This window comes from Cupressus sempervirens, chromosome 7, assembly GCF_028749045.1.
Source record: "Cupressus sempervirens isolate cs-2001-9-10 chromosome 7, ASM2874904v1, whole genome shotgun sequence".
Classification (NCBI taxonomy): domain Eukaryota; kingdom Viridiplantae; phylum Streptophyta; class Pinopsida; order Cupressales; family Cupressaceae; genus Cupressus; species Cupressus sempervirens.
The window spans coordinates 757138572-757282750 of record NC_143124.1 but is presented as its reverse complement, the minus strand read 5'-3'; the positions used below and the strand labels follow the sequence as shown (position 1 = coordinate 757282750).

The window sequence follows — 144179 nt, the reverse complement described above, 5'->3', positions numbered from 1 at the left end:
AGTTATAGAGTTTCTACAACTAAAGGAAAAGAGCTAAAAAGTTGTATTATTATTAATACACACATTTGATTATCTTATATAATATTTTGTAATGTAAAATATTATGTTATGTGTTGTCATCAATGCCAGGGGGGATTGTTAACCCCAACTAATAATGTAATTGATAGTGGGATATTGTTAAGTAATGGTGCTATGAATGATAGGCTTAAATCAATCACTCAATAAATGAGATTAGTAGCACTGAATGATCTAATAAAATAGACTAAATTAAACTACTAAATATGAGCCTATTAACAACAAAATAAGAAATATTAAATAATTAGAAACACATAATAAAATATGCAAACCAATCAAATGCTCCAAGCTTTTGTTGCTTCTCTTTAATCTATGAAGTGTTCACTCAGCTGTGGTTTTGGCAGCACTTACTATAAGCTCTAAGAAATATGATAGAAAGATATGATTTGAAATGATAGCTCAAGATGAGAGAAAACTAAAAAAGGTTCGATGTGAAAATGAGTGATCAAATTGTGAGATAGGAGGTTTTTTATATAGATTTTTTGGAAATCCATAAACAGTTGAGATCGATTTGGGAAGATCATGATCAACAGATGAGGATGAAAGAGACTGGAGAGATAATTGGAAAGTTTCTAGTTTATAGTCTTAAACTAAAAAAGACAAAGGATGAAATCTAAGATGTTTTCAATTTTTGGAGAGATAAAGTTTCCAAATATTGTAAATGGAAACTTTGAAATCATTTTTGATTTTAGGTTTTGACAAAAAATGATTTTTCCAATTTGTGAGGATTTTTTATTTTTTCAAAATTTATAATTCCCCATATAATTGATTTTTTAGATTTTTTGAAGATTTAATTGAATTAAAAATTCAATTAAATTATAAAGATTATATTAGTTAAAATTAAATAAAATTAAATGGAAAGTCATCTAAAATTTATTGAAATTGAAATTGAAAGAAATAAAGATGAAATTTAATTTAATTGAGAATTTAATTTAATGAAGAGGAATAAATTATATAGGAAATTAAATTTAATTAACTGATAATGATCAATTAATTTAAGGTTAAATAATTAAATAAACTTAATTATTTAATTAAAATTAGGGAATGATTAAATGATGCAAAGATTTAATTTTTTAGAGGAAATAAGATGATTAATTAATGGTTTAGAGTCCTTAATTAATAGAATAAAAATTAATGCATTAAATCTGAAATCGCAAGTAAGTCCATTTTTGGGTGTCTACATTTTCCTCTCTTTGATATAATGTGATAATGAGCATTGTATCAAAGAATTTTAGATTAGGTTTTGTCCCAGCTTGCCCTAATGATAGCAAGTGGACTGCATGCCCCCTCGAGAGATTGTTTATGCAAGAAAGACATAAATGATCTCTGGATGGAAGATAAGAAATGTTAGATGAAATGATGAAAGAGAAGAATAGTTAGTAAGAAGTGAAGACTTAGTTAGATGATGATGATTTTTTGATTGCTAAAGATTGCTAACAATAATCTAGTCTAGTTTCAAGAAGGACCTATCATGTATAAGACTAGTGATAGTGTATGGTTTTAGGGTAGATACACCTTGTATAAGACAAGAAACCATGTTTGGTTTCAAGGAGGATATACCTTGTACAAGGCAAGTGATAATATCTAGTTTCAAGAAAGATACATTCTATATAAGACATAAGATCATTGATTGTTTGAATGATTGATAGAAAGATTGGAAAATCTTGACAAATCGATGGACTGACTGATTTTGTTGATAGAAGAAATGCTACTGAGAAGCATGAATAAGATAGAAGAATGAATTAGGATTATATGATTTAGAAGAATCTAATTTTTTTGATAGAAGAAATGTTAGTGAGAAGCATGAATAAGATAGAAGAATGAATTAGGATTATATGATTTAGAAGAATTTAACTTGTGCTATCAACATCGATGATGCATTGAATTTTTTTCGAATATTTTTCATCGATTTTCATTATCGTGTTTTATTGAAAAGAAAGAGATACAAGTGCACCTACATATTGACCATCCAAATACCACTACTATCTCTCATTAAGAAGCAAAAAAAAGAAAGAGAATGGTTCAATATCATTCTAGGTTTATCTCATATCATGGGTGTGTGGCTGCCAGATGTGTGACAGTGCTTATCACATTCACCCTACATTGTGCTTGCCCCAAAATTTTATTGAAACATTCCACAAATAACAAAACAAAGAAAAAAAAGATTATGAATTGGCATAGCCTCTCTCACCACTCAATGTTATCCTTAAGGAGCATAAGAACGTAATCATGAAAGATAAATAAAGAATGGATATACATAACTATATGTGTCAACAACCTTGCAAATCATTAATTGGATTGATTTGATGTTTGATTTGATTGGTTGATATGTCCATGAATCCATTGTTGATTTGTGATGCCCATTGTTTGATTTGGTTTGATGTTTGAGCATCACATTTTTCTGCTTGTAATTATGTGGAGAAATTTTATTACAAAGATTTTGATGTTTTTTATTTTTTTGGAATTTTTTCAAGATCGTATATGATATTTTTTTATCATTTTTTACAATATTTTTTGAATATTTCTTTTTTTAAATTAGGATTTGTATTTGAATGTTTTTGATAATTTTCAAGACTTTAAGACTGCTCCCAATGTGTGGCAAGGCAAGGGATTGATGGATGGACCATTAGATGGATGAAGGATAAAGGTTCCTTAGTATGCCTCGAGATGTTAAAATGTTAAGGACTATCCACACGATATGATAACATGTTTTTGACAAGATTGGGGATTGAACATGACAAGATAGGGTAATGATATGGTGCATTAATTGGCATGAAATGTTGGAATGGACATGTCATAAAAATGTTAAAAACATGTTTTCATTTTTATATCCCTTTAGTTTTCTATCAAGACCAAGAGAGGGATTTGGATAGGATAATGATAGGTGAAGAAAGATCAAGAATGGATAAGATAAGGGATATAGACTAAAGGTTGTGATAAGATAAGCAATATGTACCAAAGGGATGTGGATAAGATTATGGATATGGACCAAAAGGATATGGACATAATGAAACAAATAAGACATGTGATGCTTCCATGTATATTACTAGCCTTTTCAAGATCAAAGTTGGGAAAAAGTGAGTATGGATGCTGATAAGATAAGGGATATGAGGAACATAGGATAATGGAGCAAATGAAAGGGATGTGATATGATAGGATTACATGCATGAAATGTACCCCTATGTATGTGATGCAAGAAGTTTATAACTTATGTATGATGCTTATTTGCTAGGTTTTCATTGTGGTACTTGTCCAAAGCACTTGTTCAAGCCAGGTTTTCACTATTAGACGAAATTATTTCTCTTGATTTTTTTCTTCTTTTGTTTCATTTTTTAAATATTTTTTTTATGTTTTTTTACTTTTTTATATTTTTTATTTTGTTGGGAAGATGTAGACATGTGAAGACATAGAGGAAGGAATCAATCATCTATCTTTTCAGGGTTCTCTTGAAGCTTAAATATGTTGGTAGGGTAGTGACAAATGGACATGAAATGGATGGTTGGATGAAGTGGGAGAGGGTTTTATGAAAAGGATTGGATTGGATGGATGAAAGGTGGAAAAATATGTGATGGATAATGTATGAGGTATTTGAAGACTTGTGTATGATTATATGGAAAGGGTGACAAGGTCAACTTTGGTAGACATCTTGAAGTGTAATGGACATATGAAGGGAAATGATATTTTGGATTTCATGGAGGAATGGCCATGAATTTTGGATTTGATAGTGAAATAATTATGGATTTTGATTTTGGAAGATAAGGACCCAAAATAGGTTTGGAAGTGGATGTATGTTGTTTGGATGGTTGATTTGAGGAAGCCTTGGGAAGCTTGAATGCCAATTTTGACTTTTCTTTAGTATGAAATTTTTTTATGAGAGACTTTGGGATCACATAGTTCTTGAATTTTCTTTACTATGTAATTTTTTAGAATGTATTTCTTCAAAAAGGGATTTAGGAAGCCACATTGTCTTTGATATTTATTTTTGTTCAATGGGCCATTTTGACCTTTTGGATTCTTTTTTATTTTGATAAACATTTCGATTAGATTGGACATGTTGATTCTTTAATTGGTCTAGAATTTTAGGATTTTTGTTTGTGTAGTTGGCATCCAAGTTGGTTCCCAAGGTTTTGGAATTAATGGATGGATATGAATTATAGGAGGCATTTTGGATGGGTGGAAGGTTCTCCAAGATGTGTGTCTTTGATGACTTTGATTTAGGAAAGGGGAAGTGGATTGTGGACTATTGGATAGAGGAATATATGGACCTAATATGGATGGAAGGGATGAAGGTGGGGTATACATTTGGATTTAGAAATGGAAGATAAACCAACACATTTAGAATGAGCTATATAGCTAAGGGCTTGCCCATTTTAATTTTCTTGAAATGGAAGGGTTTTAATATACTTTTTCTATGGAGGTTTAACCCTTTAACTTGATAATGCTTTTGACCAGTAGGATACTTGCTACAAGATTGGGGTGGATATGATATGGGAGAAACAATTGGATTTTGAAGTAGACTAGATTGGATGGAAGTGGATAAACCTATTTGACATGTATGGGAATCATGAACAACTTGCATATATTTTATTGTATTTTGAGGGGATCAAGATGAATAATGGGAATTGGCAATGCAATAGGAGTGATACGATCATTTGGTAGGATAGGATATTGTGGAACATATGGATGGTGTAGGAGCACCTACGGGAAGGTAAAACCATAAGTCCAATTTTGGTTTGTAAATGGTCTAACCAACCATTGGGGTAATAAGGACTACTAATAAAGTCCCAAGAGGTGTTTAGGTGGTTTGGTTTGATAGGTTTGTGATTACGAGGTTGATTTTGTCAATTAGGTCTTGATAAAGGGAAAATTGCAAAAGTTGCTCCAAGAGGAAAAATGAGGTAAAGTACCTTAAAAGGAGTCAAGGATTATGTAAATTTTTTCCATATAATTTCTATGGTCATCCTAGGAGGATTGGTAATATTATATGCAAATTTGAAGAGTCTAAGAGCAAAATTGCAAAAGTTGTCAAAAGTTGCATTGACAACTTTTAGGCAATTTTGATAAATTAATTAATTGGGTAGTTATGGTTGTAACTAAAATATAGGATGGAACATGAAGTCTATTTAAGACTTTTACCAATCATTTTCAAAGGTTGGAACAACTAGATGTACAAATACCACTTGTAGCAAGATAGTTTGTGAGTTTGAAGTGTAGTTTTGGAATTTGGTTGAAGTTTTTGATTGAATGAAGAATTTTTTTGGAGAAAATAGAATATTGATTTCATTTTTTAAATCTATGTATAATTTTTTTCTTTCAAGTACGTTTTTTATAGGATTGAGAAAATTATTTGTTTCCTGTGAAATTGTTGTCCAGTTTCGTGTTGCAGTTATGAAATGGGCTATGGCTTAAGTGTCCTTCATCTAATCACCATGGATCTTGGAGACCAAGAAATAACCTCTATACATATTGTAAATATGGATTATGGAGTTTGTGGAAGGCACTTTTCTATATTTACAAACAAGCCCTAGGCAAGCAAACAAGCTTAGCAAGGTGCAGAAGAGAAGCTTGTAAAGAAAATTGTTAGGAACAACGGATTGATATGGATCAATATTGACTTGGAAATGTAGGAATAGTATGTGAAAGTATTAGAACTTGAGGGAGGATTCTGGATAAGGATTTTGATACCTACGGAGGAAGAAACACTAGCATTGCCCTTAAAACCCTTAAAAGTAGGGTTTCCTGAATCTGTACTGTATGGATGTCACTGGAGGCCAAGACCTACAAAATCTTCAAGGGTTGTTCATGTGGAAAAAAATTCTAGTATATTCCAAGGTGCCTTGTTAATGTATTTTGTGAGTTATATCACTTTCCTTGTTTCTAGGAGGGCTAAAAAAGGGGTTATTAGGGCTACAAGGCTTAACTAGGAAAATTTGTGATTTCGGTGCAAGAACCTTAAAAGAATAGTGTAAGATTATGAGGAATTCCTTGAAACCATAATTAAGAGTGTTCCACCTTTTTTTTGAGGGTCTTGGTATTCTTGGGAAGTTTTGGTATTTTTAAGCCAAATAAGGCATTTTGGGAGAATTGGGAGAATGGCATTGGAGTTTTGAATTGATGGAGAGTTTCTTGAGAAAGGGGGATTATAGAGGGACTCTCTGAGTTAGGGTTAGGAGAGAAAACCCTATGGTGGGCTAAGGGTAGCCTGAGAAGAGCTAGAAAGGTCTTAGTTGAAGAAGCTCCCGATCAATGGAGGATTAGGATATGGAGTGGATTGAATGGTAGGATCTAGAGAGATGATGTAATCTTGTGTTGGACATGAAGGTGAAGGGATACTTTGATCTTGACTTAGAAAGTGATTTTTGGACTCCATTTTAAGGGTGGTTTTCTCTCAACTATGAATGGAATAATTTGGAATAATAGATAGGAAGTCATAATTTTGCTTAGGAATAGGAAGTGGAAGGTCGATAAGACTTGGAAGGATGCTTTATTCTTGAGATATGTGGGGCTCCTAATTGATTGAATGGACATGGATTGTATAATTTTCATGAGACTCCAAGAAGATGGGTTATTGGTCAAAAATTGGGCAGGTTTGGTGGTTTTTGGGATCTTGATCATGATTTGTTTCACGACTTGTTTCTTCATTCTTTAAATCATCCTCTTTACATGGAATATGGATTATAATATGAGAGTTGTACTTTATGAAGGTTTAAACATTTTGACATGAGGGATAAGGACCTTGAATAAGATTCTTTGAGATGAGTTTGTTTGGGAAAGGAGCATATTGTGGCATTGGATCTTGGATAGTTTAGTTGTAGAAGGGAATTGTATCATGAACGGGTTTAGCTTGGGAATCCATTACGGATAGCCCTTGGGAAGACTCATCATTAGATGTACCATTTGATGGAAATGTAATGGATTTCTCTTGTGACATTTTGGGAGATGGATGAATGGTGGGAATTATGGAGGCTTCTTAAAGGACAAATTCTTTATGGGAGGTATATGTTCCAATTGCGCTAGAAATGGGTACATGATTTTCATCTTGTTGAAAAAGAAGATGATGACTATCAACCATTTTTTGACACAAAAAAATGAAAGGACTAGATTGGAATTTTTGTTGGTTGTATGATCTTGTTGGTGATACCATGTTGATGCTTGCATGCTACAAGTCGTTAGTCGATTGAATGTGTGATACCATAGGTTTATTCTCAATCATACTTGATTGATGTCCAAAGATTTCCATACTTTAAATTGATTTTGTTTCTAAAATCCTCTACATTGGATTTGAGGAAGTAAATAGATGTTCATTGACTTGTGATGTGACTAAAGGCATGTTGATTGATTGATTGATAGGTTAGGAATATATGTCCTTCATGGTGAAAGTAAAATTTGAGGCAGGGGGGTGAATCAGTACTTCAAGACTTTACCATAAAACATTCAGCACACATCCATCTCATAATTTATCATGTAAACTAAAATAGCTAACTATACGTGTTCATCCATAGCATGAAACAAATAACACATAACACAATAAGTTTTTTTATACCCATAAACCCTCCAATGAGAAGGTAAAACTAGAGTGGGGATGACACCCACAAATATTCACTATTTTAGTTGTAAATTATATCCAATTGACGTTACAATTGTTAGGATTAACCTCAAATAGAAATAATAGTTACATGCAAATATAACCAATATCAAAAAATAATAGATCGCATAGAAGAGAACATAAGACACCAAGATTTAACATGGTTCACCCAATCCTTGGGCTTTGTCCACCAAAAGAAAGTCCAATATTATTATTATCTAGTGATTACAACTTGATTACAATCCATAACCCCTTACATATCAATACAACTGCAAGAACCAATTTTTGCATCATATATTATGAAAATCCGTAACCCTATGCCTTTTTATACAAGATTTTTACTGCTTACAAAATTAGGTCTAGAATAATAGAAAAATAATAGCTGATATCTTTTACAATATAAGGTCATTTTTGGCTTCAGGGGTGTTGCCCTCGAAAACCCCTGTGGGGGTATTGCCCCTCGACCCCACCCTGTAGTGCAATAAGGAGCACATCTAGGGTGTTTCCCTAAGACCCCATAGGGCTGCTACCCCTTGACCTTATCTTGGGGGCACTACCCCCAGACCCCCATAGAAATAATATGGGGAGAAAACCATGCCAAATAAACCTTAGAGTTTAATTAGGCTCTAGATCACAACAATCCCCCACTTGGAGACTAATCAGGCTCCATAATAATAACCTCCCCCTTGGAGGCTAATCATAGCACTACTAAACTTGTAGCTCCCACTAGAATATCAAACCACCCTAGGCTTTATTGTTCTTTTATTTTGTTCAATCGAGAAGACCAATCACAGCTGAAGAGTAATTCAACTTCTCCCTTGTTACTACATTTGTAAACATATCAGTTGGGTTGTCATATGTGTGTATCTTGTCCAACTTTAACTATCCATCATCCAAAAATGATCGGATGAAATGGTACCACAACTATATGTGTTTTGTCTTTGAATGCAGAGCTAAATGCTTTGCAAGATGAATGGCACTTTGACTATCTGTAAACAAATAATTATCCTTCTAAGGGTGTCCCAATTCTTCCAAGAAGAATTGAAGCCATATCATCTCCTTAGTTGCCTCTATAGTAGTAGCATACTCTACCTCTATAGTGGATAAAATGTTAACCTTCTATAATCGAGAAACTAAGCTCACAGTTGCCCCACTAATAGTAAATACATAACCTATAGTACTCCACCTAGTATCAATATCCCCTACCAAATTTGAGTCAATATATCCCTATAAATTAGTAGTAGAGCCTCCAAAATGTAAACACTTACTAGATGTTCCTCTCAAATATTGAAGAATCCATTTAACTACTTTCCAATGCTCAATTCTTGGATTACTCCTATACCTGTTGACAACTCCCACTACATGTGCAATATCTAGCCTTGTACATACCATAGCATACATCAAGCTTCCTACAGCTGAAGCATAAGGTACCTTGGACATCTTATCCTCCTCTTCTTGTGTCTTGGGACACATCGCCTTAATCAACTTCAAATGACTAGGTAAAGGTGTTCTAACAACTTTAGCATTCTCCATAGAGAAACATTGCAACACCTTCATCCAAATATCCAACATCTCAAACATGAATGATCTCACCTTCTATGTATGTTCAGTGATAGTGGCATAATAGGAGGTGAGATCATTCATGTTTGAGATGTTGGATACTTTGATTTTGTTGTAGGTACCAGGATGGTGGATGTGTTGGGAGGGATTGTTCCCTTATTCATTTATGTGGCTATAGATTGACCCTATGCAATGTATACAACAAGTGGGAGATTGTTGAGATATTGTGTGTTGCACACATTGCATAATATTGTTATATTGTATTATTTTATTTTATTATGTAATGTTGCACCTATATGGATGTGCAACATATAAAGATTCCCATGGGATATATTTGATGAGTTTTATTGTAACATTTTGATAACATTTGATGTAATTATTTAATATTGGGGAAATAAATTAAATTTCCAATATTAAATGTGGGGTCAGTGGGTTAGGTAGCACATGGTTTATGTAATAAAACTTAGTGTTTTTGTGGGACTTACTACTATATAAGCAGCCATAAGAGTAGTTGTTATGTCTAAAGACAAAAAGGAAAAAGGCAAGATTTAAGTAGGACAAGGCTTGACAGGTTAGCCAAGGGAGCATTTGTGAAAGTTAGAAGCATGGCATGGGATGTGTGGATTCATCGTTGTTCACATTGATTGCTCGATTGTGGCTATGGCTTTGAAGGCTTCCATGGTTGTATTGTAATGGTATTTTTGTTGACTAATACATGGTGATAGATACTTTTGGAGGCTAGATTTTTTCCCTCAATGAGGGTTTCCTAGGGTATATCTTGTGTCATAATTTTTGTGGGTATGTTGTCTATTCTCTTGCATGTGGATTTCAATTGCATATTTATTTTAGATCTATTATGGGATATGTGGAAATGGTTATATTATTTCTTACAAGTTTCCTTACAAGAGTTTTTTTAGTTTCAGCCCATGATGACCGTCAAATTTAATCCCGTCAGAATTTTTGTCACAAAAACAAAATCGCAGTCAAAATTGTAAAAAGATTGTCTTAGTAAAATGGTCATATATATCTCTTCATCCAAATCACCATTAAGGAAGGTTATTTTAACATCAAGTTGCTCCAAATGTAAATCTTTAGTAGCCACAATACTTAAAACAGTGCAAATAGAAGTCATTTTAACGACAGGAGAAAATATCTCATCAAATAAATGCCCTTTTCTATGCAAATCCTTTTACCACTAACCTGGCTTTAAATATTTTCTTACCTCCATCCTCTTTTTTCAACTTATAAACCTATTTATTTTGTAAAGCTTTTTTACCTACAAACAACTTGTATAAATCTCATGTCTTATTTTTCAGCAAAGAGTCCACTTCATCTTTCATTTTAGACTTCCACTGAGTCTTTGTATCCACCTGCATAGCTTCATCACAATATTTAGGTTCACCAGCATTAGTAAGTAAAATAGAATACAAGGAAGGAGAAAATCTTTCTGGAGGTCTACTTATCCTTGTTGACCGTTCAACATTCACTAGGGTTTGTGGTATTTGTTGTTGTAGTTGTCACAGATCATGAGGAATTGTTGGAACATCAATTTTTGGAGTATCATCTAGCACTACATAAGCATCCTTTTTCTTCTCATGTTGCTGCAATATATCTTTGTACAACACTTTCTCATTGAATATGACATCCCTGCTTCTTACAATTTTACAATTTTCAAAATCCTAAAGCCTATAACCAAATTCATTGATGCCATATCCAAAAAATACACATTTCTTTGACTTGGCTTCTAGCTTGGTTCTATTTTCAGAATCTATATGAGAAAATGCTTCACAACCGAAGGTTTTGAGAAAAGAATAACTCACCTTCTTACCAGTCCATGCTTCCTCTAGAATACCACATCCCAAAGGAGTAGAGGGATCTCTATTAATCAATATACAACAGTATTGATAGCCTCCACCCATATGTTTAAGGGAAACCCTACATGTAACCTCATGCTCCTTGCATCCTCCATTATTGTCATGTTCATGCATTCAACCACTCCATTTTTATGTGGAGTCCTTAAAATAGTTTTTGTCTATGAAAACCATTAGTGGAGAAATAATCTTCAAACTCATGACTGCAATAGTCACCACCATTATCAGATTTAAGACATTTTAATTTCTTACCAGTCTCATTTTCAACCAAGAATTTTCATTTCTTAAAAATTGAAATACATCATATTTCTGTCTAAGGAAATAAAGCCATACTTTTCTAGTTGCATCATCAATAAATATAACATAATAATGAGAGCCACCAAAGGAAGATACCTGAGCTAGTCCCCAGACATTTGTATGCACAAGCTCTAATTTTTCACTTTTATTTTCCTTCCTAGTCTTCACAAAACTCACTCTCTTTTATTTTTCATACACACAATTTTCATAGAAATCCATATTGACACATTTCAGACCTAGTAAAACTTTTGTTGAATGAAGTACATTCATACCTTTCTCACTCATGTGCCCAAGTTTGTTGTGCCATAGCATTGTATCAAAATCTATAGTAGCTATTTGTTCTCCATGCTCAACTATAGAAATTGTTTCTAAACATTCATTTTTCTCTGAAACAATCAAAGTAGAAGGAACAATATGACATGTACAAAAATATAAGGTGTCTACTTTCACACCTTTTGCTACTAAAAGAGAAACTTTTGAAACCTTCCAATTTTTATCATTAAAAGTAACTACACAACCCTCATCACTGAGTTGCTCTACTAAAATTAAATTCCTACTCATCCTTGGAACATGTCTTACCTCATGTAGTAGCTAGTGATTCTCACTCTGCAACTTAATCTTAACTTTTCCCTTTCCAAAAATCTAATAGGGTTCATTATCCCCCAAATAAATAAGCCCAAAATTCCCTTGAACATAATCAATGAAATAATCTTTATGAGGTGTAGCATGAAATGAAGCACCAGAATCTAAAACTCATGAATCATCAACACTTTGTAAAGACAGAAGCAAAGCATCCTCTTCAAATTTGTTACTTACCACATTTGTCTCCTTGTTCCCTCCTGGTTTATCTCCTTCATTGTTCTTTCTAATCCAACAACCTTTCCTCTTATGCCTTGATTTTCCACAGTACTAGCAATCACTTAGTCCTTTCAATTGAAACCTCTTCCTCTTTGACTTTCCTCTTGATTTTCCATGATTTCCAAAATCATTTGCTCTCTCAGTCATTCTACCTCTGCTTTGTGCATTCAAAACACTTCCTAATGTAGATCCACCTAAGGTTTTCCTACGAGTTTCCTCACTCAAAATAACACTGATCACATCATCATATTTTAGGGTATTAGATTCATAAATAAAATTGCTGACAACCATTACCAAGCCATTCCAACTTTCAAGCAAAGAACACAAAATCAAAAGAGCCCTAATTTCTTCATCAAAATTGATACCTACAAAAGATAACTAGCTAGTAATAGTATTAAACTCATTTAAATGATTTGCAACAGATTCACCTTCTATCATTTTCATATTAAATAAATGTTTCATGAGAAATACCTTATTTAAAGTGGAGGGCTTTTCATATAGTTTTTCTAGGGTTTGCATCAACTCTTCTATTGTCTTCGCTTTTGTAATATTAAATGCCACCGGTGGTTCCAGGCATAATTGAATTCTTCCAAGTGTCTTTCTATCTAAAAGATCCTAGTTGTGATTTTTCATAGATCCATGATTCTTGGTTTTTCCTTCCAATGGCTTCCATAAATCCTTCTCATAAAGATAGTTCTCCATTTCCATTTTCCACAGCTAAAAGTTCTGCCCATTAAACTTGTCAACCCTCAACTCACCCACATCTACCATCACTCCCACTCAACTGTGAGACCTTCTTACAGAGGATCGCTAAAAAAAAATGATGACAGTCTGGCTAACAAAAATACGATGACAACCTGGCTCTAATACCACTTGTTAAGATTAATCTTAAACAAAAATAATAGTTACATACAAATATAACCAATATCAAAAAATAATAGATCACATAGAAGAGAACACAAGACACCAAGATTTAACATGTTTCACCCAATCCTTGGGCTATGTCCACGAACAACAAGTCCAATATTATTATTATCTAGTGATTACAGCCCAATTACAATCTGTAACCCCTTACAGCTCAATACTACTGCAAGAACCAATTTTTGCATCACACATTATGGAAATCCCTAACCCTAGGCCTTTTTATAAAAAAAAATTTCCACTTACAAAACTAGGGCTAGAATAATAGAAAAATAATAGCCGACATCTTTTACAATATAAGGTCATTTTGGCTTTGAGGGCACTGCCCCTAAAATCCCCTGCAGGGTTTTGCCCCTCAACCTCACCTTGTACTATGATAGGGAGTGCACTTGAGGTGCTTCCCTAGGACCCTATAGGGGTGTTGGCCCTCCCCCCCCCTGTAGAAACAATATGGGGAGAAAATTGTGCCAAATAAACCTCTGAGTCTAATTAGGCACCACATCACAACAACAATTGTTTGATCATAAACTATGAATGACCTTATGAAAGGTTTTCCCTGTTAAAGGGTCACCAAGATTGTTAAATCTTACCTTATTAAAGGATTTCAACACCATGCTAAAATTGTACCTTGTTAGTGGACTTTAACTTGCAATAAAACAAGCACCATGTTAAAGGATTTATAAAAGTCTATTAAGACTACTATGTTAAGAGATTTTCACTGATTCACCTGTTAGAATGTTTCAGCCTTAATCCTTTGGTTAGAACCTCTCTAGTAGATATTGTATCTCCTCTTTCTTGATGTGTACTTGATCCTCCTAATCAAATGTATTTCTTTTGTCCTTTAACTGCTCTACTCTATTCTCTCTAACTGGTTCTGCAATTCATATATTTGTCATAAACTCCATAGTCACCATGAATTCTCTCTCTTTATTTAGCATTCGACCTTCTCTTCTCATCCACACATTGAAAACTCTTTATGGTTTTCCCTCCTTAATAAGACTTAGGTGAGCTAGGGTTAGGTAGGAATCAACAATTGTGATTCATCCATTTTGTCACTTAGAACATCCCTTTTTCTGATTGGTTGCATGTACTGAATAGGGATTTGTTGTCACAAAAGCTTGTGCCCTTGTCCAACTTCTTGCCTAAGGATAGCCTCTTGAAACATGGAAATGACCTCCAAGCTATGGGACTTGAACTATGAAATTGAATCTCTAGAGAAGGTCGGATTCCTCTACTATTATGATGCACCTAAACTATTCTTAAAGAGAAAAAGGAGAAGGAATACATAAAAGTAGCTACCTAATCAATTCTAAAGAGGTGATTCACAAATATAGGAATTCAATATCAGTCTCTACCCATACATGCACAATGCTATTATTATGACAATCTAAAGATATATGGATTCAAACCTTGCTTTAATCTATAAACTACACACAGATCAGACAACCATATGAGTGATACAAGGAAGATATTTCACTTCTATCATTCACGGTTCAAAAAATATATAGAGAGAGTAGATTATAGATATTTGCAATACGTCAAAGAGAGGAAAATAGATTTACACAGTACAATGACGGTTGAAAGAGATAAGGCAGGAAGTCATATAACTCAAAGGCATTATAGTAGCATGTCAAGGCAGTACTAAAGAAACAAAACAAAAAATTGACCATAAGAAAGAGTACAATATTTGCCTTTATAGTTCTAATATAACTTGGTTGGCTTCTCACATAAGACAAAATCCAACCACTACAATCAAATCTCCAGAGAGAAAATCACTGCAAAAATGAGAAAGATCTAACTTTTGCATAAATCTTTGCATGAAAGGATCACTTCTTCACCAAAAAAATCTCTAAGAGGTCGGGAATGATGCTTATTTTATTTTTGACTGAATGAATGGATCAAAAAGCTATAGTGGAGTGTTTCTTTGCACTTATTGAGCCTAAGGATCAATGAAAGTGGTTACAGAGAATCAAAAAGATCATTCAAGGAACTACCCCCATTGCTACTGACATCCAACATGATCACGATCTTTGGTCAACTAAGATTTAACCATTAAGTTCTACTAAGTGGACCAAACATCTCTCACCATCATGTCAACCTATCAGCATCCAATCCTCATGCCTTGCGTTCAATTATCCATGATCGCATCCTTGCCACCACCTTCCCTGAATGATTATTCATGTTGTAATACCCCAAAAAATTGGCATATTATCACATTAACCAATTTAAGTCTATTCAATCATTCCTAAGTCCTATTATACTAGGAAATTCTAATTATAAATAATCGCTACTCGACCTAGGTGTCAAATGCAGAAAACTCTAATCTACATTAACCACATTATTTATTTAATTTCTAAGTATTGACTCAAATTAGCTATAATAAACCTATTGTAATTTAATTATAAGGGTTCACAATTTAATTTAATTAAAATTACCTCTTTAGCTAATGTACAAAGGAATTAAATGTATTTAATTTAACAAGATATCTCCTCTTTTTAATTATTAAATTTAATTATTCAATTAATTAAAGTTTATCCATTTATGAGGTCATATTCTATTTTATTAAATTAAATATTCTCTCCAAATCTTCTCTCTAGTTTAGAAATGGAAACTCTGGGTGGACTAAAATCAGAACAGGAAATAGATCAGTTAACTCCTTTTTCAACTCAAAATTAAATCAATTAACTCCCTTTTCATAAGGAATCCTCCATTATGACTGAGTCTCATCTTGAATCTTGATTGTCCATTATAATTAATCTTGATTGTTGATCAATTTTGGGGTTCTATTTAAGAAGCCTTCAATTCCTCATCATGAAGGTTGAATTGAAGTTGCATCAAACTTATGCTATAATATTTACTCATTTTCTCTTGCATTCTTAGCATAGTATTCTTGCATATCAATCTCATATAGTTTAATAATGCACCCATTTTAGATTAATTGTTCTTTCTTATTCTTAGAATAATCTTGCATACATTTAGATTAATCTTGCATATCTCATATAGCTTAAAATCCTTCATTCTAGAGGTCTGGTTGCCTAGTTATTGTTCTTAGAGCAAAGGCAAAAAATTTCTAGTTAGAAACAATAGGTCGAACTGTTGGATTACTCGGATGAATAATCTCATATTCATTTGAGGATGATCTCTTAGGTAATGACAGTTTTGAAGTGTGTGTAAGTATTTGAGGCCCACATTTCACATATATGCCTATTTGTGAAATCAGAATTTGTTGGTTGTTGTAGCCTCACCACCTTAAGCTAGTATTATTGTTTGACCATTATGACCAAGTGAAACAAAGGGAATCACTCAATCACAACTTGAAGCATAGCCACCTCTCAATCTGTAGTGATCATGCACTAGCCATAGATCTAAAGGATCTGACAGTATAAGGTTTAATTTGGACATCAAAAATCTTGTTCTATTGCACACAACTCAAAGCTCAGCATGTTAAAATGACCATGCAATTGGGAGAAATCAAAGCAAAGTGCACTTTTGTAGCCTTATCCTTAGTCAGTGCTCAACCGCCCACGATCATTTGAATTGCATGGTCATGACTATAAAATATTAAGGCACAATGTGAAATGGAGAAAATGACTTAATGTTACATCATTTCGTGAGCATCCTAGGTGACTGTTAAAACTTATCTTTGTTTGAATTTGATTTTTGGCAGGAGGAAATTTTGGATCAATAGGATTCATAATATACCTCAATATATATCTTCTAGAATTGTAAAAAATTCCTTAAGTCATCCCAAAAATGGTTTACATAGGAGTTTGTTCCATTACAAAAAATTATGCCAAAAAAATTTACTCAACACTTGAAAAATCTGATGGTCAACATTCACTATATCCTTAATGTTGTAATTGGGCTCTTGAATGACTCGGTATCCACTATTTTACTTGGCATCTGAATCACTCAACATATATGACTTGCTCAGCACTTGAGTGACTTGGCACATACTATCTTCTTAGTACATACTGGTGGTTGACACTAACTGAGTATATTGTGTAGCATACACTACTTACTCCACACATATAGAGTCATGTTAAGTAATGACTTAAGTGTTTTGTTACTGCCTTGTCAAAACAAAAATGAGAACAACAATATCCCCCTTTGAAATGAGTGGAAAAACCACTTTGTCATGCATATACAACCTAACTTGTGTGTATAAATCAAATAATATGTATACATTACTTGGCTCTAATACAAAATTGCAAAATGTCATACCTTATTTCACCAAAATTTTATAGCTCCCCTTGAGTTGATGTTTCCTTTTTGTAACTAAATTGCGTACTCCTATTGAGTAAGTGTTTGATCTTTTTTTGTCCCTTGTTATTGCATGAGTGCTCATGTTGACTCAAAACCTCAAAACTATGTTCTACATGTGTATTTCCTTTACTATCCCTTTTTATTCACTATCCCCCTCATAGTTACTATCCCCCTTTCGTTGATACTTATGTCATGAGTGGTACACTAATTATGTGTTTGTCCAAAAAAAATTGGTGGACCTCCATAATTATTTTCGATGTTGTATCCCATTTATTGCATGCTACCTCTAGAGAGTGGTATTGAACATCTAGTTGGGCAGCAAGGTCAACTAAGCCATCATGTGTTGAATTATCTTTCTTCATCAATGATTCAGCAAAGGCTAGTTCCTTATGAAATACTTCCATGTGTGGGGTCAACATGAATTGGATATTAATCAAGGTAGCCCTTATTTTTGCATCTTGTGAATGTAATACTGCTAGTTGACCTTGAGTAGATAGTAATCTCTGAATATGAGTCTAGCTTTGACCAGGAGATAGTTTCAATGTTGTATCTATGGACTGTAGATCTCCTTGTAGTCAGTCAATAGCCCTCTATACTTCTTGTGTGAATAAGTTCACATCACAAAGCTTTGTGTATAGAGAAAAGATATTCTCCAACACCTTTTTCATATCCTCCATTTTGGTTGCTATGTAAACCTATCTTAGTGCAATAGCACTAGAGATCTATTCAAGAACTTTAGAGTGAAACTTTCTTTTAGACCATTCCAATAGTTTGGTGTTTGCATCCAGGCCTTCATCACTTATCTTCTCAACAATATTTACTAGTTGCTCAAGAATAGATTTCTCTTCATTAGGGGTTGGGAGGATAAAAGCATCAAGAAATATGTCTTTTATTTCATGAATAACTAGCTTCTACTTGTGCTCCCTTCTTAGTAACTCTTGTTGTTTCTTCTAGTGTAGAGCTTCCTATAGAATGCACATTTTCTCAATGGTGATTTTTTTAAGATAAAACTATGGAAGTTCAATCACCTCATCAAGACTTACATCTCCATAGGATATATCTTCTAATTTGCTAGATGTCTCTGCACTTGGCCTTGATATTTTCAATGGGTTGGCATGAGTGCTTGACCTCTGAAGAACTTGACTACTAGTAGGAGTCATAGAGACTAATAGAGTGACTAGAGTCTATATGACATCTGGTTCCTCTCTAGCAGTAGTCATCTCAAATTCTTCAGACTTGTCAATCTAACTTGCCTCTTCCTTCTTTTCACTTTGTGGTTGGCATTAAGTCAAATTTTTTATTAGTGACAACACTTATTCAAATTCTAAGTGGTTACCAAGCTTCTATAGTTCAAATTAAGCATTCCAATGGTTGCCAAGTGAATTTAGGTAGTGTGAAGACCAACAGTTCTTGCCAAGCAATTCAATGTTCACCGAGCTTTGTAGTGTCTACTGAGTCATTAGTTCTTGTGAAGTGAAGCTAGTGTTAACCAAGTGATGATATGAGTAGTGTCTATTGATTCATCAATTCTTGTGAAGTGAATCCAGTGTTAACTGAGTGATGAGATGAGTAGTGTTTATTGAGTGCAAGCATGGTAAACATGGAATGCAATTTTCACCAAGTTACACTATATCTACCGAGTCACCAATGTACACCAAGTTCAAAACTACATTGAAGTGATTAGTATGGACTGAGCCTCTACTTCTACCAAGTGCATGATGATGCCGAGCAATGACAATGGACATCGTGTATCAGAAATTCACAAAGTCAGTTTTTAGAACCAAGTTTCTGCATTTGGGCCAACTCAATAATATTATTGTCAACTTGTGTATTGGCTAACCTTGTAATTATGTAAAATAGATGAGCATATATATAATTTATTGCATCATACCCAAGTGGAGTGATTTTGAGAAGAAAAGGATACCACAAAAGTTGGTTGAAGACTATAAGGATGATGTTTGTTTTATAGTTGATAGTGACAGAGTGTACATCCAGGCAGTAAGGCCTAGAATAGTGTGGGTTAATATTGATGAGTCAAAAGAAATCATTGAAGCCCTCGTAAATGAGCTTGTAGATCCAAAGACACGTCTCTTTGGAACCTATGATGAAGCTAAAGCAAGAATAGAGCTTGAGATTAAGCTTCCACAAATGGTAAACAAAGGAAAGAGGAGGATATAAAAATTGAAAATAACAAGTGCCCCTCTTATGATTATTGAGGGAAAAGGTGAAGATGAGGAGGAATATAAAAATGAAGAGGAATCATAAAAGGAAGATGAACCAAAAAGGAAGAAAGGCAAGGTGATTATCAGCAAACCACCCAAGCCCTCTACTACAGTATTCTCAAGAAGATCCAAGAAGAAACATGGTAGTGAAGTTGTGTTTAGTAAGCCCCCTCTCACCTTCTAGAAAAGACTAAAGAAAATGGAAGAAGATGTTGGTATAACCAATTTCAAATCATTAAAGTATGAAACCAGAACAAAGGCTAAGAAGATGTAGATTGAGGAGTTGGTACTAACCAAGATGGGAAAATGGAAGTATTCCCCTAATTAGATAGCACTTCAAATCTCTAATGAGCTATTAGGAAGATTAAAGCCAAGATGGGACTCAGCCATGCAAACAACAAAAGACATATATGAACAAACTTTAAGATAGTTGTTATCAAGCATTACCAATGTTGAGGTAAAAGATGATATGAAGAAAAATGAAGACAAAATGACTATTAGATTTCATACTTATTTAATTTTGGTAAAAGACATAGAGCATGTAGTCAAGGATGCAACAAATATATGGAAGAATATTTATCTCCTACATAAACCAAGTGATAATCCTATTGAAGTCAAAGATGATGATGATAGTGACAAGGATGATGAAAATGAAGAAGACAATACTCCTTTTGTCACTATTGATGTTGAAGATTATCAAGAGTTGATGAAGGATGATGAAGAAGAAAAAGTGGATGAAGCTAAAGAGGAATCTAGGCAAGAAGAAGAAGAAGAGAGTGATCCAGTTGAGATAGTTGTGGCTATCATAGCCTCCCTTCCTCACTCTCTAGCAAAAATAGCAACATCATCGAGCATGGAGATAGCTTCAACAGCTTTGATTGTGACAACCATTGATACATCAAATGTCCAATCACTCCCTGCTATCTCTCAGCTCAGGACATCACACATAGAAGTGTCTACCACTTCATCCACTGAGCTATAGAATCCTTCATCTACTGAGTCAGTTTCTAGAATGCATACAAAGTGTTCCACAATTTTGACTTCTTTAGCAGTACGTACAATTTTGGATTCTTCAATTTTTGCTACTTTAGTTATAAATACTTTTTTCAGTACTTCGCCTATAAATACTTCAATTTTGGGAAGTTTGGAAAATACATCAATTTTGGATTCTTTAAGTACTCCATTAAGTATTCCACTAGTAGGCACTATACAAGTTTTCACTGCTAGCCCTATTGTTTCTACTATTGTTTTCATTCCAAAATCTAAACCATTAATGTCAGAAGTTGAGCCAAAAATTGAACCAAGACTTTTGATAAGTGGAAAGGAAATAGAGGAAGATATAGATCTAGATAAGGATATTGAAATTCCCAAATTGGATTTTGAAAATTCTATTGTAGATCAGATGAGATTAGTTAGTCAACTTCTTGAAAAGAAAGCCAAGCAAAAGCAACTAAGAGAAGAGAGACCCAAAGAATGCAGGATCATTGAAAGTGATAAGAACATTTTCACAGAGGCTATAGGTGTTGATGTTGATTCTTCTCAACACATTTTTTTGCAATTAGAAGAGGCAGTTAGCAAATTCAATAAGGATTCTAGTGGCCAAGATAAGCTAATGGAGAAGGCAGAGAAAAAGTTTGATAATAAAGTGCTTGAGCACATTGCTCAGCAAATAGCCATTCAACAGGTAGAAATTTCTTCAATTTTGTCAAATCTTGAATCCTCCTACACAAATATAAAATTTATTTTTTCTAAGTTATGTGATGTTACCAAGTATACAAAGGAAATTAAGAGCAAATTGAATAAGATTGATGAAGATCTAAAGGCTAGTGCACAAAGGTTGTAGCTTGACCCCAGTTCAAGCTCTGCACACCATATGAAGATCAAAATTTTATTAGATATGCAGGAAGAGTTGTTGAGAGAGGAAGCAAGGATCCATTCTACACTCATAGACATCTAGAACATGACCCTTCCTATCATGGATACAATGCAGAAGCACATTGCTTATTCTAAAACATTGATCCATGACAATAACTTTTTAATTGCAAATCATATTATTGAACTCTCTGTAAAAGTCCAAGTAGCTCTTCAAACCTGCAAAGTTTTGCAAGAAAACTGGGACAAGACCTTAACTCTTATTCTTAAGGTACATTCTGAATTTCTCTCATATTTTGGTGTCTCTATATAAGTAGATTGTTTACAAATCTTTGGCATTACTGTCAAAAAGGGGGAGAGACATGTATATATATAAGGAGAAGAGATATTTGTACACTCAGTATGTTATTATTCCTGATATTGTATGTATATTGTATGGGGGAGACATATGCAAAGGGAATGTATATACAATAGAGTTACAAAGACAAATTTTGAAAAATCTCAAAAATCAGCATGCCATACCAAACTAAGCATCATACTATGTTGTATATAAGTTTTGGCTGATAAATGTTTTGTCACTAATGTTAAAGGGGGAGATTGTTAAAGGGGGAGATTGTTAGCATTAAGTCAAGTTTTTTATTAGTTGCAACTCTTATTCAGATTCTAAGTGGTTACCAAGCTTATACAATTCAGACCAAGCATTCCAATGGTTGCCAAGAGAACTTAGGCCGTGTAAAGACCAGTAGTTTTTGCCGAGTAGTTCAGTGTTCACCGAGCTTTGTAGTGTCTACTGAGTCATCAATTCTTGTGAAGCAAAGCCAATGTTAACCAAGTGATGAGATGAGTAGTGTCTACCGAGTCATCAATTCTTGTGAAGTGAAGCCAGTGTTAACCGAGTGATGAGATGAGTAGTGTTTACCGAGTACAGGCATGGTAAACATGGAATGTAGTTTTCACTAAGTTACATTGTATCTACCGAGTCACCAATGTACACCAAGTTTGAAACTACATTTAAGTGATTAGTATGGACCAAGCCTCTACTTCTACTGAGTGCATGAACATGCTGAGCAATGATAGTCGACACTGTGTATCGAAAATTAACCAAGTCAGTTTTCAGAACCCGAGTTTGTGCATTTGGGTTGACTTAGTAATATTAGTGTCAAATTGTGTATTGGTAAACCTTGTAATTATGTGAAATGGACGGGCATATATGTAATGTATTGTATCATACCCAAGTGGAGTGATTTTGAGAAAAGTAAATGTGAATGAAATGAAAAGCATGCAAATGTGAATCAATAGTAGATTAAAGTGTATCACAAGGCCATTTCAGGAGTAGTCAAGTTACATCTATCACATAAAGGTGATTAGTACTTCAAGGATCTTAATCAACAATTTAGTTGTAAGTCAGATCTATTGTTTCATCCTAACAGGTGAATCAGCTTCAAATCCTTTAATAGGGTAGACTTAACAGTCTTTTCTTTAAATCTCTTTATCGAGTGCATACTTCATTGTATGTTTGTAAAACCTATAATAAGGTGGACTTAGTAGTCCTAATTGCTCCTAATAGTGCAGATCATCATAAGTGATCATTGTAAGCCTTAACAGGCCAACTTTATGTTGTAGTATTGAAGTTTTGTGGGTATCATCCCCACCCTTGTTTTACTTTCTATTTGGAAGGTTTCTGGGTCACCAAATATTGTGTTCAAAATACTTTATGCTTTCAGTATCTCATGAATGCAGTAGATTAGATCTATGATAATTGGATTATGTTATTAAGTGTTGAAATTGTTTAAAGTTTTGAGGTTACTGATTCACCCCTCCCCTCTCAGCAACCTAGCTAGTCTTGAATATTTCCAACATTGTGTTTGTGATGTAGGTGTAGGACTTTACTTCTTGTCCTAGTTTGACTTATGTTCCATCTTCCTCAACTATAAATAAGGCTTGCTTATGCAAAATTAATGGCACTAGAGGTAATGCAACTAGTGTTGTAATAAAACCTTGTTGTTCAATGCTTGCACTTTGGTCTTCTACAACTTTTATCTCTGGAGGCACACTCGATGTGTCAATTTATTTCTCCCATGCTGATGTCATTTCTACCTTATTAATTTCTTCTATTCTCACCAATACAAAATTTAAGCATAATTTAGTTTCCATGGTGGAATCCTTCAAAAAATTATTCAAATCATCATCTATCAAGGGATTGATGTTCTGAGCAGAATTGTCAAAAACATCCTTAATTTTTACTAAGTCATGCTGACTTACTTGGTCTTCATTTGGAGGACTAGCACTTGGCACTTATACCTTAGGTACACTATGATCATCTTGCTACTCATCTTTAGTTGTGGCCTCTTCTCCTACTTATTCCTTAGTGCTTTCCACATGACCATCCTTGACTAATGCATCTTTTTTAGTTTTTGTTGCCTTTTATTTATCCTTCTTAAGATTTTGCATTTCTTTTTCACCTTTTTCTGTTATAGCAGTAATGGGTAACTTGTAAATAGATCTCCATATAGCTTTACTCTTAGTTACCACATCCTCTATATTCTTCTTCAAGATACTTAATGCTTTATATTTTGGAGAAAATTTACCTTTGTGAAACTCCATAGCCTCATCTATCATTTTCTTGGGTAATTCAAGAATGACTTGGACTAAAGTGGTTTCCTTGATTCGTCTTTCACTTTGTAAACTAAATTTCCATTTCTACTCAACTCCTTCATATAAAATTTTGGGTAATGAGTTGGCAATCTCAATAGGTGTGGCCTTGAATGTGGTCATTATCTCATATATAGCTTCCTTCACCTTATTCATATCTAATTTTCCTAACTTATCAAATTCAACATGTGTGAATCCTGAAAAATCAACATTGTGCATAATATTATCACATAAGTTTTCCAAGTCAAACGAGGGATTGTGGCTTACCACTTGAAATTGATTCATTTCATCTGAATCCATCTTCTTCATCTGACTCAACTATAGTAACATACTTTCTTCTCTTTTTCTTTTCTAGCTGACTCTACTCTACAGTAGCAATAGTACTTTTACACTTAGGTTTTTTAGCTTCCTTTTCTTGTTTTGTAGCTACCCTTGTACTAGCCCTGGTAATAAGTATTGTTGGCTTCTATTGTGTAGGTTTCACAAATTTCTTTGGCTTTTCTTCTACAGGCTCCTTTGCCTTCATCTTCTTCTTTTCAGGTTTGGGTGTTTCCTCAACTTCTTCTTCCTTGACACCTTCTACATTTGTTACCTGCTCTTCACTTTGACCTTGTGTGAGTGCAAGTGGGGCTTGGTCGTGTTCTTCCTCTGGTTCATCATCTTCTTCTTCTTTTTCTCCTTCTCCCCCTTCACCAAGTCTCTCCTTAAGCTTCTTTACAAGCTTATTCTTATTTCTAATCACAATAGTTGTCTTTAAGTCTATTGTTATGCTTGACTTGGCTTCCTCATAATTGTCAAATGAGGTGGCACTCTTGTCTGTGTCCTCTTCCAATAGTGTTGTGATAGTTGCAGATGCCTCATCTACATTGATTTCATAAGGTAATGTCTTTAGCCATCTGACCCTAGGTATGGTTTCCTACGCATATGTATAATCAACATGAACTAAGAAGCAAATATCATTGTAATGTTTATCCACTAGTGACACTAGAATCCTTAGTATTTGCTTCATAGACTTCTTGAAATCTTCAAAGTAGCATGTCATCATTGTTTCAAAATTCTCTCCAAGTTTCTCTATCAACTCTGAAATCTGCACTATCATCAGTATGTTTTTCTTCCACACTATCATTCCAAATGTGGGAAATGTATTGTGTACATAAAAGAATATACAAACCAAAAGAGAACCAAATTTGCATAATGTACTTTTTTCCTTCCTAATGGCGTCCAAGTTTTTAGATAGTTGCTAAAGTTGTAACTCAACAAAGTCATAGGAGTGGTCTCTCTTAACAATCTTGTATCTTAGATCTACTACCATACAGTATACACCGTTCGATCTACTAGATTGAAAGAACTTGTGAGCTATCACTCTCATTGCAAAATCAAATAGGGGATCTGAAATTATGTCTATGGACATCCCTCTATTATTCCATAATGCCCTTGTGTTCTTCTTTATCACTTCATTTGCATCACTTATCATGCTCTTAGGTCTGTCAAGGGTAGGATACCCTGTCACTTAGTGGATGATCCTCTTTGTGATCTTGGTAGGTCTATTTTCCAAACATATGAAGTCATCATGTATTCTGCTAAGTATGATCTTAATCCATTATATTTTGAATACATTTGGTAAATTTAGGGCATGGATTGACCCTTTTCTTTCTACAATTTTGTTCTCTTCCCTCAAGACTCCATCTACACATAGTTTTCTATATAGATCTCTAATTTCTATGTCTCCAATACCTCCAACCTTACAAGTGTAACAAAATCTAACATCTAATATCATTAAAACTTGTGGTAGTATCATCGATAGTGCACCATGCAGATCTCTCTTATATGTTATCTCCAGATTAGCTTGGAAGGGTGGTTGTCTAATTTCATTACTGATTAATTACACATTAAAAACTTATTTTCCTTCCTTATTAACGTTTGTAGAAGAGCTAGATCTCATTTTATGTAACTAGGGTTTGCAAGAATTCAAATAGTGTAACTTGACATTTAATAAATACCATATGAATCTATTGAATGATGACAAGTAGCAGCTGAATTCAATTCACAAACACTTGAATATTTCTCCTCAGTTTCCCTTATGCTCTTTGTACACTCTTTGATCTCTAATATTCGGCAATGAATTCTTAACTATATAACCCTTGATATTCAGCAATAAATTCTTAATTCTTATATAGTTGTAAGCTTGGCTATCGTGGATTTCCACTCACTCAGCTTACACATGATTTTCGCTATGCTCAGTAACCATAGTGAGCTCAGCCAATACTAACATTATTCCATTCACTTGAAAACAACTATAAAACATTTCATGCTTAGCAACAACATGAGAACTAATAAAACTATAGATTTCTTCCAGGTTCTAACCAATACATTTCATCTTAATGCATGCATATATTATCTTTTTAGAACTCATTTTCTTTGAACTGATGTGTGAAAATAACTTTGAAATATTAGTCCCACACATACCTTTTGATTGCCTAGTTGAGGAAGATGTGATCGCCTAATCCATTGGACAAAGTAACCTCATCTAAACTTGATGTGCTACAATCTTCCTTCTTCTTCCATGATTTGTTCATTTTCCCTTTGACCTTCTCAACATTGGCCTTTTCTTTTCCTTTATTGTTACCATTACTTGGCATTAGTGATCCAGTTGGACAGTTTCTGTTGATATGACCAGTCTTCAAACAGTTAAAGCATGTAGTCTCACTCAACCATCTATTGTAGTTGCTTCTAAAATGTGTTCTAATGCATTTCTTAGGAACATGTCCATACTCTTGACAATAGTGATAATTGTACCTTGTGTTGTAATCCCAATTGTAGGATTTTCCATTTTGTTCTACCTTTGTCTGCTTGTTTGATGTCCACTTGGCATTAGATATGCATTCATATTCTTTATGTCCATACTTCTGACAATTGTTGCAATATCCTTCAAATCTTTGTGTACTTAGGGTCTTGGTCCTGCATTCATGTGCCTGATGTCCTTTCTTGTTGCACTTATGATAGTAACCCTTGAAATTATGCTTAGGATTATGATTTGCATTGTTGCTTTTGCAAACATTTGTTGTATGACCTAAATTTTCATAATTATAACAAGTGGGTTTATTGTTCTTACCTTTTTTGTTTCTTTGTTCACCACTTTTAGATGTTTCTCCTTCCTCAATGGTGGTGTATCCCAATCCAGTAGTATCATTGTTAGATCTAGGAGATCTCATTAGTCTCTCAAAGTATTTGATGGCTTTACTAGGTTTGTTGAAACTTTCAACAAATTCCTTTTCTTTTCTCATTTGATTCCTCGGTTGATCATTATGTAGTTTCAAGGTTGTTATCTCAATGCCCTTTCCATTCAATTCATGATTGGCAATCATTAATTGATTCATTTTATATAGTTGCATGTTAGCAATCATTTATACCTCTGATGTCTTATCTTCTAGTCTATTGCTCAATGTCCTTTTGTCATCTTCAATCATGACCTTGTCTTCTTCAACTTTCTTTTTTGGCTTAGTCACCTCACATAGCAATATTGATTGGACTTTTTGTTCTATCTTAAGATTTTTGACCTCTTTAGTTAGGGCACCATTCATTTCCATCAGATTTGCAACTATTGCATCAAGGTCACTTGAGTTTCCATTCTCAAATAATTCATTAGTGTCTTCCTCTTTGTAATGTATATCATTTTTCTCAATAGCTATCTCTTTCCTTCTCATTAATGAACACTATAGTTCATCTCTTACTTCCATGAGTTGGTGTACAAAAAGTTGAATTTCAATCTTCTAGGTTCTCAATAGTCTTTCCCAACTTGTAGACTTCCATCTTCAAGATCTTTCCTCAAAGATGCAAAGACTTCCTTTCTAGAGAACAAGGCTCTAATACCAATTGTTGGAATTAAAAATGGGAAAGTAAACTTTGAGAGGGGGCATGAATCAATACTTCAAAACTTTAACCATAAAACATTCACCACTCATCTATCTCATTATTTATCATGTAAATTGAAATAGCTAACTAAACATGTTCATCCATAGTATGAAACAAATAATACATAACACAATAAGTTTTCTACCCAGAAACCCTTCGATGAGAAGGTAAAACTGGAGTGGGGATGACAGCCACAAATCTTCATGACTACAGTTGTAAAGTGTATCCAATTAAGGTTATAATTGTTTGATCATAAACTATGACCTACCCTGTGAAAGGTCTGCCTTGTTAAAGGCTTAGAAAGACTGTTAAATCTTACCCTATTAAAGGATTTCAACACCATGCTAAAATTTTGGCTTGTTAGAGGACTTAAACTTGCAATAAAGAAAGCACCTCATTAAAGTATTTACAAAATTCTATTAAGACTACTCAGTTAAGAGATTTTCACTAATTCACCTATTAGAATGTTTTAGCCTTGATCCTTTGGTTAGCACCTGTCTACTATATATCAGATCTCCTCTTTCCTAATGTGTATTTGATCCTCCTGATCAGATGTATCTCTTATGTCCTTTAACTGCTCTGTTCTATTCTCTCTAATTGATTCTACAATTCATATCTCTATCATAACTTTCATATTCAACATGAATGCTCTCTCTTCATTTAGCATTCAACCTTCTCTTCTCATCCACACATTGTAAGCTCTTTAGGGTTTTCCCTCCTTAAGAAGAGTTAGGTGAGCCAAGGTTAGGTAGGAATCAATAATTGTGATTCATCCATTTTGTTTCTTAGAACATCCTTTATTTCTAATTGGTTGCATGTATTGCATAGGGATTCTAAATATACCTCCATATATATCTTGTAGAATTGTAAAACAATCCCTAAGTCAACCTAAAAATAGTGCACATAGGAGTTTGTGCCATTACAAATAACTATACCAAAAACTATTTACTTGGCACTTAAAACCTCTGATGCTTAGCATTCAGTATATCCTTAATGTTTTAACTCGGCTCCTGAATGACTTGGCATCCACCATTTTACTTGGCATTTGAATCACTCAACATATATGACCTGCTCGACACTTGAGTGACTCAGCACATACCATCTTCTCAACACATACTGGTGCTTGGCATTAACTATGCATATTTCTTAGCATACACTACTTACTCATCATATACAGAGTCTTGTTAAGTAATGACTTAAGTGTTTTATCATTGCCTTGTCAAAAACAAAATGAGATCAACAAAATATACATAAATAAATAAAAATTAAAACCTAATTTCAATGTTTACAATTATAATTTAATCATACCAAATTAGCCTCTAAAATATTTCAATTTGAGTTTGGAAAGAGGTTTAGTAAGTACATCAGTTGTATGTTCATTTGTGCTTATGTATTCCAACTTGAGAACATTTTGATCTACCATTTCTATAATATAATGATAGGGCATTTCAATATGCTTAGATTGAATGTGAAAAATTGGGTTCGTTGAAAGATTAATGTAGCTTTGATTATTATAGTGGATGAATGTAGGCTTCAAGGGCTTTCTGAACAATCAGACAAGCAATTTTCTTAACCATACTACTTCTTTGGCTCCCATGGAAGAAGCTATGTATTCTAATTGAGTAGAGCTTAAGGTGACTGGTGATTTTTTTCTACTAAACCAAGAGATCATTGCTAACATGAGATTGAAACAAAATCCTATAGTACTCTTATGATCAATAGAGCTATCTGCCCAATCATATTTTGAATATTCATGAAGATTAATTTCAACTTGATCATAATTGAGGCCCATACCAATTGTACCATGTAAGTATCATAAAATGTGCTTGGCTTCCATGAGATGTATCTTCTTTGGTTTGCACATAAAAAGACTTAAGACATTTGTTGCATAATAGATATAAAAGTGAGTGTTTACCCAGTGCATTAGTGACCCAATAATCTATTGGTAGTAAGTAGGATCGAGTAGGTTCAGATTCAAATCTGTCATTCTCTTGTTTATGTAGTTTTTCTTCCATGGGAGTAGTTAAGGGTTTACAATCCATCATCCCGAACTTAGTCAGAATTTCAATAGTGTATTTTTTTTTTTTTTGAAATATGTAGTTCTTATGTTGCCAAACTTCTAGACCTAGAAAATAATGAAGAATCCCTAGATCTTTCATTTCGAATTCTACTATTAGTTCCTATTTGCATTTTTCTATAAGATGTTCTTCACCTGTTATTAGTAAAGCATCAACATATAGTACAAGAATAATCAAATCACCTTTAACTATTTTGAAATGTATATTAGGATCAACTTCATTTTTGGAATATCCTAATTTTGAGAGGTAGTTGTCTATCCTTTTGTACCATGTCCTAGGAGTTTGTTTAAGACCATACATTGTTTTCTTTAGTTTACATACATGAGAAATTTTTTCATGGGTGATAAATCCTTCAAGTTGTTCAATGTATACTTCTTCAATTTCACTATTTAGGAATACAATTTTAACATCCATTTGTTGTACCTTCCACCCTTTGGATGTTGCAACAGCTATGATGGTTCTAATAGAAGTGTAATGAGTGATTGGTTCAAAGATTTCTTCATAATCTATTCCTTCCTCTTGTGAGAATCTGCGAGCTACAATTTTGGCTTTATATTTTTCAATGCTACCATCTGGTGCATGCTTGATTTTGAATAACCATTTAGAAGAAACAATTGATTTATCTTTGGGTTTGGGTACAACATCCCACACATAACTTTTTAGTATGGATTGATATTCTTCAATCATTTCTTCTTTCCAAGGTTGGCATGATAATGCTTCTTTGGCATTTGTAGACTTTTTTTTGACGAGTTTAGAGAGTAGTGCTACATAGCATGAATGTTTCCTTGTTCTCTTGTTTTCTTTGACTACTTCATCAGGTTCTATATGATTTTCTTCTATCATTTTTCTTTCCCAAAGTGATCTCTTTTTATTGTTATTATTTTTATTATTCTGTGAGTTTGGATTAGGAGGTGCAAGACTTCCAATATCAATCTCACTCTCATTCTCTGCTAGAAGATTATCATCTACTTCAATAGTAGGTTCAAAGTATGATTCATCAATATTCTTAGAGAGGTTAAAAGCAATACCTTCTTCAAATTTTACATCTCTACTAATTTCAATAGTTCTTTTTCCAATGACGTAAATCCTATAGCCTTTGGATGATTCATTAAATTTGATAAATATGCCCTTCTTTATTAATAGTTCGAATTTAGTTCTCTTTTCTTTAGGGATGTGAATATATACAGAGCACAAAATATTCTTAGGTGGCTTAAATATGTTTTTTGACAATAAATACTTCTTCTGGAGTTTTATTTTCCAATATTGAGTGAGGACATCTATTTTGGATATAAACTAGGGTATTAGAGGCTTCGGTCTAGAAGGAGGTGTGAAGGTTTTGATCATCCATCATAACTCTAGCTAATTCAATAATGGATCTATTTTTCCTTTCTGCAAATCCATTATGTTGAGGATTATATGGTATAGAACACTCCCTCATAATCCCAATGGAGATGCAAAAATCTTTAAAAGTTTTTGAAATGTATTCACCCCCATTATTTGATTTTAGGGTTTTGATTGTCTATTCAGATTATTTTTCAACTAATTCTTTAAATTGTTTGAATTTGGATAACACTTTAGTTTTAAACTAGGTATCCCTATTACTATTTTTTATATGGATGATAAAGCATGAAAATGAATATGACCTAGTCTTTTATGCAAAATTTCATTAGTGTTTGAAGTTTCATGATTTAGAGCTAGATTTTGATGGTTACAAAGTTTGTACATACTTCCATTTCTAAATCCGATGGGTATAGCATTCTTAATGTAGGATTTCTTTGGCTAGGAAAAAACTTCATCTTCTTGGAAAGTGATCCGGTACCCTTGGTCTACAAGGCTAGAGATGGATACCAATTTTTATTTTATACTAGGTACAAACAAAACATTCTTTAGTTGAAGAGTGATACCTGAATTTAGTTGAATTAAACACAATGCAATACCTTTTACTGGGTGTGTAGAATTATCCCCAATAGTTACTTCTTTAGAGGAGTATCCTTCAAAGCTTTCAAATTTATCTTTAAAGCCCTTGATATGACAAGATGATCCACTATCTATTATCCATGTATTCTTGTTGGAGTTTAGTTCACTTGAGAGTGCTAAGTATAATGTAAAGTTTTCATCTTTTTCATCTTTGATTTTTGCTAATGTTGCTTGAGTTTTCTTCCATTTAGGATTGAAGTTACGAGTATGGCCGAATTTGTCACATTTGAAGCATTGTACTTTTGACCAATCTATTTTCTTATATTTTTTATTAAATTCCTTTCTTTTCATTTGAATTTACCTTTTTGTCCTTTATTTTTGATATTGACTTGGAGAGCTTGAATATCTCCCTCTTGATTTAAACTAATTCCTCTAAAAATTAATCTTGACTCTTCTTGAGTACATTCATTTTTAAGTTGTTAAAATTTAGGAAGGTTAGGTCGAGAGCTTAGTCCACAAATAAAAGTTTTCCAAGATAAAGGTAGCCCTTTTAGTGCTATAATGAAAAGTTCTTTGTCATCTACTTGACATCCAATAGTTACAATTTGATCTTTTAAATCTTAGATTCTTAGAAAATAAGATGTTATTGATTTTCTATTGATTATTTTGATGTATAGTAGATCTTGCTTCAATGTTAACAATCTACTAGTGTTGTTAATTTTGAAAGTATTTTAATAGTGGAAAACATCTCATAATAATTTTTAAGGATTGATATAGATAGGAGGATGTGATCTTTGACAAGATCTGTAATGATCTTCATAGCTTTATTTTTATGTCTTTTCTAGGTTGTTCTATCTCAATCATTCTCTAGCATAGATTTATCTTCCTCTATGTATCCTTCTAACTCCATTTCTCGTAGAATAATAATTACTTGTATTTTCCATGGTGCAAATTTGGAGGCTCCTTCAAGTCTGTCTTCCAGTCTTATGTGATTTACCTTTTAGATTGAAGATATTTCAATAGATTTAAATCTGATGTAAAACTAATTGAATTTCTCTATTAGTGCGGCTCAAATACCATGTAAAAGATTATGGATCTCTAATAGAGAGAATAGATATGAAGCTTATCTTCCCTGATATATTCTAACTGAGTTCTTATTAAAAAAAATCTTCTTATAAGTCTCAATATAATTGAAATTTGTTTTTTATTACCTTTGGATTGTTTGTGATAGTAAACATATTTATCTAATATTATAATCACAAGTGGAGACTTGTTGGAGAATACTATTTAAATAATAATTCAAACTTTCGCTAGGGATACTATATTTCCCTTTTAATTGTTTTGTATCTCAGTGACAAGGTAATAATCTTTATATGAGTCTTTGATTCCCTATAAGGACATGACTCTATGTGCCCAAAGGCCACGTAGGGTTATGTCCCTACATGGGCTGAGTAATCTCAACTATATGCTAATAACATAATTATGCATTATGCCTGATTCACACAATTTTGATATTTAAAAGATTATAATATATTATATCATATATATAAACTATTGTGGTATATATATAAACATATAAAGTATATGAAATAATATCAAAAATATATTGAACTGACAATTTACACACACACACACACACACACACACACAAGATCATATGCTTAGTGTACTTCACTTCTACTAAAGCTACACTTTAACATTATGATCTCTTGGTTATAAGGACCTAGGATCCTTGATGATGAACCTTAAATTTTGATTTGAAGGTTGTTTGACAACACTTAAAATAGGAAATTATGAATTTAACAAAAAAGTAAACAAGCACAACACTCATGCCAATAAATAGTCCTGAGAGATGAAGATTGAATGTTTGTTCCATATTTTCTTGACAAGTGTTTTGCAAGAATAGAAGAAAATCTGCCTAAGTTCAATTTGGTTTGGACATGGCCAAAAAGGTGGTTTATGATCAACAAGGATCTAGTTAGGATTTTCATTCAAAGAGCCTACTTTTACCTCTCTTTAAAGAGCTTCCCACCAACTCTAGGGAGGTTTTGTGCAATCCTTGAGGAATATTAGAGGAAGAGTATTACATGCTCTTTATCAAAATATTGTGGTTAAAGTACTTGTATCTCGCTCTTGGCTTTCCCTCTCACTGGCCTCACTAAGGAAAGTCTTGAGAGGTATTGCCCCTAAGGTTGTATACCACCTACTAAAAGAAATGAAATGAAACTAAGAGTAGGTCTAGGATTCTAATCGTCTAGAAGGTTGAGAGTATATCCCTAATACTTTTAGCCTCCAAACATAACAACCATGGTTATTCTTTCCAAGCCTTATCTACTAGAAAATGGAAGGCTTAAAATTTAATTCATGTTCATTCTTTAGAAGGAAAAGTGATTGATTAGATCATGAAATTGAAAATGCCACAAATAAATTACACGTAGAAAATTTTTGAGGCCTACCTAATTCAAAGCTAAGCAAGCCTAAGCACATTTTTTAGATTGTTTTATTTTTGAACGTACATGGGCAATTGCTCCAGCTCCTTGGCATTGTAACATCTTCCACAAATGTTAGTCCAAAGCAAGAGCAGAAAAGTGAAGGATATAAATATGAAATAAAAACCAATAAATTTCAGAAAGGACAGGCACATAGATTGATATTTTACTTCATATATAATGTGAAATTTCTATGATTTTCAACTCAGTCATAAAGTTGCAAGTTTTTTATATATTGTTGGTCCAAAAAAATAGAAGTGAAAAGTAGAAACCTTTATTTAAAATTAGTTAAATTTTTAAAAATATAAGAATCCTTGAAAAATATGTTCATTTGTGTCCTAGGGACCCAATTTATCAAAATAGACCAGTTTTCAAAGATCTATTTATTTCGGATATTATTTTTCATAAAAAAAAAAAATCATAGAGAATAGACACTCTCTATTATTTTAAGACCTTTCCATAAATGTAAGAATTTTAGAAAAAAAATCTATAATTTTTTCCTAGAATTATTTTTTTATGAAAAAAAGGGTCCATAATTTTTTGAATTTTTTTTTTGTAGTCCCTTTATGTCAATGACAACCTGCAAAAACATTTCCATAAATAAAGTCTACACAGTTTGAGAGATATGGCCAAATCTTTGAAACTTGATAATTTGGTCTTGTTGGGGTTCTCAAATTCACGTCAAGCTCCCAAAATGTATAGGCTTAAATCAATCACTCAAGAAATGAGATTAGTAGCATTGAATAAAAAGGTTGATGAAGGGAGACTATACTCACCGAGTGACCATAGTATTTCCTACATGATTGGCAAAGCAAAAGACAAATAGAGTGTTTCCCGAGCAAGTTAGCATTAACCCAGTTCTATGGTGCCCAAGTAAATGTAATGTTTACTGAGTGACAGTTGGATGAACAAGTTTGGGAACTTGGAATTTGAGACTGACTTTTGATGAAATTTTGGAAAGTTTGAGAAGGTTAAAGGCACGAGTCAAATTTTGTTGCAAGATCTATGGTTGAGAAAATTTGAGAGAGTTACAATGAAGGAAATTGAAGAAGGATAAGAATGTGCACAAATTTTTATGCAAGTTATATTTTCTAAGTGTCTAAATTCATTGTATGAATGAATTATGTTATAACCCTAAGATCAATGATACTAATTAAGTGTAAAAATATGGAAGAATTTGGAAGCAATGAGAAAACTATTTAAGGAGGAGAACAAGACAATTTTAGGTTGTTGGTTCAAATTTGATGTTGGTTGATGTTGTTGGTTGTTGATTGAAAGTTGATCATATTGCTGAAATTTTAATGTTGTTATGAGTGTGAACTGTTGAAGAAGGTGAAAGAAGTGTTAAGCCAGGTGCACTGAGTAGTGGAAGGAGAAAGAGGAGTTAATCAACCAAGTCAAAATACAAAGTGAATGGAGATCCAAGAGATAGGTCCATTAGAGAAAGAGAAATAACATATATCTAAACAAGAAAAGGTAGTTTCTATTCTAACATATCATTTTATATTGTTACTATTTAACCATTGTAGTAGAAATTCTCATAATTAACGACTAGACCTAACAAGCTTGTGAAATCCTATCTAGTAACATCAATTAGTGGTGTTTGTAAGTCCTGGGCTACTCTTTTTATTCAGAGACATCGAGTGATAAGGTCTAGATGATCTTTTGATGAAATCCTCTAACAAGGTCACATTAACAATTTGTATGTAACCTTTAACATCGTTGGCTTCTAGAAGAGCTCACTTCAGAAGAGTGAAATGTTTGGGTTGTCAGTCCTAGGTGGTTTTTCCCTTCACAAGGTTTCCATGCTAAAATATTGGCATTAATTGTGTGAATTTTATTTTTGTTGCAAGTTGTTTTACATGTTTTTATAGTTTACTGTAACTTAGTAATAAATAAGATATCACTAGGTAATAATTATAATTTTTCTATCATTCGATAATGCAAAGAATAGAGATTTGAAAGTTTGGATTAAAGTATTTGGAAGGGTTGATTAATGTGCACACCAAGTGATTGAAGTTAATGTTTATGATTTTTTATTGGTACTAGAATATTTTAAAGGGACTGTATGATAACTAGACGTAATTGATTCACCACCCCTCCCCCCCCCCCCCCCCCCAACTGAGTTATCTAACAATAATTTTACATATGTCATTTGAACAACAAAATAAGCATGCATCAATAAACTAGAAATTGAAAAAAAAGACATAACCCAACAAGAAAAGAAAGTTATTTAGAAGTTTGAAACATGTAAAACATATTAGCTCCAAAACTCATTAAGAAGCTAGTAAATTATCTTACTATGATTTTATGTATCCATGGGCTAAAACCATGAGCCAAACATAAAAAACCCAATGCATAGTCCAAATAATTGATGTTTCTCCATGTAACTAGGATATCAATATCTCCCCAACATGAACACCTTTTTACTCCATATGACTAAAAGTTAAAGGAAAAAAACCACCAAACAAGAGGTTACACACATAATTAAACAAGATCTCTAGGTTATTGAAACATAATTAATTCTTGAAATATCCATGATCATGGGGTTTGAATGCCCAATATAGATTACAATGAGAAAATTCATAGTTTCCAACTCATAAATATGGAAAACAAAGAACTCACAAAATATTAATCACATTTCCATAAATATTTCAACAACCTTTAAATCATTCTAATATATTTGCACAAACTTTCCAAGATAAGAAGCAAAAAACAAACACATCATACTAAACATATTTGAAAAAAAAACCACCTCATTGGGAAGAATTAAATATTCATCAAACCTATTCATACCCTATTTGTTTATGAATGTTAGTTCTCATTCAATAAACCAATCAAAGAAATATATATGAAGTAAGAACAACTACTATATTCAAATATAAAACTTATATGAAAATCTTAAAATCAGGTTGTCTTAATATCAACATCCATGCCTAAATTATTATTTTTCATGATTCCAAAGTCATTCTACATATAAAAACTAATGACCTTATATTATGTGAACTTCCAATAACAAAGAATATAATAATAGCATCCCTATAAGATAGAAACAATGAGGCATAAATGGGATATAGAGGACCACCACATAATAGCATCACTATAATATAGTTGTAATGAGTCATGAATAAGAAACATATAAACACCACATAATAATATCACTATAAGATACTAACAATGAGGTGTACATTAGATACAAAGGAACTCGCTAAAATATATTTTTTATGAAGTGGAACCCATGCAAGAAAAACTCTACCAAGAAGACAAATCAAACATGTATTATCAAATAATAAGTGTGATTTCTTTACATTTAGTTCCACTCTCATCTTTTCCTTCCAACATGGAAATTCCTTTATACCTATTAAAAACCTCTTTATTCATCCTACCTATCCTTTTTCCTATAAAGTAAACCTATATCCAACTTTCCTTCATTTCATTGAACTCTACATCTAAAGAGATGGATTTTTAGAATTACAAGAGCTCCAAGACTACCAATAAAGATGTCCAAATAAGGTCCTTCACTTTAAAGGAACATAACCCAAATATTACCTCCATGTCAATCAAAATGACACCAATTTTGCATCTAATACATTTCCTCCAAATTGGGCACCCAATCTTGCAAGTTAAACATTACAATAAATGTAATAAATGATGGAATTCCAAGAGATGTGTGTATACTCTTCCAATCCCCACATGGAGAATCCCAAAGGCATTCATTTGTGCACTTTGTAAATGATTATCTATATTAGTCTAGGCATCCACATTTGGGGAAAGAAATATTGAATAAGTGTGCCTTCATTCCACCTTTATTGTTTCTAGTGAAACCTATTATCCCTTATGATGTATTAAAATTAATTTTGAGAATAAGAATTGAGAAATATTATTCCATCTTACCCTAAGTGCCTTTGGTTACTTTACAAGGATGTTGGAACCACATTATATGATTTGCAAGGTATATGCACCTTAATCCTAACACTTTTTTGGTTTTCTCTTTATCATTTTCTTTTTGATAAATCATAATCTATCTATTATTTTTAGATATAATAACCTTTCTTGATTTTGTGTTTTGATGTTGCATTATTTTCCCCCTTTCCTATTTTATTCAGCTTTCCCAAAATTCCCAAATTAACTAACTATAGGTAGTTGGATATTTCATAGCTAGTGAACCAATAGCTTATTGTCACTATGAAACCTTCGATGGGTTTCTCTATACCATTGACCTTGATAACATATAAGATTAAAGAAATAGGGAGTAATATAGTAACTAATAAGAACTATTTCCTAGACCCTACAAAACCCTTGACAAAATAATGTAGAAGAGGCCAAATCAAATGTAAATGTGTCAATTGTTCCAATAGTTCCACTAGAATCTTTAAAAAACTTAAAAGTTATTAATGAGGTAAAAAAATGCGAATAGGGAAAATGCTAGCAACAAAGGCAACATAGAAAATTATTCATTAGACCTTTTAGTAGTTATTTGAGCCACTGGAACCTCTCACATGGTTTCTAATTTCTAGATGGTCTTCAATTCCCAATAGTAAGCATTAAAAATTAAAGATAAAAAGGTTGGATGAGAAATAAAAAAGAAAAACATGAAATGGAACCATACCATTCTCTCTGCCAACTCACTCTCTCACACAATTAATGTGTTGTAGTACATTTAACTCCACAATTTTTAACTAATGAAGCTTTGTGAGGAGATTTTATTGTTGTTTGTCATGGGTCCAAGAATAAATGAGATGTTTAACATCTCATTTATTATTTTCAAAACCTTTTCCATCAAGCAATATCTCCAAGGCATGATTTAAACAAACTTATTGGACATTTTTTTCTTGTTTATTTTATTTAACCTCATTTGTCATCAATGTATGGTTATAGAGATATTATCTCATGCATACTAGTGATCAAGAAAAAATTTTAGTGGATAATTTCCAATTGTGCAATGGAGGAGGTAATGGATATGATTTCTAGTCTCAACTATGCACAAAGCGATAGAGAAAATAACACATTGATAACACCAAATAAGATAACTAATCCTCCATTAAATAAATTATTGATGTAGGGCGGCTCATTTAGTATTTGAATAGTAATGTATATACTTGGATGACATTACAATTGCTTGTGTAACCAAGGATTTCCTAAGCCACCTATGTAGTTGGACAAAGATATCTAACTAATTCAATGACTAGATAAACAAAATGTTTTAAGAGATTTTTTCTACACAATAGTGGCTACAAGTAAATGACAAGCTAATGAAATAATTATTATAAGTAGACTTGAATAAGATAATAAATCTTGTACAAAACCTATTACTCTAGACAAAACCAAGTGGTTGGGGTTTCATCATCCAAGATGGCAGGCAATTCAGAGGAAGTCAATGTTGTATTCCAAGGAGTTTTGTGTGGGAGAATCTCGTTAAGGAGAAACATAGTGGAGGATTTCTTGGACATTTTAATCGAGATAAAACCATTGCTCTGGTTAGTGAGAATTTTTTTTGGCTATAGTTGTAACAAGATGTCAAAAAATTTGTATAAAGTTGCAAAGTATGTCAAATGGAAAAAGGAGCCAAGCATAATACAAGGTTATACCAACCATTACCTATATGAGCGAACCCATGGGAGGATACCAGTAAGGACATTGTTCTTGGTTTTCCAAGGACTCGAAGCAAGCATCATTTAGTTTCTATGGTGGTTGATAGGTCTTCAATGATGACACATTTCATTCCCTACAAGAAGAACAATGATGTTGTTCATGTAGCAGAATTATTTTTTAGGGTAGTGAGATTGTGTGGTCTACTGAAGAGCATAGTTTTAGATTGAGACACCAAGTTTATTGGGTACTTTTGGGGAACATTATGGAATAAGTTTTAAAGGAATTTAAAGTTCATCTCATCACATCATCCATAGACTGATGGACAAATAGAAGTGGTGAATATAAGTTCAGAGAATTTGGTGTGATGCTTGGTTGGAGATAAACCAAAGTGATGGACTTTGACTTTACCATGGACAGAATTTGAAAACAATAATTATGTCAATAGGAGCACTAGTAAATAAATATTGCAGATAGTATATGAAATTAGTCCGAAAAATTCCTCCTACTTAAGGAAGTTGGAAAAAGGGGAGACAAGTAGTGTTGAAGCTTGAGGAGGTGAGGAAGCACATTACCAAAATGAATACATGGTACAAGGCTAAGGAAGATAAGAATAGTAGATATGTAGATTTTCATATTAGAAATGAAGTAATGGTTCATTTGAGGAAGGAGATATTTTTCCTAGGAACATATAATAAGTAGAAAATGAAGAAGTTTGAACCATACAAGATACTAAAGAAGAATGATTTAGAAAATGCCTATCAAATAGAATTGTTGAGTGAGCTAAATATTTTACTAGTGTTTAACATTTCAAATCTGATAGAGTATCATGAAGGAGGTGTTGAAGATGAGCTCATAGAAGCACAGTAGAGTATTTCAGTAACTACTTCAACTACAAAGGAGATTGAAGATCTATATTGGATAGTCGTGTAGGTAGAAGCACAAAGTCATGACATATGAATATTATATGGTCAAACGGAAATGAAGACATTTAGAATATTCATCATGGCTAATAAGGGAGGAGGCTAAGTACTATCTTGGTTTTCCTCTGAACTATTTTTAGTAAGTTGTTCATTCAAGCTTAGAATGTTCTAATTTCATCCATGGAAGTTCATTTTAGACATATCATCTTGTCAATAAAGTTTAATTGTAATATCAAGTCTACTTGTGAAGTTATTGAATTTTTTTGGTATTGGCAGTAGGATATAAAAACTTTGAACTCAGTTTTGAAGGCTCTAAAGGCTCTGATTAGGGGTCAACCCTCCACTAATTGGAGCTTGTGCAAGTTAAGCATTGGAGAGAAATTCATGCATTTCCAAAATGAGGTCATACTAGTCAGTTGGAGGAACTTCAATGAGTTATGGTCTTTGGACAAACTCCAAAATTTCTTATGAAATTGGAAATTTTTTGGGGCCTAGTCAAATGTAATCAAATATGAGTAATAATAATATTTTAGGTTTTGTCAGCTTCATGGTCTAGGGTTAAAAAATTTAGAACCTTCTTAGGTGGTGGAAAATTTCCTATATAAAGAAGGCTTATAAGGTTTCTAGGACAATTCAGGGGATGTATATGGTGGCTTTGGCTTACAAAATATTGTAAGAAAAATGTCCATTTGGATTTGCATGTTATAATTCTAAAATTCATAATTCCATACTTTTGGAGATAATAAGAAGCCAATTTTATGTTCTTGCAACCTGATATTATTTCTCTATTTATGTTGTGTTTTGTTTTATTAAGGGGAGTACCCTTCATCATTAACAAAAAAAATTGTTAGTTCATTTTTTATCCTTGTGTTCCAAGAAGTCTTGGGTGGGCTATTACATTTCTATTCCAATCCTTAGATATAGCCTTCTAATCCAAATTAATTTTTTAAAAGTATGAGTAGTTATCATTTACTCAACTTTGATAGTAAAAAAAAACCATGTCATATCACTTACTCATCCAATCAAATAGCCACCAAATAAAGTACATATAAGCACTAGAGGATGATCTACTATAAACATCACCACCCAGTTTGAATCTACATAATCATAAATATCAGGGGAAGTATAATCTCCTATAAAATTACCATAAAATACTACAAGGAATAAATAATTTTAATTTTATCCTCATGATTTCTACCATGACTCCACATGCATCTAAAAATAGTTCTCGCTACTTGAACAATGTTTGATCTAGTATAGATCATAGCATGCATCCAACTTCAAGGTACACTTTATTGAGCCATCACATTTTTTCGATTCTTCCATCTTTGATAGATATTTTGGATGATATGAAGTAGAGAACTTAAATCCAACTTTAAAAGGAACACAGGTCTACTATCATACATGTTAAACCTCTATAAAACTAAACTGACCTGTTACAAATCAATCCATAGCTTTCTATTCATTGTATCTCTTCCAATTTTCTTCTCATCATCATACTATGTGATCAAAGAAACCCACCACTGCCAATTTTATAGCAAACACAATGCAAAAAAACTAGGTGGTTTTGGACTTACTTTTGAGTTGTATAAAACCATCATCAATTGGATAGGCTCAAAGGGTAGTGGCTAAATAGCCAACTAAAACGTAAAACATATAAAGGGTGACTAGAAAAAAAATGTGTCCCCCTTGGTAAGAAAGTGTTTTAGTTTTCTATTTATGTTGTTGGCTTAAAGCTATTGGAAATATATAATATTACCTCTCAGAACAATCAATGGGCCCTAATATCAATATCAGAAAAATTATGTTGATTCTCAAGGAGGCCATCAAAATTTTGAGGTCTATTACTCATCTAAACATTTCATGTAAATCAATTATAGAAACTCTTACTAGAAGATTGGGAGGGATGTTGGTGAATATCCTTTCAACTTTTGATCACCTTGAAATGATTTATAAAAGGAAGATATATACTAGAAAGTGTGACCAATAGTTGGGAGGAGATGCACTAGTCTAAGCATGATGGCAAAGATGTTGCAATGATTATCCTTGACTTTGAAAAGGCATATGAGAGGATGGAGTAGTCTTTCGTAACTACTATGTTCAAAGCATTCGGTATTCCACCTAAATTTTATAGATAGATCAACATACTATTTTAAGGCTCCTCTACCTAAAGTGGTGTGAATGCAAAGCTTACAGAGCTAATTACTCTTCAAAGATCTATTCGACAAGAACTCCTAATGCCCTTAATTTATTTTTTATGCACCCAATGATTTTCATTATATTCTAAGAACACTTATGATCACCTCTCCAATAAAAATCATTAGGCTTCCTAGTCCAAATCTACTATTAAATACTGAGTTAACAAAGAATAATTTCAGTGACACCTTGAAAAGGTTAGAAATTTTTTAGTTGTTTTAGGGTCAAAGATCTCTCCAAGAAAATAAATTATGCTTTGAAAGACTAAATAACCACCTAATTGGCTTTTTAGAAATGGATAGAAGTAGGCTAATCCCACCAAAGTGATAAGATACTCCAACATTCCATTCTTTACCTTCTCTTATTTGAAAAGCATGTGGTAATGGATATTTCAAAAGATTAAAAATAAACATGTGTGGTAAACTCATTTTTTGTCCTTTCTTGCTAAATTCCAAGTGGTACAAAAAGCTATATCTTTACATGTCAATTATCTCTCTTTAGCTTGGCTTCTTTGGTCATATGGTAAGGGTTGTAGGAAAAAGTCTTATACGAGGTCTCAAGGATCTTAAGATCCATGCTTTCACACTTGCAGCTAAATAGATTTTTAAGGTCTTCGATGGAGATGGACCATGAAAAGTATTGGTTAGAAAATATCTCTCTCTAAATCGAACAAGGGGAAATAAGCTTCCTTGCACATTTAGATATCTTAGTTGGCCTCTTTGAGGTTTAGGACATTCTCTCATCTATGCACTCTATGAAAATCTTGGACTATGGTAAAACATTTGATAGTTAATGGACAATAGTCTCTATAACCATAGAGGAATTTGTGAGAGTGAGATCTATAGGGTAGAATACTATATTTAATAAGAAAATGTTGGTAGTCTAAGGTTGCTCAACAAAATTTGGAATTAATTAGAGGTTAAGACTTATCAAGACATTCTAGCCATTGCTAATAGAAAAATTTGGGAGAAAATCATGACATACTTTGGTATACTTATGACTCATAAGAAAACATATTCAATGCTCAAAACTAGACCAAGAGCAAGATTCTATGGTACTATGATTAGTGATTTAGAGCTCAATAAGATCTAGTGGAAAGATGACTATATACTCAAAGACGTGATAGAACAAAATTGTTTAGAATACCAACCAACATGCGGGAAGTTTATAATTGGTGAACTCATGGAGCCTTGATTGGTTTGATTCCAAGTGGTGTAGCAAACACATCCATATCCGACGTAAATCTATTGGACTAAAAAAGGTATTTTTTTAATGGTAATTCCTACTTTAAAAAAACTTGCACTTTATTGTAGTATATTTGATAAAACTTGTGATGCTTTTGCACTCCTCAAAACTTTTGAACATCTCTTCTATGACTATAAATATGCAATTATAATTTGGTCTCTCTTTTTTGGTTTTCTTGTTAATTGGACTAATAGATGTAGTTTTTCTTGGCATGACTCATATTTTCTAAGCAGATGCTTTTGATTTCGAATTAAGTTTAGCTTTTTTTTTAGTGAATTTTTGTGGTTTATTTGGAAGAAGAGGAACAATGGGAGTTTTGAAGACAAAAGGAAATATCTTACTAAGTTCATTTATAATCTCACCCATCTCTTTATTGTGTTTTAGGTTTCAAGGAATCTTGGAATTCTTGAGTACTAATTAAGAAGGATCCTATTATAGTTTACAAGAGAGATAAGATAAGTGAAGATATTCTCAAGAAATTCATAGAGGAGATTATCAAACCAAGAAAAAGGGTTCCAACAAGTTCAAAAAATGCAAAGAGATTTATCATAGTCTGATTCAACATTGTTAGCACATATAATTTGTGACAAAGAAAAATATAGCAATAAAGTCATTTGAACATGAGATTAACTGGTTGTGAATAATTGACCTTACCATATGTATTGGTTATAATTACATATACTCTATCTTAGCATATTTCACTTAGTAATCCTTGTTGATACACTGTGGAGCTATCACTCCTATACTATAATATTCACAAATTAACATGTGGAGTGGTTTGATTCTAATTTTTTTCTTTTATTAAACTGGTCAACCAATCAAAATGAAGTATTAATTTCTATACAAGACAGACTTTATAATTAGATTATTAACATTTTTTCTAAAATTAAAAATCATAGTTTTTCTTTTTTTTCACTCTTAGGGCAATGAAAAAAAAAAATTAAGAAATTCCGACACGGAAACAATATAAAAATCTGACTGCTTAAAATGAAAATCTAACAATTTTAAAATTCTAGAAATTCTCTACTGCTCTCTGCAAATTCTCTAATGCTTTCTGGAATGTAATCCCTGATAACCTACCCTTCTTCCAGATCATAGTTGTTTTTTTTCCCTCATAACCTCCCCTGCTTATACATTCCATGTATTGGTAGAAAATTTATGATTCAAGGATTCTTCCTGTGTCTGTTTTTCCTCGAGATTTTTGGAAGAAAAGTTTTCTCTCTGTGTCTGTGATTGCGATCTGTTGAAGCTTTCCATACATGTGAAGTAAATCTGAACAAATAGCACAACTACTCTACTGTATTACGGCACATTTTCAAAACATTTAGGTACAAATTCATTAAATTTCATATCAGAAGAAATTTGTCGGGAAAAGACTCAAATGGCGCTATCTGTAATATCATAATTTTGTGGAAGAAGATTGTAAAGATTCTGAAAATGCTCGTTCAAATTTACTCTGCAATCATGTGCTGAAATGCGAATTTAGCTTTATCCATCATTTTCTCCTTCAACTCTCGATTATTATTACAAGCAACAACAGGAACGCGGATTAAAGTGAGCTCTCGATCTCTTCCTTTTGATCTTCATCGAATTTCCTCAGAAATCTAAAACATCTCTTGTACAGAGTCTACCTGGACGTAGAAGAATTTACTGCAGCATTTGATTGATATTTTATATAGGCGCTGAAGACACTATGGCGCGGCGCCTGAATCCTATTTTGTGAGGAATTTCCTGCCTCTTGATAAAATCTGGTCATAATGACATCAGAAATAGGAATCTGGAATTGTGCGTTGCCTATTCGAATGATTTCAGAAGCATTTCTGCTGAAATCATTCTTGCTAATCGCGGAAAAAGAATGAATTGCACTGCAGGCGGCAATATTTTCGCTGAAAATTTTGAAGCGGACGAAAATTTTCTGCTTAAACAATTATAACATTAGTCAGACGACATTTTTGCAAGAATTGCAGGGGCAACTACACTGATGGAGGAAACATGCTCGTCACCTCTCGAAGTCCATAGATTTGAAGGATCAAAAGGTGAGACTTGAAAATTTCCACGAATCCATTGAAGCCAGGACTTCAAAAATGTAAGGTTCAGATTCTGTCGGATTTGTGAATGTTGATGTAGTTTCCGTCATTTGTGCTACGTGCAGTTATTTGTTTTTTGATGTCAAACTTTCTATTGAAACCACCTAGAAAGGGCCGTTGATGAAATGATTATAATAACAGCTCATAATATAAAACAGAGTAACAGTAGAACAGAGGTATAAAAAACATAAATATGACAGAGAAACAACTAAAACAGCAGCTTTATTCAATAAATACTATGAATTTTGTTATATCCATGTATGGGATAGGTTGGTCAATTTATAGATGTGTGCAGCCTTCTTGAGAATTCTATAGAGGCTGGAAAACTTACGGAGTCTTCCTTGTAACTAGATGTTTCCAGATAGTACAATAAATGCTCAACCACTATACTATTAAATAAACATTATTCTAACACCCTCTATAATGTTTATTTGGAGATGATAGTTTGTTGAGTTGTAATAGATTTTTAAATTTAGTAAATTTTACAATAGACAATACTTTTGTAAATATATCAACAACTTGATCTTTTGTTCCGCAAAATTGAAGCTCCACCTCTTGACTTTCAATTAGATCTCGAACAAAATGATGATGCAGTTCTATATGCTTGGACCTTGCATGATATAACATATTTTTTGCAAGCTTGATAGCACTTTGATTATCACAAAATATTATAGTTAGAGAGTCTTGTGGATGTTGTAATTCTTCAAGTAATTGCCTAAGCCATAATGCTTCTTGAGATGTTTTTGATGAGCCAATATATTCAGCTTTTGTCGATGACAGTGACACTATTGATTGCTTCTTGTTGCTCCATGAAATTTGTCCTGATCCGAGATGAAAGATATATCTTAAATTTGATTTCCTATCGTCAATTTCACTTGCATAATCTGTATATCAAACTAGAGTAGGTTCTCCTCTATATTTGTATTCAATGTCAAGCTGGTAAGTACCCTTAATGTGTCTTAGTATTCTTTTGGTTGCTTTCTAATGTTCAGTGTGTGGATTTGTCATGTACCTAGATACAATACCGACCGCATATGCAAATCTAGTCTAGTTATAGTAAGAAACAAAATATTTCCAACAAGCTACCTATACAATATTCCATCCACCTTCTTTTGAGTAGAGTTAGTACTCAACTTCAATCCTACTTCACATGGTGTATTAAATGGTTTACAATCACTCATATTAAATTTCATTAGTACATCAAAAGCATATTTATAAGTTTGAGAAGGCATAATCCTTTTTTCTTCTTGTCATACTTGTATGCCCAAAAAGTAGTGCATTAGCCCTAAATTAGTTATTTCAAAAACTTGTTTGAGTTAATCTTTAGTTATCTCAATATCATGTGTGTGATCTCCTATAATAATCAATTCATCCACATACAATACAATTATAACAACTTTATCATCACTATATTTTACATACACATCTAGATCAATTTTACTTCTTTTAAATCCAACACCTAGAAAGTATTAATTTATTTTATAGTACCATACCCTTGGTGCTTACTTGAGACCATACAGTGATTTTCTTAATCTACACACCAAATTTGCTTCACCGTATTTAATAAATCCTAGTGGTTGTTGCATGTAAATTTCTTCTTTTAAGTCACCATGCAAAAATACACTTTTTACATCCATTTGAAAATTTGTCCAACCAAACTTTGCAACTAAAGAAACTATTGTATGAATGGAAGTCATTTTAGCTACTGGAGCAAAGGTTTTAGTATAATCTATACCTTCTATTTGTGAGAAACCTTTAGCCACTAACCTTGTTTTGTATTTTTTAATAGCTTCATCTAATGTAAGCTTTATTCTATAGGTCCACTTGCAACCAACCATATTTTTTCCTTCTAGAAGTGTTTTTAGTTCCCACGTTACATTCTTTATCAAAGAGTTGTATTCTTTTTACATAGCCACTTCCCATTCATCTTTTCCCTTTGCTTCTTTATATGTGCTTGGAGTGCCAACTTGCATCACCTTAGTCATAAGAGCATAGTTAGCAAATATATTTCTAGGACCTTCTTGATAAATTTCTTGGATGCATCTAAATTTCCTTGGATTTGCATTATCACTTTCACTTGATTCTTCAACTTGAGTCTCTTCCCCTGTAGTAGTGTGCACACCTTGACTTTGACCATTGGTAGAAGTAGACTTTTCGTCATCAATCAAAACTGGAAAGAAAGATAATGTTGGAGAGTTATCAATCTTAATATCTTCATCAAACCATACATTTATTTTAATATAGCTTTCATTAGTTTTAAGATTGTATAACCTATATACTTTTGATTCCTCGCTATATTCAACCATTATGCACATCTCACTTTTCTTTCCAAATTTGCTCCTTCTTTCATCATGAATGTGAGCATATGCATTACAATAAAAAATTCTAAAATGAGATATTGTAGGCTTTCTTCCACTCCATGCCTCTTCTAGTGTTATGTTCAAAACTGCCTTAGTAGGTGTTCTATTCAAGATATATATGGCAGTATGAACTGCTTTAGCCCAAAATTTAACTTCTAGATTTCTAGAGTGAAGCACACACCTAGTCATTTCTATTATAGTTCTATTTTTCTTTTAACAACCCCATTTTTTTGGGGTGAATAAGAGACAGTTGATTCGTTATTTATGCCATGTTCTTTACAAAAACCTAAAAAGGCTTTATTCATGTATTTAGTCCCTCTATCAGTTCTTATTATCTTTAAACATTTTCCACTTTGTTTTGTAGTTAAAACTTTATAAACTCCTTAAAATTTTGAAACACTTTATCTTTCTTTTGTAGAAAATACACCCAAATTATTCTACTGCAATCATCTATAAAAGTAGCAGCATACCTTGATCCTCCAATTGAAGGTGTTTTAAAAGAACTCATTACATCACTATGAACTAGATGTAGAGGAGATTTTGCTCTCCATGATTTTCCTTGTGGGAAACTTTTCACATGTTGTTTTCCCATTGCACATCCTTCGCATACCTTTGGATTTGATGATATCTTTGGAAGCCCATGCACCATTTGTAATCTCTCCATAAGCTTGAGACTTTGAAAATTGACATGCCCCAAACACTCGTGCCATAACTTGCTCATATCATCATAATGGTTAATAACACACATATGTTTATCTCTACATTTAGAAGTAAATTCTTGAAACTTATATAATCCATTCTCCATTTCACCAATTGCAATAACTCTATAATTATCATTGACATCATTGATTAAGCACTTATCATTATGAATTCTATTTTGTAGCCTTGACTTGCAATTTGAGATATTGAAAGCAGATTTGTTTTTAATTCAAGGACTAACTTCACGTTTTCGAACAAACCATTATCAACCTCCACATTACCAGTCCCTTTAACTTCTAAGTGATATTATCTCCCAAATATATTTTCTCTATAATATTTTCACTTATTGATTCAAATTGTTCCTTATCGTAAGACGTGTTGTGTAGCACTAGAATCAATAACCCAATCATCTTTGAAAGTATTATTTTCTTAAATGCAACACAAAATGCATTTCTTTCAGAATCGCCAACATTTGGAGAATTATTTATCTTCTTCTTTGTATCTATTTTCTTCTTTAAACATTCATTTTCCTTATGACCCATTTTGCCACAATAATTACATTTCCATTTACTTCTTCTATGATCCATAGATGAAACACTTTTATTTTTATACTTCCAATTTCTTTCTTTAGATTGATTATCTTGTGACTTCTTATAATATTGGTTTCCTTTCATTACAAATGCTTGAGATTCACCCTCATATGATTATTTTTCTTTAACTTGTCTTTTCTCTTCTTGGACTAACTTAGCACACAATTCTTTAGACTTAATACTTTTTAACTTATCTATTGTATCTAATCCCCTTATAAATGATTGATAAAATCTCAGAAGACTTTGTAATATAATTTGCACAAAATCTCTATCATTTATATCTTTTCCAAGAGAAGCAAGCTCATTCTTCTTTTCCTCTAACTTAATTAAATGTGAGACTATCTCTTGTGAGCTTGATAATTTCATATTATATAACTCGAGAGAATGATCCATACATCACCTGAATTTTGATATAGATCCTTCAGAATTTCTCATACTTTGACTCCATTTCTCTCATTACAAACTTCTAGAAAAAACCCTCCTCTAAAGGGTAAGCTTGATTATTGTTGTTGTCTTATTGTCCCTTCTATTGCAATTAACTTGATCATTTCCTGGATTTGCAAGCCTTTGTTCACTACCAATCATAATTTCATAACAATTTTGAAGAGTTAGAGTGATTTCAATATGAGATATCCAATTATAATAATTTTTTCCATTCAATTTATCTATGGGCAGAGTAACACCAAGTGATTCCATTGTAAAATTCTCTCCTTTTTGGATGAGAATGAAAGAGATTTCAAAAAACTTGAATATCCAGATTAAAATTGATTTTTTCTCACCAAAAAAGACTCTATGTCCCTTGTAGTAGTCTTCTTTTGCCCAAAAGCAAATTGCTGCTCACTTCCAGATTATTGCCTGCAAGAATAAATATCCATGCCAAAAAAAACACATATTCATAGCCCAAAGAGAAAGTAATGCTCTGATACGATGATGAAATGATTATAACAACAGTTCATAATATAAAATAGAGCAACAGAAATAGAGTAACAGTAGAGTAGAGGTATAAGAAACAAAAATATGACAAAGAAACAACTAAAATAGCAGTGTTATTCAATAAACACTATGAATTTTGTTACATCCATGTATGGAGTAGGCTGATCAATTTATAGATGCGTGCAGCCTTTTAGAGAATTCTATAGAGGCTACGATGGGCGAAAACTTCTGGAGTCTTCCTTGTAACTGGATGTTTCCAGATATTATAATAAATGCTCATCCACTGCACTATTAAATAAACATTATTCTAACAGCCCTAGAGACTATAGGATCAAGAGAACCACCAAAAAAATCCATGCAAGAAAACCATCAATTACGCTCCAAGAACATTATAACCCTTATGGAATTTGTGCAGCATAGGCATCAATCTTTTCGGATGACTTCCTATCAGTAGTAAGTTGCAGCACAAATGCAACCCCTGAATAACCCTTGTTTTAACACAAACACTGCAAAACATACATAATATTGATAATTTCGTAACTAAAACCATTACTCCTACAATTTATGTACACCAATTGTAAATCCATAAAACCTAATAAAGAATGAAAAGGGATAAAATCAATCCTATAAGATCCGAACCAACTACTTCCAAAACACCATTATCTTTATTAACATAAGCTCAAGCCATAAGATGACAAGAAATACTACAATTATGTAAGAAAAAATCACCTAACACAAACATTAAAAAAGTGAATACATAATATAATTCAACAATAATGTGCAAGAATAGATCATAAGATCGATCCCCCGCAATTAATGTGAAATATAAGGAAGCAAAAGCCCTACTATATTTTAAATGTCTTCAATATTAAATATTAAAGACAATTTAATGAAATTAAAAATTATTTGATAGGTCAAAAATATTTTTTCAGAATAGTAAAGTTAGTGTATAGTCCAAATTGTAAATGAATATATAAAATATCTATAATCTTACTTGGGGATTAAACAATACAATACAATATTTTGGTTTCATTTAGTTAGAATATAGTGTCTAAATGAGTATGGAAAATATGCTTGTCTTAAATAATAATGCAGGTTAAAATCAACCAATAGCTATTTTCTAATAAGATGTAATTTTTGAATGCTATTTAAATTTGTAGACAATATTTTTTATTATGGGTAAAAGTGAAATGTAAAGACATTAATTAAATATTGTACAATTCTTTTAATTTGTTGAAAAATATATGTATTACTTTTTACTTACAAATATTATAATATGTGTTTCATTTAAGTTAAATAAAAATATTTGAAAGAAATTTACCATTGTATTCTAACAACTTATTTAGTATTTCTATACTCTCATGTCTTGCATAGAAAGTATTACTACCAATTGTTGCATTGGTATTCACAAATTGGAAGCCTTCCATTGCATCCAACATTTTATAAGTTTGTAATTAAATGTACAACTTGACTCAACTCTTATCTCAAAATTCACCACATTAATGGTAGGAACTTTGGCACTTGCGCCCTTTGTTATACTACGCTTATTTTGTACTTATCCATTGCTCACTTTCTACCTATAATCTTGCTTATTAACTCTCACACCTTCCCACATGCCTACTCTTGTCAAGGTTCATCATTGGTGGCAACACTTTTTTGCCCATCTTTTTCTTCATCATTCTATGATTGTATGTATGTCCCTTCATCCTACAATCAACATCGTCCATACATCACACATGCAACTTCCTTCTATTTTTATTCTTGTGCCAAAGGTATCCTTGTGACCCATTCAAACACCAAGTTTGCCTTACCTTGGTCTTATTTTCTACCAAACTCTTTCTCCTTAAATCAGTTGCTTCTATCACATCAGACCAATTTGGGATGGTTATAATAGTTCATACATTGTAAATCAAACATATGTTGCAACGTGTGTGTTCCTAAATAGAAGAAAGTATGTAATATGCACACTTTGTTCTTCTAAGTATTTATTCTCACTTATCACAAATATAAAATTGAAACATGAGAAAAATATAGAGAAATTATGTTAAGTGGAGCTCTTTTATTCATATAACAATATTATATTTATTTTTTATCTTTAAGATATTTTATTTTTTACAACTCATGAACACTAAAATGAGGCAAAGTATTTGAAATAAAAAGTATATACTTTATTTAACATATCTTAAAAGTGTCACTTGAAATAATTTTAACACTCTTGAGGCACAAGTAACCCCAGAGCACATCATCCCAATTGGACATGATCCCTCAAATTTCAAATAGAGCCAATCACATCCATGATGCATGCCTTCACTTGGGGCACTAGCACAATGTATCTTCACTTCACTTGGAAGAGTAGCTCGATGTATACACACATTACATTTGTTCTCCTACTACTTTTTTTTCTAACACATTCATATTAACCCTAAGCATGCTTATTTAAGAACATCCACTTCCTTTTCTATAGACACATAGTTTATCCTTCATTGTTACACACACCATAGCCAATGTTTATGCATTTTGATCCACATGTCTACAAATTTCTACTACATATTATTGAAATGCATTAGGGAGCTTGACCGAGGGAAGTTTCCCAATATGTCATTGGCATCCCATTTACCATTCATTTCAAATTTGATGAGTACTAAATCAAGAAAGTCAAACATTAACTATAATTAGCCAGTAGGCTTTTAATGTGGGATTGCCCTTGTATTTGTTATTGAAAATTTTGTCTCACACCATGAAACAACCTTCACGAAAGTGTGAAACCAATTTGCGACAATCAAAAAATCTATTCACAACAAAGAAATCGGTGATCAACATTATTTATTTGTAATTTTATAAATTATTTTGACAATTATATATATATATATATATATATATATATATATATATATATATATATATATATATATATATATATATAACTATTATGTTTTAGTAAAATAATCAATAGAAATTATCTTTTTTAATTAATTCAAATAATAAATAGAAGTTATTTTTTCTATGAATTAAATATATCAAAATTAGAATAAACAATAATAATATTCTAAAATACCTTTATTAACTAAAAAAAAATTAAATGTATCAAGGAAAAAAATATAAATAAAATGATAGTATCTTCACATTTTAAAAGAATAAATAAAAATAATATCTTCAAAAAAATTATATAATAAATTTAAAATTATTTTTTATATTAAAATTTAAATAAATATTTTCTCAACCTTTTTATTTTGACAATAAAAGAAAAAGAAATTGTTAAACAAATATCATTGTTTTATTATTTAATTTACCAACATAAAAATTAACAATAATAATTTTCTTAAATCTCTATAACAATAAATAAAAAAGATTTGTATTAATTGAAGTAATAATTTATTTTTTTATTTTTTTTTTACAACAAAACTATAAAAATCTTGTTGTCTAGTTTTTTCTAAAATTTAAAATAATCAATAGAAGTCATCTTTTTTTTTATTGATGATAAAGGTAGTTCTATTAATTTCAAAAAAGATTCATTACATCATGTGAACCCCTTCATGGACATTTGAGTAAAGCAACCCATGGCCTATAGACACCAGCTAACAACCCTGCCCATAAAGAGCTATTTCAAAATGATCACAAGCCACAAAATGTGATCAGACAAAGAGTTATTTCTAATTTGTTAGATTGATTTTCAGAACAAGACAACTTCAAGGCAACTGACAAAAGAAAGGCAATAACCCACAACGTAAAAAGGTTTGCTTGATAACGATTGGATTATAAACAAAAGGGACCCACCTTTACAAAATTCTCCTTGCTCGCAACCATACAAGGCCTTTAGATACAACAACCTTTCTCTTCTAATGAGTAGTCCAAGATGGAAAAATAGTCCACACAAAATTAGACTAGCAATTGCACCTTAGTGTGCAATAGGTATGTCATAGAGGTATGGAAGATCATTTAAGTATTTCTTCCTTTGCATGTCTCCTCTCTTCCTCTCTATATCTCCTTATCTCTCTATCAATATATCTTACCATTTATATCTCTTTATATATCTTCCTTTTTATCTCTCCTTCTCTATGTCATCATCTATATCTCCCTAGATCTCATTCTATATTTACCTCTTATTCAATATCTATCTCTTTTTCTCCCATCCTCACACTCTATTTTCATCTTTATCTCCACCTTCTTCTCACCCCTCTAGATATAGACAACTCTCTCTCTCTCTCTCTCTCTCTCTCTCTCTCTCTCTCTCTCTCTCTCTCTCTCACACACACACACACACACACACACACACACCTTTCTCTTTCCCTATAGCCCTCCTTTTCTAGCACTCTTTATATATCACTTCATATCTCTATCTTGATCTTTTTATCTCTCTACCATCTCTATGTAACCATTCTCTCTCTTTATCACTCTTTTCTTCTCTCCATATCACTCTCTTTCATGTCCATTCATATTCCTATGTAAAAAGCATATGTATTCATTGTACATGTCACTATTACATCATAATATACTAAGAGTGATAGTAGGAATAAGCACGTATCAAATCACATGCAACTTATGTTGTGTGTGAGGTATTCAAATAAGACATCCAGTGTGCATATAATACGAAGAAAAATAGAAAGGAAGATAATTATGTAAAAAATAGAATAAATTGCATCATAGTAATTACTTCAAACTTTACTTTTAAGTCTTTTAGAAGTGGGTGGATTACAATATAATTCACTTGTGAGTTCTTTATTTTAAAGAATATAAATAATAATCATGAAAATTATTTAGGCTTCAAAAAACAAATTCATATAATTGTATTTTCCTCTTGATCCATGTTGCTAAATAAAGTGTAAATCCACATCCCTTCCAAATTTGAATAAAACTATAATGACATTTAAAATTTAATTTGAATCATTTATATTGTATCAATAAAATATGTAATAAAAATATATAAATATATCTATATGACATTTCAAACATACATTTTATTTTTAAATTTTTTTATTGTATAAATACAATATTTAATATATAAAATCATATAATGAATACTATACAAATATTATGCATAACATTATTATTATATGTAATTTAATTTATACTATTATAAAAATACCATTTTGTTAAATTATATGTTATAGTACATTTATATTTATATTTTGTAAATTGCTTTTATACCAAAATTACCATTCATTTCAGGCTCACATTGAGAGCCTGAAACAAGGTACATGCAAGCATTTTTCGATTTAAGAACAAGATTGAATTTAAGTCCCACAAATAGGTAAAAATTAGACAACAAAAGGAAAGAATTGACAAAGATCAACAACCACCTATTCATATGAATGAAAGCCTCGCAGGAAAAACACAGTGAATCTAAAAAATTCCGCAATCCATCAATCTAATTAAACAAGGAATGTGACGCCTCCAAGCACCCAACTCCAAGAACAAGAATTTTTTGTATGGTGGCGACAGCAAAGGCAGCAAAAGGTGTTGTGAACGGCTTAAACATCACACATTAAGGCTTGATTCTTAGACTAAAAGTGTTAAATAGTCAAAGTTCACTTATTTTTCTAAGTTTAATTTCTTTCTTAGTGTGTGATGTTTAAGAGTGAAGGAGTTGTGCAATCTAAAGATGGAGGAAGGGGTAGGGGCTTCTGCAGAAGGTGAAATTACATGGGAGGAAGCTACAGGCAAAGGCGCAAGAAATGGAGATGCTGATGATGTGGGTGTCTTCACTAGGGTTGGAGTCAATGGCTTAGAGAGTGTTGTCGCTGGTGATTTTACTTACCATCATCTCAAATACCAAAAAAACAACCATCACTGAAATGAATTTTGCCCATATTATCTTTTTATATGTTCCTAAAATAATTGAAAGCCTTGAAACTTTTATTTTTCCTTTTTGTGAAGAAATAAGCTAAATCAAGAAGCAAAGTTATTTGCAAATAGGATTGGGTATATATAGAGAGTGCATATCTAAAGATGATGTGTGAGTAGGTGTTGTATATTGTCCTTTCTAACATGTAGTTAACTATCTTCATGCATAGCTAAAGATTATTATTATCAGAGGTGAGTATTCAGAAAAAACAAGGAAGATCGAAAATGTAAGTGGCAATTCTGAGTTTTGAGGACGATGAATAGAATGAAAATGTTTTAATGGCTATGATACTTTTGATGGTCATCCATGCTTCTAAGAAGCTTCGGGTATTTGATTGAAATTTTTAGTCAGGCCTCTTTCAAATTGAAAATGCCTATGGCTTAAAGATGAAAAGAAGTAGAGTATCAAGATTTGTTCTCAAAATGCACACTTCAAGTAGGCAAAACTACTATACTCTTCATACTAATAAATACTAGATACTTAGAAATCCAATAATCCTAATCTCTTTCAGTGCATGTACCTTCAAAAAAGGTAGCTCGGGTATGCAAAATTAATATGTAGGAAATATTTTATACGATTTATAGAAGAAAAACACCGACATACAATTCAAAAAGAGAAATAACCCATGCAACGATAGAAGCAAAAAAAGGAAAATATCGCATGCACTAGCTCTCAAAATAGAAACCTCCCATATGCATGAGTATTTCTACAATGATTACAGTAATAAAATTAAATGACCACCATCTTTAAGAACTAATAATTACTAATAGTACTCAACTACTACATTTTATCTTCTACAAGTCAAATCTACAAAAAAAAAGGAGGCAATGAAGGTTTACTTTGCTTACTGAAAAAATAGGTTTATTTCCTTTACATATTACTATCTACTAAGTATTTAGAAATAAATAGTTATTGATTTGTTACATTGAGTTTCAATACAGGAAAAAATGGAAATGACTTAAGTTAAAAAGAAAATATGACAAACTTAAAGAACTTTGATTGCTCAACATTGGACATGTTTGCACACAACCACAAAAGGCCTCAAAGGAGAAGCGTCATTATCTTTTGCTCAAAACTCAAAAAGGAAAATACAATCCATACAAACATTAAAAGGGAAATAAAGAAAAGCTTACCAACTATTGTTTTTTAAATTTCTAATTCAGGTATATAGAACATCCTTATTGCTCATACTAATAAATAAATAGCATTCACTTCTTCATCAACTATTACTTACTACAATAAATCAACTACCACATTTTATCTTCTCTACGTCATATCACAAACAAGAAGAAAAGGAGATAAGTAAGATTTAATTGCCTTTTTAAGGATAAAACATGTCTATTTCCTTTACAAAGTAAATATAAACTTGTAATGCCAAAAAATACCTATCAATCAAAGGCACTCTTCTAAAATGGCCGCTTTAACAACTCTAACACATTCTAAAGGTGATTAGCTCATAACCAATATGAACTCGTAATGCCAAAAATAAACCTATCAATAAAACGTACTCTTCTAAAATGGCCACTTGAACAACTCTAAGCGTGAAAAGATAGGCGCATATGACATCTCGAATTTGTGGTAACACATTCTAAAGGTAATTGACTAATAACCAATGTGGGTAAAGTCAAATAACAAGGCATCACCTTGTGATCTATCCAGTAAAATTTATTTAAAAATCATACTCTTCTCAATGAAATTACAAACTGGTAAATGTCTAATACAACACAACTACAAAGATAAACTCTCACTAGAGTTGCCCTAAATAAAAGGTAACTTGGGTATGCAAAGTTAGTTCTGCAATATTCATAATGCCAAGGTTGTATTTTTTCCTTCTTTATTACCTAATAGTTACTACTAATAATTAACTACGAGACACAAGCTCTGACAGATCAAGTGATCAATAGGCTCTCTTATTTAGCCAAAGTTCTCATTTCACCACCTCATCGAGCAAGAAAGGGAGAAATACAAGGTTTAGTTAGATTCTTGCAAAAAATCAGTTATACTACTCCACTACATTAATGTCTCTTCAATATTTACAAATATATCATTTCTAATTTGTTAGATTGATTTTCATAATAGGACAATTTTGCGGTGACTAACAAAAGGAAGGCATTAACCCACATTGCAAAAAGGCTTGCTTGACAATGAGTGGATACCAAATGAAAGGACCCTACCTTTACAACAATCTCCTCACTCACAACCATATAGGGCCTTTAGATACAACAAACTTTCTCTTCTAATCAGTACTCCACGATGGAAAAATAATCCATACAAAATTAAAAGATGAAAAGAAGCAAAGATTTGTTCTCAAAATACACACTTTAGGTAGGCAAAACTACTATACTCTTCATACTACTAAATACTAAATATTTAGAAATCCATATATCCTAATTTCTTTGCTTGCATGTACCCTTAAAAAAAGTACCTTAAGTATGCAAAATCAGTTTTGCAATATTTATAGTAACAAGCTTGTATCGTTTTCTTCTTTAATACCTAATAGTTATTACTACTAACCAACTACTATATACAACATTTGATAGATTAAATCACAAGGCACTCTTATTTAACCAAAGCTCTCATTTCACCACTACAGTGAAAAAGAAAGGGGAAAATATAATGTTTCATTTTCTTCTCGAAAACAAATTAGGTATATAATTCCCCCACCACATTATTGTCTCCTCAATATCTAGAAATACATTATTTCTAATTTGTTGCATCGATTTTTAGAACTGGACAATTTGGAGGTGACTGATAAAAGAAAGGCATTAACCCACAATGCAAAAAGGTGTGCTTGTCATTACAAGAACAAATGGAAATGGGTTGTGAAAATTGACTCTATCACAAACAAACTATCAAAGTTGTTCACTAGTAAGGGTGCAAAATGAAAGATTGGTTGCTGCAATATTTCATACAATTATAGTTTACCAAGTCATCCCACATGCACAAATTCTTGGTCTTTTAGCAAATCAATTGATGGAACTAATCCTCATGCACTAGGGGAAGTTAGCCAAGGATACAACTCTCTTGCTTGATACTCAAATTGGGCATTTCAATATCTTTAGAATGTACATGATGAGTCCTTCCTTGAGGTTATGTACACCAAAGAAGTGTCCTTTCTCAAATTGTTTATGACATTGGATTTTTTTTGACATTGTTTACCTACTACCTCTTCATCATTTGAGTAGACTTATTATGTGCCTCATAAATGGAAGTTGCATCATTCATTACATCTTCATAATACTACAAAGTAAATACTTATATGAGTTGGTGTGTCATTGATCTACATAATCATACTAAGTGAAAAATCAAAAGGTCATTCCTTGATAAAAGAATGGTTTTCGACTTGGAAATGACTTCAATGTCTACATTTCTACAAGATAGCTAACTAAAAATCAAAGATTGAGAAAACACACATAATGTCGGTAACTCTAATAGGGTTATGGATGCCTAATTGGTTGTAGAGTAATGTAATGTGTAAACCAAGATAATATCATCCTTGGGCCTATGGATGCATATCTAGCAAGAAGACACTATTTGATTTGATATTAGGAATGACCAAACTATGTAGCTTACTACGACAATGAATTTTAGTGCATGCTCTTTCAAAAGAGGAGTGATTAATTCATGTGCACACACCAAAATGAATGGATTCAACTCCTCTAATGGAATGATATATGCACTCTCTTGATCTATGGATTTGTAGTTTAATGATGTCATTACTAATCTTATGCACTAATTTTTCAATTATTATGCATTGTAGCTATCTACACACTCTTCCTCTTACTTGCACAACTATTAAACTTTTCATTCTCCAACACAAATTTTGACCTTTCTTGGTTTTTCATGGATGCAAGTACTCCTTTCTTCCTATCCTTTCCCTGCCCTTTCACACCTCATATTTCTCCATCAAATCCTTGAGGTTGCACAAATATGTATGGAAAAAGAGATTCTATATATCTTAAAAAGTTACTCTTTGTAACTGCATTCTTCAAGCATTAGCTACAACCACCCAATGTAATACAATTTCTCATAATGTTATTATTGCATAATGACAAATAGTATATGTATTTAGTTCAAACATATACAAACTATATATACAAACTATTACTCTAACACTTAGGGTTATAGCATAATCTTGTGCCTAGCAATAGATACAATTGACTTTACATTGGACAATAAGAAACAATTTTATGTCAGAATAGTGTAATTTTGAAATTCCATTCTGAACTATGAAAAATGCATTGATATTAATTTAATGCTTACTAATTTGATATGTATACAAAATAAGTATCAAATTCATAAACGATACATATTTTCCAAAAATACTCTAAACAATCCGATTCTTATTATATAATTATGTTTCCTTTAAGTTGTACAATAGAAAATAACATAGATTCTAATCAATGGAAAAAAAAACTCCAACACAAACTTTGTACAATGATGGGATGTTACTATTTTAAACAATATTTACATTTAGATTGCGCTTAGTAAATATTTTATATTAATAAATTAATATTAATTATTTTACTCAAAAGAATTTCAAATGGATTAAATTTTATTACAAGTAAACAATTGTCAAATAGCCTAATCTCAAGTTGTCTATCAATTGTTTCCTTACACCTTGTATGGTTGCAAGTGCTAATAAGTATTGTACATTAACCAATCCTAAGCACACAACTATGGCGGAACATGGCAAAAACTCCCATATACAAAATGTATCCATGTTGTCTTCTCAATCTTCTATATCTAATACAAATTAAACAAACTTCAATTATATCATCTCTTTTATAGTACCCACATGTTAATTAATTAAATCTAAAAATTATATTATATTAGCATCTCACAACTTCCAAATGTTGAAGTACATCATATTTTATGATAAATTATTAGATTAACTTGCTCTTCTTAAATAGAGTAAGGGGAAAATATGTCTAGAACTATTATTTTTGTTATGCTTCTTGAAAAAATTGTGTACAAGTTTTTAGCATCAATTTTTTATTTTCTATTCATACTCCATGGTCTATCATCAAGATGTAAGAGCTTAAGAATGTGTCAAACTAGCAAATTATATGTCTCTAATGAAAACAATTTGTTAATACTAGCATCCCCATGTCACACAAATTTGGTGTGCGCTCCAACCACAGGTCCTTTTTTGAACTACAATTTAATTTTTTATCAGGACCTCTCCATCAAGTTAATAAATACACTTACACCTGAATTCATTGTTTGATCCTACTTGTTTGGCCAAATATATTTGTGACAATATATCAAAGTAGCCCTTTACATAAGGGAAACTATAATTTTCTATTTATAAAAATTAAATACATCAGAAAAAATCTATAGAAATTTTGATGGTTCATTCAAAATCTTCCCTTGGTTATGTTCCTAAAATTTTGGTTTGATTTTAAAGCAAAATAATTTTAATAAGGCTACTTGGCCATCAAACTTAGGCATCATAAAAAACATCTCAATGTTTTACATCATTTAGTTTTTCCAAATGTCGTTCAATATATCAAAGTCCATTACTTTATTCATATTGTTAAGGAATAAGATATGTGGTAGAGTTTAGCCTTTGATTATATTGTCTGATTACTATGAATGTGAATGCTTACAAAATCTTCTATTCTGCAATAGTGCAATAGAAAAGGTATATGATGCTTCGGGATTACTCTGATATATTATTCTTGTGTTCAAACTATACAATAAATGATACTGATATTGTCCTTTTTTATTGCAGGTGTGTGTATATGGAGATCACCAATAATAGTATGAGTGCATTGATATGTTTCTAGAAATCCACACACACACACACACACACACACACATATAGGTTTGAATGGACAAGTCTCATGTAGAGACATGACTCTATGTGCCCTTTGGGCACGTAGGCTCATGCCTCTACATACTTCCTGAGAAATAATCAAACATTAAATATATGATTGATGCTACACATTCAACACTTCCTCTTAGTGAGGGAGGATATGATTATCTCACAAGATGGTGACCTAGACTCTTATCAATCTTATCATTAAGATGCTCATCAACACAGATATCCTAGAGTGATGTTAGTCATCTGATATTCGACACATTCCAGGACAATACTGAGTATAGTCTGTCATACAACAATCTTGATAGAATCATGATCTTTGACTCATTCCAGGACTAATGTAGTCTATTATGATTTCTTTATTGTCACAATTTCTGGCATAGTCTAGAATCAATAACATAATTTGCATCGATGTTTTTGGAAATCTTCTGCAGTCAATTTTGGATTGGGGTTTTATTGTTTGCATGGCAGGGCCTGGGATTTATTCTCCGTTGGTGAGAACAAATGGTTCTTCTCCAACTATGCATGCAATGAGATCTGAATCGTTTTATTCAGGGGAGAGCTTCAAGCTGAAAAAAGTTAATGGTTGTTTTCCGCGTAGCCATGATCGCCCTGTTCTGGTTATTCCCCCAACGGCTGTAATGGAGGACATTAACTATTGGACCAAGCATGCTTTGACATGCAAATTTCTTGGAATCTGGATTTCCCTATCCGCTCTTGAGGCATGGATCCGCCGCTCTTGGCAGGTGGAAGGCGATATGGAGATTATGTTGGCAGGGAATAGTTATTTTTTTGTTGTATTCTCTTGCATGTCTGATCGTGATCGTGTTTTTGAAGGAGGCCCTTATTTCTACAACCATGTGGGGTTATTTGTCAAACCTTGCCATTCAGGTTTTAATTCTGCTGAGGATCTCCCTTCAACAGTGCCAGTTTGGGTTCGCTTGCCTTGTCTTCCCTTGGAATTTTGGTGTGAAGACATCCTTTGACAAATTGCTACTTTGTTGGGAAAGCCGGCTGCAATCGCACATCAATCCCTCGATAAAAAGGTTATTTCTTATGCTAGAATTTGTGTTGAAATTAATTTGAATAACCCATTACCATATTCTTTGGAAATTTGTCTGGGGGATTCTTCTTGGGTGCAGCAGTTAGATTATGAATCCCTCCCTTTTCATTGTCGAATTTGTCATGAGTATGGTCATTTACAGCGACAGTGCCCCCGTAACTCGAGTTTCAAAGGAGTGGATGGTTCTACAGCTGGCAATGCTGGTGGTTTGGCAGATACTACAGGGAAAGGACAATCTCAAATGGTTAATACTACCAAGGGGATGAATCCGCAAGATGCTACAGGTAAGGGTAAGGCTCAAATGCAGGATAAGGATGGATTTATCCTTGTTCGCCCTCGAGCTAAGGGACGTGGTCAAAAGAGGCCTTTGAAAGAAAGATTATCTGATTCAGGTTTTAACCGCTTTGAGGTGCTGGATAGTATGGTTCTAGAGGAGGGTATTCCTCCTCCTATCTCTTCTGATCTAGTTTGCCCAGATGAGAGATCTGTTCCTAATGATGCTTGTGGGGCATCTCAAGTTGTAGTATATCAGAACTGTGAGGTTCCTGTAGCTCTTGTGACAGAGGCTCTGGTGACTCCTGCAGTGTTGAAAGATAATGATGTTGTTTTGGCTGACTTGGTTAAGGATGTGCTACTATCAGGTAAGGGCAAGGGATCTCCTCTCCCCTTGGGGTTGCTGCCTCGACCCTTTAAGCGGGCTTCTTCTACTCCACCTCTAAGGAGTGGGCGCAAAATAGACCAAGAGAAGATTAAACTCACAGGAGATATATTGATTGAGTCTGGTTCAGTGAAACCTTTGGATTCTCATTTTCCCAATTCTACCCAATGATGATTATTCTCTCATGGAATGTAAGGGGGTTGAATAGCATCCCTAGACAAAAGGCTATTCATAACTTGGTGGTTGATCATAGTCCTGATGTTTTTTGTATCCAAGAGACTAAGCTCTCTGTGGAGTCTATGGTCCAACATGCCTCTAGTATTTGGTCTCGTGGCCAATGCCAGTGTGTTGGGGCAACAGGCAGTGCTGGTGGTTTAGCTATATTTTGGGATCCTCAAAAAATTTCTCCTCTTGGCTGGATGTCTTCTCGCTCAGCTCTCTCTATGGTAGCTTCTGCTCTAGACTTAGCAGAGGTAATCATGGTTACTAATGTGTATGCACCTGTTGGTCTTGTGGGAAAGGAGGAACTTTGGGAACATATTCAATATGTTAGAAATTGTCATCCTTATCATCCTTGGGTGTTAGCAAGGGACTTCAATTCAGTTTTAAGTTTGGAGGAGAAGCATGGCGGTTTGGCTAGATTGGGGCCTTCTTTTGGTCTTCTTCGGCAACACATATCTCTTTTGCATCTCTCTGATGTTAAGCCTTCTAATGGTCTCTATACCTGGAATAATCGCAAGACTAGTGTTGCTGCTATCTCAGAACGTCTGGATAGATTTCTTGCTTCTGGTTTAGTGGCACCCTTATTATCTCTTCAGAAATCCTTGATTGGAGGGGTTCAAATCATTAGCCAATCAAATTTTTCACTATAGGGGCTTATGTTCCGAAGCATCCTCCTTTTAAGTTCCAGTTGATGTGGCTTCGTGACTCCTCTCTTCATGATTTTGTTTTTTGTTGGTGGAAAGATGGTGCTCCTGCATATGGTACTGCAATGTTCTCATTTTTTAAAAGGCTTCAATATGTTAAAAGGCAGCTCAAGATATGGAATAGGGAATGCTTTGAGAACCTTCACTTTATGAAGAGGCTTGCTCAAGAAGATCTTGATGTCATCACAAGGGAGATTAGAGATTGAGGTTTCTCAGAGGATCTTGGCAAGGCTGAATCCCTTGCTTCTAGAGCTCTAGAAGAATGGGAACTTCGAGAGGAAATTTTTTGGAAGCAGAAGGCTAGAGTTGATTGGCTCCAGGAAGGTGAACGAAACACTGCCTTTTTCCATAAAACAGTGCAATCTCGCCAGAATCAGAGCATTGTCTCTTCTTTGGTTAATTCTCAAGGTATCCAACTAAATTCCTTGCCAGCTTTATTCCAGGAGGCTATTTCGTACTTCTCTACCCTCTTCTCTGAGGACTCTCCTCCTGCTGATAATGAAGAAAATATTATTTTGTCCTATATTCCTTCCCTTATCACTCAGGAAATGAATGATTATCTCATGCATCCTATCTCTTTGGAAGAGCTGGAGGAGGTGGTCTTTGGCATGCCTAAGGGGAAGGCTCCTGGTCCTGATGGCTTTCCAGTTGAATTCTTTCAGGAATTTTGGGACATCATTAATCATGATTTGTTGGAGGTGGTTAAAGAATACTATGCTAGCAAGCAGATGCTTCGAGCTTTGAACTCTACATTCTTGACTCTTATTCCTAAGAGAGAGGGTGCTAATCAATTGGAGTTTTTTAGACCAATTGCCTTATGTAATGTGGTTTACAAAGTTATTACTAAGTTGATTGCTAAGAGACTGAAAAGGTGGCTTCCCATTATTATCTCAGAAGAACAAGGTGGTTTTGTTGCTGGCAGACAAATTTTGGATGGGGTGGTTATTGCTACTGAGGCTATTCACTCTATGGCTACTTCAAGGGAGAGAGCCATGTTTGTTAAGCTGGACATGGCTAAGGCCTATGATAGAGTTAAATGGAGCTTCCTAAGGAGTATTCTTCTTTCTTTTGGATTTAGCTCTGACTGGGTGACTTGGATTATGAGTTGTGTTACTTCTGCCTCTTTTTCTTTTCTTATTAATGGTCAACCTTCTCAACTATTTGGTGCTTCTAGAGGCCTCCGCCAGGGTGACCCTCTCTCCCCATATCTATTCATCATCATGGCTGAAGGCTTGGGCAGATTCATTAAGCATCAGGTGTCCCAGAATTCTATTCAAGGCTGGCGATGGGGTAATGGCTTACCTTCTCTTTCCCATCTTTAATTTGTTGATGATTCTGCTCTTGTCGGTCTTGCTAGGATCAAGGAAGCTGAAGCCTTTCGACATGCTTTGGACGTTTATTTGGAAGCTTCAGGCCATAAAGTTAATGAGCACAAATCTTTCATTTACTTTTTTAACACTCCTGATTCTATTTAGCACAGGATTGTTGGTATCCTACGATTTCAGATAGGTTCACTTCCTTTGACTTATCTTGGCATTCCTATTTCTGTTTCCAGGTAGCCACGTCTCTTCTGGAAAAATTTGATTACCAAGCTTCGGGATAAATTAAATCATTGGACTCATAGATGGCTTTCTACTGCTGCCCGGGTTACTCTTCTTCAAGCTGTTATCCAAGCTCTTCCTACTTATAGAAGCATGGTTCACGCTGCACCTATTTACTTTCTCAAGGAGTTTGATGCTCTTGCTTGACAATTCCTTTGGAGTGGTAATTTGTGTAGTACTAAATGGAGCTTGGTTAATTGGGCAACTATTTGTAGGCCTAAAAAGGAGGGTGGTCTTGGTCTTCGATCTGCTTTATTGAGTAGTCAAGCTTTGGCTGCTAAACTTTATTGGTGATGGTGCTCTGGACAACATCAACTTTGGGCTCGTATTATCACTCATAAATATTTTCATGGTGCTGATCCTTGCTTTGTTTCTGCACTTCCTCTTGAAGGTCGTGGCTCAATGGTTTGGCATACTTTGAAGACAGGTGCGATGTTGGTGAAAAGAGGTCTATTCTGGATATGTAAAGGAGGTTCTCAGGCTTTGTTTTGGTATGATGCTTGGGATGGATTCCCTTCCATTTTATCCATATACCCTCATCTTCAGCCTCTTTGTGACTCTTTTCTTGTCGTTGGATGGGATAAAGTGGCTCATTACAAGACTCCTTATCAATTGGGACCTGTTGTTGGTTACAAATGGAAGCATTCTTCTAATTGGCCTCCTGGAGGTACAGACATGGATCGTCAGGAGCTTTCTCAAATTCTGGCCTCTAGAGAGTGTTCTTCTTTGCTTGGTCCAGATGTTTTGGCTTGGGGCGGTACCTTGTCTGTAAATATCATGTCTCTGCTGGGTATCAGGAGATAACTAGACAATTATTTAGGGATGTTGTGGTCCCTTGGTGGAAGCAAGTTTGGAATAAAGTTTCTTGGTCCAAGTGCAATTTTTTCATGTGGCTAGTGGCTCACAACCGTTGTCTTACCTAGGATAATCTTTGTAAACGTGGATTTCAGGGCCCCTCTTATTGTGTTTTGTGTGGTAATGGAGAGGAGTCTGTCTCCCATCTGTTCTTCCATTGCTCCTATTCTACTCAGATATGGCACCTTTGGTGGAGCGCTTGGAGTTGCTCTTGTCGGCATGCTTCCTCTTTGCCTGAGTTCTGGGCCCGCTTGGGTAGTGCTCCCTCCAAGTCTTCTTCTCTCCATGTTGCTTGGATTGCTGGCCCATCTTTCATGCTTTGGCATATCTGGTTGGAGAGGAATCGTCGGATATTCGAAGATGTTCGGCTTGGTGTTTTGCATCTTTGGTAGAAAATATCACATTCTCTTCAGGAAACTATTCTTGTGAAGTGTGAGCTTGATGGGGGTATGGATCCGGTTGATCTTGCTATCTGTAATCGCCTCAATTTTCATCTGCAGGATGGGGTTGCAGCTCATAGGTTTCCTTCTATGTCCAGGCAACTTCACCATCAGAGGAAGGGTCGGGTTAATCGGGATGGGCACTGGACTCCTCCTCCCTGTAGAGTTCTGAAAATTAACAATGATGGTTCTTCCCGTGGGAATCCTGGTCCGGCTGGTATTGGCGGAGTGGCTCATTGTAGTTTTGGGGATGTTAAATTTTTCTTCTCAATTCATAAGGGTGATTATACTAACAATCTCATGGAAGCTCGGGCTATTTTATATGCTGTGGAACAGTGTTGCTTGCGGGGATGGAGTAAGATTATTTGTGAGTCTGATTCCCAAGTGGTGGTGAACATGCTTTCTTCGCAAGAGCTTGAGGATGTTAGTTGGCAGCTGGCCACTGTTGTTAAGCAGATTCTTTTCTTCTCTTCCTCTTTTCAGTTCATTAGGTTCACTTATATTCCTCGTGAATGGAATAGAACTGCTGATTGTTTAGCCAAATGGGCTTCTAGTCATGATCCAGGTTGGAATATTAGGGATAGGAGGCAACTATCCTTTGAGATGGTGCAAGAATTTGATGATCTTGTTGCTCAAGATCGAGTTCCTTGTTGAGCTCTCCTTGTTGTATTCCTTTCTGTCTTAATAAATTTTTACCCCTCTTTTTGCAATCTATTGTAAAAGTTGTCACTTTTCAATAGAGACCTAACATCTCACAAAATGAAAGATCCTCACCTTTCATAAGAAAATACATGTGCACAATAGAAACTCTTTAAACAACAAGAATATATATATATATAACACAAAACTGAGATTTTTGATCTTAGGAGTTTCAATTATAATTACAATTTTGTCATACCAAGTTTTCCTCCGAGTATTCCACTTTCAAATTTGTAAGAGGTTTGGTGGATATGTCGGCAAACTGCTCTTCAGTGCTGATATATTCCAACTTGATAACACCCTTATCTACCATATCTCTGATGTAGTGGAAGGGTATCTCTATATGCTTGGATTTGTTATAGAAGACTAGATTTATTGAGAGTTTGATACAACTTTGATTATCACAATGTATAACTATAGGTTTTAGATGTTTCCCAAATAGCCCAACCAGTAACTTTCTTAATTGTACTTCTTCTCAAGATCCCATAGATGTGGCTATGTACTCTATTTCGGTGGAACTCATAGCGACAAAAGATTGCTTCTTACTAAACCAGGATATCATTGCAAATCTAAGACTAAAACAACATCTTGTAGTGCTCTTTCGATCAGTAGAACATCTAGCCCGATCAAAATCTAAAAATCCATGAAGTTGTAACTCAACTTTGTCATATTTTAGACCAAGTCCAATAGTGCCTTGCAAGTACCTCAAAATGTGCTTTGTTGCCATGAGATGAATCTTCTTAGGCTCACACATGAACTAACTTAGTGCATTTGAAACATAAGAAATATAAGGATGGGTGTTCACCAAGTACATTAAGGATCCAATTATCTATCTGTAATATGTAGGATCAATGGCCTCGAACTCAGGTGCTTCAATTTTGAGTTTATGATGATTTGTCTCCATAGGTGTGGATAACGATTTGTTGTCCATCATGCCAAATTTATTCAATATGTCAATAGTATACTTTCCTTGGTTTAGGAAAATATAGCTTTTCTTTTTCCTTACTTATAATCCTAAGAAGTAGTCTACGAGACCTAAATCTTTCATTTCAAATTCAGATGTGAGGTCTTGCTTACATTTAACAATAAGGTGGTCTTCGCTTGTTATCAGAATATTGTCAACATAGAGAACTAGTATTAGCATATCTCCCTCAAATTTCTTGAAATATATGTTAGGATCTGCTTCATTTCTTGATTAATTTGAAAAGGTAGCTATCTATTCTCTCATGTCATGCCTTTGGGGCTTGTTTAAGACCATAGAGAGCTTTCTTCAATTTGCACACATGATTTCTTGTCATGAACAAAAAACCATTCCGATTTTTCCAAGTATACTTCATTAATGACTTCATTTCGAAATGTCGTCTTTGCATCCATTTAGTGTACCTTCCAACCTTTGGATGCAAGTATTGCAATTATGGTTCTGACAGATCTATAACGAGTAACACAAGAAAATATTTCATCATAATCAATTCCTTCCTTCTATGAAAGTCCTCTGGGCATAAATCTAGCTTTATGTTTTTCAATGACGTCATCATGTGTCTATTTGGTTTTAAATAACCATCTTGAGGAGATAACTGATTTGTCTTTGGGTCTCGGCACAATATCACAAACATCCTTTTTCAATATAGATTGATATTCCTCAATCAAGGCATCCTTCTAGGCTTGGGATTTTAGGTCTTCTTCAACATCAGAACATTCGGACTTAGTGTGCTCATTTATATGAGTAACATAACATGAATGGTTCCTTGTCTTCTTCATTTCTCTTAAGGATTTTATCAAGGGCCACATTGTTTTCTTCAAACATTTTCCTTGCCCATAAAGGTCTTTTCTTATTGAGTGAGTTTGAGTTATCCTTAGGGTTGGGTGTTAAGGGTCCATTGTCTTTTGTTATGTTAGGTGGATATTTTGTAACCAATAGTTTTGGGTAAAAATCTAGTCACAAAATAGGATGACAAGTCATAGCGTGTGAGACAGAGTCTCTCCTACCTTAAAGGGAAGGCTCCCCCTTCTCACTGTTCCTTGGATCAACTCAAAGTAAGCAAGAAGTCGAGAGATTTTATAAAACAGGTATTATCAATATCCTTTCTTCTTATCTTTCAAGAAAGAATCCACTTACTCGTGGAGCGAGTAATGGGCAGGGTGAATCTCTAACTACACTTCTATCAAGAGCTCGAAACACTGATGCCGATAAACCTTCACTAACTCAAAGGCTAGCTGAAAATATACCAGTTTGGCTCTAAGTCTGATCATACTTCTATATGGAAAAGCTTTACAATTAGGGCACAAAGACTCCTAAAAGTATAAATAACTTAACTATTTTGTGAATTAAGAGAGAAGTATGAGCTACAGACAAAGCTTCGGTTCTGATTGCTTCTTAAATCACTATGCTCTTTTCTTGAACACATAATAATAACATGAATCAAGACAATAGGCACAAATTATAGTTAAAGCTTCTAATTTGCTCTATCACAATTGCTTTCAGTCAAATCTTCAAATCCAATTGCTTCTTTTATTCATTTTTCTCCCAAATGGATACTACACAATCAAAGTTATGCTTGCACAAATGTGGCAAAGCTTTCTTGCATACAATAAAATATGATTTTTACAATGAGGAGGCACTCCTTTATATAGGCATAGGAGTTGAAAAAAAGGTGGAAGAAAAAGTGGGAGCAACTCAACCAACTTTGACCTAGTCTAACTAAAAGATAAAATATAGGGTTACATGCAACTGCACATGCAACCCGCATTACATCTTTTTATGTACATGCAACTCACATTACATGTAATTACATTTTTTTGTGCAATGCATCCTCTCCAACTACAAACATGAAAGAAGAAGAAAGAAGACAGAAGAGAAGGAAATAATTCTGAAGGGCCTTGTACTTGATGATGCAATCCTAGATGATCACAGGATCAGGAGTTCATGTACTTTGTACTATTGCATTCACTTTGATAACCATGGTGTTGCATCTTTTGATAACCTCTAACTTTGATGAATTGTTTGTTGTCATCTGGAAACTTGATGTGATTAAGTTTCTCTTGCTCAAGTTGTTGTGAATTCTCCTTTGTAGATCAACACAAACTGGAGTCTCTAACACTTTAAAAACCTTCTTGACGATGTCTGGATGTAAACTTGGAATAACTTTTCATCAGCACTTTTAACTTCTTTTTTGAAATAAAGTGGTTGGTGCATGAGAATGCATGCAAATGGAAATTATTGATTTCTAAAACGTAACTTAGGGTTTTCAAGGCATAATTACATGAAAAATGAGTACATGTAAGTGCAACATGTAACGGGAGATGAAAGGTGAGATGAGATGCGAATGTGGATGGTGGACGAGCTTTAACATATAACTGTGAATGGAAGATGAGGTGCAAAGCATGGAAAGATGCAAAAAATGGAAAAGCATGTATTTGCTCATGGAGGCGTGAATGCATATGGAGAGGCCAAAATGGAATGAAGTTTGAGGGAAAATGAATTTTATAGTCATCTTTGGTGAAAAGGTAAAGTCAAAGTACATGAAAGATGAAAACGACATCTTTTTTATTTTTCAAAAAGTGACTTTTAGTCAAAATCAAACCTTTGGGATGTTATTACATGTAAGTCACTTCATGTAATTGTGTCGTGCCAATGGATGCGAAAAGTGAGATGAGTGAAAATGGAAGCAAAAATGGGATTGCATACATGTGTGGATGGTCCATGAGATGGAAAACATGTAATTGCATTTGTCGGATGAGATGTAAAGTGTTGCGACATGAAAAATGGAAGTGGAATGTGATGATGCTTTCACATGAAGTGAAGCAACAAAGTTCTTGGGAAAGAACTTGTGACTTCTCCAAAGTGGAAAAAATCGGCAAGCAAGCACAAAACACAAAAACTCAAAAGAAAAATGTACCTTTAAAAAGTGACTCAAATATTTCAAGATGCAATACACTTCAACACACAAATTCGAATTTAGAAATTGGCAAAAAACCAAAAACAAGAAAATGAACAATTTTTTTCATTTTTAAAGAAAAATGCACTTTCCATGGAATTGATTTCAACAAGTGGCAATCATCAAGCAATTATGTGCATAAAATCAGCAAGATAAGCACAAATTAAATAGTAAGAAAGAAAGAGTCCACTTCTATGAAGATTAAGTGCCAAAAATGAAGGAGAAAGATGCTCCAATGTTGAAAATTTCTTCAAAAACATTTGAATCTTTCAACCTTTTACAAATTTGAATGGGAAAGAGCAACAAACAAGGAATAATTGTTAAAAGATGCCAAAATGTGCCCTAAGATTGCTCCAAGATCCAACTTTTTTGGGATGTTCATGCTTGGGATGTTTTTGGTCAAAAATGTTTTTCACCAAGATGCAAGACCAAATCGATTTGGTGTTTAAACACCAAAATATGCATCAACATGCAATGTAATCAGTAAATAAGCTCAAATTGATTTTTATTAAAACAAAAACATTGATCAAAAATGAATTTATTTGTTTATTTCTTCAAAAATGTGCCTTAGATTGGAGCTTCCAATATCGGTTTTCAGCATGTTAAATCCATTTTTGATGCAAGGGAAATCATTGCCAAGTAAAAATGCCTCGAATAGAGAAAATCTCATGCACATCCATCAAGAAAGTCTCCATTTATGATCAAAATCGGATTCTTGGAGGGCAAAGACATGTATTTTTTCAAAACCAAACTTTTTGGAGATCAATACACATATTAAAACATGCTTTAGTTTAAAATCGGACCTTTTAGAGTCAATAGCATATTTTAAAATGTGCAAACAAGGCAAATCAAACCTTTTTTGGGTCAATAGCATATTTTAAAATGTGCAAGCAATCAAAATCGGACCTTTAAGAAGGGAATGCACATTTTAAGTTACATCTCACATTTTGGATGCAAAGATATAAAAACTTCACTTTTGATGCAGTGACATCAAAAAGGTCCACTTTTGATAACCTTTTGATGTAATGACATCAAAAAGGTCCACCGAGTTGAATTTTATATGCAACATGTAAAATGTCCACTTTTGATGGATTAATACTTCTAAGTTGAAAATTATATTCAATGGCATGTAAAAAATCCACTTTTGATGAATTTAAATTATTAAATAAGCACATGTCAATTTAAATTCATTAAAATATTATTTAAGTGAGACAAATTATATTTACATATCATATTAATTATATAACTTGTAAATACCATTTAAAAAGTAATATTTACTAGAGCATTTGATTTAAATGGTATAAATTAAATTGAACTATATAGTTAATATAGTCACCTAAGTGAAAAATCAAAAAGTAACTCAACTTTAAATATAACATAAAGCGCACTATAGTTACTTTAAGTGAAAATTTACAAGATAAAGTAACTTAAAAACATAACATGAAGTGAATTTAAGTTTTTTTTTTTCAAAAAGTGAATGTCAAATTAGAAATATAACATGATATTTTTAATTTGTGTTGTTGCATCAAAAAGGTCCACTTTTTAGGCACTAAAACAACCATACCTCTTTACTGACAACTTTGATTAAGCTCTAGGTTAGATCAAATTGAAAGGAAAACCGAAAGTCATGACTTGAGCAAAACCAAAGAACTAAAAACTAACAAACGCACACTCAAAAGCAAAGAAAATGACAATGAAGGCCTCAAAAATCAAGCATGGGCTCAACAAAAAGCAAAACGAAAAAGACTTGACGAAAGCTTTCAGTAAAACAATTTGATAAACGAATTGAAATTGATTAATCGATCAACATTAAACAATTGAATATCAAATTCAAACTTAGAGATACGTGAAACTAACTTGAAAAAGTTGTGTTGTTACCAACATTTGTGGTGACAAAATGCAAGACAACATGTTCAACTCCCTCACAATCATAGAATTTTCATTATCGTCAGAATGGAATCATCATTGGGTTCTTCTATATCTTTAGAAGTCCTATATTCAATTTCTTCATAAAAATTTACATCTCTATTGATTTCAATTGTCCTTGACCCTAGCACATATACTCTGTAGACTTTGGAAGAATCATTATAGCCAATGAATGTCTTTCTTTCCTGAAGGCTCTAGTTTAGTTCTTTTCTCCTTAGGGATATGAATATATACAAGAGAACCAAAGATTCGTAAGTGACTTAGATCAAGGCTATTTCCTGAGAAGACTTCTTCAAGTGTTATGTTTTCTAAATTTTCATGAGAGCATTTGTTTTAAATGTATACTACAATATTGGATGCTTCGGCCCAGAATGTTGTAAAGCATATTTTGATCATACATTGTGGCCTTAGTTGCTTCAATGATAGTTCTATTCTTTCTTTCTGGTACTTCATTGTATTGAGGAGTATATGGGACAGTATACTCCCTCTTAATCCCAACAAATATGCAAAATTCTTTGAAGTTTTCGGAGATGTATTCTCCTTCATTGTCATATCTTAAAAATTTCATCTTCTTTCCATTTTGATTTTCAATTAAGACTTTAAATTCCTTGAATTTGGATAGAACTTCATTTGACTCTTTTAGTTTCAAGAAATATATCCAAATTTTCCTAGAATAATCATCCACAATGATGATATAGAAGAGTATCCTCCTAATGAAGGTACTGAAAATAGGTTCACACAAGTCAGTATGAATGAGTTCAAAAATGCTCTTTGATTTGTATTCACTATGAGGGAATGAAGTTTTCGAGTTCTTTCCTAATACAAAGCCTTTACATATCCCCTCATGTTCAAGTTTTAGGTTAGGTAAGCCTTTCACAATTTTCTCTATACAGGATCTAGCTCAAAAATTTAGGTTCCCTAGTCTTCTATGCCGAATCTCATTTGTTTTCACAATTTCATGGTTTAGGGCTATTTGAACAGTTACAAAATTTGTATAAACTCCCTTTTCTAAATCCAATAGAAATTGCATTTTTTATGTTAGAATTTTTAGGCGTTTTTAATATTATAAAAATTTTATTTTCTTGGAAGGCAACTTGATACCCTTGATCTACTAGGCCAGATATAGCGATAAGATTTCTCTTGATTCCAGGAACAAATAGGACATCTTTTAAGTGTAAGGTAACTCCAATATTCAGTTGTACTAAGCAGGTCCCAATTCCTTTCACCATGTAAGTGGAGTTGTCTCCTATAGTTATTTCTTCAGTTGAATATCCTTCAAGGGCTTCACATTGATTTCTAAACGTGGTTATATGCCCAGAGGCTCCACTATCAACTATCTAGGTGTTTTTATTAGTGTTTAGCTAACTTGATAAGGCTAGGAAGAATAGTGAGTTTTCAAGAAGAATAGTGAGTTTTCCACTTCCTTGATTTCAGCCACATATTCACAAGATTTTTCTTTCTTTCAGGACAATACTAGTAAGTATGTCCAAATCTATCACATTTGTAACATTGAACTTTTAATAGATCTCTTTTACTTATAGTATTTTTCTTTCCTCTCTTTCTCTTGAATTTACCCTCCTTATTATTTGATTTTACATGCAAAGCTTGAATCTCTTCCTCCTATTAGGGATGATACCTCTTGAGATTAATCGAGACTCTTATTGAGTGCAACTGTTCCTAAGTTGATCAAATTTGGGTAGAGAAGGTTGACTAGTGCATTGGATAAAAGATTCTCATGATATTGGTAGTCCTCCAAGGGCTATTAGAGATAATTCCATATCATCTACATAATTTCCAATAGTAGAGAGTCGGTCTTTTAAATTAGAATTTTTTGAGAAATGGGGTGAGATTGTATCTCCATCATCCATTTTGATGTTTATGAGTTGATAGTTTAAGGTAAGCAACCTACTAGCATTGTTTATCTCATACGTATTTTGAAAAGTTTTGAACACTCCATAAACAGTTGTTAATTTTGCTATGGATGGAAGAATGTGGCCTTTAACTGCATCAATGATTGTTTGCTTAGCATTATTATTACTCCTTTTCCATGTTTTCTCTGTTTCGTCTTCAAGCATTTTCTTGTCTTCTTCTATGAATGAATCCAATTCAAGTTCTTGAAGCATTGCTATAATTCAAATCTTCCATGAAATGAAATTTGAAACGCCTTCCAGTCTATCCTCAACTCTAATACTATTTGCCATATTGTTCTGTTGAATGGTGAAAATATTTCAGTGATCTTGAAGCAAATATCACGGTTTAATACTTTATCTACCAACTTGGCTCTGATACCATGTTAAGGAATAAGATATGTGGTAGAGTTTAACCTTTGATTCTATTGTCTGATTACTGTGAATGTGGATGCTTACAAAATCTTCTACTCTGCCATGGTACAGTAGCAGAGGTATATGATGCTTCAGGATTTACTCTAATATGTTATTCTTATGTTCAAACTACACAATGAATGGTACTAATATTGTCCTTGTTAATTGCAGGTGTATGCATATGCAGATCGCTAGTAATAATGAGTGTATTGATATGTTTCTACTGATCCACATAATTCTATATATATATATATAGACATGACTCTATGTGCCCTTTGGGCCCGTAGGTTCATGCCTCTACATGAGGCACCCTTTACAAACCTTAACCATTCCATGTTAAGGAATAAGATCTGTGGTAGAGTTTAACCTTTGATTCTATTGTCTGATTACTGTGAATGTGGATGCTTACAAAATCTTCTATTCTGCAATAGTACAGTAGAAGAGGTATATGATGCTTCAGGATTACTCTGACATATTATTCTTGTGTTCAAACTATAAAATAAATGATACTGATATTGTCCTCGTTTATTGCAGGTGTATGTATATGCAGATCGCTAGAAATAACATGTGCATTGATATGTTTCTAGCGATATATATATATGGGGGGAAAGGACAAGTCTCATGTAGAGACATGACTCTACATGCCCTTTGGGCCCATAGGGTCGTGCCCCAACATGAGGCACCATTTACAAACCTTAACTAACAAACCATTAACTATAATCATGATTACTGATGGCATATTGAAGGCGCCTGATTTGCATCTGCTATGACTGATATATTCATAATAGTATTTGTAGATCATGTGCGACTGTAAAGTCATACACAATCCTCAGTCATGATTAAAGTATGTGCAGATCGTATGTTGTGTTTACACAATTTGATCGATTGGCATCATAGCTTTGATTGATCCCTATCAAGATCAGACTGAACCATCTGAATAATTAGTTTATACTGCTATGCAAACATGTGTGTGTGTGTGTGTGTGTGTGGATATACAAGTGTACATGCAAGTATAGATTCAACTTCCTGAGCAATAATCAGACATTAAATATCCAACTGATGCTACACATTCAACACACATGCTAAACAACATTTCATTGGAAAGATATTGTCCATTAAAATAACACATTGCTAATCAGACTGAGATACATTGATTATAGAAGAATGTAGCAATGTTTAGACCCAAGTATGTGCATTTCAGTTGATGTTTGCACATTTTATACGATGGAGTGTTTTATTTTACTGAAAACACTAAGCAATATTCAGAAACAAATATATAAAAAGAAGACAATGTAGACAAAACAAAGGAATTCGTTGACACTAATGCAGCTTGATATCTACATCACTAGAATTTGTTCCAATAAGTAGACTCATTACTTTAATATTCTAATCCTTCAAAAACATGTAGGTTATTTTAACTTTATTCTGCTTCTGTATTGTAATCCCCATAATAATAATGGAGTTATGATAACCAATAAAAGAGTATAGTTCATTAGCTATATTTCAAAAAGGTACAGAAAATCACACGTAGTTCTATAAATCAATGTAATATCTTGACACAAAATCTCTGTATACAGAATTCTTCCTAGTATTCTACCCAAAGCCTACAAAACATTATTTACAGAAAGGGGACGAGACTCTAAGAAGCCGTATGATAACCTAGACCCTGCCCAAACAATCCAAGAATGTCCTGGTAAGAGAAATGCTCGAAGGAACAAAATACTAATGATACAAATTTTAATAGTTTTCTATTTATTGCCCAGCCTTAGAAATGTCATTATTTGTCTGATACATGTATACAGATTTGGAATTTCCTGGAAAAAAAACATTTTTTAAGTAAACCAATGAACTACCAGCACCAGAATGTACACATCGTTTGTTCAGCTGAAAGAGCTCTAATATGCCAGAAAATTCACAAGTGCTTTCTGGATCAGTTAACCATATTGGATCGAGCTTTATGAGATGGGTAGTGAGGATAATATCATGATTCCATTTGCTGGGAAGGTGGTGGACTCATTTTTCTCTTGTAGGAATCTGTGAAACCACAATAGTAAGACCCCAATAGGTGTCTGGTTTCTTACAGAAACTTGTAATTTCACGACATGAATGGAAGCAAGAAATCATTAAGAGCTTTGCAACTTACCATCCAGTCCCCGGCATTCAATTTCCCGCCACTCTTGAACCAGTGCACAGCAGCAGCAAGTGATGTGCGTTAAGAAGTCGTCACACATGCCTCCCTACAAAAATGCAGCAAGTAAAAAGCAGAATAAATGATTTAAATTCAAAAAGGACAACATTTACTGTTAAGAGACTAAACCAATTTCCTAGGAAAGCCTGATGCCTTGAAAGGTATGAAGTCATATTGCTTGTCAATTTGTGTTGGAAAAAAAGCAAAGTCCAGTCTGAAAGAAAACACGTCTTCAGAATTATACAATTTATCATTTCAATTTAATCAGAAAATCAAGCTACTAAATTTATTTCAAGCCATGCATGTCTGAGTATGGACTGTCAAATTATGAAACTGTCCAATGACTCATTAAACCAATTTTACTTTCCTTGACAATACCTTGCTAAGTGGATAACTAAGGTAATACTGGGACTAACAAATTTTACCTTCTTTGATAATACTTTGCTACTCAGATAACTGTGGTAATATAGGGCTAATACATGAACCAAATCCTGAATCTATTTATTGGATAAGAAGCCAGTGTAGGCTGGCTCACTATGCAGTACTGCAAAGCGTCGCATACTAATTTTAGATGTTCAGCCACACATGTCTAAAGTATGACTACTGTCTTTGAAAGCAAGTAAATGTAAAAATATGATTTGGGTACTAGTTTAGGCCAGGATGGCCTGGGGTTCCCTCAGGGATCAGCTTGGGCGCTCTGGACTCTGGAGTACGTAGGGTGCCCAAGCCACACCTTGGAGGAAACCTAAGGGATTCAGCATCAAAAAAAGAACACTATGTGCTCCCTTTGGATGAAAATCTGGATTTCTGAAAATATAAATCTTCTTGATGTTGGGCATCTCTTTGAATCTGCTCTAGAACACAAACCTACAGGAATCCGGGATAATTGCCACAACAGATACTTTGATGGATATTTGATAGAGTATTTGTTGCTACAGGCAGCCACTGCTCTGTTGAATGTTAATATGAAACTGTTCTGCTGACCTGACAAAGATAATGCCTGCTACAACAAAATTTGATACTGCATAAAATACAAAGATAATGCCTAGCCACTAATCAAAATACAATTGCTGTAGATTGAAAGCATGAATATCAATTTCACTGCACTACCGCTAAGAAATGAATGAAGCGCGATTGCTACTTATGAATAAAATAATTCTCTTCAGCACTCTGAATTCAATGAAATAAATGTGGACACATGGACACACACAAATTATGAAACTATATATTTATAGTTTTTAATTTTATAATGACGAGTATTTACTATTCTTGTATATTTTAATTTTTAATACATACATAAATATGTGTGTAGACAGAGGGAGAGATATCTGCACAGCAGCCCGGGGAAAAACAAATACACTAAATTGCATACCTGAACTTTGAACCCCTTACAAAAATGGAGCTTAGCTGTTTTCATATTGTAAACTCGCAAATGGCCGCTTCAATTACTCAATAGTTTCTTCAATAGTACATTACAACTAGAAATTGTGTGCTGTTAAAGTTGAATCACAGCCTGATAAGAGCAAGTAGATTTCCGCAATCCATGAGAGATCAATTGCAAAAATATCCACACAATCGAACCCAGCCAGAAGCAGCTTGCAATTGATTGCAACCCGATGTTAATGTTGAATAGTGGTGGTAGTTTAATGTTAATGGTAGCAATGATAATATATGCAGATTTAGTTTAAATTTTGATATGAGATGAAATTGTGTCTCCGTGCTCATGACTATAACTAGGCAGACTCTACCAGCCAATAGCTATGTTGGAATTCAACCCCTTCCTAAAATTCAACTAGGAGTTTGATGTTACCAGGCGATATGTGCTGGTGTAAACTGTTTTTTTAAGGATGTCTGCCTTTCATTAATATCTTTCAGGGACTCTGAAAAGCTTATGTTCTTAATAACTTAGTTTCAGTTTATCCAAGAGCTTCTTCTTTGATAAATGAATTCAATACAAAAAATGAGAAGGACTTTACTATTTAGATAAGAAAAGAAGATTTACCGCAATGTTCAACGATTTTCTCAGCTTTCGACGGATGCAGCATGTATAACAGCAGCAACCAAATACAAGTGAATATGTCATCAGGTCATTGCATGCCTGCTCTGGAGCTGTTAAAACAGGAAAAGTGTCACGGGCATAATTTTTATCATCTAACAAAGCATTTAACATAGAATGTAGTGCATTTAACTATAAATCCGAACTGATGTCTGGAACTGCAATGAGGCACTACCAAAAAATGCTTTTAAAATAGCAATTGCAATTGAGTCATTAAACAAAACATGATTCTATCAAAAACACCAATATGGTCATCACATCTAGAACACACAATAAATTGATTACTACATTGAACCCCATAAAAGAAAAGATGTTACTAGAGGAGGAATGTTTATTAAAAATAGACTAAGCCAGGGGCATATTTTCAGAAGCATTTTTTAGAGTTGCCATGCAGACCTAGTCTAATGCAGCAGCATTTCTAAAATTAGAAATGAAATAATACTATTAGCATTCATAGGTTCCCAATGGAAATAGATTTACACACAATAAAGACGGCAAAGGAAATAACAATTAAGCAAGTACCAAACTGGAAGAAATGAACAGTACAAACAAAAATGCTGCTAACTTTTACCAAGAGAATAAAACCCAAAAAAATAAGTCACAAGGGAATGGCAATATAATATTCGTGAGAAAGAACGCTCCTCAAGAAATGCAGCTGTCAACAACCAAAATATTTAATCATCTATCATAACCAAGAAGGATCTGTGCCGGGAATAAGAACTTGAATCATCTCCCAAAATAGTTAGTAACTCTGCATTATAAAGAACAATATTGTGATCACCAGTGGCTGGGCTGATAAAAACCCAGGAAACTGGTTCTTGAAGTAAAAGAGTACTCATTGTTTTCCTTGAATTCAGGACCGAAAGCCTCTTGGAAGAGGTATTTATTGCTATAGGAACTGGAATCAGGGCACAAGTGTCCAGCTGTCAACTTGTTCCAGTTAAGTATTTTGACGGTGCAAGCTGGTCCCTAATTAGCACAAAGGGACTCGATAGGTCTTAGACTGTGTTTGTCATGTGTCAAGGGAGGCTGTAAAACGCTCTAGACAACTATGAAACAGAAATTGAACAGATGAAGAAATAAACTAGTAGGCTACGCCCAGAAGAATCTTCTTGTACCAATGCCAATGGGATCAGCTGCAGTAATAGCATTCTTGCTTGCCAAGTCCTTAAATGCTTATTATTTTTCACAGTACAGAGAGCTTGTTTGTTGCAATTAACAACCTGCTTGAAAAACATTATAAAAGTAGCTTGCAACTCCCTTCACCTATAAAAGATATTGTTCAATGTTTATAATATGATTTATCACTATATAGTGTAGAGAGCGTCAAATTAATAGGATGGGTCATTATCAACAATTGGATATAAGGAGAAAACTCATGTCTTGGCCAGCTTCAAATTGGACATGGTGGACCTCACTGTTAACAAGGGCACTGAGAACCTCATTGACACCTCCCCTATGACTGCCGCCTCCCCCATGTACAGACTTCTAAAGACACCTCCACCTCGTCCCCCAGTAACCCCACCATTGAAGGCAAAAAAATCCTTGAAGACCTCCCTAGTCCCACACCTGTGCAGGCGGTGCCCAATAGGAAGGATACTGTCAATTGTCAGAGTTGCGGTCAGCTTGAGGAAGATCTGAAGGGCCTCAGGAAGGATGTTGAAAAAATGAATGGCATGATCTAGGAGCTGGATGAGAGCTTCACCACTCTCGCGGATTTCTTTGTCAAGGTGGTACATTTGGCAGCTACCACCCTTCATCTCCTGCAGCAGGAGAAGGAGAAAGGCACGGATGATGGAGATGAGGGCAGCTCCAAGGATCTTTACAGATTCCTTTCTGATAATTGGCTGCGGATGCTGTTATCAAATTCGCTCTCCTCGGAGACTAGGGGGAAATAAGGGTTCACTTTTGGATCTTGTTTTTTTGTTCTGTTATGTTATGATGATCTCTTGGCCCTGCATGGCCTTTGAAAACTTTTTTAATCTGTTTATTATGGTAAATACTAATATTGGTAGTTTTTGAACTTCCAGTAGTTTGCTGAACATTAAGACTTTCTGTTTCCACTGGTCTTTTAAGTTTATTAGCTCTATTTGACTGGGTATGATCTTTTGATTGATGTTTTCTATGTTGAAGAAGGGTATAGGCAAATGTGCTGGTTCTTCCTGCTGTTAATCTGCTGACAGAGGCTCTACCTCTTTCTTGTGTTTCTTGGGCCAGCCACCCTATTTTTGGTTGCTTTTAATATCAAAAACAATTGGATATAAAAAAATTACAGGAAGAAATCTCGTGGGCTAGTTTAATTTGATGTAATAAATATCTGAACTTCCAAAAATTATGCTTTGTAATGTTAAACATCTTAATTTAAACTCTCTAGAATGCCTCTCAGTAAAACTGTACCTAGTTTGTACTTGGTCTGTCTCGGTCTGCCCTGGTTCGACCTGGAGGAACTAGCCTGCCAGGTATGTAACCCAGGTGGAACCCATTTGCAAACCAAGACTAGGGCCAAGGACTGTTTCGAAATTAGCCTGGTTTGGAGGGATAGGGAGAGAACTGGATAACTTAAATTTGGATGAAGTATCCTAGAAACAGAATTCAAAATACTGGAGTGCAAGATTACTCAAGATGCATATTTGGTTTGGAGGGCTAGGGGAAGAACTGGGTAACTTAAATTTGGATGAAGTATCCTAGAAACAGAATTCAAAATACTGGAGTGCAAGATTACTCAAGATGCATATTCGTTACATAACTGAGAAATCGCCTTCAATGTGAACATAAGGGTCAATCAAACTGCAACCTAAAAGCTCTAGCAACATCAACCAGATCCTGCCAAATGATTTAAGTGAACCTTCTGAAGCATCTGCAGATCTGTTAAAGACTGTTTAAGGTCAAACATCAATTGTTAAAAACCACAATCATGAAAACCAGAGGACCACCTCTACAAAGCTGATAGCTAATAGCCAGTAATAGGATATTATCATACCATGTTGTGTGTAAAATGGAGCACGACCATCATCAATATGTGGAATATATATGCAACAGTTGACCTAAGGAACTATTCAATTTCATTAATGCATAGGCAAAAAGGCTGAATTGTATGACACCAGTACGTATACAAATCTGATGAAGGTTGTTTGAAGAAAAGAATTCATACTAGAGCCTTTCAGTAGTAACTTAAAACAGAAGACATAAAACTCTTACAACATAATCATGATAACTATCTTTGTAAGTTATAACCCTAATCAGATGGCAGATTTTAAAGGATAAAATACACAACATGCAGAGTTGAAACACTTCGAGCTACTTATTGATAATGATCAGAAATTCCATCAAAGCTGTAGTGACGTAAAACGGTATTATTAGATGTGATCCAACATTGCATTGAAACTGGCCATATGATCAGAAATTCCATCAAAACTATGGTGATGTAAAAAAGCATTATCAAATTTACTCCAAAATGGCATTAGAATTTGACCATACACTAGCTTTTCTAGTGGCCCCCTTATTGCCTTTTTGAGACTAGAGTCAGCATCCTTATGGAGCCAGTTGTTATAGAAGTGTCTTTTGCCTGAAGTCCATGTATATTGACGTGGAAACTTGTCAAATTTTCATATAAAGAGTATTTCCTTCCTTTGGGTATTGCCGAAAGGCCAAAAATACAACCTAACGCTTGTGTTTATGTTTTGTGCACTAGAAATAAGCTTCAAGGTCATAAGGATACTACTTGTTGTAGTGAAATTTTTTATGTTTTACATGTTTTCAGAATGCCAAGTTTTTCTGAGGATAATTCATTTGCCAATTGATTTGCCCTTAGGCTTCCACAGACATTTCAGACTTCAACTAATCTGGTCTTGTGACATATGAACTAATTCTGTTGTGTGTAACAGATGAAAATTCATAACTTTGTAATTTTCTGATGTATGGATGGTGGACAGATGTTCAGACATCAAGAAATATAAATAGGTATCTGATTTATCAGTACTCTATATATAAATATGTTTCTTCTATCAAAATGTTTCACTTGATTTCCCATTTCTTGTTTCTGCCATAGGGCAAAGGCATGTATATTGTCTTTGGAGGAAACCTAGCTCAGCCAATGAACTGTCTTCTATCTCTGTGGTGAATCTGCTAATTTATCTCTAATTGGGGACAACATGACTTCTGCACTCATCCTGTCTGTACCCAGGGCTTTATACGGATGTAAGGAGAAGGTGGCAGCTTTCACTTCCTCCAATGAGAAGGGCTCCAATAACATCAAGTTGTCTTCAGGGAAGTTCTCGATGGGGACATTTCCTATCTCTTTCTCTGTCAGTTTCCATTAGCCTTCCCCATCTTTAATTACAGTGATTTTGTTGGAAGATCTCCAAGCTTTGGTTGAAGCATGAAAGAGTTTTGCATTCGAGTCCACTTCTGCAATCCACATTTCTCTAGATTTGTCTCTCCAATATAGTTCCTCACTTTTCAAGATTTCCAACTTTCTGAGAGTTCTCTTTGGCAAATTCTTTGTTTGTCATACCAAACATCATCACTTTTTGCATTAATGGACTCCAAATCTTCTTCCAGACTGAGTTTTTATGTGAAGATGTTTTTGAAATATTTCTTATTCCAAACTTTGATTTTGCTTTTCAGACAGTGAATATTTTTACCAATGTGAAACTAGGAGATCTGGAAAATTTCCTTTCCTCCCACCAAGTTTTCAACGGACTAGTGAAATCAGGATCTCTCCACTACATGCTCAAAAACTTGAAGTACTTTTTACGGATTGAAAGTTCCTGCTCCAAGTTGAAAAGAATAGGAAGATGACCTGAACCCACCTGCAGAATAATGGTAGATAATAAAGATAGAAAACTAGTCATCTAGTGTTCACCCACAAAGACTGTATCCAGTCTCTCTGAAATCTCTGAGAAGTTTAATCTTATGTTTGTCCAGGTAAATTGTCTGTGTTTTGGAATAACATCTACCACTCCATTGGCAGGGATGAATTCTTTGAAATCCTCCATGATTTTAGAGCTTTTTTTAGGCCACCTGCTTTCTCGTCAATATCTAGAAGAGCATTTGAGTTTCCCCAAAAAATAATTCTCAATTTATTGAAGCAATGTGATCCATGATCTCTTTCCAGGCCCTCGCTTTATCGTCAGTCTTTGTAGGCCCATACAAATTGAGAAGTCAGAAATCTAATTAAGTGCCCAAAACTGTAATATGGCAAGCCATCCAATGATCATTCGATGCTATTGGGTGAATTTGTGTAGTGTTAGGATTCCATGAGACTCTTGAAGACCCTCTTGCGTCCTGAAAGACTCCTTCCCATATGGAGCAGAATTTAACGAGTCTAATGCTGTCACTGCAAAGCTTGGTCCCTTGGAATAAAATAATGTCAAGTGAGAGTTTACCAAAAGCCCTTTTGACCAAGTGTCTTTTGTCTCTTGACATTCCAAGAAAGAATCTTCATTGCCTCCCAAGGGAGAAGCCACCTCCCTTAGTCTTCTTGAGGAAATCCAGAACACTAACAATGCCTTTTTTTTGTGGCTCTTTCTTCCCTGACTTGTTTATTGCTCCTTCTATCTCGGTTCCTTTCGCTCTTCCTAGCAGGATATTAGCAGATTCGCTGATGCATCTTGGATCCAAATTATCTAATACGTCTCCTTTCCCATCTACATCAACCGAACCATATTGAAACTATCATCAGAGTCCAAGGAGGCTTTTCCTTCTTCTAACTGTGTGGCATTACAATCCACCATTACACTCTGTCATCTCTATTCCTTGTACAGATTGTGCCATGGGCTTTTCCATTGTTTTGGCGGAGGGGGTACATTAACATTTTCTGCTTTCTCTTCGATAGAGGGCCGACAGAGAAGATTGGTGGAAGCCTTTTCCATTGACACCCATTTTTGAGGGAGTTTTCTACAGGATTTTCCTTGTGCTCTTCTAACAAACATTTTCCAATCAGGACAAGAGTGAAGTTTGCTTCCACATCTTTGATAGTGCACAATTTCCCTTTCCACTTACAATCTGTTGCCTCCATTTGCCATTTGAAGTGATGAGTAGAATGTGCTCTGGAGCTTATTTCACCGCCACAATTTTGATCCTTGCAAAGGAGTAAAGGTCTTTTTCAATGATTTCTTCAACAATTTCCAGCATAGTACCCAGCATTCTGCCAGTTTTCTCAAGACAACTGTCTCCCTAGTATTCAATAGGTAGGTTGTACAATTTTATCCAAATCAATCCCTCATAGACAGAAAGAGGAACAAGGTTAAAATTAGGAGTCCACGGTTGTATGTACAGGTGATGACCATCAATGAACCAATTCTCCTAGTTTGTAAGTTTGTCTTGATCGTCACTTTCAGAGAAAATGTCAATGAAGAAGCCCTTTGGCAAGAATTTTGCAACCAGGTTAGTCTCCCAATTCTTTGCAATCCAGGCTTTTATTTGGCATCTCGGCATTCTTGGACCAACAACTCTACTGATGAGAGCATGCTCTTCTCAAAGGGATCTTTCTTCTTTTGTATCACTTGTAAGGTCAATTTCTGCATCCACCAATCTGTCTACATCGTCGAGATGTGTTATACATACCTCCTTGCCATTTCGTAAGCCATTAATGCCCAACTGATTTTGCAGAGGACATTTACCCTTTTTTTATAAATCCGTTCTTTTATGCTATGGTTTATGTGTTGGAGGTCATTGATAATCCTTTTGATGATTGATGAATCATAAACTACATTTTGTAATTGTAATGATTTTCTGATTTTCATTGGAATAGTGAACATGAACATATATATCATATATGATAAATGAATGTCTTGAATATCTGCGAAACTGTCAGTTCGCATTTATGATTTAAAATTTATCTTTGGCATTTGCCACTGACCAATGATGAAGTATCATACAAACAAATGATTTAATTCTGCGGATTTTTTTAATCTTTATTTTTTTTCATATATATACATATGTATGTGTGTGTGTGTGTGTGTGTGTGTGGGTGTGTACACACACATTTATAATATATATTTTTCAATACACATACCCAAACGCATCCAAAACCTCCACAACAAAATCATGTATCCATGTACCAGGTTCTCATATCTGCATCCGTGTTTGAATTCAAACCGGTAACTTAGCATAAACAGAAAACCATCCTGTAATTCTTTCCAGATATTAACAGTTATAGGGAGTAGAGATAAGTAGGCACCCTACATATTAACAATTATAGGGAGTGGAGATAAGTAGGCTATAGAAATTAACCTACATATTATTCAGAGAGCCCATAATCACCCTATACTGATAAAGTAACAGACTGTGTGCATATGTATATATAGAAATCTTAATGTAACTGGTAATATGTCCAATATCCATCAGACCAGGACGACTCTGTGTCAACCTCATCATTGAAATTTGATCTTTATGGAGCATCACATTCATAACAAATTTTTCAAAGAATTTAATCTTTGAGTTGGGCACTTTCATGTGAAAATCTGTGGACCACTCAGAGAACTCAACTGCCAGTAGCACACCCCACTTGCTGATCAGCTATAATTTATGTGCTTCAGATTCTCGTAATAATGAATATTATTATATAGTTATTCAATGGCATGTGCTTGGATGGTGTGATTGGCTTTGATGGAATGGAATCAAATATCATTATTTTCACCTGTGTTCTCCTTCCTTAACAGATATCAAACTTCAGACTTAACGTACTAGAATCTCAATCTCATACAACACAATCAACCTCTTAAAGTTAAATATAGTCAGCGGCAGTCTAACATCGTGTTCTGGTGGATGGTAAAGAACTGAATAGCTTATTTGTGAAGTTAACAACTGCAAAACCCTGGTTCAAAGATTATGCCACCACAATGAAGGGCAGTGGAGATAAGTAGGCACCCTGTCTAAATCACCAGTTAGCTTCAAAAAGTTTTGAGGAAATTGCACTGACAAGCATGGATGAGGATACTATAGAAGAAAAGTTGTGAATCCAACCAACTTGTTCATATTATTGAATTCATATTGCAGCAGCACCTTACAAATGAAAGCCCACTCAATCTCACCAAGCGTTTTCAACGTATCAAGTTTAAGTTACCGATTTGGCTTTGGGTACGGGTTCAAGTTTGAGATTTGGGTTCAAAATTTGTTCAATTTTCTTGGGGGTTGGGTTTGGATTCATTTTTGGGTTCGTCTGTACAAGCATATATATATATATATATATATATATATATATATATATATATATATATATATATATATATATATATATATATATATATATGCAGCAAATAAGTTCATGCACCACTATGCTAATTTTAAAGCAATATATACCACCATATCAATGTTTCAGTTTGAAAACAATAATGTCAACATTAGTAATCTACCATCACGATCAAATATCATCAAAAACCATCGAGCGAATCATCATTCTGCTGTTGCAAATTATAATCACAAAAGGTAATGCTAGAGACCAGTTTTAAGGCCAACGTTATGATTGTGCCATATTGTAAGCTTCACACATTAATTGTCATAATCGATTCAAAGACAGCAGCTTTGGATCAGACTAGATAAAGCCAAGAAAGCAGGCTTTGAATCCAGATTTAACCACAGTAAAGATCTCTTTAAATTCTGTTCAATCCATAGTTTTATGTACATGTTAGCCTATATGCACAACATACATTCGATAATAGATGTGTGAAACTTTTATACATCCTGATTCTTCTCAAGTAGAATTTAATTCAAATTAAATACGATTAATAATTTGAGTTCAGTCATATGCTTGAGTCTAATTTGACACAATAAATCTTTTTGAAAAATTAAACAAAAAGGTGTTTTTTGACCAAATTCTCTGAAATTCTATCAGGGTTTCTATGCTAGAATCCAAATTCGCTCAAAAGTCGTTTGAATTCTGCCAGGGTTCCTTTGAGAGAATTCCCAACGAAATTTGGTCTCTGTGGCAGGCTTTTGACAGAATCTGACAAGGACCAGACTTTTGAGAGAATTGAACCAGGAATTCCTAGGTTCAAGAGAGAATCTGGTAACTTTAAGCTATGTTACTGGATCGACTTGTAGACCAGCCAGATCCAAATTCAATACAAACCAGACCCATTATCTGATCCAATCTTCCTGTGGATAGATGTGGAAGAATGGGATTGGGCTCATCTGGGATGAAACTGGGGAGCCCAGGGAGGATCTGGGAGAACCTAGGCAAACTAGGGGCAAGTCCATCCATTTTTGTCTTTTTCTTCTTTTCAAAAAATATTCCACTTTTGACTTTGCCTTAAAATGAAAATGATGTGGACCATAAAAGTATGTGTAGTTTTGAAGCTCTTCATTTGGGATTGCTGGTGTTGCTACCAGACCCCTGCACCATGTTGGAGGCACTGCCCCCAAATCCCCACAAAACTATGGGATATGGAGCCAGAGAAAACTGATTTGGAAGCTTCTACTTTTTAGCAAGTTGCACTCTAGTCTGGAAGTGAGCACACTTTTAGTGCAGTGATAGTGGGACTGCTTGTGGTTCTTCAAATGTTTATAATTATAATCATCAGATGTCAATGATGACGCTGATGTTGATTATTAAGAAAATCCTTATGATGCTGAAAATTGATTATTTAGTTGATATTGTTATTTTAACATTGAACTTTAAGTTTAAACTAGCAAATATTTTATAATATTTTATGTTTTATGTTTTAAATTACATTAGAATTTATAGTGGTTTTGTTGATTATTTTATGCTATTTGGTAATCCAAACTTAATTGATTTTTATCTTGAAAAATCAATTTGCCCATTCTCCATGGAGCCCCCTTGTTGAGCAGAGAAAAGCTGAGGAAGCATTGGCGACAAGAAATTATCACTAATCATCGTTATGAATCTATGATGGTTTGGTAGACCATGTTGCAGACTAATATTGAGGAATGAAAATCAAACAGCTCTGCCTCCAAGTTCCTGGAAGCAACATGTTCCCATATCAAGGACACATGCAATCCTAAGGATAATTTGAGAGCTTTTTGCATTGCTCTAGATGCCAATGTAAACAACTCGTTATTTATTCATAAATTCAAATTATATGCATTAAGGGGAAAAGGAGCAAAGTTCCTGGGAAAACAAAATCAAGGAGCGAAGATGCCTGTAAATATGCCTATAAATCAACAAACATTTTCAGTGCTGCAACGAAGAGTTGATAAACTTACAGATTTTCCCATTAGAGGCTACTGCGGCTATATTTGAAAATGTTCCACATGGATAAATGCATGTTCTGAAACCTGTAACAAGGTTTGACGAGAACCAAAAAAATCAACATTAGAGATATTGACGAGTTTCAAACAGCATGATCTCAAGAATTTGGACACAAGGACTCAATCTCAATGTCTAATTTAAACTCAATTGAAAAAAATTTGTTTTACATGCATTTAGCTCTCTCCTAAACACATAACATACAGATTGCAAAAATGTCAACATGCAGCTATTATGCACCTTTAAGATAACTAAAACTTTCAAGCTGTGTGCACTACAAACATGAATGAAGATGGATAATACTTTGCACAGTATGAAATGTAAGAATCATTAAGAAAAGGTCATTTTAAGTAGTCATTTTTTAGATCCTTACATATTCAGTAGGCACGTTCTATGGTTTGAAGCAGGAAGCTTAATATCACATTCATCAATCAGACCAAGACTGCCCATCCAGAATAAGCAGTCAATGTCCAGTGAGGCAGTTAAAATTTTGAATAAATCTGAGCCATATAAGTCAACTACCCTATTTAACTATTTGAAGCTTCAGAACATGTGACATGTTTGAGAACAATGTGTAAGCTCTCTGATCTTTTTGTAAGATAAGCTTTTTTATCACCATTCCATTTGTCTGATTAATTTGAATGCAGTAATTTCTTGAATACGTGTTGTTCTCAATTAGTAATATTGTCATTAAGACAACTTCAACTTTCAGGTTGTGTATGCTACAAACATAAATGAAAAGGGCTGATACTTTGCTCGGTACAAAATGGATGAATCCTTGAAAAATACTCATTTTTTAGAACCTTACATGTTCTACAGAACAGAGGCAGAAAGCTTAATATCATTTCTATCAACCCGACCAAGAGTGGCCATCCAGAAAAAGCAGCCAATTTCCATGAAGCATTTGGAAACTTGAATAAATCTGAACCATATAAATTACCTACCTTATTTAACTGCTTCAAGCTTCAGAACATGTAAAATGTTTGAGAACAATGTGCAGTTTCTCTCATCTTTCCTACACGAAGTTCTTTTATCATCGTTCCATTTGTCTGATTCATTTGAATGTAATAATTTCTTGGATATATGTTGATCTCAATTGGTAATATTGCATTTGATCATTGCTTCAGAATTGAAGGGCACATTAGCTTTCAATCATTTATCCAGGACCTGAGTGGCTTGCTTTTAATATGAATCCCGTCTCTCTGAATTAAATTAGTCAAAAAGTTAAAAGTAACACTTCATTCCAGTTGGATGAAATAACCTTTGAAGATCTTAATTTCAATTATATAAGGCAAATCTTCTTACATGACATCACAATAACAGTGTTCAGACAGGGAATTTTATTCCATAGACTACAAGTCTGGGAAAAAAGGTTAACTGAAATTTTCACACATTTTTTCCAACCACTAACAATAAGGTTTTTGGCTGTGAAAATATCCTGAACGCCATAACCAATAACCAAGTTGTAATTCTTACTCTGATTTAGTGCCATTGACAGTTTTCTAGTTTAGGGGCTTCATACCAAACATCTATTTAAATGGCCTTTAACTATGTGCATCTAAACTTATTATATAATGTTAAATAATTTATCGTGTTTGAATGTTCAAACATGTGTTGACTGCTTGATTCCACTTTTAAATCTTTTACGGAGTGGAATTACAATAACAGTGCTGTGAGTGTATAAAATACCATAGAAGGTAAACATGCAAGACATAATAATCCCTTTATTCATTACAACATATTGACAGTTTCTAAAATTTAGCAAGAATAAGCTAACCAAAATCCTATAAGATTGTCATTAAGGATTTTGAAATCTGTCATACTTTTGTTTTCAACTCAACTCGGTTGTTATTCAATTTTCCTGACTAACCTCTCATTTTAACATACACTTCTGACACAGACAAAGTGATAGAATCATTTGAAAACTAGAATGTGCTGTCTCCAAAAGATATGACTGCTGTTTATCCTTGGACAATGTTGCCATTGGCTTTTACTGTGTACTACATAAGCAACCAGTTAAGCAGTAAATATAGGATAAAATTGCATCATTGTCTAATTTGAATAACCTTTAAATATCAAAGGGGAAAAGCTACGAAATCCCTCATCTAAGTAAATTTATGTTTTTACTTCTATACGTATGTTAAAGCCACTTGTATGACAGATGTGACAAGGGTCTTTATGACTAAAAGCTGTTTAATTTTTACTAACTAATTTCATTTATTGCATCATGAATACCCAGTCACTTATTTCCTTGTCATTTTCAAGAAAGGTACACTTCCATGGTGCATTATATTTTTAAAAACACGCAGATTCATTAAATCAAATACATGGACAACATACGGCACCATGCATAACACAATTCAAATTATGACAATTAAAATAAACTTGAAATAGTTACAACACTAATTTTCAAGAAAGCTCCATGTTCTGAGCTGAAAACTGTAAATGAATAGTTGACTTGATAGGATGGATGGAAACAAACAGCTAATTAAAATAAAATCCAATGAGACAAGGGGATCATACATGCAACGAAGTAAGAGCTTACATAAAGAAGGCTCCATACAACAACCAAAGAGATCGGCCTGCCATTGTCCATAGCGATGGGAACCTCTTTCTGATATCAAATCACGTCCTGAGGAAACTAACGAATCCTGTCTGCATCAGAAACACTGCATAGTTCATCAGGTTTGGCCCTATCCTTCGTTTCGAAAACATTAATACATTTGATGAAAAAAATAAAAAATAAAACATGTTCCAAAATCCTGCTACATTCATGCTTGCTAAAAATTTAGCAAACATGCAACAGACATACTTGTAAAATTTTTGTTCCGACATATTCAATAAAACTGTCCCAGGTAAAAGAGGATATTTTCATTTTGTATCACATAGAAAACCAAAAACGCAACATTTAGAAGTCAAAGAATGCAAGACATGGGCAAAAAATAATCGAGCAAATTTTGAATATACTGGACTTATATATGTGTTGTTTCAAGAAATAAATATTAATAAGCCATGGTATATTGAGTCAAATGAATCCTTGGGGGCAAGAAAGCTGGTCAAAATTTACTGCCTGGGAATTGAGTTGGTTAATCACTAACTTAATTTCTCCATTTTCTTAAATTCTGTGGAGTATATTAACTGTTTGAACCAGCTGACATATTTTTTTGCTGCAAAGTTCATAAGTTTTCATATATATTAATATAATATATCATAAAATCAAAGGACACCAAGCAAACTTTTGGCTTTCTTTTTCTGTACATTTGCAGGCCTTGGATCTTCAAAGTACAGCCAAGGAAGGGCTTCAAATACTGGTTTAACGTTTTAATGAAAACTGTAAACCAGAAAAATTCATTTATGATATAAATCCTATGTAATTGGACATAATAGATGATGAAAAGTTGTGGAGTTATTGCATTAGTGTTGGAAGACGAAACAAAGGAATATTTCCTTTGTCCTTAGGGCTAGGAATCAACTTTAATTATTGTGTTCTCATGTGTACTAGGTTATTTGGTTCATGTCGATCTTAGCTCACAATCTTTTGGAGAAGTTTGTGTCACATGTTAATCGCTAACTTAATTTCTCCTTTTTCTTAAATTCTGTGGAGTATATTAACTGTTTGAACCAGTTGACATATTTTTTTGCTGCAAAGTTCATAAGTTTTCATATATATTAATATAATATATCATAAAATCAAAGGACACCAAGCAAACTTTTGGCTTTCTTTTTCTGTAGATTTGCAGGCCTTGGATCTTCAAAGTACAGCCAAGGGAGGGCTTCAAATACTGATTTAACGTTTTAATGAAAACCATAAACCAGAAAAATTCATTTATGATATAAATCCTATGTAATTGGATATAATAGATGATGAAAAATTGTGGAGTTATTGCATTAGTGTTGGAAGACGAAACAAAGGAATATTTCCTTCGTCCATAGGGCTAGGAATCAACTTTAATTATTGTGTTCTCATGTGTACTAGGTTGTTTGGTTCATGTCGATCTTAGATTACAATCTTTTGGAGAAGTTTGTGTTGCATGTATAACTCTATATTATCTGTCAAATTTAAAAGATGATGTTATTTCTCTCAAATCTTAAATAAATACATTGTGTTGTGATAATAACACCAGAATGACAATAACTGTTACACCAATGCAAATATGACATATTTTAATATTTTGCTAACATTGAGTGTAAGACATAGTCACTATTGTCATCCTTGGTATTATCTACCAAGCAATAATAAGATGAGGAACTGGTAATAGCAGAAAGCAAAAGATTTCAAAATGATAAAATTCTAAATCAATCAAATTCACATGTTGACAAGTGTATATGTTCTCTTTAATAATTAAATATTGACCTTCACTGAATCTCGAACTACCACTTATCTCTAAACTGTTGCAAAATCTCACTATTCATAAACAAGTAATTACAAATAGAGATGTTGTCTCCTTATATAGATATACAAAGTTAAAGTTATTATAAAAAACAATTGTACCAACAATAGAAACTAATTAATAAAATAATGACTAACTAAGATGACCATTAAAGAAACACTATAATATTTTAATAACCTCCTTTAACGGTCATTGTCTAACTACCTGTTGATGCGAGTTTGTATCACTTACATAACATATTAGCAATTGGATATTCGATACGGAGTATCAAACATACAATTCCTCTCTTGAAAAGTTATTGCTCATGAAGACATAAGCAATAGCTCCAATGTTCCTTACACCGTTGGATACTCACTCAGTTTTATCGATGTGATTCGCTGGTAATCACGTAGGCGGCCTTATGCTATTCATTCAAGGATGACTTGGACTTTGGTGGAATGAAGGTGATGGTGACTCAGTTTGTGAAATGTGCGGAGGCGGATAATGTTGATGATGGTGGTGATGGAGGATGTGTCTGCCAATGATGATGTTGATGGGAAAGCGATGGTTGTGGAAGGTGAATGGATGAGTTCTATCACTTAACTTACTTCTCTAAGCTTCGACTACCCAACTACTCACTATTCTACTCCTACCTATGAATGGAAGGTTAGCAAATGGACAGGGATCGAACCTAATGAGAGCTGACCAGCGGCCTCACTTCCATAGGTGCAATGATTCAAAGGAATAATAAACTAGCTTACCACACAAAGCTCCCCAACCAGCCACTAGGATGCTAGTGGTCTAGTATTGATCCCTATCAAACATTTACCAATGCTACCACACAACTATCCACCTACTTTACTTTCACTTGAACAACTTAAACAACTTGAAATGAAATCTAACTAAGTGGAAGTAGAAAACATGCAATAACACCCAATGTTCTTGATCAACATGCCAATCGCAACAATGAAAAAGAGAGCATTTTGGTATTATCTTCGCAACAATTTCTCCAACACTTTACAAATGAGAGCAAATGGCCTTTTATAGGGGCCAAAAATACAACGAACGGTGGAGATCAAAACAAGATCAACAATCCATATTGGATCCTCAAAACCCTAATTAGGGTTGCCACCCCATCGGCCAATGAGACGTTGCCACCTCATCAATGGACCAATGAAAAAAGTGCAAAAAGTGGCAACCAATGAGAAGGCACCAAAATGGTGGCTAATCAGAAATAGACACGTGTTCTATTCTAGAAGAAAGAGAAATTGCCCCTTGGGCTTACATCAAATGATCTTCTAATATAACTCTTCCCTTTTCTTTCATTTTCTTAGCTCAGGCAATGAACTTAGCTAGCCTTTCGTTAACTTCTTCCATAGGAGGACAAGGTGTGTGCATCGCCCTGAGTTCCGTTGACTTCACCACGCTGCTTGCTGCTTGTAGCATCTTTTCATGATCCTTCTCATATTCATTTGCAAATCTAATAAAAGTGCTGAGAGAGGAAAGGGTGCCCAAATGCTTCTTCTTGACAACAACCTTCCCCAACTCATCCAACCTCGATCCAAAATCTGTTTCATTGACATCCTCTTCTCTGATATCCTCAAAATCAAGTGCCACCTCAACGTTGCTCATCATGGTTGAAATGGTTGAAATGGAAGTGTTGATGCTTGGGCTGTGACGTGCAACTGCCTTTTGTATATCCTTTTATTGTACCACCATTGGTATCGATTATTCGCCTCATTTTCAAGAAGGGATTTTTGGGCATCATATCCTCTTTGTCTTTCTCAGTGTTTGCCCGCTTGGGATTCTTACTTGCACTACCATCCTCCATGCTCGTTGCCATATTACGCAATGGTAGAGTGGTGGACCAGAAGGCAAGAAGAACCAAGAGGAGCAATCCTTAGACTAGAGCGAAAGATGGATGTCAGCTTAAGGACCCCTTGCAACTCTAAATGATTTAAAATTACCTCTACCTATAGCCAAGGGAGATTGTCCTTCCTTCAGTCTGTCCCTCATCTGTATCATGTCCACTATACAGATATTGGTGTCGATTATTCTCTTCATTTTCGAGAAGAAGGAAGTTTTGGGCATCATATCCTCTTTGTCTTTCTTAGTGTTCGCCCGCTTGGGATTCTTACTTGCACTATCATCCTCCATGCTCGTCGCCCTATTACGGGATGGTAGAGTGGTGGACCAAAAGGCAAGAAGAACCAAGCGCAGCAATCCTTAGACTAGAACGAAAGATGGATGTCAGCTTAATCACTCCTTGCAACTCTAGATGATGAAAATTCACCTTAACCAGTAAACTTACAGCGACTTTTCGGAACCTAGGATATGACTTTCAAGAAGTTCAAATCCCTTTGCAAATTAGAAATTTGTCATGCAATTCACCTCCAAATAAAATTTCCCAACCTAGGGCAAAAATCGCAGCCACTTGCAAAAATCAGAATTTTATCTCCCACAAATGTTGGCTCCCACAAAATTTGGCTCCCACAAATTTCGGCTCCCACAAATTTCGCCAAGCAAGAAAAGTGCAGATCTGCTCTTGCAAAATCACCAACGCCTTGAGAAGGAGAAGTGAGAAGGGAGGAAGAAATGGGAGAGAGGGAGGAAGAAATGGGAGAGAGGCCTCCTCTTAAACCCAACTTTCTTCTTGGACCCTGGGAGAAAGAAAAACAAATATTTAATGCAAAATTATGGCCCACAATTAAATACTTAACCAAAATTAATTTTGCCATGATGAAAATTAACTTTTAAAATTGCCAATTAGTTCTAAATTGCAAAAAGAAATTAAATGGTGCCTTAAAGATGTTAAATATTTCCATTTAATGAGGATTTAGTAATTAATACGTCATTAAAATAGGATTTTGGCTAACCAAAAGCCATTTTTCAATATTAAATTACCAATTTCATTAAAGGCAAAAAGTTTTCAAGACAATTTTAATCTATTAAAATCAATTTTTTGCAATTTCTTACCCAAATCGATTTTGCTATGACAATAAATTTATTTATTTATTTATTTATTTTTTGACAAAAATAAAATAAAATTTCTTCTAAAGCCAAAAATCGATTTTTGCAATTTTATTTCACCATTCCACAAAACCAAATTTAACAAAATTTTCATTTTTGAAAATTATCCAAATTTACACAATTATATCCAAATTTTCAAAAGAAAAATGTCTAAGTACAAAATTTACAATTTTATCCTACCAAGTGTTGCTCTTTAAAATTTGTTCGGCTCAAGGATGAAATTGGTGGCTCTAGAAAATCAAGTTGAAACTAGGTGAAAATAAATCTAACCTTCTCCCCACTGGCCCTGAAGGTGTCCAAGGCTCAAAATTTTCAAAACTCAAAATTGTTGGACAATCCAAAAATTTGCCAAGGCGATTAGAAAAATGGGGGTCCCCAAAAATTTTGGGACGATGGTGTGAAAACTTCACAACACTACCCTGCACAAGACTGTCCATGTCTTGTGGTCATCAATTCTTCAAAACATTTTGTTGCTATGGAGACCCTCCATGGATCTACAGAATATTAAGAGCCAAAATTCATCCAAAAATAACAAAGAGAGGCTGCCCTCTTCTTTAGAATGCTCTGCAACAAGAGACAAGAGCCTGCCACTAAGACAAGTTTGCCACTAATCATCCCAAAATTTGCAAAACTTCTGACCAAAAATCATCACTAAGCATCCGACCTGATGTTGGATAACAAAGTTGTCCCTCCTTATAGCCAAAGACATATACTGAGAACTACCAGGATTTTGATGAAAATTTGGCAAACCCTCCAAACTTTTGCAGATGAGCATGATACCCTAGAAAAAATTGCAAAAAGCCACAAATTCTGAAGAAAAAATCGTCAAACCCAAAATTAAAAATTAAGGTAAAACCTCTAAAAACAAGAACATTCACAAACTCCATGCAAAGAAGAAATTTCACAAATTACAGAACCCAAAACCGATTTTTTTAGGACAAAGTTGAAAAAGCCCAAAATAGTTTTTTATGGACAAAATTATAAAACCTTCCCAAAAAAAAAATTAGGGAAAATTTATGAAAACCCGAAAGAGCTTTTTTGAGGAAAATTTATTAAAAACCCGAGCACTAATATTTTTAGAACAAAAATTAGAAAACCCATCAACAATTTTTTAAGGGACAAAAGTATAAACCAACCAAATAATTTTTTTACAGTAAAAAATTATAAAACTCCTCGTAGAAACCTTCATGTGGAAAAACACCAAACTTCATGTGGTAAAACTAGAGTTCACAGAGTTAGACTCGGCTCAAACTCGAAAAGGCTGACTTGACTCGTGACTAGCCTATAACTCGACAAAACAAAAAAAAAACCTTTAAGTTTTAGCTTACATATATGAAATTTTACATCATATTTCATGACTTGAGTCGGGTTATAAAAACTCAGTCAAGTCTGCTCGGCTCGGTGACTCGGACTACTCGCACAGAGTCATGGGACTATGGGTAAAACAGCACATGCAAGCAACATGCAACTCACAAAATACACATACAAATAATGCAACCTACAAAATTTATAGACTTTTGCTCCAACCACCAAATCGCATGATCAAAACCCTCAAATAGTCCTAATTTACAGAAAAAAATCTTTGAATCCGCTAGTGAACTTGCAAAGTCAATTTTTCATAAAAAACAATTAAAGAAAAACAGGAATAAATTCCAGAACATAGGTTCAAAAAAAATATATTAAAAAATTGCCAAGTCTTATAGAAACCCATTGACCCACTCTACTACCACATTGCAATATTCCATTATTTATAAACAAGTGATTGCAAATGGAGACGATGTCTCCTTATGTAAATTTACAAATACGAATTTTCTTAATGAAATAACTGGAAAGTAAGACTGAAAATAGAAATTGACTAATAAGCTAAAGACTAACTAAAATGACCAATAAAAAACACTACAATGTCTAATATAAACAAAATCTTATCAAAAGTCCTCCTGATTGGTTTTCTTGGTTTTTCCTATATTCACTCATATCATCATCGAGAGCCCAATTCATCTCCATGTTAAGTCAACTATCAAACCCAACAATTCATCAAGAAGTCCAAATTCACTTTCCAAGTGACCATTCATTTCATTTATCCCAATCACAACAATGGACATCCCATAATTATCACGAAAACCATTGCATATGAAACAGTCCTTTTGGCAAATATCTACAAAAAATAAAGACTTATGAGCACCTCTCTTCATCCAAACTCCTTGTTAGCTTCATACCCTTATGCTTGAATAAGAACCAAGGGTTTGGATTAGTGACTTTATGAGAGGAACATCCATCCCACGAACTCAACCACAACCACACACCCACCTTTAGCAGATGGTAAGAGGTAAGCATTTGTGAGCAGTAATTACGAGCAGCTACTATCAATTAAGCAGCTAAGTGATACCAATTTACCAACCAAGCGGCATGCATTGATTGATTATACAATGCTCCTTGTCAATCATCTCTCTCCAACGAACCTACACTCCTAAGTATTTTGGCAAGGAGTGCTCCTTTCTCAATCTCCTCTCCCAAGGCCCAAATAATCATTGCGTAGGGAAAGAACATCAGCTAGAAGAACCAAGTCAAGTAGATGTCACAGATCCCAAGATAAGATAGGGATTTCCCAATCTCGTTTGTCAAAGACAAGGATGAACCATGATTGGCCATCAATGAACTAATCTCTTCCAATAATAGCATTAATCATCTCAGCTATACTCGCAATTGACCTAACTTAAAATTAAGTTGTGGCACATGGTAGTTGTTTATTGCTGCATTTCATCTCCCCTAAGTTCAAGGAGAGGGTGGAAGATTTTCTAGCTTTGGTTTTAGCAAATGGCATGGACTTTTGGCAATTTTGGCAAGATGAGCCCCTTCTATTGTGACCTTCTATTCTAATCACACATCTTCATTGATGAATTAATGACAACTTCCTTCGCCTTACCTTAATTATTTACAGCTTGCATATAAATTTTTAGAGTTGAGCAGCGATGCCACCATCCACCCGCATCACTGGGACCCAATAATTCACATTCCAACCATCAATTTGCAATATCACATTCTATACCTTGTACTTTGAATTCCATCAATTCGATTCTCCGGATTGTAAAGTTGATTCACAGTAGGAGAGCTCTGGGGCACACCAACACTATCAAGGCTACAATGTTCTACTTTTGAATAATAATGTTTCCACTACACAAGTATTACTAGACGAGGTCAAGCAAGGGCGCTTCTCCCTCTCCCACCACCGGTATGATTCAAACTTTCCGCAACTAACCTTCTACAATGAAATCTGAGCTCTTTTTCATCTTTAACCAAAACCAAAGTCATTGGATCTTATGCTTGTTTGTTGCATCTCATGGCACTATTAAAAGAGTTTCAAATTTCTCTTTCTTGTTTCATTAAAAATGTAATCTTTTTCACAATTTAGGACTTCAAGCTGCCCAGATCAATTCTAAATTCCAAAATGACAACATATATTGCACTAGTTCAGGACTCACAACATTGTGAGAATTGCATTTGTTTCTTGTATATATAAGCTCAAATGGGTGTTTCTAGTATCTACTATATACAGATGCGAAAATATTATGAATTGTGACCATGCATTCTTATTGTAAAGGAGGTAAAAAAACGTAAAAAGTGGTTGGGAAGGGGGACTCCTCTACCTACCCAATCTCCTATTCAAATTCTAATGGCTAAATGGCTTCTCCCCTGCCCACATATTTTGGTGCTCTTGTTCTACTACCAATTGCAGGGTTTCTTCTTCAACTGAACGAGGTTAACATACAAGAGAATATTCATTGTGTTCTCCCATCTTTTATTGTTTACAGTGTCTGTTTGGTTAAATCTATTTGGGGTTGTATGAGTTCTCCTGAAAGATAATTTTGTGTTCAGATTTCTCAATGGTCTGTTCAAGTGGCCACCTGCAAGTATAAAATATACTAACCTATTGCAGGACATTAATTTACATCAACATACAAGAGAAATATTGTGGGCTTCAATATACTCAGAAATAGACATATGTTAAGTTTTATTAATGCATTAAAATATTCCTTTAAAAAGGAATAACTCCAAGATTACTTTCACAATCAGGTCCAAACCTATTATTCTACTCACATTTGATATTCAATAGAGTAATTTATGATCCATCTACATCAATAGATACCCTATATATGCCACCATTTACCAAATAATAGTTAGATAGGCTAACTCTTTACACATTCAGCCATTGACCATCTAATAACTGGCCTTTCAGTGCAAGTATATCCATGTTAGACTCTTTACTCCATGTATAACCACAGTTATTTCTCTTTTGATGCTCAACATTATGCCTCCATTATTGTTACCTCTCATGGTAACGTGGAATCTGGATATTGATATACTGAAATGTTGTAGATTTAGTTTCCTTTTCTTTCACTCTTGACTTTTGCACCTTTTTCCCACCTTCTCTCTAAGCTCTCTTTTCCTTTTTGGCTTTTTGGTTTTCCCTATATCCCGTTTTTCCCTTGTTAAGGTTACTTAGATATACCTTATGCAGACCCTTTTGATATCATTACACATGCTTGTGCTTTGTCAGTCCTATTCAGTAGATTTGCCCACCCACGGACATGATATCAATTACTTATCTATTATCTGTCTGTTCTCCAGACACATTGACCAATTTGGTATAGTAGATATTAACAAAATAATAAAATACTGTTATATATTTGGAAATGCAATAATTGAGATATTGGAGAAACATTTAAAAACAATACAAATAATATTGAAGACTTTACTTGAATCTCTCTACCATGCCTAAATTCTGGGTACAGTGCCTCGTATTTTTTAACAGATGGAAGCACCACTCAACTTGATGGAATGAGGGCTGAGTAATTGATTCTCCAAAGTCTTCATTTCTTAATTAGCAGGAGGGCAACCCATCTTATTCTTCTATTTTCTTTTTCATTATCCCAAGATCCATGTTTGACTGATAATATTGAAAACAAAGACCTTGTTTTTGGGCTCATGTATCTATAAACATATTCAAGTATGACACCCCTTAAATTACACTTGGTGCAAATATATCTAGTCCTGTAGACTTCAATGTTTGTACAGAAAGCAGATCCCCATCTTGTGGACAGCCTTCTGTGCTCTAGCAGTTTAATGTTAACTTCACCTCCATCAACAAAATGGCTCTTAACTGTTAAACTAAAGTTGTCAGCGCTATCAATAAGATGAGATTACAAGTTTGATTTCCTTTCAACAACTCTTAAGCAAGATGGATGCCAAAGAGTTGGAGTTCTTCATTTTGTTTATGAGTGTTTTGACTCAACTGAGATTTTTTCTAATTAATAAAAAAGATTAGAATGCCGTGTGACAAATCGCAGCAGGTGTGACTATCAAGTTGCTTAGCTAAATACAGAGAACAGCCTAGATTCTTCACTCTTCTTTCTACTCCACCTGAGAAGACCTTAACTCAGCCACAACAAGCTCATCAAAGCCTTCCAAAATATTATTTTTTCTGTTTCAAAGATGCAGGCATAGAGGTGCCCATTTGCTCTCTGCTCTCTATTCCCCCTCAGAAGGCTTGATCTCAGCTACAAAATACTCAAAGAAAGCCTTCTAAAACATTTTTTCCTGTTTAACAGGTGGAGGTATTGTGTGGACCTCTATTCCCCCTCAGAAGGCTTGATCTCAGCTACAAAATACTCATAGAAGGCCTTCTAAAACATTTTTTCCTGTTTAACAGATGGAGGTATTGTGTGGACCCTATAACATCTTGATGACACAAGGTGTGCCCAATTTTAGAAAAACATACGAGGGCAATCCCACGAGACCCCAGTTGCATGGAAAATATGGGGACCTCCTAAGTTCATTAAAAAGGAGGATGGCAGAGGAGAGTGGTGTATGTTCTGCCCCTGCCCCCTGTCTCCAGTTATCCCAGACATCGGAGATAGGTCTCTAGTCCCCAGGAAACACTGTAATATTTTGTATTCCTCTGTGCTACTTCTAACATTGTTGGAAAATATATAGACGAGAGAAAGCTTGCTTGATAATGTACTGGCATGTGTTGCACTTAGGAATCATTTATACACTTAATAGACGTTTCTGAGCTAGGAATAACATATATTAGAAGTACATATTTAAATTAGTGTAACATAGGCACTGGGGGACATTGGGATAGGAAGAAAAGGGCTTCAATTTGGGGATGGTGGGGAGACAACAGTGGTGGGGTGTCGTAACATACTATACATATAGTACTTGAAATGCTAATTATGAAATGATGTATAATAGGATAAGGAATAATAAATTATGATATCAAATACTTGAAAATAGAAAAGTTACAACATGAATATCAAAAATATCATAAAGATGATTACAATGAGTAGCATGATATTAAAACCAGAACAAAATCATGTACATACATTAATAAATACCAATATGTAGAGAGAGTGTGTGTGTGTGTAGCAGTGACCTTTACGGTAGCCATTAAACACCCTTTCTATCACAAGTGCTGCAGCTGCAACTTTTTCTTGCAGAAACTTTGGTGGGGAGTTGGTGGTGCAAAGGCAGTGCTGGGGAGTTGGGAACCCCAAGTCCGTGGCATGGGGGTTTGGTGGAGCGGGAGGGATGAGTCCCCATGTTACACCAATTTAAATCAATTGATGGAATTGGATATAGGGTATCTCAACCGTAGGAATTTTGGAATGGTTGATTGGATGAGGATCCTGAGAGACCCTTTGCCCTAGGCCCAAGAGAAAACATATCATCTCCCTTGGCCTAATGTGGCCCTTGCCATACATATGAGGTGGTGTACCTCATACAGTGTGCTATCACCATTTTCCCCAACCTTGCCACCTCCATCCTATTTCCCTTGGTTGAGGATCCTTGATACATTCTACAAGCCATGATAAGGGCATAGGGGTCATTCACAATAGGGTGTCCAAAAAGTTTATCCCTTCTAAGCCCAAAGGCAGTCCATAAACTGCAACTAGATACAAACTTGTAAGATTCCCCTCTTGATTTGACAAAGAAATTAGAATTTAGCTAGTGGAATTTTGATGAACAATTTGCGTGCAACTCGGGTATGAAAGCTCAGATACCAATATAATGCACTGAACTCATTCAATAGTAAGAAATGTTGTCCTGATTGAAATATCTAATAGAAGCGGTGACCTACAAATGTGCCTTTACCTTTGACTTCCCACAATACGGCAAATATAGTAATGCTTTAAGAAATTTACACAAAGAGATTCAAAGATTTTGTTACGCTAAAGCGCATCAACCTCAATAATCAGTCTACCGAGTTGGATTACACAATGGTTATTAAGCAACACAAACAGTAATGACCAATGCAGTTATGATATTATAGGTTCAAAGTTTACATAACAAGGAATGGCTCAAACAATGGTGCACCTGGTGCTGCCGACATTGGCCTCCCTCTTCTCATGATTCTATTCGGGCAACTCGTACTCCTAACAGCCTGGGACTGAGATTATCGATTTCTCCTTCGAGGGTGGAAAGTGCAGTCGGGTTTGGTTGTCATGAATGGTCTATTCCTTCACTCGCATCATAACCTAGTTGAAGTTGAGTCTCCTACTACTCCAAACTTCCAGTGACCTATATCATCATCCCCTATACCCCGCAGTATGCTATATAATTACACGGGCCTGTCAAACTCCTTAACGTTATCTACAGACCACCCATGGCTTCTCCAACATGCCTGTCGGCCTCTTCACTGCCACCTTCCTCCGGTGAGGGTTTCCAAGTGTTGTTTCCTCCCACGCATACGTTAGAAGATACATATTTGTTTGTAATCTTCAGTACTAACAACTACTCTACTAATAATAGGTTGGCCACCAACTGAACCCAGTTCGAGTGCCTATGCTGTCACCTTTAATCACAAAATCACTATCTAATTATAAATGACTTACTTGAATGTCGTCCACAACTTGCTAAAACACATCTGCAATGTGCTACGTTTGGAGATGAATGAGCCTTCGATGAGTTGTTGGGGCTACGTCCAGCTCCTCCACTAACTCAAGGGATTTTGTCCTTAAGATAGCTAGTCACATTTAACCAACAGAAACTGTCTTCAAGATATAGATATATTTCATGGTGTGAATCCCAATGTAGCTCCTTGCTTTCATAACCTCGATATGAGGGGAAATACAAACAAGTAGGCAATGTGGGATAAAAGCCAATTTCGTCTTGTAGTCACTTAAGTTACTTTTGTTATAAAATGACTTTAAGTCATAAAGTAGCTTTATAAATTCACTTTATAAATTCAAGTGACTTAACTATAGGAAGCTCCACAACTTAAATATCTCCCCAACGAAACCAAATAGAATCCTGTGACTAGTTGGCATCCTCAAAATAAATGTCATTAGCCTATCCGAATGGAAAGACCAACAAGGCGCCAGAAGGCCTAGTGCGGAGAAGGGGACATTACAAACTCTACCATTGATGAGAAGTGAGAATGATCAATGCAGCTGGAAGTGAAGATGAGTTCTATTAAATTGTTTGACTAACACTCATGCGAACTCTTAATACTATTTAATACCAAACATATTACATTAAGGTTCTCTAATGTATATATGTATACTTCATCAAATATCAATGCTATCATATGCATATTTGAAGTTTGCCTATATATATTTTAATTATCACCAATTTCTCATATAGTCATCTCGTTTGCTAGTCCCCTAGCTGTGCCCAAGAATGGCATGAAAAATTAGGGGCTTGGAAATGGGTCCCCCCATCGCCACATCTTGGAAATTCAAGGTAACATAGTATATATCAACAAACATATAACATGTAGATTTGAAAGAGCTATATGCAATCTTAAATGAGATTCCATCCAACTTGTGGGAGAGAGGCCAAGTATAATCAGATTTCATGAAGGCATACAAATAGTTATCATCCATTGAAGAAGACATATTCTGAAGGGGACCATACTTATTTGGAGGTTGGTGCTTACGAGAAGAGATTGGTATCTCCTTTTGAGTTAGGGCTCAATTGTGAAGAGACTTAATGAGAGTTTACGAGCAGATTAATGGACAATTATATGAACAGATTTATGAGAGCTCATGAGCAGATTTATGAAGATTTTATGAGCAGACTTATGAGAAGATTGTGAGGAGACTTAAGAGAAATCAAGATCAGATTTCTGAGTTTCGCAAGTAGAATGTGATACAAGCAAATTTATGAATGCGAGTGTATACCAGTAGAGATATAATGTACAGAGTTGAAAGAGATTGCATGATATTCATAGGAGAGAGGATAAGCATACTCAGATTTCATGAAGGCATAGCAAAAGGTTGTCATCCATTGAAGAAGACATATTTTCAATTGTGGGGGTTGGTGTCTCCATTGGGTTGGTCTCTACAAGTGGGGATAAATGTCTTCAATGGGTTGATGCCAATAAATCATTGAAGAGGGGTTTAATATCTGTTGTGGGCTGGTGCCTACAAAGCTTGTAAAGAGAATATATTATAAGCAATATTTTGCTGTAGTTCTCTCTCAAAAGACTTTCCATATTAATCTTGTGTTCTTGTGTTGCACAATTGATAAATCTTGTGTGATTGGTATTCTTATGGTTGTTAATTTTTGCGGAAGCTTGTCTTATGTTGATTCAACCAACCCCCAACACCCCTTCTCAATATAATTGTGTGCTTATCAATTGGTATCAAAGCAACTTCCTTTGAACATTCTAATTATTGGAGAAGATAAAGTAGAAGTGGAGCTTGAAGGAGAGCCCATATGTGCCTTAAGAGAGTTCAGAAGCTTAAGAAAATAAACTTGAAAGAAAAAGTACATAAAAGGGCACTTGCATAACTGTATAAGAAAAATACACGGGAACACTTTCACTTCATAGCCCAATAAATACTTCTTTATATTTGGATTGGGAAATATGTTTGTATTTTTGTTTTCTATTGCCCAAATTTTGCACAGAGTAGTTAACATAAATTCATGCGTAATATTGTTTGAATCATTTTTCGTCGCACCTAAAGCTTCAACTATCAATGCTCAATACAAACACCAAATTTCACAAATCTCCATTGAGGTGCTAACCACCAAGTAAAATATCTCCCCCTTAACACCGATTGAGCCTTCAACACCAATTGAACCAATTGTTGGAACCATTTACCATTCTACCAAAAGCTTGAACTACTAATACCCGATACAAATGCCAGATCTAACCCGACCCACAGAAGGTGGTTACGCCATCTCACAAATTTCCAATGAGGTGTTGCCCACCAAGTCAATAAATATTACATAAGCAAAGCCTACAATAATTTTTGATGGACACCCAAAATTCTACTCCAAGCATTTTTACATGTCTATTCTCATGGCCAGTGGTAATATCAACTCATATTTTATTGCCCATGGTTTTTTCAAATGATCTTCATATATCTACATTACTTTTGAGATCATTAATCTTCAGTGGTACTACAAATGTTTATCAGTCATGTAGGGCAATTTGCCAATATAGGACACGACATCCAAGTATGCACCAAACCTTTGCATTGTTTATCATTGGCTTTGTCATGTGTATGCCTAGAACAAATCACCAATTAACTCCCAACATAGTACTTGGTTGCTGATAGTGTTGTTGCCTTTTTGCTTTTGAAGCTCAACCTAACCATTTGGAGATAAAAAGCCACACATGGAAAATAAAACACGGTGGAAGTTCGACAAGTTCTCCTTGAGATTATAAAATGTATAGGATGCACACATAATAAATTTTTAGCTGTATTTATATTTATCTATTCTATGTCTTATTCTTGTGAGCTTTAAAATCTTCCATATTTAACACAATAGCATAGATATAGCTAGTGGAAGATAGACAACCATACATCTCCATTGAGAGTGTAACATGTGCAAAAGGCACAAATTAATATAGTTTTTGATACTTCTTATTTGTCTTTTCCATTCTTCATTCCTTTGATTCCAACAATTTAGAGTGTTGTGAGTTGGGTTTCTCTTGGGTTCCAAATCATTCACCTTTGATATTCTTAAAAATATTAATAATCTAAAAGATGATTGTACATGTTTGAAGATGTGCAAATGCAACTATTGGGAGTATCTACGTGACATAAAAATTAAATTTCTTCTTGTTGAAAAGTTGTACATAGTAATTGAAAAGCATAACAGTGTTAAGAGTCACCAATGGACTCAAGCTCCCAATTTCACTTACAAAGCCAAAAGATGCCTTCCACAAGAGAGCACTAAGAGCAAAAATATAGCTTGGTTATGGGTACAATTTATCGCACCCGGTGCGAGTGCGTCATGCACTTGAGTACCCCCGCCGGCAAAAATTTTGCCGCCACACCTTGGTCGCACCAATCAAGCACCCGAGTGGGACACAGTGCTTGGATGCGTGGCAAGTGCTTGGGTGCAAGGGTGCTTGTAGGGTGTCACGGGGTGCAACGAGCTAGATGGCCGAAAATGTTAAAAACAAAAGGTTTTTTTGCATTTTTTTTTTAAATTTGTTTTTTATCCATGCTAACCCTAATTTTTTATCCATGCTAACCCTAATTGGGTGTGGGTCCCATGTGGTCTATTTGAAGGTTTAATAAAACCAATAGACCTCATTTTCATTTCACCATTTCATTTCATTGTTTTGGAGCAACAAGGAGCTAAGTAAGAAAAAGAGTTTGGAGGAGTTTGTGAGAGCTTAGTGTGTGATTTTAAATTTGTTTTTTATCCATGCTAACCCTAATTGGGTGTGGGTCCCATGTGGTCTATTTGAAGGTTTAATAAAACCAATAGACCTCATTTTCATTTCACCATTTCATTTCATTGTTTTGGAGCAACAAGGAGCTAAGTAAGAAAAAGAGTTTGGAGGAGTTTGTGAGAGCTTAGTGTGTGATTTTTGCAAGGGATTGCAAGATCAAGAGAAGCAAGAAGATTTGATTTGGCAATTGTCTCCTCAAATTCAAGGTAGGTTATTTTTATTTCACAACTTTTTTTGGTTTTAAAAATCAAGTTATAATTTTAAAATTTAGTATTTAGTTTTACTTTCAAGTTTCAACTTAAATTTTTTAATGTTTCGTTCTTGATGATTTTGTTGGTGATTTCTTCTTTTTCAATGGCATCTCTACACATGTGGCTCAATCTCCCTATTTTGAGAGGATGATGTCCATGGCAGTGAACGAGGGAGAGCCATCATATGTGCCACCAGGTGACCACAAATTGAGGACCACAGTGCTAGATAGAGCCTATGACAAGGTTGGGATCTTGATGGAGCAGATGAAAGCATGTTGGATGGATCTAGGCTGCAGCATTATCATGGATGGGTGGACAAACATTAGTCATTTTCCACTCATCAACATTATGGTTACATGCACCAAAGGCCCATACTTTTTGAAGGCAATTGATTGTTGAGGGCATCGTAAAGATGTTGATTTTCAGTTTCTTGTGCTTAGGGAAGCCATTGAGGAGGTTGGGCCACAAAATGTGGTCCAAGTTGTGATAGATGCAGCACATGTGTGCAAAGCTACGGGGAGGCTTGTTGAGGCAGCCTATAGGCATATTTGGTGGACTCCATGTTGTGTGCATGCCATGAACAATGCACTCAAAGACATGGGGAAAATAGAGTGGATTAGAAAGGTGGTTAATGATGGGAGAGAGGTGCAGATGTTTATCTGCAATCACCATACATCACATGCACTTTTCAGGAGCTTCGCAAAGAAGCAATTCCTGAAACCAGTTGAGACCAGGTACGCATCATATTATATTCTCTTGAGAGAATGATTGAGTTGCAAGAGCCACTGCAACTCATGGTTATGACATAAGAATGGAATCGATGGCCTGAGTCCAGAATAGAGCAAGGGAAGAGGGTAAAGGAGACAGTGAAGAGTGATCAATTTTGCAGTGATGCAAAATACACAATCTCCATCATTACTCCAGTGTTTCAGGTGATCAGATATGGAGATGTAGATTCACCTAGCCTTGGAAGAGTTTATGAGTGCATTGATTCCATGCTTGGGCAGATGAGGGTTGTTGTGCATGAGAGACTCGACTCTAGCATTCTATACGGAGCACATTGAGTCTATCATAAACCGCAAGTGAGAGAAATTGAACACTCCTTTGCACATGGCTGCCTATGCATTGAACCCGAAGTGTTACATACCTAGGCTTGGTAGAGTCACACCACTTTGGGATGATGAGGTGAAGAATGGGTTCTTTTGATGCATTGCCAGGATGTATGATATTGAGACTGCTAGTGAGATTCGCACCGAGTGGTCCAAATTTGCTAGTCTTTCAGGTAATCCTTAAATCTTGATTTAGTGCTCTAAACTCTTTATAATTATAGATTCTTTTAATAATTAATTGTTACTTTACTTATAACTTTATTTAAGTTATTTTAATATTATGTTGTAAACTTTAAAACTTGTAACTTGTAGGATACTCAAATATTGCAAAGGTGGATCTCAAAACCATGGCACAAAAAAATCCCATTTTGTGGTGGAAATGTCATGGGTCACAGAAGTCAAAGATCACCTCACTAGCCATCTAACTGCTTTCTCAGGTTTGTAATACTAATTACCAATTCCAGCCCTTTATAATCTTAACCTTAATAGTTTTACTTTACTGATTTCAATTTATGATTCAATAACCATTGATTTACCATTTATCATTTGTTACAAATGGTATGAACATTTGTTTGTAACTTATAAGTTGTAACTTTCAACTTTGTTATCTCAAGTATCTAGCTCCTCAGCTACAGAGAGGAACTAGTCCACCTATAGCTTCATTCACTCTGTTAAGAGGAACAAAATTACCTCTAAGAGAGCAGAGAAGTTGGTTGTTGTACATGGTTACTTGCGGCTCAAAGATCGCAAGACACACGAGTACAAGGAGAGCCCTACAGCACAATGGGATGTGGAGCCAGAGGATCCAACTCAGATTGATGAGGATGACGATGTAGCAGAATCCAATGTAGGGCTAGTTGGTGTTCCTTTAGAGGATCAAGATCTTAACCACGAAGAGTCTAGTAGTTCCAGTGATGAGGACTTCGGTATAGGAGATGATTAGAGAGCACTTGAGATGATTCCATTCTCATTATTGACATTTTATCATTTTGTTGATTGTACTTACTTTGATATGGCTATGATACATTACTATTATTTCACTATTTAATGCTATTCGGCTCATTGTCATCATGAGCATCTTTATGATATATGATATTTCATAGAATCATATTTGAACAATGAATTTTGAATCTTGCATCTTGAACTAAGTCAATTTGTTAAATGGTCATTGGTAATGGTTATGAAGTTTTGTGAATCGCATTTCAATTTTCTCTATTCATTGTATTCAACTATATTTGGTATGTTAATGTTATATAATATATTGAAGTATCATTTCATAATTAGCATTTTCAGTCACATATATATATATATATACTATGCAACCCCCTTCCCCCGACTCCCCCCCCACTGCCATCCCCTCGCCGCCCCCAAATTGAAGCCCTTTTTTTTCGGGCACCCGAAACTCGTTCTGACGTCTCCCCGCACCACTACATCCCCGCGCTAGGGTAACACTGGTTGCAAACAAGAATCTTATTATTTAAGACCACAAAAATGCCTCTAAGAAGATGAAATGATAAAACAAGTTTACAAGTTCGTGTGTAGAATTATTATCAATTGACAAGGCACAAAATGCGGCGTATGTTGCAAAAGAGAATTTTATCATCCAAGATGCAGAAGTACCTCTAAGAAGTCAATGATTATAGGGGTTTACAAGTTCATGTATAGAATTATTTATTATTATTAATTGACAAGGTGTGAAAGGCAGTACTCCACATTGGTAGCCTGTGTTAACTGATTTGCAATTGAGATTTTATAAACAACTTAACCAACAGGATAAGGGAACTCTTCATAATTATCAGCTTCTCCTAAAATGCTTCAAGATCATTCATTCATTGTCAACACCTTCAAGATTGTTCATACTTCACATCTGGTCAATGCCTTCAACTTCAATGTTATTCATGCCTTGTCAATGCCCTTAAGATTTCCATGCATTATCAACAAAACAGCTTAGCATGCATTGTCAACAGTACAGTTTGTGTAGAACTGTCCCATACAACTAAGTGGAGAACCAGATATTAGATATCTTTTTTGAACAGTCATAGACATACAACCTCTAAAGCTATGGATTAGTCCTTAAGAGTTATGACTCCAGAAACCTTGTGGTGCCCAAGGATTTTTTTATTTGATTTTGTTTGAAATCTGTCGAATCAACTAGTTTTTTAATGTCTACTGGCCATTATATTATGGTTTTTCCTGATTCAAAGTTCACTTCAAGTTTTTTAATTTTTGTTTATTAATATTTATTTTATTAAATTTTAATATATCTAAAAGCTTTGCTTGATGACACAACACATCCCCTTGTATACCATATAATGAGAAATGACATCCCTGCCTGCATTCACACCTCTCTAGATGCCCTTGAAATTATTGTTACACAAGTATGTTTTTAAACCAACATTAACGTGCACCAGCCCTTGGCTTTCCAAGCATTTTCCATTCTTAAGAAGTGTCTTTAAATCAGTATTAACATGGACAAGCCCAAGGTTTCCAAGCACTTGCCAAAGTAAGAGTCCCACTAATTAATCCACCTAATTGCTTTTAATCAAATCTTACAGAAAATGCAATATCAAGCTTAGATAAAGGATGCAGTTATGAATATATTGTTGTTAATCATGGTGCAACAATGATATTGTCAGTGAAGCTCAAAATGCCAATTGATATAACAGTACACCATAGGAAGGCTCATTATCTCTTATCTTCAGTGATATAAAATGTCTCTGAAGTTCTAAACATATTAAAAATATGAAGCATTAACAATTAATTTACTTTATAAAATATTTAACACAAACCAAGAAGGCTAAACTTATCTCTATTAACAACTCTTGATGGGATACCAACCTTCCATCTTGCTTCTGAAGATAACTTCCATCCATTGGGCAGGGTTGTTGTTCACAGCAATCCGCACAAGGATGATTATCTTCCTCACAACTTGAATGACGAAAATGTTTCTTGTCGGAAGGAATATTTACCACAGACTCAGTAACCTCAATGAGATGTTGAATCACATCACATTGATCACTGTTCAAGCATCGGGATCTTCGTAATTCAACTTGCAGTTTCTCACTCTCTCTCTTAAGAGCCTCCTCAAATCCCAAGTCAGGATACCTATGGGAGAGTGATTTCTGCAACATTGAGGGGTTCATTATTGAAGATTCTGGATTCAGGATTGCTTGATGAACTTCCTCCTCCTCTTCATCAAGGGTGTATTCCCGCTGGTCCTTCTCAATAGCTTGCAATCGTTCCTGTCAACAGAAAGTTTACTGGTCAGCACGGGATTAAGTTTATTACTATTGCTCTGTAAATGGATTAAGATTTTTTTTCAGATTTTTCAACTTTATATCCACTTATCTGAAAATGCCAAGGTTGCACAGAGATGGGGGTACTTGGGTCCTTTGACCATGGGTACAGGTATTTTTTCAAAATAGGAGATGGAAGTACTTCAGGTACATCAATTTTTTATATATATACTTTCATATGATTTAGAAAATCTAAAAATATGACATTGAGTTTTCAAAACAAGAACAGTGATAAAGTTTAATGTCAAAAATTAACTTTCAAGATTAAGTACACAAATTCAAATGTCAGACAATTGTTGTATCAAAGTTTCAAACTGATTAGCAACTACATATTGAAATAAGCTTGATAAACAGAAAGCTGATACACAAACAAACAAATAAAACAGAAATCAGAAATCTTAATCAAGGTCCTTCACCATGATGCTCTCCACTGAGTACCTGGCACTTTGGTACGTGTGTCAGTACCCGGCACATGTCCTAGTGATATGGGTATGAGTACCCATGCAACTATGGAAAATCAAAACACAAATCCAATTTGATTAAACAAAATGCATGTACAGATGAAAACATTGAAAAGTGATCAAAATTGTAAATAAGTGGCCATACCACGCATTTTGCGAAATACTAACATGTTGCAAACTTTTCTCACATAATCACATTGTGATCAATCACAGAACTGCTTATAATATTGGTTCTTAAAACACTACAGTATGGAATCACTGAGCAAGCTATCAATATTACAGGAACACGGGTCATAAGAAACATTATATTATTGACTTCCACATCAAAATGCGCTTTGACTATTTTTAGCAAAATCTGAATACAGAAGCTGTAACTGATATTAGACATATTTGCAGATGGTGAGATTGTAACAGAGACAAACACAATAAAAACAATTTTTAGGAAGCGATCCCAAAGAACTGCCAGTGTGCTAAAATAAAATCTGGCAAAAAAGCAAGAAGACAAAATTGATTTGGCGCAATGTAAGTGGTCTCATAACAGCATACTGAGTCATGAAACACAACTAAAGAATAAATGTGAGATAAATACTGGCAGACATATATGCGAAGACAGTTAAATGAAGCCATTGTAGATAAAAAAATACTTAATACATACACACACAGTGCAGCCATATGTGGGAGCCCAAAATATGTCAATAGATTTATCAATAAAGATAGTAGCGATTAATACATACATACATACACACACACACACACACACCACAGCCATATGTGAGAACTCAAAATATGTCAATGAATTTATCAACAAAGATAGTAGTGAGCATTCTCTGTTTACAGAAATCACTAAACATTAACCAAATAAAGTAACTCTTTCCTTATGCCATATTGAGAGTTACCAGACACTAATAACTTGTTTAAATATATGATTCAAAGATAACTGCTTACTTTTCACCCTCAAAAAAGATTTATCCTTTAAGGCAAACCTAGAGTTAACCAACCGTAGACATTGGACCAAAAAATTTGCAGTCATGATGCCAACTCTTGGTGCAAAATGACGAAACTCTGAATATATAAACGCAACAAGATTTTAAAAAGTCAAATTTAAGCATCTCCTTTGTAATCTCCACTCTTGAGCTCCAACCATATTCCCCCTGCTAGGAAGTGGTAATAAAAAGTAATGGCTTGGCTCATTTTTCCAGCACATTCTTTCATCTTTTATCATTCTCATCACTCTAGTTCAAACATGAAATCATTCTCATCACTCTAGTTCAAACATGAAAGTGCAACATTGGGTTTGTATAAAGAAAGTTATTTACATACACAAGAATTTCCTCTTTTTGACCCAAAGTTCACATTTTCCTTCAGCTCCGCCATTCCCATTGCTAGAAAATGGGATTAAAAGCTCGTGGTTTTGCTCATTTATCCAACACAATCTTTCTTCTTTTAACATTTTTATCTCTTTAATTCAAAGATGAAAGATGAAAGGGCACCAATGGTGCATATAGAGCCAATTTTTTATATACATACGTCTTTCCTCTTTTTGACTATAAATTATACATTTTTTATCAAGACCATGCCCTTCTGCTTTGATGCAATCTTTTCATATTTGGTGGAGACACAACCAAAGACCAAAATGAACACACAGGAAAAGGGAAATATTATTATCAATGAAAAATGCCCTATGGGCTTACAATAGTATGATTCTGGAGAAAGAAATCCTCCACACAGTACCTTCTCTCTAACTACACTAAGAACTGCCTTTACAATGCCAAAAATGTTCTTAAATAGACCCCAATTCTTTTAGAGTTAGGAATACATTCTAGAATACACCAGTTGGCACCCACTGCCAAAACAGAAGGTTCCAGAAGTCACGTTAGAAGTCGGTGTAAAATTAGAAGAATCCAAAAACAGTAGTCCAACTTTTGGGAGGCATAACTTTTGAACCGGGACTCCGATTGACAAACCGTTTCCATTTCCAGAAAGCTCTCGGAGCACTCTACAACCCTATGGACCAGCTTCGCTCGTCCCCCATTTTTTGGCCCGTATGAGGCTATTTAGTGCCCCAAATCTGACCTTGAAGCACTCTTAGGAGGTCTCCAGGAAACTTAAAACTGCAATAACTTTCTAACCATAAAGTCTTTTGACCTGATTCTTTTTCTGGAGCGCTTTAAATTACAAGTATAAGCATCCCTCCAAATTACACCCTCTAACTCATCATAATTTTGGCTCTATTACAAAATAACCCATTTTCTGCATTTACACATATCCCAAGGTGCTTTAAAACTCTAACCCAGAAAACTAATAGTGGAACTGTGAGAGTTGGAACCTTTATTTGACCCAAATGGGTATCCAGAAATAAAAACACATTAAATAGAAACTATCTCTAAGCATATTTTTGGGTGATACAGGATTGCCCTTACACCACTGGATGCTCCTGCATCAATATTCGCTATATTTCCACAGAGAGAAAGGAACAAGTATAGACAATCTTGGCCAACCTTCTGCCCACAGTTTACTACTACATCTCCCAAAATATTCCCTAGCCTCCTAATAAATTGGTGTGAGATCTTGATATTCCCTGATGCCATTCAACCGCATGTAAAATAATACAATATGTGATGTTAAAGTTAACAAAACCAATAGTCAAAACTATCATAATTTGCATCCCCTGTTCAAACTTGTAAATGTGGTTTCTCTTAAGGTGAATTTAACTTCATTTCAGCATTTTTTTTAATACATGCAAATAATTACATAGCCTTTTTAGAATGTATTTGCTTTTAGAATATTTAAAAAGGCAAAAACAATGATATTCGGCAAATTAAAGTAATTTTGTGAAATACACCATCTTAAGTAGTAAAACATCTCCTCTCAAAATATCTAGTTCTAAATAGGAAAAGGAAAAAAGCATTTTGTTTTAGGCTTCATCTTATCATGAATCTTCTTTCCATTCTATCCGTACATTATGCATCTAGGATATCTGTAAGAAATCAAGTGAGAGAAAAATAGGAAAGCATTGCAATATTGCTCTCTTAAAAGGTTGGAAAAGGATTTGTTGAAGCTAAAAAGTTGGATTTGTGCAAAAATTGCTTGGCTTGTTTTCTGTTTAAAGATTTGCCAACTTTCCTTCCAAAGTTATTGATGCATAGTAATTGTTGTTGGTTTGCTTGGGCTATATGTTTGCTTGAATGTAAGATTAGAAAGAAATTTCTTTGTTTTGGGTAGATATTAGCCATAGTTCTTAAATTTTGGCAAATGCAATTTGGTACCCAATCTGTTGGAAATCAAATGAATGCATATTTAAAATGCTAGGTAGATTTGGAACAAAGGAGTATAGTTAGAAGCTTCATGATTGAAAGCTTTTCTATTTTTTGGGAAAAGTGAAGATTTGTTCCTAAACTTTGAAAAAATCTTGTAAAATTGATGTATCAGGAAAAGGTCGATGCCCTTGAAATTAGATCAAGAAGGGGTGTTTGGAATATTAAAATTGTGTTTTTTTATGAAAAATTAAAGGTAGTTGACCTTGTCAATGAGAAACCTAAACTAGCTACATATTCCTTGCTTGTTAAGAACTGTATTCTACCTTGTGAAAGAGAAACCTTTGTGTAATGTTCTCTTAATTGTAGCCAATGTGTGAGAGATTAGCATGTGTATGATTTGCACCCTGGTAACAGTCTCTTAGTTCACAAGGGCAAGCAAAGGGGTGGGCAAAAGAGGGACCTAATGGTAGAAGAGTGGCCATTAGGTCCCACGTAGTTGAGTGGTGTTGACCACATTAGGGATTGCACATTGAATTATGGCATAGTATCATGAAGTTCATCCAAAAATTCTTGACTTTGTAGTTCCATTACATGTTATATTTGAGAAATTTGTAATTCTGAGTTAGTTTATATTTGCAATTTTGGATCATTATTACACTGTGATTTGTTTCGTCCATGTTTGGAATCCATATACAACTTTGTAATCGTGTAATAATTTTCTTTTGACTTGAGATTGTACCTTGTATCATTATTTGAGTCATAATTGTGTGACATATAGGCCATGTGTACTTTTGCTGGGAAGTGATTTATAGATATTGCTTATGTTATATTATGACATTGGATAAATTTGAGTTCTTTGATGGATGGCTATCTTTATTGGTTGTTATGTTAGCAAAATTAAGCTTGGTCCAATGTTTGCATTACTGTCATGGTTTATGCATGTGTACTAAAGAAATTCACCTAAATTGAGCGATCATCTTTTGTGAAATTTAGAACCTTAAATATGATACTTAGATATATATAGTCTTATGGGGAGACTCATCTCCCCCCCTAGGAGACACATCTCGGAGACGAAGACGCATCTCGGAGACGAAGACGCATCCAAAGACTTTTTGCGTCTCCAAAGACCTCAAAAAAGGTTGGAGAAAAGTCTCCTAGGGTCTCTGAATCCAAAAAGTGAAGTCTCCTCGGAGTCTCCTTATAAAATAAAATGTAATATATAATATTACATTATTTTATGTATTTTGGCCCTTATTTTAATGTTTTTGAATGCAAAAATTAAAACCAATGACAATTTAAATGATTTAATCCCTTAAATCATTTTATTATTTTATTTAATAGCTTAAAAAATATTAGAAGCACTTTTAATTTATTTTTTTAATTTAAGAATCCAACTCATCCAGCAATAATTAGAAATATTTAAAATTTTATTTAGATAAGAACATGAAATCCAACATGGAGAGTGATGATTTTTTGGAAAGCATGATAATTGAAGATCTTGAGAATAGTATAATCATCATACTAGGTACTAGATAGATTTCTGATTTTTGTTCACACTATTAAGTTTTTTCATTTTCGTTCGCATATCAGCGATTTAGCATCAAACTATATTTTTTTGAATTAAAAATTTGAATATATAATGATGATCTCAGTGACTATTGATCTAATATGATGATGATTATATGTGATATTAAGAAATTAGATATGACTATGAGATAACGTAATGTGATTTATGTGAGTTTTGAACTCTTTGACTCTACATTAATATGACATTACTATTAGTATTTACTTTAGTCTTTTATTTTTACAGTTTACTATTTTGTATTTTCTATTAGACTCTTTAAACTATTTAAAAAAATTGCCGTCTCCAAGTACCTATCTCCTATTTTTGAAAAATAGTCGTACCGGTACCAGTACTAGTACCAAAGACCTCCAAGTCTGCCCGTCTCCCAATGACCTTGGATATATTGAAATTATTTGTTTCAAACCATTCACTAACAGCAAAAAATTATAGAAAACAAAGGCATGCTTTGTATTAGCCTTTCCATGTTGATTGACTTAGTTATGAACCTATTTTAAATTTTTGGGTTATTATTCAAGTTTTTTGGTCTTGAAACATAGGCCTAGGTGTCTTTTTTATTGTTAGGCTTGTGAATCTATTGGCAACCTTGGTGTTGAGATTTTTGTCTCTAGGAACCCTATTGTCCAGTTTTGGCCCTATGCATTGTTCAAAACCTAGGTTGCCAATTTGAGTATGGGTTCGAAGAACCGGTTCACAAGTACGTTGAAATTTTGAATGGGATTTGGGTTTGTTAGTACAAAAACATGTAAAATGTAGGGAGGGGTGGTCCTTTTATTCAAGCACATTCTAGTAACTATCGACTCGAGGGGGGCACCCAAGAAAGGATCGAAACTTACCACATAGAATTGTAGGGGAATAATCTAATAATAGGGCACCCAATATTATTGTAATGAGGGCAACTAGAATTATCATCCCGTAACCTCGGAAAACAAGAGCCCATAGCCCTACGACTTATTATAAGGGGGTTGGGGGGGGAGGGGGGGTAGCCCTACTATTCTAAGGGGGCCCTCCCACCCAGAGTAAGCTAGCTATATCGAGGAAAAACGCAATCTATATCAGGGTGGGGTGACTATATAAAGTCGATAGTCAGCCCCCTATCCCTATCTATATATGGGGATGGGGATGGGGATGGAGCACCCTATATCCATATATGGCGCCCCTATATGTGTGCGTAAAGTTTAAAGGCATGAATTAAGATTATTATGCCACATAGTCATAAAAACAACAAAAACACTATACACTTGTAATCATAGCATCATATCTATTATCAACATCAAATTATTAAAATAATAGTGAGTTCAAGTATCATTATTTTGACTTTTAACAATCAAAACATTATACTAAGTTTCAAATTTCAATCATCTAATGAATTTCCTAAATCTTTTTCTTTTTCTTCTTCATCAAAGGCAGTAGTTGATTCATAAATAGTACCAATGCCAATGGGATTAGTTACACTAGTAACATTCTCACTTTCCCTGTCCTCTAATGCTTATTACTTTTTCATTGTACAGAGAACTTGTTTGTTTGTAATTAACGTCCTACTTTAAAAATATTACAAAAGTAGCTTGCAACTCCCTTCATCTATTCAAGATATTTTTAAATGTTTAAAATATGATTTATCACTATAGAGAGCTTCTAATTAATCACACAAGGGTCATTATCAGCAATTGGATATAAAAAATTCAATGGAAAAAATCTTGAGGGCCAATTTAATTTGATATACTAAATATTTGAACTTCAGCAAATTTTGTTTTGCAATGTTAAAGATCTTATTCAAATTATGTAATAATTGTTTTCTACACTAAATTATAGAATGTTTCACAATGGGACTCTATGTCCAAGTGTGCCTAAGTTTGCCCTAGGTTCAACCTTCAGGAACCAACTTGCTCGTGTCTAAACCCAAGTGGAATCCACAGGAGAATTGGAACCAAGACCAAGGATTGGCTCAAAATTTGCCTGGTCTATTGGGCCAAGGGGAGAACAGGGTAACTATTGTCACAAAAGTTTGCACCCTTGTCCAAAGTTTTTACCTAAGGACAACCTTGTGAAACATGGAAACAACCTCCAAGCTGCGGGACTTGAACTGTGAGGTTGAGTCTCCGGAGAAGGCTGGCTTCCTTTACTATCAGGATGCACCTAGCTACACTTGGAGAGGAAAAGGGAGAAGTAATGCATGAAAAGCAAATCTACCTAATCTAACCTAAGGGGGGATGCACCAAAATAGAGTGTTCAAACCAATCTCTACCCATACGTGCACACTTGTACTATTATGACATCAAAGATATACAGATTTAGACTTGTTCAAATCCAACAATCACATGCAGATCAAACAACCAAAATGAATAACACAAGAAAGAAGAAAGTTCACTTATATATCATTCATAGGTCAAAAGAGATACAATCATGCAAATTGCAAATAGCAACAAAACATTGAAGAGAGGCAAATAGATCTTACACAATCATCAATGGTTGAAGGAGATAAAGCAAAATGTCATTAGGTCCAGAGGCAAAGGGTATTTACAGTGAACTTGTAGAGCAATATCAGAGAAATAGAGAAGCGTCGACCATAAGAAAGAATTTCTACTTTGCTTTTATAGTTCAAACATAACAAAGATATTTCTCACTAAAGTTACTCTACAACCACTGCAATTAAGTGCTCAGAGAACAAACACAGCGAGCCAAACAATAGATCTGATTTGGTACACTTGCAGAGGCATGAAAATCATGAAATCCTGACTTGGAAGAAACCCTGAAGTGAAAGAAACAGCGTCAATCAATGCTAGAACCCTCAAAATGGACACTCAGGCGATGGAAGGAATGCCTCTGCATCGTTTCTAGCACAGCAATAACTCAGGAGTGCTTAAGGTGGACCGTGGAGATCAGATTGCGCAAGAAAACCACCCTTTGTTTTTTGGCTTGCCAAATCATCGCAATCAATGGTCAAACAGGTTCAACAACCAAAGACACATGGACCAATAATATTATTTCATTTCACCACCCCGTAAGGTCTTCACAAGTTTGACCACCATATCGCCTTGAATGTGCCACCCTTCAGAATTTAACCGCAATGGCTTACAACACCATTAACCCTAACTGCGATGTGACTGTGTTGTTACCTTCAAACTAGGCCCGTCATATATACGTGTCAACCTCTTGCTTTGTCACATGAAATAATTACCTTGCATCTTTGCAAAGCGACAAAGCAAGAACCATGGATCATATCACATCTGACAGCTCCGAAGATACGCCAATCTTGTCAGTGCATCGACCAGTGGAAACATGACCCCATGCCAGCTCATCTAACACTTATCCACTTCACCCACAGCCCATAAGAGGAACAAGACCCACCTGCCACATGTCAATCACTCACTTTCTCACATAATTTAAAGTCCTCGCATCTTGAGAAAGCAAGAAAGTGGCAACCCTCGGATGATCTTGATCTAAAGGCAAAAAATTGAATCGACTAATGATTGCACTGACCAAGGAAACAAGCCCGTGGAGCTACGTGGCAACATGTCGCTTTGTCATTATGACAAAAAAAACTGCAGTTTCTAACAGTGACAAAGTGACAACCCTCGATCCATCTGCATCGAACGGTAGATGAAACACGTGCCCGCGGAAAGTTTAAAATGCGAAATTACTTAGGAAAAGATATAACCTAAGGTCATAAATATTATTTTGTGTGCCCTAATGTTTGAATTATTAAATATGTGAACGTTACTGAGTTTAAATTCAAATATTTCCATTTTGGCGTGAGGGTGAAAATAGCCAACAGTAACTTAGTTCAAAACCCACATGTTTTAAAAAAAGGCCATTTCACTAGAAAAAGGGGCAATCCTAGGATACCAAGGCGATTTGACTAGTAAAAGGAATGATCATACTCAAAATAGGCAATCCAAATGTAGGGAGTAGTTGTCGATGTTTTTTGAGAAAATTCCTAGTAGGAACATTACACAATATTGCAGTTTCACTCAATAAAGTTATACCATGTTCCCTTTCTAAAAATAACACTTACTATTTTATAGTGGACTCAATTATTCAAAAATAGTAAATCACGAACAAACAGGGAAAGTTTGCTTTGCAAAAATAAAATTGATCAAATCATATTCAATGGCAAATGCTAAATATTGTTCAAAATACTCGACATGCCAGATGGTGGCCCCTGTTAAGTGAAGAGAACCTTTAATTGTTTAAAGGTTGTTTGATGTAGAAGACAAAGTTGGACAAGTCATAATTTGGGAAAAGAACATTAGAAGGTTGTAGACAAATGACAGAAGGGGTTACAAACTTAGGATGCAAGCATCTTGTATTTTGGGTTTGAATATATATTTGGATTTTGGCTTGCATTTGACATTCATTTTATCTTTTCATTGAATAAGCTATTCCTTCAAAGGTCAATAAACCAATGAAGGTGAATCTAGAAGGCTAGTAAACCAGGGAGATCTGAGGACCAAAGTCAGTAGTCCAGAGAATCTCCAAGGGCAATCTCATCCAGAGATTGTATTTGAGCTAGAAGGCTTTGCAGTTAATCTTGTTCTTTAAGAGTTTGGAGTGTATAGTTTAGGATTGTGAGTTTCAGTTTGTATTGGTGTTTATGATAGCATACATCACTGTTGTTGGAGTGTTATTTCATGCATTTCGATGATAAAAATGAGTGTGAAGAGTTTGGCAAGTTTGTTTGAAATTAAAATTGTTTCCTTATATGTGTATGAGCTCCTACTTTGGAGTGTTGTTTGATGTAGTTTGAAGCAGACATTAATGGTTGTTATCTGATATATTTAGCTGCAAACTACATATTTTCTAAATTGCTATATTGATAGGCACGATGGCATTACGCCCCTTCATTCTATTATGTTTTTAGGTTTTCCAATGAACTTTTCGGTAATACCTGATTTCATTAATATTCTTATTTTGCAATTCTTAAGTTCAAAATAGAAATAGTTCCAAATCTAACCAGAATTACAGAAAGGTCTATTACAAGTTATGTTTTGTTTATATGTTAAGTGATTAACTACGTTGTGTGTTAGCCACAACACCCAATTCATTTTTTACACATTTAAATTTTAATCATTACACTGATAAAATTCGTTATTATTCTTATTTTGCAAATCTAAAGTTCAAAGTAGAAATAGTTTCAAATCTGCCAAAAATTGCAGAAAGGGTTATTACAAGTTATGTTTTGTTTATATGTTGAATGATAACTATGTTGTATGTTATCCAAAACAATTAATGATTTTTACACGTTTAGAAATCCACAACATTAAATGATTTTTACACGTTAAAAAAATTTGCTTCCTTTCACATCTTCTTTTCTTCTCTTGCATAAGCCGATTTTCCAAATACCAGCCAATGTTCTCACAATGCTCTTCTAATATCCCTGAACAATGTTGAAGGTCTCTTTGGTCCCAAAAACAAAAGGTGATTATAACTGGGTTAAGACCACACATCATGTTTTCTATATAGCAGAGAAAGAAAGAGTTCAAAAACAAACTTCTATTTAATTATGATGCAGCTTAAGTTAAACAGAGAGAGAGAGAGAGAAAGAAAGAGTAATATGTCAAGGCAAACTTATATGTGCACTGACATTTATCTTCATAGTGTTGCAATTACATGGCAACAAGATAGGAAACTGAAAAGTGCAAATGGAATTCAATTACAAGAGTTTAAAACAGGAGAAACCCAACAAATTAAGACACTAAAATACTCACTAAATCATGGAAATTGAAAAAAATGGTAATGACTCAATAAGGGCACAATGCAGCTCAATAAAGGCACAATGTAGTGTTCAAGTCACAACATTGTTGTGGTGACCTTCAAAGTTCCAACTCCTACTAGGCTACTGAGCTTAGAGACCATGTGCCCTCACTAGGTGGTTGTGTCCACACACTATGGACCTTCATTGGGTCATTGAACTCATGGGTTTGACCAAGGTGATGATGCTCTAGGAATGGTGGCCCCTCCTTGAACAAGATTTTTCTAAGATTCCTTTAACAATATTGTTCAGGCCTCCTCATTCTTGACAACATGAACTGATTATAACTGAGTTTAAGGCTGCAACTCATGTTTTCTATAATAATAGAGCAAGAAAGACTTCAAATACAATTTTTTGTATCATTAAATGCAGCTCATGATCCAGAGAGAGAGAGACAGTAATACGTCAAGACAAACTTTATCCATGCAATAATATTTATCATGGTGTTATACATACATGATAAAAGACAGCAAACTAAATGTCCAAATGGAATTCAATTACATGGGTTTAAAACAGGAAAACACAACACATTGAGACACTAAAATACTCATTAAAACATGGAATTAGAAAAAGAAGAAACAAGTAATGAGCCAATAAGGGCACAGTATAGTAGTCAATTCACCACACTGTCGTGATCTCACATGCTATGGGCCTTCGCTGAGCTAGTGAGTTCATAGGTCTTAGCAAGGTGATAATGCCTTGGGAACTGAGGCTTCCCAGTAGTCACCTAAGCGATAAAGCCATTGGGAAGATATCCCTGCTCAAACCAGGCTAAAAACTTAAGTTTCCCAAACCAAATTTAAAAAATTGTAATGTTTTTTCATGCCAAATAGAATGAGTAGAAAGACAAACAAAGTTGAAACTTTAAATAAGACAAATAATACAGAATGTTACCAATTACTCTCAAAATCTCCTAAGGTAGCAATTTTCAAGCCTTGTGATGCATATTGTCATAGACCCAAAACTCATATACAAAACATTATTGGAGAATACAACATTCAAATAACCTTTAAGGCAGCCATGACAAGATATGTCAATGTCCCTATGACTTGAACCATTTTCTCCAAACTAGCATGGTCACAGCCATCCATGATCTCATTCAAGTTATCCAAATATTCTTCATCAAAAGTAGGTTCCTCATTGGCTGCAATCCATTCCAAATTAGGATCAATCTCATCTAGATCAACTGGTTGATCATGCTCAACTGTGCCCGAGAATAGCCCTAGATTGATGACCACATAATGTCTGTTTTGATGTTTATGACCACCCATGGAAGTCTGAAAAATTATTCACCTACCACCTGAAAGTGGAAATTTGAATTTTGAGGGATTTTTTGGGGTAAAAAACTGTCACAATAAAAAAAACCTACCTAGTCATTAATGTCTTAAACAAATCTTTTCAAAATTTCCCCTTTTTCAAACAGTTTTACCCAATTTGACCCGTATTGACTGTTTCGCAGAATAACCCAAGCAAAATGGTTTTTCTGACACAGGAAAGGTAGAATGTGCCAGGTATCCACATTTAGCTGTAGATTTTCCTAGGTTTTCCTACATGGATATTTTATCATAAAATTAACTTGTATCCAAAATTGATTAAACACCCTTATCAAGATATCACACTAGTTTTATTATCTAACATGAATAACAAAACAGGTAAGTAGATATGTGGGACCTTAATTAATGAAAGATCTCACAATATTAACCAAATTGCAGTGCATGCAGCATTGTCTCTAGTAACTCTACATCCGTATACAGAAAGGACTTTGGAAACAACATTGTTACTGGGTGTACTTGATATAAGATACCTAGAAACCTATACTAGATTGGTACAAGAAATGATTTAACACTGATATCCAGGCTCGTTTCAAAAATGGTGAATGGTTAAGCAAACAAAGTCGGGGCAGTCTACACAGCATTGTGTATACAGTATAATAGATTCGAAACTGAATACAGAATGGAACCTCCAATGTACATATTGATGCCCAGTGTATACAGTCACTACGCATGACCACGATGGCCATGCTGATTGCAGGAAGATTGATCATCTGCAATTCAAGTAACAATGCAAACACTCAAAACGAATAGCTCAGATATTAGCAACGCTGACAGTCTGCATGGAGCAATTTGCCTATCAGTTTGTTGTTTTGGCTTCGTAAATACTAAATAGATTAAATACTACCCTTGAAGACATTTGTAAGGATTCCAAACATATAATAATATACTAGGACAAGAAATAGTTGTTCTGAATTTGATTACTCATGGTATAATTGATACAGATATCCATATTCTCAAAAGAAGGCTCAAGTAATTTCAAAAAAATATTGAACATATTAGACACTAGTTTGACTTGAAATACCATTGACTATAAACATGCATATCTAAGACAACTAAACCATTAATTTTCGTCGAGATGCCAAAACCCTGGCAATGAAGCCAGCTGGTTAAATAAGCAAAACAGAACACAGAATGGTTGCTGTCCAGAGCTCCAGTAGCAAGTCTATTTACTTTAATCTTCTCTTTGTTTTACAGCTCCAAGGCAAAAGTTCAAATCTGGAGAGGGCAGGGTGAACAGACCTCTTGGTCTAAAGCACAAATAGGTGCGCTAGAGGCCTTGCATGCACAGATGCATAGGTAATAAGGATCTTTAACATAAATTTCCCTTCCCTTTTCTAAACCCAACCATTATTTTCCGAAACGTGCAGTAAAACACCAGGATGCCATAAATGCTCATGTGACAGAACCATGAAACTGAATCTCTTGTTATAGCTTTAGCCAACATAATTAAAGCAACATGTCGCTCAGATACGGCTTGTATCGGCATGATGGCACAACTACTATGTGTGTGAAGAAACAGTACTTAGATGTTAAGGGCACCTAAATTATGCGCCACACTCGATCAGAAATTTCTGATTAAACAGTAGGGAAGACCAGAAGACTATCTGGCACCAAAAAAAAAATCTCGCGTAGGAAGTCCACCAACTGTCTATCATTTCATCAATAAACACTGATTAATATAATAAATCAAATTGGCAAGCGTACGAGAGAGACTACAAGCTGTGCCTGACCTACGGATAATATTGTCCCTCGCACACTGTATTTAGGGTCCCAGATTTTAAAAAGACATCCGTCGATTTTGTTCGGTTTGGCACATACCAAACTATAGCGGTTCCCTTAAGGCAGGATTAGAATATTTAAAACACGTTCAAAAGTAAGAAAAACGGTATGCATAAGCCACCTACTATGTAGCATTCCGTCAACTATAGTCCCCGAAGCAGTTGGATTTAAAAAGTCCCCGTTCAAAAGGTTCAACGTAGTTACGCACTGTTCATTGATTGTATTTTTGTTAAAATATCCAAAAGGTCAATAATGGCCTCGATCGCACGAACAGATTGATGATAATAATCCACTCAATAGGGCCCCACCACGTAGAAAACCATCGGAGGATATGACGGCGGGGACCCGCTTGCAAGATTTAACTGTGTAACAACATTGCGCAAATTGTTCATTTGTATGGAATTCAAAGAAAGGGAGCTTTCACCGACATTATGATGGAGTAATATAATTTTACAGTACGGACAGTTAAACAGAATGAAATGATTAGGACTAAGGCAGAACGTATGCCAGTTCGTTTATCCATTCTTCCTCGGAAACCAACATTATATATTCCATCGGACATTGACTGTAATAAGATTTATCTAAGAGAAAAAATGCATATTTGTATGGATCTTTAGCATCAGAATGCATAAACATGCGGCTGCTGAGCATTAAAAAAATGCAAGACACCAAATATGGCGGTCCATAATAGCCCCCTCCGTATGTTGTCTGTTGCGAAAATATGTAATGGTAAAAGCGGCCATTCACCTAACGTGTGTCAGCGGTGACAGTTCCATTTCAGAGAAACGGTTGGTCGTATTCGGTCCCATTCAAGATTTGTATGGATTGCCTTTCTCACAGAAGTCTTTGTTGGGAAGAATTATTACTTAGCTCGACAGTTGCTCAAAGCTGTCACATTGACTAACAAACCCCAATCCAGTGGGTACCTAAATCCAGTCATTCAACCCAACCACAGAAAGATCAAGTATCTACTACTCGCCAGGTTATGGGAGCATCGAAAGGCCCTAAACACCACACACTAGAAAAGGAGCAGTGCAAATCAAATTTAATTATATAGAACAACATCTGCACTGTTTCATGGGTACAAATAGTCTTCTTGAAAGAATACTGAAATAGAATGTGATATAATTGTCCAGTAAGACAACGGATGTGAGTGCTGGCTATCACAGCTAACAGTAGACAAGAGGCGGAGGTCCAGAGACTTCAAGAAATATAATTGTTGAGTTTTTGTTTGTCTGATTTTCCCTATAACAAAACCTTCCCAAAAATCCATTAAGCCTTATTGCATTTCTCCAAATCAACAAATCTCTCAAGATATCCAGAGGATCTAGGAGGATTTGAAGCAACTGTAACGTTAAGGCATATAACGTCCTTCCATACAATTTTCTAAAATAAAGGACCTGAATAGAACGCCATATAATAATAATGCATTCCCACTCCTGCTAATGGAGCACCGCATATACTGTTTGACCTTGTAAAAGGAAATTTTCAAAAATGAATGACGTAAGCTAATAGGAAAGTTGGGTTATAGAAAATGACCTTGACTCTGTAATTGTCGACGAGGCTGATAAGAGGAATTAGCTTCAAATATCTATCAATTTCCACCTGCGCTGCCTTGAACTGGAACACAATATTCCACCCCATTGCCAGCAAATACAGATAGCTCCTATTCTGGCAACTATCCACGAGAATATAAGACCTCCTGAGCGCATCTTCAAGCTGTTCCAGAGGCTCTCTGGTTTCAGGATATTTCTTCAACTCGGTAATCTTAAGTTGTTCCAGCAGATTCCCAATAAGCTTTAGGTGCTGAGCAAATTGACGGCAATTCTTTTTATGCATCCGTGCATTGCTGGCCGCCTTCACGATCAAGGCAATCAGTCTGACAGCGTCGAGCCCTGTCAACTGTGCAACGTTGGCCAGATCCCCCATATGGTCCCATGGAATTCCTGCCCTCATCACTCAAATCCTTTCCAAACAATCACACCGCCTGCTTTGTAACAGATCCTCAACAATACAGAATTAATAATAATTAAACGCCCTGAATCTCTGTTACGCTTCATTAAATGGTTCCTGATCTGGTCAAAATACTCTGTAGAACAAAACTCTTCTTTACAATCACTGTAGAATGCTCTGCCAAATGTGACCAAACAACCCTGAAATGTAAACTACACTCACCTCAAATTACTGCAAAAACAACTAATCCATTCCGATCCTCTGCGCCTTAGCAATGGGTATGTATGTTAAAGCTCGAGCGCGTATGGGAACCCGCAGACAGCGCCTCTTCTCAGCTACAGCAAATTTCGTGAAATGCTGCCAAACTCAGTAAGATTTCTGTAATGAAGCTGAATATACACAAATTTATGCAAATGAACAAACCCCTAATGCATTCACGACCCAAGCATTGTTAAATGCGAAAGGCGCCAGGCAACGGGGACCTCGGAAGGAATTTTCCTTTACTTTCCTGCCTCAACTAATCCTCCCATCCCCTGCACGTATATAAATAGTATCAAACAAATATAAAGACAAGTCAAATAGGCAAGGCTACACTATAATTGAGAGCTACTTGCTTACATCATTTTTAATCAGGAACAGTAAAATATCTATAGCTTAAATAAAAAGCCGCTTACACAAGCTCAGATTTGAAAAAAGTAAGATGCTCAACACAAAACAAGAAATGATCTATATATGTTAAGTATGCAGGAGCTATATAACAAATGACCAATTCTTCATTACGGAATGCCTAGTTAGTACTAAAATTTCTTTCAAAAATTTGGCACAGATTTGGCACCATTTTATCATTTTATCGAAACATCTTGAAGCACTAGCAAACATCGACGAGCTTCCGAAAACACCGTAAAATGTGCTTTAATAAATTTCCATGGCTCAAATAAAAAGCCGCTCACGCAAGCTCGGATTTGAGAAAAGTAAGATGCTCAACACAAAACCAGACATGATCCATGCATATTTTATACAGGAGCAGCAAAACAGTGGAACAATTCTTTATTGCAGAATGTCCAGCTATTACTGAATTTCTTTTAAAATTTCGACACAGATTTATCCAAAAGCCTTAACCCAAACAATTTTTTCTCAATTTTCTAAATATCTCAAACTAGACATCAATGAGCTTTCTGAAATCGCCGGAAAAAGAACTCAAATAAAAATTCCATTCAAAGGAAAATCTAACCTTATAAGCAACAATGTCCTAAACCTCATCCGCTTTTATCCCCGAGCCCATACACTAACGAGCCTAATTAAGACCATTACAGCACTCTACCACAAATTGCACATATCAAGCCATTCTATATATCTACTACAAACTGGTCTCATCAAACCATTCTGCTTCACAAATAACTTGCACCGTACAATCTCTCATTATTTAAACAGAAGCCCACAAAATTTCCAAGTGCAGAAGCTTAGATTCACAGCGAAAATTCAAAAAAAAAGGAGAACAAAACATAAATCCAGTGCTAAAAACTGCTTCCCGGTTCACATTACATACAATGTGCTCAAACTTAACGGGAATCAAAACAGCAAACTACCTCTTCGTTAAGCTGCAAGACGCCTTCCGTTTGCTTCCTCCCTTTCGCTATGCTCACATTGCACCACTGTTTATATTTCCCGTAATGCTTTGAAATGCGGTTTTCTTTATGTTTTCCTGCACAGGCTGTATGTAGTACGCTCGCTCATTTTCTTCCGGACTCAAAGCCTTTATAAAATATGTCATATTCACTGTCGGAAATCCATCAACGCCTCGGTAAAAGGCTTTGTGGCAGTCCACCGACGTGAATTGTAGAATAATGTTTAACATGGTTGGTACATTTTTATTCGGCTATTTAATTATAGATTATCCCTCTATTTTTATTAGTTAAGAATGTCTTTCATAATTAATCTAATTTAATTAGTAATATGGTGCATCTGGACAGGCTAATCTCAAGACAAAATGTACGAAAAGTCAGATTCACTTCACAAAAACGTAGTGATTTTTTTCTTTATTTTTCTAAATTTTTTGTTGTTTTCGACTACAAACAATACAGGTCATGAAGATCAAATGCTGAGATCTTCTAAAAATTTCATGATGTTTTCGATTTTTAAAGAATTGATCAACTGTTCAATTTGTAGGGAGGATAGCGGCATCCCCTGGTTACTCTCATGTAAAATAGTATTATCATATATATTTTACAAACATAAATATGTCAATTTGTATTTTTACACACCTCTCATTTTGTAGGGATAATAGGCAAAGTGATAGAGGAGCACTAGTTCTTGCTCGTAATCTAATTATTAGATGAAAACATTGTGAATTATATGCAAATTTGTATTTTTGCTAATATTCCAATTACCATTCCCTCTTTACTCCAATTTTCGAAGTGATTGCATAGTACAACAACAACAATTATTAGTCTCTGACAAACTTTGAAGTGGTCATTTTCAGACCCTTATAGACATTGCAACCTCTTAACATTCCAAAAATTAAAAAGTAGTTATAAACAATTAAGTTACATATAAAAGTGACAGTTAAAAATTAATATCATTTAAAATTAACTTTGATGACTACTCAACCACTTGACCTCTAAAGAATCACCCTAATTTAAATCTCATAAATCTATACTCTTCTATTCTTTAATCTTAAACTAAATTATTAAAACAACCTTCACCAAATACACCATCCTTTTGTCACTAAGCTTTATTCCCATTTCTTTTTACATGGCTTATAAACTAAGCTGCTTGATAAGAGATCCATACATTTTCCCTTGTGACCGCCACTAAGAACTTGGAACCTTTTCCAAAATGTGGACAACATGTGATCCCTTTTAACTTTAGTTGTGAATGAAGTAGGTGGGGCATAAATAAGATAATTGTAATGAATAATGAATGGGAGGGTTTTGTTTTTTTGTGTTGGGTGCTACAAACTTAGCACTTATGTCTTGTCTCTCTTCTCCATGTGGTGGGGAAAGCTATATATATAGATACACCAAGTGGAGAAGGTATACAATTAACAATTAACAAATATGTGTACGTGAGTGACAAAGCATGGTAGGATTGAATGATGGAGGAAGTATCTAGAAGAAGAGAGACTTTGCCTATACTACAAGTCATGGCAACTAAAGGTGAATGGTCAACTTCTTGTGTTTAGAGTGTGTTAGACGCCAAGCAATATGGGGAGTAAGGAAATCCCTTTTATGTAATATTTGTAAGGGTAATTTTTCTTTTCAAAAATATTTGTTTACCAAGTTGTAAGGGTAATTTTTTTCTTTTATAAACAAAATTGTTACCAAATTATTAGAATTGGGGGTTGCAAGACCATTTTAAGGAATATAGGAAATTAAGGAGTATAAATAGATCAAATATTATGCAATGTTCGAGACGAGGTATTCATTTCTTATTTTTAGTATAAATCAATTTACTTGTTGCATTGGATCTAAATCATATGTAATTTTACAATAGATATTTATTTTATTTTTATTTTTTTTAGTATCGATCAATTTACTTCTAATATTGCATCTAAATCATATGTAATTTTACAATTATGTGTTATTGATCTCTTTTTATTCATTGTTTTAGTTTTGAAGCTTATTTTATTATAAAAAATAAAGTAATTCATCTTTGTTAATTTGTATTTATGTATTTTTATTGTATTTAATTGGGCCACTATAAAACTCAAGGAAAGTTTATTTCTTTTTCTTTTTTAATTATTTTAGTGATTTATAGATTGGGAGTTTAAATTATAGTACATGTAGGACCTTGGAAATTTTGAAAGTAAATGTGTACAAGTAAAGAAATCAAATAGTGTCAAAATTTGAGACAAAGTACATTAATGATGGTTTATTTGTAATTTCAATATAAATTACATGTAGTATCACATCAATCATGCTTTCAAAGCATATATAATTTCAAAGTTAAATGACATTCACCTTCTTCTCATTTCATATTTATATTTTGTACACTTATTATGATATTAAAACTTTTACAATTTTTTAATCTTTGTTAATGTGTATTTATGTATATGCATTGTATTTGATTGGGCCTAGATTAACTTAGGGAAACTTCATTCTCATTTGTATTTTTATAAACCTATTGGATCCTACACCATCTTATGTTTTTACTTATAGTTTATACTTTCATTATTTTAGGTTTTTCAAATTTGCATTTTTTTCTTATTGCATTGTCTTACAAATCTCGCAAGTTATTGTGTCTTTTATTCATATTAATCTTATTTTTAGGTTATTAAGTTATTAAGCTTTTATTATTTGTTATCTTTTCTATACACCCTAACCATATTAGAGTAAATTTTATTGACCATCTTTATGATTTTAGCATTTATTCGAGGATTATAACTCTTGCAATTCTAATTAATTTTTTAAAAAAATTGTGAATATGTGTATACATTATATTTGATTGGGCATAAATTGAGCTTATGAAGAGTTCATTCCCTTTGCACTTTTGTGAACCCTATAATGCCACATCACCTTAGGGTTTAAATTTACAACTTATATCTTCATTATTTCAATTTTCATGAATTTGCATTTTACTTAATTTTTTTTTTCAATCTTGCAATATTTTTGTGTGCCTTTTACTTATATAGATCTTCTTTTTAGGTTTAAAAGCTTCATTATTAGTTATCTCGTGTATAAACCCTACTTACCTACTATTTTGCCATTAGGGTCTCACTACTTACTACCTAATTTGAGATGCAAATGACATTTTTCTATTTCAAATTTTGATAGTAGTTTGCTAAGATTTATTCTATTAGCTTTTCTTTATGCGATTAATTTATCGTAATAATAAAAATTTACTAAGAATTGTTCAATAAGCCCTAGCATGGTTGCCTAAACCAACATAAATTAGGTTTTTTTGACTACTCATAGTAAGAATAACTAATATTATGATCATGTTGTTTATTTATAAAAGAATTCACAAATGAGCTTGTTGGTTAGGTGAATATTAAAAATCCAACATGACTAGGTGTTATTATTCACAATGTATGTCATTGGAGATTTTACAAGTTGATAGTAATAAGATTGATTTAACCTCTACCATTGATCTACCCTCCACTAGTATTCCCTTCATCACCACTACTCACATCATAATGTTGTCCATACTTATACTAGTGTAGACCATATATTTTATACTTTATCTACCTTTCATCCCCCTTATCTTGTATCCCTTAGTTATATCCCTCCTAAGATAGTCACATCCATTGTGATATATTTAAAGTTATGCCTAACTCATCTAGTAGATCTTGTTAGGCTCAAAGAAGGCAAGCACAAGTGGGGGGTGGGATCAGTCATAATAATTAAGAGCAAAAAAAACTCTCAAACATAAACTAATTTGAATAATAAACCATGAATTCAAGATCCCTAATACATAACATGAGAACAAAATGTGCACATACATCCAGAGGCTTATAGTTGAATTAGTAAGGCACGCTTCTCACATACAATCTTAACTTGGCCCTTAGTCATGTTCACCAATCTCATTAGAATAGTTACATCAAGATGGACAAGCAATCCATTACAACGAAACATACCAACAATATCTCTTATGCCAATACAATTCCAATGAAGCACAATATCACTTTACTTATTGACATGGGGAGGAACAAAGATTCGATAACCACATGTGGAATAAGCTCAACTTAAAACCTTTAATGCTACCCTACTCAAAGATGCATACAAAAGTTATACATAACTTAATGAAACCACAAAGAACACAAGGTCAAATGTTTCATATTCATAGGTATGATTATTTCACTTCACAGGTAAAGAAACCACAACATGCCCAGTTGTGAGGCCTTATGGGTTATGACCTTATTACAAAATAAGAATTTACAGTCTCAGAGCCTCATCTCACGTCCTCTATCATCTATCCTCTACTAGAATCATACTAAAATCATGTCTCTCTCTCTTTTCCTACATCTAACCAAGCTTCTTTTATAGCTAGCTAAGCCACAAGTCGACTAGTCAAGCATTTAATTACAATATAGGTCTAGACATGGAAGAATGACTAAAATCCACGCAAAGGAAAACATAAAATCATGCACACTTAGAGGTAGGTCCACACGTGTGTTAGGAGTGGGCTCTCAACTACGCAAGATGTCACGTAATCAATGAAAACTATGCCAGATGAAATAACATGCTTTGCTGGATGAAAATAGAAGGAAATAGGGACCACAAAAAATGTCATAGAACTCAAGCAAAAAAGAATATAAGAACTCGCACACTTAGGGCAAGGATCAAGGATAGGTCCTCAACATGGTAACAACTATGCACAACATGAAAACAAAAGCAACAATGACTACTTCACAAACAACAGACTTTTCTCAAGGACTCAAGATGCTTTTGCATCAGATAATAAACCATGAATGCAAGATCCCTGACACATAACACAAGAACAAAATGTGCACATACATCCAGAGGCTTACAGTTGGATTAGTAAGGCACACTTCCCACATACAATCTTAAATACAACCCTTAGTCATGTTCATTGATCTCATTAGAATAGTTACATCAAGATGGACAAGCAACCTATTATACCCAAACAAACCAACAACATCTCTTATGCCAATACAGTTCCAATGAAGTACAATATCACTTTTCTTATACAAATCTTGCACACATATTCCTTTTCCTTTCATCATATACTCACAATTACAAATTAATCTCACATTTATACCAATTACCAAAAATAAAAAAGAGTAACCACTAGGTGTAGTAGTTGACCTAGCATTACAAAAGATATAACAATTATTCTCAATCACCTATGCAATCCAAAATAAGTCAATTATAACTTAGATAGGACCCTAAGCTTCAATTGCAAACATGCTATGCCATTGCCAATATAGAACCCACCATCAGAACATGTCAATTCATTAGATCGATCAAGACCTAAATGAAGAAACATCTACATGCTGGCAAAATAGTGATTCCAATTTTCCTTAACTAATTCAAACCACTAGCACTATCATCACACGATACAAGAACACAAAAAAGTGACATGAATATCATCAAAAACCATCATAACATCTCTAACACGAAATCCAAAATTATCTTTAGCACCAAACATCAAGAACACTGAATAGTCCAACTTAGTCAAATCACAAGATAATTTGTTCTACTCAAAATCATGAATAATAGAAATTGTGGACACACTAATAAGGAACAATGATGAAACCCATATCATAACCTTTGAATCATCAATACCAGTTCATATCAAACCAAAAATGCAACCTTTGCACTTAGAAACTCTACTAGCCAAAATCATTACAACAACTCATCCAAATAATCATTAAAAATTTTATAATTTGATATGCATCAACTGCCAACATCTCAAAAACTCTAACAAGAATAACATTTGTAGATCTTCACTGTAATACCTAAACTATAAAAAAATACCAGAATAATGCATCATCTTCAACAAGAAAAGAATATGTTGACATCAATGACAAAATATTAACACTAATATACAAATAATAATATTTTACAAACTCCCCCTTTGATCAACGTTATCAATAATCTCATCAACCATGAAACATGTCTACCTATCATTAATTATCTTAGTCATGTCAATATTATATGTACCATTCCCTCTTATGTTATTTATATCATTCCTGAAGTGCATCTTCATGTCCATGTTTGTAAATTCCTTTTAAGTATCTTTCCTACCTTGCACCTCGTTCCCTACCTATAACTAGTGTCATCACTCTAACTATCACACCAATCCCTTTACAGACCACAACGAGGCTTGATAAATTATCCTTCCCTCTTCCACCCTTGGTGCACTAATTCATGGGATAAAATAGGTTAAAAAGAGAATAACTAGAAAAATAAGCAATTATTATAATGAGGAATTAAAGGATGTTAGGCATAGACAACTATCACATAAAATTAGTATCCTCAATCTCCCTGTGTGGTTCACCACATGGTGATTTTTAAGTGTATAATAGAAAAGGTGATCCAAACACATATTTAGGATATTTCACAAATTCATGTGTAGATGTTCTATATGAGGACAAGACATTAGTAAATTTATTTGTACATACACTAAAATATTATGCTTGTTCCACTCCTTTGATGCTCTATTTACACATTTAACTATTTGACAAAATCATTCCTAAAACAAAACAAAACAAAACAAAACAAAAAGTCAATATCAGAAATTTGTGGATGATGTCATCCTATTTGATAAACTTAAGTAGCCAAAGCTAGATAATGAAATTATTGTTTCATAAATATATTGGAGTCTCAAGCCAACATATTTATAATGATAAGAGTTGTATCTATTTATCCAACACCATGGATAGTCTTTAAAAATAAATCAAGGCCATCATGGGGTGTCAATGTGCTAGCTTACTTGGAACATATTCGACATTACCTTTTACAACTAAGAGGTGTATAGTACCTCTTAGTGATTAATCTTAGAAATAAGTCAATGTAATTTGGAAACATATAAATAAGAAATTCTTAGTAGCGAGGGGAATTATAGCCACAAACAATGTCCTTGCAAGGAATCCCAATTTACATCCTCTCCTTATTCCGGCCTTGAGCTCTATGGATGAGAATCTTAAAAGAATTCATAAGTCTCTCCTATGGTTAGATACAAAGATAAAAGGAGAATGGATCTTGTTAGTTTGGATAAGGTTTTTCAGCCAAATGATATGGAAGGATTGGGAATTAGGAAAATCTATTTATTAAACAAAGTACTTCTGGTGAAATTTGGTTAGAGATTTCCTCTTCATAATATTGGTTGGTGTCATAGTATGACCATCAAATACCTTGACAATGAGAGGTTTTTACATGCTCTTACCACACAAGGGTTCCTTAATGGATTCAGGATTTGGAATAACATTCTTAAATGCATGAATATTATTTGGTTTAGGTTAAAATGGAAAATTGATATTGGTCAAGCTATTAGGTTAATAGAGGACACCTAGGTGGGGAATAAACTTTTAGGCTCACACCAAATGTATGTTTAGGACTCTTTGTGGGATTGCTAATAAATTTTTTGGAGAACAATTAGAGAACTACCTTTTATAATCCAAAATCTAAGAATATCTCACTTTGTTTCTCCAATCGACAAAAAATGTTACAACTAATGAGGGAACTACAAAAGTTATCACAAGTAGAACAAATTTGAATTTATTTATTTCTTAATTGAACTAGGATTTTATGAATATAATTAGTTTCATATCCTTAAAACTAGAAGTAGATACGATGAAGTTCAATTTTCAATTTTATAAAGTAGGGGTGATTTTTTGTGATCGGGGATTTGTTAGGGAAAATTTGGAATTAAAACCAAAGTTTTTACCTCTTCTTCACATGGAGGACTACTCGGAGGATTGTCTAGAAAAAATTGAGGTTTTGATGAGGCTATGGAGTACATTCATATTGCAATGAATTGTCAACCTCGATTAAAATTGAATAGGGGGTTCATAATGACAGGAGCTCATTAGTAGACCAAATGTATAAAGAAGTTAAGTTATTGCCAGTCCCAAATTTCATTTGGGTAGGGCCTGAGAAAGATAACCCAAAAATGAAAACATTCACTATCATAAGGAGAACAAAAAATGGCTAACTGAGCAGAGAACTCGTAGAGTCCAAGCTAGTGGGCAAAATGCAAAGAAATTTGAAAAAGTCTCAAAAGAATGAAAACCAAATGTAACTTATGCTAACAAGGGTGTTCTAATTTGGGATTTAGGTAGGTCTAAAGATAAAGATAGGAAGTGAGCCACGAGTAAGAAGCCTAAAAGCACCCCTATAGGCACTTCCCCTATTCAAGTGGCTAGGTCCAAAATAAGAGGAAATAAAAAGGGAAAACAAATCAACTAGACAATAATCGATCTAGACTTTGGTGGTGAAGATAAAAAAAATATGGCCAATGAAGAGATGAATTTCCCCAAAAGAGGCATGGATTTCCATTACCATAGACTTGGGTGGCACTATAGACTTCACAACTGTACTAGCTATGATCAACCTTCTTGTACTAAATATGTATCCAATACAAACCCCACACGGTTAGGCATTGTTCTAAATAAGAAAAGAAACATTTCTACAATTTCCCTGCATCTAGATGATATTGTCAATAAGTGTCTAAATCAACTGTAAAGCCCAAAAGTATTAAGATACTCTTATGAGTAGGGGTAGATTACAAAACTAGCACCTAGGTTATAGAGGTGGTCAAACCACTTACTGATGAAGAGGTTCAAGAGCCAAGTATCAAATATTTCAAAGTTGAAAGAATAGATCTCAATGTGTTTAACAAAGATACAATCAAACACCACTTCAAAGAATTTGTAGAAAGAATGTTGAATAGGGATTGAAAAGATGAGAGGGATAAAAAGGAATTGAATCATATGTTAAGGGAGTCAGATGAATATATTTATGTCATTTTTGGCCCAAATCCTTAGCCAATTTATTAAGAAACTATGTCTTTGGACCCCAGATCTCTTGCTAACCAAAAAATTCTTGATCAAATTCATCAAGGGAAAATTCTTTCTAGGACATTTGATGACTAGATGGAAAATATTGTCCAACAAGGTAGAAGTTACATTGCAAAGTCGAACGAGGTTTATAATCATTTGGTCATAGTCGTAAGGGAACAAGACACACATACCTTAACTTGGGAAAGGGAGGAGACCAAATGGGGAATTGTAGTGATTTAGATCAATGAGATGTGTAAGAGTAAGGAGTCACTCAATTCCTGGCAGAAAAACCCCCAAAAAATATTGATGAGAATGTGGTGTACACTTGTAATTGAAACATAATGGTAGAATTTCATGTTGAAACACGGGAAGGAAGAATACACCGGGTTCAACAAAGTGTTGGGTGTACTTACTCAATCCCTCGTAGAGGATCTCAACCATAAGTGTGTAATGTATGTGAGAGAGGATAATACTTTGAATAAGGATGAGGAATCTATCCTTAGAATGCTAAGGGGAGAAATTGAACAAATAAAGGAAACAAAAAGATTGGAAATTGAGGAATTTTAAGAAATGGTGCAAGCAAAAGCCCTATTGTATGCATGTTCAAGTCATCTTCCCACATGGGCTACTAAATTGAAGCAAATCAAGGGATAAAAAGAAGTATAGAGAAAAAGAATGGTACATATAAATGGCCCAAATCTCCAAGTCATTTAGGAGTTTGTTAATCTTTACAAAGAGTGGAAAATACCTCATACTCTACCAATGCAATAGACCCAATCTATAGGATCAGGAACTACTGTACAACCATAGCTCAAGTGCCACATTGTCATTTTTAATTGTATAAAATTTCTTTTTTAGTTTTGTATAGCAATTAGTTACTTATGCAATTTTTCAAAGACTTGCATTATTTGTGAGCTCGAGTTGATTTTAATCTTAGACTCTTTTTTTTTGTTCTATGAAAATATCATATATGTATGATCACAAGATGCATACAAGGTCCTGATACTTAATATTTTTCTAGAAGATTATAATGTGGTGATAGATTTAGATATATATTTTTAAGTAATTTTTTATTTGTGAATGAAAAGTTGATGATGTTTGAGTGACCTCTAAATTTTTATTTGGAGATATTAGAATGGCATTTCTGTGTGGATTTGATGTAGAGGGAAAGTGTGGTGGACAAGGTTTCCAATAAGTGAATGAAAGAACCCAAGAAATTGAATGCTTCAACTATGCTTCAAGAAACTCAAATTATGATTTCACCCTCCCAAATGGAAAAAAAATGACAAAATAGATCTATTTATATTGTATTATAAAATATTCATATGGTTAATGGGTTTACAACAACACCCAACACTTCAATCTAGAGCAGTTTTCCTCAAACTCTTGCTCTTTACTAAGAACAGCCACAAATACTTTTAATCCCCCTCAAATGACTGAATTTAACCTTTGAACAACCAACCATAGCAATCTACAACCTCTCATACCCTTTTTATTCATTAACTCAACCTTGGAAAGCAAATAAGACAAAATACACCACCTTGCTGCCCTCTGAATAGACCTATGGACAGTCGTAATAAATTTTTAACTAGATCAAATTTCCTCAATCCCTTCAGTGAGTTTGGGTGTAATTAGGTTATCTTAATTCTGTCCAAAGAACATCAAAATCCAATGGTTCAATCCCAAGATATTGCCCCCGCATCAGACTGCATTTACTGCAACCTTCATTTATGAACTTTTACCCTTTCTCCAAACTGTGATCACTCTTTCTTATTGTTTCTACACATAACTTGTTAACATGTATAATACAATGTTCATGAACATTATTCCATGGGGTCTAGTCCTTTGATCCCATGGAACAATCAATCCCTCATTGAAACTTCAAAATAATTACTAAAATGCAAAGAAAACTATGATTGTACGGTATGAATGAGCATAACAAGAGTAAATAAAATATCTTAAATGCATTAGGATAGTATTATAATAAGATTCAAACCCTTCTCAATACATTTTGCATCCTCCTCAATTAAAAATCCAAGTCTAGAAATCAAACAAAACAAAATGCCTTGAAAAAGTGATCTTTATTGATGTTTCCCTT

The 144179-nt window shown here is 34.2% G+C and overlaps 1 protein-coding gene across 8 annotated transcripts; it reads right to left on the bottom strand.

The window, feature by feature from the left end:
* Positions 1-78802: 78802 nt before the first annotated feature.
* LOC149549490 (protein MID1-COMPLEMENTING ACTIVITY 1-like) lies at positions 78803-133348 on the bottom strand. Of its 8 annotated transcripts, none has more exons than XM_089792864.1 (10): positions 133203-133338; positions 132040-132149; positions 131839-131951; positions 131203-131752; positions 115041-115444; positions 94290-94399; positions 91702-91773; positions 81481-81587; positions 79434-79527; positions 78803-79324 (listed from the first exon to the last, which is right to left on the bottom strand). In XM_089792864.1, exons 4-10 carry the CDS (start codon positions 131617-131619, stop codon positions 79272-79274), a joined length of 1257 nt encoding a protein of 418 aa, XP_089648990.1. In that variant the 5' UTR covers positions 131620-131752; positions 131839-131951; positions 132040-132149; positions 133203-133338; the 3' UTR covers positions 78803-79271. The 8 variants fall into 8 exon arrangements, 7 of the variants coding, with proteins under 7 accessions (XP_089648990.1, XP_089648986.1, XP_089648987.1 ...); XM_089792860.1 differs by having other exon boundaries at positions 131203-131650; XM_089792861.1 differs by lacking the exon at positions 133203-133338 and adding an exon at positions 132848-132986 and having other exon boundaries at positions 131203-131650.
* Positions 133349-144179: the final 10831 nt, after the last annotated feature.

Excerpts from the sequence above, each read along its gene's own strand:
- LOC149549490 (XM_089792862.1), bottom strand. The coding sequence starts at position 131,619 with ATGAGGGCAGGAATTCCATGGGACCATATGGGGGATCTGGCCAACGTT. Across the intron at positions 115,445-131,202 it reads TCGACAATTACAGAGTCAAG|GAACGATTGCAAGCTATTGA; the intron begins GTCATTTTCTAT and ends TTCTGTTGACAG. Across the intron at positions 79,528-81,480 it reads GAAAATCGTTGAACATTGCG|GGAGGCATGTGTGACGACTT; the intron begins GTAAATCTTCTT and ends GCATTTTTGTAG.